This window comes from Aythya fuligula, chromosome 8 (genome assembly GCF_009819795.1).
Source record: "Aythya fuligula isolate bAytFul2 chromosome 8, bAytFul2.pri, whole genome shotgun sequence".
Lineage (NCBI taxonomy): Eukaryota > Metazoa > Chordata > Aves > Anseriformes > Anatidae > Aythya > Aythya fuligula.
In genome coordinates this window covers 17,349,857-17,494,035 of record NC_045566.1, presented here as the reverse complement: position 1 = coordinate 17,494,035, position 144,179 = coordinate 17,349,857, and the positions used below count along the sequence as shown (strand labels likewise).

General features: G+C 38.8%; 4 protein-coding genes across 8 annotated transcripts; 2 read left to right on the top strand and 2 right to left on the bottom strand.

The window, feature by feature from the left end:
• Positions 1 to 56,336: 56,336 nt before the first annotated feature.
• Positions 56,337 to 61,246, top strand: PDC (phosducin). The gene is made up of 3 exons (XM_032192663.1): positions 56,337 to 56,397; positions 58,481 to 58,641; positions 60,719 to 61,246. The coding sequence occupies exons 1-3, from the start codon at positions 56,337 to 56,339 to the stop codon at positions 61,244 to 61,246; spliced, it is 750 nt and encodes a 249-aa protein (XP_032048554.1).
• Positions 61,247 to 65,985: 4,739 nt separating this feature from the next.
• On the bottom strand, positions 65,986 to 82,486 carry ODR4 (odr-4 GPCR localization factor homolog). 3 transcript variants are annotated; one of them, XM_032192410.1, is made up of 14 exons: positions 82,445 to 82,486; positions 81,354 to 81,486; positions 80,802 to 80,933; positions 80,322 to 80,417; positions 79,059 to 79,165; positions 77,994 to 78,030; positions 77,717 to 77,857; positions 77,002 to 77,097; positions 76,400 to 76,465; positions 74,717 to 74,845; positions 73,910 to 74,000; positions 72,118 to 72,303; positions 68,069 to 68,161; positions 65,986 to 67,174 (listed from the first exon to the last, which is right to left on the bottom strand). In XM_032192410.1, the coding sequence occupies exons 2-14, from the start codon at positions 81,450 to 81,452 to the stop codon at positions 67,107 to 67,109; spliced, it is 1,341 nt and encodes a 446-aa protein (XP_032048301.1). In that variant the 5' UTR covers positions 81,453 to 81,486; positions 82,445 to 82,486; the 3' UTR covers positions 65,986 to 67,106. The 3 variants fall into 3 exon arrangements, with proteins under 3 accessions (XP_032048301.1, XP_032048300.1, XP_032048302.1); XM_032192409.1 differs by lacking the exon at positions 82,445 to 82,486 and adding an exon at positions 81,958 to 82,230; XM_032192411.1 differs by lacking the exon at positions 82,445 to 82,486 and adding an exon at positions 81,688 to 81,951.
• A 76-nt stretch (positions 82,487 to 82,562) lies between these two features.
• Positions 82,563 to 127,537, top strand: TPR (translocated promoter region, nuclear basket protein). 3 transcript variants are annotated; one of them, XM_032192819.1, is made up of 51 exons: positions 82,563 to 82,721; positions 84,056 to 84,160; positions 84,512 to 84,585; positions 85,986 to 86,082; positions 86,542 to 86,645; positions 87,304 to 87,468; positions 88,237 to 88,329; positions 88,451 to 88,531; positions 89,887 to 89,974; positions 90,467 to 90,607; positions 91,526 to 91,617; positions 92,408 to 92,605; positions 93,177 to 93,284; positions 93,767 to 93,993; positions 94,667 to 94,830; positions 95,258 to 95,397; positions 95,479 to 95,627; positions 95,905 to 96,067; positions 96,524 to 96,658; positions 97,407 to 97,547; positions 97,718 to 97,886; positions 98,384 to 98,550; positions 99,486 to 99,638; positions 100,331 to 100,447; positions 101,599 to 101,802; positions 101,885 to 102,069; positions 102,490 to 102,637; positions 102,987 to 103,124; positions 103,830 to 103,961; positions 104,296 to 104,426; positions 104,754 to 104,964; positions 106,839 to 106,985; positions 107,379 to 107,577; positions 108,247 to 108,452; positions 108,987 to 109,048; positions 109,993 to 110,201; positions 110,506 to 110,778; positions 111,577 to 111,719; positions 112,531 to 112,614; positions 113,860 to 114,060; positions 115,378 to 115,509; positions 116,020 to 116,110; positions 116,588 to 116,772; positions 117,609 to 117,677; positions 118,762 to 118,856; positions 119,479 to 119,585; positions 121,479 to 121,574; positions 122,189 to 122,345; positions 123,892 to 124,010; positions 124,560 to 124,658; positions 125,649 to 127,537. In XM_032192819.1, the coding sequence occupies exons 1-51, from the start codon at positions 82,571 to 82,573 to the stop codon at positions 125,702 to 125,704; spliced, it is 7,101 nt and encodes a 2,366-aa protein (XP_032048710.1). In that variant the 5' UTR covers positions 82,563 to 82,570; the 3' UTR covers positions 125,705 to 127,537. The 3 variants fall into 3 exon arrangements, with proteins under 3 accessions (XP_032048710.1, XP_032048709.1, XP_032048708.1); XM_032192818.1 differs by having other exon boundaries at positions 111,571 to 111,719; positions 118,765 to 118,856; XM_032192817.1 differs by having other exon boundaries at positions 111,571 to 111,719.
• PRG4 (proteoglycan 4) lies at positions 125,907 to 143,813 on the bottom strand. Its single transcript, XM_032192262.1, has 11 exons — positions 143,720 to 143,813; positions 141,578 to 141,700; positions 139,332 to 139,451; positions 136,424 to 136,543; positions 130,605 to 134,312; positions 129,385 to 129,474; positions 129,019 to 129,158; positions 128,348 to 128,504; positions 127,360 to 127,539; positions 127,022 to 127,147; positions 125,907 to 126,010 (listed from the first exon to the last, which is right to left on the bottom strand). Exons 1-11 carry the CDS (start codon positions 143,811 to 143,813, stop codon positions 125,907 to 125,909), a joined length of 4,962 nt encoding a protein of 1,653 aa, XP_032048153.1.
• Between the last annotated feature and the right edge of the window lie 366 nt (positions 143,814 to 144,179).

Here is a 144,179-nt window from a genome sequence, read left to right as displayed (position 1 = left end):
AGGAGAGGAGAGGAGAGGAGAGGAGAGGAGAGGAGAGGAGAGGAGAGGAGAGGAGAGGAGAGGAGAGGAGAGGAGAGGAGAGGAGAGGAGAGGAGAGGAGAGGAGAGGAGAGGAGAGGAGAGGAGAGGAGAGGAGAGGAGAGGAGGAGAGGAGAGGAGAGGAGAGGAGAGGAGAGGAGAGGAGAGGAGAGGAGAGGAGAGGAGAGGAGAGGAGAGGAGAGGAGAGGAGAGGAGAGGAGAGGAGAGGAGAGGAGAGGAGAGGAGAGGAGAGGAGAGGAGAGGAGAGGAGAGGAGAGGAGAGGAGAGGAGAGGAGAGGAGAGGAGAGGAGAGGAGAGGAGAGGAGAGGAGAGAAGAGAAGAGAAGAGAAGAGAAGAGAAGAGAAGAGAAGAGAAGAGAAGAGAAGAGAAGAGAAGAGAAGAGAAGAGAAGAGAAGAGAAGAGAAGAGAAGAGAAGAGAAGAGAAGAGAAGAGAAGAGAAGAGAAGAGAAGAGAAGAGAAGAGAAGAGAACCAGGAACAAAAAACTCAATAATATGCTGTGCTGCATTATTATTTACTGTGATTTAGTCTCACAGGTAGTTTTACAGGCTGACTTGTTTTCAAAGTCAGAGCTAGTCTGAACTCACCCTGTGCTTCTAATGGGCTCATAAAACTTCAAGCCAGCAGGTTCATATTCCATAAAAATCAAAGTGCCTTTGAAGCACAGTAGGAGCATGTCTTTATCCTTCACCTGCTTGTGTCCCAAGCTGGCAGCATCCATCCTGAGCATCCTGTTTTGCAGAGGTAGTTAAAAACTCTGTGTGATAAATGGAGATCTACAGCTTTAGCAAGAACAATAAATCACATGCAGGCAGTGGTTTTCCTTGGAGGAAATAATCCAAAGCAGTGATCATGGCCATTCTCCACAAATGTAGTGCACAGAAGTGACACAGCAGGGAAACATCAAGGCTGGGGGAGACCCTTAATGAGAGGGAGACCTTGGTGGGTTCCACTTGGACTTTTCTGAACACAACCATCAGTTAGATCAGGTTCCTTAGAGCCTTATCTGTTGAGCTTTTAACTTTTCCATGCATGGAGATTGCACAGCCTCCCTGTGTATCTGTTCCATGCTAAGCTATTTTCTCCATGAAAAACTTCTCCCTTATGTCCAGCTTTCCTCCAGCACAACATGTAGCCATTGCCTTTTGCCATCATGCTGAAATACCCTGCCAAACAGCGTGATATTTCTCCACAAGCCCCCTTGCACATAGCCCTCTGCAAGTGGTGCAGACGTCATGGCTGGTGCCTGTACCTGAGATGCCTTCGGCTTTCTCTTGGCCAAGGGCTCCAGCCACACTGAACATCTGGGAACAAAATGAATGGGACAAGGAATGTGCTGAGCTGCACTGGAAGAGACACCAGCAGCTGCTCCTATGATGCCAAGAGAATAAAGCAGTAATTTCCAAAATTCTTCTCTGTGTGTCGTCTTCCTCTCTCAGACAGCAAACACATTTTCCTACTCTTCTGCACCACCTACTAGCTTGATGTCTCTGGTTTCACTTTACCACATGACTTACTCTGGCTACATCCTTCTCAGCTCTTTACATGCTGGGTGTTTTTTTTTTTGGTTTGGACTGTACTTTCTCTGGCCTTCACCCAGGAAATCTCTCTGAAGCATCAAGAAGCCTGCAAAAACATGCAGGTCCACTCGTGTGGCTTTGTTGTAAGACACAACCACACAAGGAAGGCTCCAGACTTATACAAGAAATCCATCTCCTGTCTGAATCCAGGTTTGAGCTTACATTGCTGACAGTACATTTCTAATCTATCTTATTTTATGTACTCGGGAGACTGAATAGATCTGGGGAGACTGAACAAAGGAGAGAGCAGCCCTATTACCTGCATTAACTGGACTCCAGCAGCGGAGTCCAGACATAGCCTGGGAGACTACATGCCCCTGTAGTTTCATTACAAATCACCTGGTGTCTTAAGGGCATATTTAAACCCTGCTTTATAAGTTTTACTGAAATATGAAATGAATTTATATTTAGCAAAACAAGAGTGGCTGCATCCTACATCTGGAAACAAGCAATGGATCAACTAATGTTTCCCATGGGCATCAGGGCTCCCTTCATATACCACAATCTCCTTGCATCTATTTTTTTTGCTTTTGACTTTGCCCATTTGATGTGTATGTCTTTTTCAGAGCTGTGTATATGAGACAGACTGAATCATTCGTTTAACGCTGCATTTATAGAGGCAGCCTCACAAGAGGTAAACAGTGCCACACAGAGAGAGATTTTTCTAGAAACTGGTGATTCAGCTAGAGTGAATGGATGACAGTCCACACACGAATGGAAAAGCAACACAGAGACAACTTTTCATCTTCTACTAATGAAGTTCCAAGAGGCACAAAACAAAATGGCAATTACAAGACTCTGCTCAAACAGATACATTATTCAGTGTAAGGCCAGCCAGCCAGTGTATGGGCTTGAGTCCATATCAGGCTTCTTCAAGATCACGAAGATGACAACAGCAGAAAAAATAAATTTCTTTTGCTCTCTTAAGCACATAAAGCAAAGAAATATTTTTTTTCTTATCCCGTAATTATTTCAGCAGCTTTTTTTCCCTTTACTTTTAAAACCAAATGCAATAAATCCCCTGAAACTCTGGGTCTGGTTAGCTTGATTAAACAGCTACACACACACAAAAAAAAAAAAAAAAAAAAAATCATTATTAAATCTGCAAGGCAGGGATGGGCAGAATATTCATCTTTAAGTGTTTAAATAGTTTGTCATGTAAAAACTTGATTTACTTCAAAAATGGATTAAACTTATGCTTCACAAGGAGAACCCAGAGGGGAAGTTGAAATATCAAATAATTCTTTAGTGTTTTAATGAATGTTTTACTAATTCTCTAAATGTTTTACTTATTCTTTACTTGAGTGTGAGATTCAGCTGAATTTGAGACAAACATCACGATGACCCTGAAAATCAGTCAAGAAAATAAACATGATACTGAAATGTGGGAAGCTAGTTGTGTGCAGAAGACACTGGCCAAAAAAAAGGTCTTTTGAAGTCACCATGATCCAACACTTGGACTAGGTAGGCTTCAGAAAGTAAAGGGAAAATATTACCTACAATGAAATCTACATATAAATCAGTCCATGTCAGTCATAAACGTAATACAGTACTGCATGCTGAAAGGCATGCAAAGGAAAGCAGACTTGGAGAACAGGCAGGGACTCTGAATAGCCCCCAGTGAAATAGCTGCTTGATTAGAAGCAAAGCTGGCCAAAGAATCAGGATCTTGTTGTATGAAAGTAATGCAAGATCTCTGCGTTCTTCCCCAACATACAGCAGGTGTCGGGGAACACAGGGAGAGCAGCAGCCCCCAGAGGCAGTGGGTATGAGGCTGCTCACAGTAGGGTATGGACCTCATATGGGAGGTACAAAGCACTGTCTCATCTCTTTTATGTGCCCAGCACCTACCAGTTGCTGGCAAACTTCTTTCGTTTGTTTGTTTTGAAAAACAATTTTGTTTTGAGCTGACCTTAGGTATTATTTTTCAAAAACTTTTACTGATTGAAGAATTTTGGAAGATACCTCTCTTGAAAATGCTTTCTTTAAGTAAAGACAAACCATTGCAGTTCAAACTCCAAGGCTGTAAGCCTAGGGATCTTTTTCAAAATCTCTGCCAATTAAAATAAATCTTCTCTGGGAAAGCATTATGTGTCATTGATATGTTCAAAATAAACCACCTCATGTTCATTTTTTTTTCTATTCCTCTATAACCTTGCCTTACCCTCCAGCCTGGAGGGCCTTCCAGGAAACTCATGCCTGTACACACGTTTCCTCTTGAAGGTTTTTCTGTTCCCATCAGGCTGCTCACAGAGAATTACCACGCATTTCCCAAAATCCCAGCCCACCACCATGCACATCTGCAGAGCAAGGCTGAAGTGCACCTGTCCCCATGGAGCAGGCAGAGTTACAGTCTCCCTACAGCATAACTACAGACTTCATCCCCTTTTTGAGAAACTTCCTGAGGAGGCTACAAAGAGGACATTTACAGGAACTGAGCATCACTGAAAAATTCCCAAAGCTTTCTGCAGAAGTGATATGCTGCCTGAGTAGCTCCACTCCATAAACATCTGCTTGCCAGCATGTGGACTGAAAACACTGAGGAGAAAGAGAGGAAGAGAAATTTTTCCAGATTCCTCAAATTTAGCACAGTGATTATTATGAAAAATATGAATTTATTGAATAATGAAAAAGCTTCCTATTCCCAAATTCTGAAAAGTGATTATGAAGAAAATCTTTCTGAGAAAGATTTCCAGAGCAGTAAAGCATTCTGGAGAAACTAGGGTGAAGTTCAGGGGCATGTGAGGGTTTTGGGATGCTCCAAAACCTTCCTTAAGCTTCCATTTGATTAACATTGTGCCCACCTATGAAGCTGAGTTTACCATCTTCAGCTATATGCTTGAGTTCCACTTCAGACTCAAGTATATTAATTACGCTGCTAATGCATGGGAGATCATCTGCCTTGGCTTCCAAGATACAGCCCCTCCATGAGACTTCTCACTCCCAATTGAATTTCTAAAGAGATATCCTTAATCTGCTTTTTTTCAGAAATACAGTACAGTTTACTGGGTAAAGCAGTGCACTGACACAAAGAAGAGAATCCACTAGGATTGCCTTCCTGGCCATAGTGCTGCTCTGCAATGTAACCCCCCCAGAATCACTCCCCCTTCATTCCTCAGCTTCCAAATTATAACATGAAAGGACACTGGACTTCCTTGTAAGCCTGGGGGACCTACGCACTGGTGGTACCCCAAGGTGGATGGAAACACCTATTTCATTCATTCTCCAAAGCACTAATTTTCTGTAGACTATGATGATTTACAGAATTCAGAAGACTTTTGATGAGATATAACACTCAACAAATCAGCATCGCACTCAAAACCTCCTTCAGAGTTGTTGATCTTGTATCACAGACCATTCAAAATGCCACAGGCAGAATCAACTGCAGGAGAACCCGAAGCAAACTCTAAAATCAGAGCTGTTTGGGAAGATCATAATTTGTGTGTGTGTGTGTGTGTGTGTTATTACCTCAAAATCTTCCATCTACACAGCAGCAGATCTGCACCAGCTTTATCCTTTGTCAACCTCTTCTCCCAGAAGGATAGAGCAGGCTGTTGCTGATTAAATCCATGATTAACCCATAGTGTTAGACATTAAGAGTTATAACTAAAGGTTACACTTTCCGCCTTCTGGCCAGTAATTTAACAGATTTTTTTAACTTAATTCTGTTTTTAAACAAGCTCTACCTGATTTTACCTAACCTAGCAAGACATTGCGAAATCACAGCTTTGCAGCCAGACACCCTCTTGATCTGAGAATCATGGCAAAAATGGTCCAGAGGCCAAAGGCTGGTGTATAATTTATATAGCACAAAGAATAAAAATTTGGTAACCCTCCTCTTGCGCTTCTTACTGGCAGGTACTTGGACCAGCACTGGGGAGAAGTGTATTATCAGAGCACCAAGCTGTTGCCTCCAGCACTGCCCAAGCTCTCCATCAACCTGCAGAACTACGACTTGCACCACTCACGTCATCCAGAGGAACACACCTTATACACAAAGCCAAAGATTTTTTCTACTTAGTTCAAACCACGGCTTTTGCTTTACTAGGTCCCACAGCACAGGCAGGCCATGGCTGTTTTGCCGCCTTCCTTGCTCTGTTACACATGCCCATAATCATCCTGTTTGCAAACAGAGAACTTTCTCATCCAGATTAAATACACCAAGCGCACAGCAGGAGACTTTGACATATGTGCTCTCGTGCTGGCCCCCAGCAGACACAGGAGAGGTTATATGGACCCAGGAACCAGGCTTCTTCCACTTGCTCAGCCACTTCACATGGTGCCAGCACAGCTGTCCCATCTCCTCGCCTCCAGCCCAGCCATCCTCCGCCGGGCTCTGCTCACCACAGCCCTAGCTGCAGGCACTCAGGCTCTGACAGACAGCATCTGGACTAACTGAAGCTCCTCAGCGTTCTTCTCTCAGAGGAAACACATCTGGGTGTTCTCCTTTCCAATTCAGAATAACAAAGAGATGGAACAAGTACAGACTTTATGCTCTTCATTGTGTTTTAGTGTTTTACTATTTTTATCTTGGTGCTACATCCAGAATAGTACATGAGGCACCAGATCTGCCAAAGAAACAAACAGAAAGTCTTCAAATAGTGGAGCTATTCCAGTTTGTGCTGCTGGCTGCCTTCATTTGTAAAACCTGATTAGATGAAATGGGAGTGTTTGGAGTAAGACATGAACATGAGCATATGTTCAAAGTGATTTAAAATGATTCACTGCTGCCACCAATACATCATAAAAAATATAAACATGAAGAATGAATAACATTGAACTCCACATTTTTCATCTTATACATTAGTAATTTTTTTCCAAAATGTTCTGCAGAAGACAAATGCAAAAAAAATGTAATTTCATGCTTCCGCCCCCCCCTCCCCCGCCCCCCAAGAATAAACTAACCAAGAGAGCTTTTAACAAACCAATCAGTACAGTAACAAACTTCTTTGCTATGTTTCAAGTTGGATTTTCAGCTTCGGACAGAGCTGACCTCAGCCACCCCCCTCCAACAACCACATCCCCGCCTGCAATGGAAGCTCTGCCAGAAATCTGCAAGAGGGCAGGATTAGCATCAGCGGCTATAATTAAACTTCATGGCCCCATGACACCACTTTCCAAGCATATGCAACAGGAACACCACCATGGGCCCTGTGATTTGGAGCAGCTGAAGTCATTTTTTATGAGGCCGGGTATTTCCCACGGAGCCTCTGGATGGGACAAGGCTTCGTGGTGCCTCCCTCCCGCAGCGCGTGGGGAGCCCCGCTGACGTGCGCGGCCACCAGCAAACCCCTGCGATTACGTGCTGAGGCTGGGAGGTCAGGGCAGCAATGCTGCAGGGGGGTTGCTTCAGTTATTTATTTTTTAAATTCATTTCTAAATGGAGAGCATGAGTCTTATGGGGAATATGGGGTCTGGTTTGCGAGCATGGAGCAAGGGAGGATGGCCAATCCAATGTACCTCAGGACATGTCTCAGAACAGTTTATAGAGATGTGCAAGGCCCCTCATACTTGTATTTACATTTGCATTCCCCGTGGCTATTTGGTTTTTTGGTTGGTTGGTTGGTTGTTTTTTTTTACGTGTTGGACGGCTTTGTGGCAGGGCCCAGGTGGGCAGGTGGGTGCAGCTTGTTGCATGCCCAGCACAAGGAAAATGCCAAATTTTGAGGGATATAAATAGATGTCAGAGCTGGGTCTTGGCATTTCTGATGCTTGCCACAAAGACTAGGAGAAGAAAAGAAAAGGTATTTGTCATCACTTTTCATTCCTAAATGGCTCTTTTCTAGAGAGGGATGACAGAGAGGGGAAACAGGTTCATGAAAACAAGTACACGTGTATCAGTTTCTTCTCTTTCTTCTACATTTTAAACACATTTTATGCACTGCTCTACTTTGATCCATTTCTACTGCTTCTTCAAGCCTCTGTAGTTCTTTCTGGAATAACAATCAACCAGGAAGTCTTGTCAAAAAATACTCATTGCCTGAAAGGTCTCAGAATTTCCCATTTTATGCTGGACAAACATCAGCCTGCCCCAGTGCTTCTCACGCCATCTCCCTTCCCAGTCCAAGCAATGAGAAGCCCATGAACATGCAAATCACTTTGTTTAAGAAAAACAAAAGTCAGGCTATGTGAACATCAGGAAAGACATTTTGTTTGCCAATCATCTTGGGTGAAGCTTATGTCTAATTTATTCCTCTTGAAGGTGCTAACCCACTGAAATGTGGAAAGATATAATGTGTAATCATTTGTAAAAGATATGAAATACCAGGCAAAGGATGTGCTTTTCAGTAAGGTAAATTACTGATTTACATATTGTAATTTTTAAATAGTGTAATAATACAATGATTTGCCATATGAACATGGTCCTGGACAAACTGCTCTAGGTGGTTCTGCTGGGGAGTGTTGCACCCAATGCCCTCCAGAGATCCTTTCCAACCTCAAACATTCTGTGATTCTGTGATTAAAAAACACAAAGACAGAAATGTGCATCGAGAAGACATGCACACACACACACAAAAAAAAAAATCCATATCAATATTTTTTTTTCTAGATTGAGACAGTCAAAATAACAGTCTGAGTACCTGGCAGCCCCAGAGGGTAAAGGCAACTGGACAACTCAACACAACAATTTTTGAAGGCTTGGCCTCTAATGCTGTGCCTCTCTGCACCATGTGATTTGCAACAACTTTGACACACACCGTGCATGCAGCACTTCATCACCTCACGATTTTGTTACTTTCCCCTCTATCCCTGCAGCCACACCGCACTATTTAGAAAGAACAGCACTGGTGTGACAGACAGATGCACAGTGGTGTCTCTGCTCTTCTTGGTTGGTCTTCTCTGCATGGGGCAGTGGCACTTCCCTCAAACCACAGACTCAAATCCAAGGGGATGATTGTGAAAACATTTTGTCATTTCTAGCTTTGCCCAAGGCTGGGAATAGCCTGCATTACAGAATTCAAAGTGGTTGCTGAAAAAACTCACCAATAACATTTTTTCATTGTTAGCAGTGAGGCTCTGTTTTCAAGACAGCCTGCTTCTCCTAGCAGTCAGTGCTCAGAGTGAACAACACCCGCGACATCTTGTCTCATCCCACCCACCAGGCTGCCTGCAGGATACAGCCATCCTGGGGGACCAATGAAAGTACACAAACAAGCAGTAGCCATGCAGTTCAGAGACCTGTAAAGGCTGCTAATGAATTGAGAATATTTCAATTTTTTGTTTGTTTGACTTATCTGGAGGATCACACATGCTCTACCAAGTAGCACAAACTGGTCAGAGAGACCAGAAACTTCAGGATGCCAAAAAGCCAGTTTCCTAGAAATTAACTGAAAGAGCAGCTCCCTTTTTCTACAGTGGTATCACCTGTGCCTCAGAAGATAATTCATTTGGACAGTGTTTTGGGGAAAGAAATGTCTCAGAATATGCAAGGCTCTCAAGTTTTAGGATGGAGACTGTGCTATAGATGAACCACCACACTCCTCAGCAAGGCAGACTTTTTCCCTAGACCCCAGCATTTCTGGCTGTCATGTCTCATTCTGACCCTCTTCTCCCTTTCTTTACATTCTTCAGCAACTATCATCTTCGCCTCATTCACTTTCCTTCTCTCACTTGGAGCACACCAGTTCTTGAACCATCTCATCTCCTGATGCTTCCCCCCAGGGCAGCCTGCAAATGCATCCGTTAATTCAAGAAAATCAGTCCTGGAGCAGACTAGGAGGCTTCAGACATCCCTATTTCTAGAATCTGTAGCAAAAGAGTAAACTTGTTGCTAACGTCAATTAACTCTGTATTTGCTCCTCCTATGCACAGGGTGCAAACAGGTTTCTGGGACCAGTTCCAGACAGGTGTAGAGGTCCACCTGGGCAAGGGCTGCAGCTGGAAGAAGACCTGTGTGCACCATAGGCATATGCAGAACGCACACGTGCCTGAGCCTACAGCTTACCCCTCCCTACACCAATGTTCTCTTTTCTAAACAGGAAGGCAGAGATGAATGCTGCCTACTTGGAGACACAGTAAGTTAGGTGCATTGTTTCTCCACTTTCCTTCCTTGCTCCAAAATGTCTCTTGGCTTTTTGCCCACCTTTCTATATGCTTTGTACACTGAAAGAGTGAGGACTTTCTCAATTTCACTGTTTCTGAACAACTATGAATATTAATTCTCCCAATATGAACAAAAACATGTAAAATAATTTGAGTATTACATTTGCAGAATCTGATATCCTTTCCTAGGCAGTCAGTAAGCCTTTTTTTTAAAGCCTTCCAAGATTTTAACTGTTAAAAACAAGAATGCCACTCCTGAATCATGTTGGAGTTGAGGCAAAATAAACAACTTCTTACATAAAATAAGAAAGTCCAGAGGGAAAGCTAGCATGAGTAGAAAGTAAACTTCCTTGTTATGCAATTCATCTTGCCTAATGTTTTCAAGAAAACCTCAAGAATTAAAGCTAAGAAAAATGATGCAGAATGATCTTATTTCCTGCTGAACTCCCCAGCTACACGAGCGCCGGGTGTAGCTGATCACTGACACAGACCACTTTGACTTGCAAAGCAGCTCTCAGACCAGTTCTCTGCATGAAAGGAGACGCTGCACGCACAGTCCTCGATCACATACAGCCGTGTCAACATCAATTTGAATGTGTCAACATCTTAACACCCTTCTCTTCTTCCTCCCTGAAAAACTATTTTTTCTTTTTTTTCTTTTTCTTTTTCTTTTTTTTAAGAAGTGGGATATATTGTTTGCACACATCTCAGCAAGCCATTTGAGCAAATAAACTTCCAAAGATAGAATCACTGCACCAAGCATGAGGAACTAAACTCTCATTTAAAGCCACTCAGCCCATGTCCGTGCACTGGGTTTTTCACATGCCTGCAGACACTGCTCATTGAGCACTGCAGCAGAGGCAGCACCCCCAAAGCATACCCCAAAAAATAGATTGCATGCATTTTTGAGTACCTTTTGGCAGCGTTGGGTTAAAAGCAGAAGTGTTGCATTTTTTCTCCTGATATGGGATCCGTGAGAAGCAGGGCTGTGGTGCAAGGTGCCACCTGGGAAGTGCCTGGAAGTATCTTACCTGCCTGGGATGGAGCATCTTCCTGTCTTGGACAAGCTTCTAGCAGCATGCTTAACTACTAATTTGAGAAAGGAAAAACACAGTCTGGCACATCACCCTTGAAACACAGCCCACCCATCTATTATGCCAAAGGTAGTATTTATAGTTACCCTCAAAAAAAAAAAAAAAAAAAAAAGGTCACTGGCTACTCTGCAGCACTGTAATATGTGATACACAGGGTGGGCCTGTGTATCCAAATAGATGTGAGAAAATCACTAAAAAAAGAACTTTCTATGCAGAAAGCACTGAAAAAGTGCTCTCCTTTTTGCTTCTTGCAAAGGCAAAAGAACTGGATTTCTGTAATGCACACAGCCTTCTCCAAAGCTATGAATTTTCTTCTCACATTAAACAATCATTGGAGAAATCCTCTAGATCTCCCTCTACAACCTAACCACCTACTGAAGCCTGCAACTCATGACAAGAGTCAAATAAAGCCTTTGCAATGAATTCACTAAAAATAGGTACATGAATAACAAAACTTCCAGCATGACGGAAGAGAAAAATAGCCATCCTTGATAATTTAAGACCTATACCATCACAACTACAAACACATGGACTGCAGGTTGTGTGCATGGCCTCAAAAGCTGGACAAAAATTTTTGACTTTTGATATTTAAATATTCAAAATCTTGAATTTAAAGTGCTGAAACTTCCAACAGTAATTTGCTAGACCAGTTCTAAACTGCAATTCTGAAAGTCTAATTTGCCTTTCACTGTGAATAGAGATATTATTTGGATATCACACAAATATGCACAAAATATGCACCATCATCATCATATTAATGTTTCTCTAAAGACCGTAGCAAGTTAAGACACAGAGTCCCCCAGGCCAGCTAACCCTTTAAAATCTTTTGTCCAAGCCACTGAAATGCATAGAAGTGAAGATCTACCGCAGATCATGTTTTACTGCACATAGATTGAATGAAAACCAGCTTTGGACGAGGTAGCGGAAACAGTAGTAAGACCCCATCACACTTCCGACAAAATCCATGGCTTCTTGGGATGGTGATTCAGCTCAGCTTCCCATTCCTGAGCTTTTCTGGGAGCAGAAGCGACACTGTCTGTCTAAGCAAGTTTCCCAAATATCCCCTAACTCCTGCTGAATCCTGCCCACCAAAGCCCTCTGCGCTGGGCCTTGAAACCACCCATGGAAGAATGGTTATCTCCTCTTGCATACTGTTTAGAGAGCCTCTTTTATATTCAGTACAGAGGTTTTCCAGCCCCTGGCATTTTCACTTGAACAACAAGGTCAGAAGAGGAGAAGAGATCCCAACTCACCGTTTCTAATGAAGTCTGCTGCTTTGTTGGCTCTTTAACCCCTCTGGAAAATCACTTTAATGATGTGATAAAAGTTTGATGAGAGAAGGTTTCCTTATACAGGAGGCAGGGATATTCACCAAACTCACATTTTTTGACAATGCACCAAAGTCACAACATAAATAGCTTTGGAAATTTCCAATCTTTCTCTTTTCTTTAAAGACAATAAAAGTGTTTTTTTTTTAGGAAAATAAATAAATAAACTATATTAGACTCCAGACTTTCAAAATACAGCTGTGCAAATGTGGAGTCATTTTTACCAGTTCCCCTCCAGCATACAACCTGTGTCAACAAAATTTTCAGGGCAGAAAATATCCCAGGAGATTAAAGAGCTATTAAACAGATATTAATTGAGATTAAATAAGTATTAGATGTTGTAACACAGGAAATATAATCTTAATTTGCTGCCTCTTTGCTGGCTGACTTATCATGCTGTGGACAATTATGCTAGATAAAGTGGCTGGGGGAGAAGTTGCCCTCCTTTTCTTTTAGTGGTTGTATTAAAATATTCTCTGTTCAGAGGCATTTCCAGAGCTTTTTTACCTGCAACAGGGAATGGACCCCCAAAATTCAGAAGAGATATTTGGTGCCACTTCAAGGGCAGGAAGGACCTGACAAAGCAGTGCAATGAGGCAGGCTGCAGCCACCACCTCAACAATGAGATTTCTTGTGAAATTTGTGAACAGATCTTCGAAACACATCTCTTCTCTCTGGCTTCTCTTCTGCCTTTGGAAGTTCCTTTCCTCAGTCTGAAGGTTCAAGTTCAATCCAAGTTCCCTTTGTATTTCAATATACTGACCTCTAAGCAGGACGTGAGGCAAGGAGACTGGATGGTGGCATAGCATCTCACCATCTCCTCACTCAGAACTAAATACTTATTTTTACTTCAAACCTGGCAAGTTGTTCATACTCAGCTGTGCTTATTTTGCCTGAAGCACCCAGTAAACCTCTCTGTTAACCACAGAATCATAGAATGGTTTGGATTGGAAGGAACATTAAAGATCATCTAGTTCCAAGCCCCATGCAGTGGGCAGGGATGCCACCCACCAGACCAGGTTGCTCAAAACCTCATCCAACCTGGCCTTAATCACCTCCAGGGATAGGGCATCCACTGCTTCTCTGGGCAACATGTGCCAGTTCCCCACCACCCTCTGAGTAAAGAGCGTCTTCCTAATATCTAACCTAAACCTACCTTCTTTTCATTTAAAACTATTACTCCTTGTCCTGTCACTACACTCCCTGACAAAGAGCCCCTCCCCAGCTTTTCTGCAGTCCCCTTTAGGTAATGGAAGGCTGCAGTAAGATCTCCCCAAAGCCTTCCCTTCTCCAGGCTGAAAAACCCCAACTCCCTCAGACTGTCTTCATAGCAGAGGTGCTCCTGCCCTTGTGATCATCCTTGTGATCATCCTCATGGCCCTCCTTCTTCTGTCCTTCTTGTGCTGGGGACCCCAGAGCTGAATATAGTGCTCCAGGTGGAGTTTGGTGAGAGCAGAGCAGAGGGGGACAATCCCCTCATGTGCCCTGCTGGCCATACTGCTTTTGGTGCAGCCCAGCAAGTGGTTGTGCTTGCATACTGCAAGCGCCATTACTGGCTTGTGTCAAGCTTCTTGTCCACCGGCTCCCCCAAGTCCTTCTCCTCAGGGCTATTCTGAATCCATTCTCCATCCAGCCTGTATGTGTGTTTAGGATTGCCCCAGAGCAGATGCAGGACCTTGCACTTGGTCTTGTTCATGAGGTTTGCATGGGCCCACCTCTCAAGTCTGTAAGGGTCTCTGCATAGCATCCCTTCCCTCCAGTGTGTCAACTGCACCACACAGCTTGGTGTCATTGGCAAACTTGATGAGGGTGCACTTGATCTCACTGTCCTTGTCACCGGAAGGCAATGTCCCCTCCTTACCTCCCCTGCCTGTCCTTCCTAAATAGCCTGTATCCTTCCATTCCAATGCTCCAGCCATGGGAGACATAGTACCATGTCTCCATAATGCCAAGGAGGTCATAGCCCTGCAGGCATGCATACATCTTTAACTCCTCTTGTTTATTCCCCATGCTATGTGTGTTAGCATAGAGACATTTGAGTTGGGCCCCTGATGAAGCTGGCTTACTGGCTGCAGTGGTTGGCATTCCTTTGCGCTGCTCTTCAGGTGCTCTCCTGCTGACCCATGGCCCTTCTTCAGGCTCTTGACATCTGTCACTGACGCTGATATCAAGCTGAGAGGAGCGGGATGAATTGAGGGTCCCTTCCTCAAGCAACTCTTTTTAAAGTCCTCTTTTTTGCTCTTCACCAGCTTGGCAAGCTTACGACTGAAGATGTTCTTCCTCTTCTCTGACAGTGGACCCCATTAGCCCCCAGCAGACCAGGTTTTCTCAAAGTGAGTCCCTTGGTCTCAGTAGCCAAACCCCTGCCTGTGACACCAGCCCTGCAACTACCTGTTGCTTTGCCAGATTCTACTGGTCCTTTCAATCCCCTTCCCTTTGACCAGCAGGACTGATGAAAACACTACCTGTGCTCCTGCGTCCCTTATTGCTGCTCTGTAATCCCTCCTCAGACTGCTCCTGGCTGCATCATCAATGCCAATGTGAAACAGCAGCAGAGAGTAATAGTCCTTAGGCTGTACGAGGCTTGGCAGTCTCTTGGTGACAGCCCTGATATGAGCCCCCAGGGCAGATCGGGTCAGCAGATGGGTGCATCTGTGTCTCTCAGAAGGGAGTCTTCTCCTACTACCAGCCTTTGCCTTTTCTTAGTGGGACTGGTTGTTATGCAGGGAGCAGACGGGGCTGTCTTACCGAGCTCCACACTCCTGCCATGGGTCTTTCCTTTTCAGTCTGCAGGGGGGTGAGGCAGTTGGTTATGCAAGGGCCCCTCAGCCTTTGGGGAAATGTCTTCCTGCTACTCCCTGTTGTTGCCAGCTTCCAGACTCTAGTGTTACTGGCCCCCCTCCCTTCTGTGAGTGGTGGTGAGGGAGTTCTGGGGTGTTTGGCCATGGGCTGTTGGTCCCCTGCAGACTGTGTAGGATCCAGATGCCCAATTCCTCCTCAGCCTCCCTAATGCTACATGGCCTTCTGACTGTCTTGCCTCCTGCAGCTTGTTGGGCACTTTCATCAGCCTGCAGTCTGCATGGCAGCCTCACCCCTCAGCAGTTCTTCTGTCTGGGTGGTGGCATCAGCCACCGCTGGGGCAGACAATGCAGACTGCCCAGCCAAAGCTGCAGCCTCTGCCCTGAGACGAATGCCCACTGTTCTGCCTTAAGGATCAGGAAAGGTGTGTGCCATTGGCCTGTGCAGATCTGGGTGTGGGGTTAAGGTATAACTGGTGCCTCCCGTTTGGCCTATGGGATGGTCCTCCTCACAGGGTGCCCTCCTTCATGGGGTACCCTCCTCACAGGGTGCCTTCCCTCAAGGGGTGCCCTCTTCACAGGGCATCCTCTCTGCTCACACTGCTATGCAAACAGCCATGCTCCTGGTCACTCACACTCCCCAGGGGCTGCTTGTGGAGCACTGAGGGGTGGCTGCCATTACTTCTGGCCCCATCCAGAACTGATGGCAGCACCCCACTTTTGAACAAGCTGCTGTAACCCTGGGCAGCCTCTGCACTGCCCTGGGGCAGCCTCAGCTCAGGAAACCCCCCTGTAGGCTGTGGTCCCTTGCGTTGCTGCAGAACATGTGCCCCAGAGCTGATCACCTCGCAGAGTGACTCCATCTATTAGCTAAGAGAATTTATTCCATGTCTTCTTCCACAAAAATTTGTTTTCCACTACTATATTTTTTCTCTCTTTGAAGATCTTGCCACTACAACTTGCTGACAACCCACTGACTAGGCAGGCATTAATTTCCATTTCAGAATCACCAAATAATGACAGTTTTTTTTCTCCTCTTCTCCCTGTTTAGCCTATAATTTGTCTGCCTGTACCACAACATTTTAAACTTTTCAGATTTTGTTCAAAATCTGAAAGAGGACTGATTACAGCTTCTGACACTCTTGCTAAGATGTACAACTTCATCTTCAATCATAAGCTTTTCAAGACAAAATGTTCTACAAAAAATGATAAATGTGAATATATGAGTAATAAGAACAAGTCAAAAATTTCCCAGCACCTCCAATAGAAAAGCAACTTATCAAAAGCAGTCTTCTCACCAAAATCTGCCAATCTTCAGGATAAATAAATAAATAAATCAGTTCTAAGTTATCATTTATGGCCAAAATAACTTCTTCCCTTGCCAGGGTTATTGGTCCTGGTTGTAACCAGCTCTTAGGAATTCTGCTCAGTCTATCCCAAGTTTTCTACTCGAGCTGTTCCAAAACGTTTAAATAAGCATTTTCTGAAGCAAGAATATATACCTTTAATACCCTGAATTTATAGCTTCTGTATTCCTCGTAAGAACCGTAACTGATACACTGTACATTCAGCTTTTCTCAAATCCAACCATTTCACAGAAATCAGAGCTATACAAGAGTAGAAAAGACCCAAAAGTTAGAGCACATATGTGAATTTTTTAACAGCTGAAACATAACACAGTAAAATCCCCCCCAAAAATTTTTTGCATCCTTATGTAGAAGATGAAAAATTTCAAATACACAAATTTTCAAGAGATGGGAAAATGGCTGCCTGTCCATTCCTTCTAACCAGACAGACAACTACATAGAAAGAGTCATATCCTGCACCTGAAAAGCAACACATACAAACAGGACAAACTTAAGAGAACAAAAGCATGATGTCTCCACTCTAGGATCATAGCTCACTTTGCTAAGAAAATATATGTTTGGACCCAGGGACTTGCTCCCACATTGTAGCCTTTCCCATATGATTCATTATCATATATGATCAATAGTTTCCTTATGATCTTTCTTTTACCATAAACTTATAACTTTACTCATGTATTGGCACAGAGCATACGGTATGAAATATGAATCAGGCTGTATTTAATATGCATGCAAATATTTGTTTTAGCAAAACACAATGAGCTGCCCCATCTATTGGTGTAAGAGAGAATATTTAAACAAAATTTAAGAGCCATCATAAATGCCAAGAATGGAAGAACTCAGTCAAAAATACGTGATAATCTCAATGACTGTCTCTGATTCTTCAAATTGATCCAAACTTTTACTGTCATACAAAATTATGAGAATAGCGGCTTGGTCTGGGGAGAAGAGAGAGGAAAAGGTGGCATTTGGTTGAGGATTTAAGGCCAACAATGATGCTTCCAAGCAAACATTTATATGACGGTTTTGGTGATTTGGTCCCAACAAGTAAATATTTGTGCATCTCTGGGCTTTATACACAAAGGGATTACAGAATTACATAAGTAGAACCAAAGACATTCACAGTGTAGAAAAAGGAGAAGGTAGACACTGTGCTGAGCAGAAGTGCATCCCAAAAAAAAATTAGGGGAAAATTTCTTTCTGGTTCTTCTTCATACGGTGACATCAGGTTTATTTGAAGTATTTTAAAGAAACTACAAGGAATACTAAATTAGCTTCAAGTTCTGTTTGTTAACTTGGATTTATTTTTTTCCAGATGAAACAAACTTTAATGGATCTTTATTAAAAATAAATAAATAAACTTTCTGGAAAGGTGCCCCTACACTTTTGACAACTGAAAATTCCAGAAGTCTCTCCCTGGCCAATATTTTCCTTCTATTTTTTTTAAGGTTGGGATCAGAGGCATAAAAGGTATTTTAAGATTTGCTCACTCCAAAGTGACAAAACAAAAAAGCCAACACAACAAGGTAGAAAAGTCAAGTCTAGTGCCACCATATCTGATAATGTAATAATCTGAGCACTTCATCAGACCATTCTGTCCAGTGATCACAGAATCACAGAATTTCTAGGTTGGAAGAGACCTCAAGATCATCGAGTCCAACCTCTGACCTAACGCTAGCAGTCCCCACTAAACCATATCCCTAAGCTCCACATCTAAACCTCTTTTGAAGACTTCCAGGGATGGTGACTCCACCACTTCCCTGGGCAGCCTGTTCCAATGCCTCACAACCCTTTCAGTAAAGAAGTTCTTCCTAACATCTAGCCTAAAACTCCCCTGGTGCAACTTAAGCCCATTCCCCCTCGTCCTGTCACCAGGCACGTGGGAGAACAGACCAACCCCCACCTCGCTACAGCCTCCCTTGAAGTACCTATAGAGAGCGATAAGGTCGCCCCTGAGCCTCCTCTTCTCCAGGCTGAACAAGCCCAACTCCCTCAGCCGCTCCTCGTAGGACTTGTTCTCCAGGCCCCTCACCAGCTTCGTCGCCCTTCTCTGCACCCGCTCAAGCACCTCGATGTCCTTCTTGTAGCGAGGGGCCCAAAGCTGAACACAGTACTCGAGGTGCGGCCTCACCAGAGCCGAGTACAGGGGGACGATCACCTCCCTAGCCCTGCTGGCCACACTGTTTCTTATGCCAGCCAGGATGCTCTTGGCCTTCTTGGCCACCTGAGCACACTGCTGGCTCATATTCAGCCGACTATCCACCATCACTCCCAGGTCCTTCTCTGCCTGGCAGCTCTCCAACCACTCATCTCCCAGCCTGTAGCTCTGTTTGGGGTTATTGCGCCCCAGGTGCAGGACCCGGCACTTGGCCTTGTTGAACTTCATGCAGTTGACCTCAGCCCATCGGTGCAGCCTATCCAGATCCTCCTGCAGAGCTTTCCTACCCTCAAGCAGATCGACACACGCACCTAACTTGGTGTCATCTGCGAACTTACTGAGGGTGCACTCGATGCCCTTGTCCAGATCATCGATGAAGATATTAAAGAGGACCGGCCCCAGCACCGAGCCCTGGGGGATGCCACTAGTGACTGGCCTCCAACTGGACTTGGCTCCATTCACCACGACTCTTTGGGTCTTGGTGAATGGAGCCAACCCATCACAAACAACCCATATCAATCTTTGGAAAAATTCTGAGAAATAAATGTCTTTATCCCTAAGACATTTTTCAATATGAAAAAGATTGCCATGTCCTTGGAATGGAGCAGCAGATGTGAACACAAGACAGCTTCACAGAGTAACCAGTGGTAACCTTTCCTTTCTAAGAAAACAGGATTGGTCTCAGGGCACCAGGAAACATTCAGACTGATACAGTTACAGACTACTTATTGCAGGCTCTTTTAAAATTAAAAAAATAATAAATTAATTAATTTTAAAAATCACTAAGATAATATTATATGGATTAAAGCTGCATTATTGTTTATTGTTACGAAAAATAAAAAGAATCAAGTAAAGTCAGGGTAAAGTCAAGGTATCTACCAGTTGCATCTCGGTTATGAAATCCAATGGCTAGTGATGATTTTGACCACATTAATTTTCAATATGGTTTCTAGTTCTAATAATAAAATTGGCTACCTTATAAAAAGATAGTCTAGAGACTATTTAGCTGTTATACCAGATAAACTAAATGACTTGAAATAAAAAGGAAGCCCTGCATAGAGACTGGTAAGAGTACATGGAAATGAAAATTACATCCAGGCTTCATGCAGCATTTCTTAATCTTTTTCTAGAATACACAATTATATACATGACACTTGTATCTTGAGTGGGAGAACGAAAGGAATGTTGAGCACTCAACTGACCCTCCACCCCCACTCTGTTTACGTAGTTATGATAAGATTTCTGTTACAAAACAGGACTGACTTACTGACTTCATTTCATCATTATAAAGCAATTCCTGTGTTGTATTTTTTTTAAATACAAGTTTATTCCAGTGGAACTTGAAAGTTCTTCAGGAGAAGCTCCTGAAAATAACTTCTCATTTGCAAAATGACCTGCCAAAGATTTAATCTTTCTCTATTTCAATTACTTGTGTTTCATGAGAAAAACTCATCAAATTGTTATAATTGCTGCTGGCTCAAACCACATATAAATTAAGAAATGAAGGAATACTTCCATTTATACTGTTTTTTTAATGTAGCATCTATCCACTGAAACAAGCTGCAAGCAATCAAAAACAGTTAAGTGAAACACTATTATACCTTTGGGGCAAGTATTGCCTCTGAAGTATAAATAGCTTAAGATTTTTATTCAGAACACAAAATTTCTCTGTTCTAAATCCTCTCTCTTTATATTCAAGAAGCCAACAGAAAATAGATTTGTAATTACAGTCCTTGGAATCCATGTAGCCAAGCCTTTTGCTAATATCATTTTCTAGATGTTGAGTTAGCACAAAGATACCACTGTTAAAGTTTTATCTCCATGTCTTTTAATTCTTCTATGCACATTTAGCTCTTCCTACCATTTCCAAAATTATACGCTGAGGATTGCTTCATTAGTGGAGAATTAAGGTGCCCACACAAATATTAAAGTATCTAATGTTTTCATAACTCTGAAGAGTGTTTTTTGTTTGTTTGTTTTTCAAATTCATTTACTTTGAGTGGCAATTAAACAATTGCTAAGTACTTCCAAGTAAGTTCCATCAGTTTCAATTAAGCAAACAAGAAGTGAACAGATGAAGAAGCAAACCTGAAAGTTTTATTTGCTATATGCTCATTAAGATGTTATTCATATATTACATAGATGTCATATATATATCCACTGGCAAAAAGATGAGATGTAAAAAAATTATACTGTTAAAAATGATTTCTAATTTAAGACGACTACTAATAGACTAACAGCAGGTGAAACAAATTTTGTTCCAATTCATTGTGCTTTACAAATATGAATGCCATTTGGCATGAAAGAATTCACACTGAAATCAAAGAAGGAGTAAGGACAGCTGTAGTGAAACTGCTGCTCTGTAACACCCAGGGACAGCCCTGTATTGGAGTTTTGAGAAGAAAATCATCTCACTTCTCTAGACTTCATTCAAAATCAATTTCTGCCTGTCTACAAAGGCTATGTTAGTTTCCTGATAAAATTTCAGAGGGAAAATATTATCAAAACTAATAGGAATATTTTTCTTTCAAAGCAAGCTTGAAATCCTTCCTATGTGTTTGATCTAAATCAATCAGTGGACTAAGGCATTCAGAAAACATTGCCACCAGCTAACATGGTATGACACTTCACCAAACTACCAGCACAGCCACATGAGCAGAAGACACTCTTGTAGTTTGTTGAATAATTAAGTATTTAAATATAACTTTCAGTGTTTCATATACTATGGAAAAATACATACTGCCTTGGGGGTAAAACAAGCAATGTAGTTTTATTGCCCTATTTGCACAAGATGAGTTGGAGCTCTGAAGCTTGTGAAGGGAGCGTGTGGGTTTGCATGCATGCACCCATGTGTAAGGAGGGGAAGGAAGATTTGCAAGTGATGAGTTGGTGGTGATATTTTTCAACATGCTGTTTTCTCAATGGTATCTGTAGTCAAAGTAAAGATGCTTGCACTGTTTCCACTAGCAGCCGCTTCTGGACTTTTGTGAATATGGTGTTAATATCTGTAGCACGGCAGTTTAAAAATACATATTAGGGAGAACAGGTTTACAACCAGAGTTGCATTAAATACACTTCACAACTTTTCCTCGCTGAAAAATATCATTGGAGTAATTCAGCCTTACTAAAATGGCATTTGTTGTATTTCAGGAAGGGATTTAGAGTATAAATCCTTCCATTTTAGGCAGGAAGATGAATATTGAATTCATTACTCTACTTTATCCATGCCTTCTCCCACAGTCCCTCTCTTTCCAGTTCTTGTAAATCGAGTTTCAGACCCAAATAGCTGCAATTCTGGAACAATTCATTCCCACGGTAAGGAAAATTACAAAAACCCACCCGAGTGTGGTTTGGCAGGGCAGATTCTGCCTTTGAACAAGAATTAAAACAAGAAGGATACGCTCAAAATCAAATAAATTTATGCGAAGATTAAGTGCAAATTCCTATAATACTGGATAATTTTTCAGTTACTATTAAACAGAAAAAGGCTAGTCAGAACATGAATTTTCCTTTTTACAGGTACAGCACAGAACTTCTGTACAGACACCTAGAAAACCCAATTGTCTCTATTACCAAACCTGTCTTAGGATTTTAAGAAAAAAGCAAAAGTTAATCTGTAAAACTGACTGAAATTTAGTCTGAGAACCAATCTTAAGTCCACCAAGAAGACTATTCTACCAGCTCTCTTGTGAGAAGTTCAGTGGAGATCAGAATTTCAAGAAATGAAACCTGATACAGAATAAAATTATTAGGAGAAACACATTTATCTTAATCCTATTTTTTAATAGCAAACATCTGACATTCTGACATTTCAGAAAATTCAACGAGGAGCTCCTAAGGAAATTTGAGACATTCTTTGGGAGACAATGAGTGATTAAAGCCATTTTTTCTGTGTGAATAGAACCCATTTGATCAGGGCTGTGGCTCAAAGATTTCCAAGCATTGGCTGCTCATCTCAGAAATGCTGCCCAGCCAGCCTACTCACCTTTGGTAAAACATCACTTCTGCTCAAGGGTAGGAAGGCTCTGCAGGAGGATCTAGATAGGCTGCACCGATGGGCTGAGGTCAACTGCATGAAGTTCAACAAGGCCAAGTGCCGGGTCCTGCACCTGGGGCGCAATAACCCCAAACAGAGCTACAGGCTGGGAGATGAGTGGTTGGAGAGCTGCCAGGCAGAGAAGGACCTGGGAGTGATGGTGGATAGTCGGCTGAATATGAGCCAGCAGTGTGCTCAGGTGGCCAAGAAGGCCAAGAGCATCCTGGCTGGCATAAGAAACAGTGTGGCCAGCAGGGCTAGGGAGGTGATCGTCCCCCTGTACTCGGCTCTGGTGAGGCCGCACCTCGAGTACTGTGTTCAGCTTTGGGCCCCTCGCTACAAGAAGGACATCGAGGTGCTTGAGCGGGTGCAGAGAAGGGCGACGAAGCTGGTGAGGGGTCTGGAGAACAAGTCCTACGAGGAGCGGCTGAGGGAGTTGGGCTTGTTCAGCCTGGAGAAGAGGAGGCTCAGGGGCGACCTTATCGCTCTCTATAGGTACCTCAAGGGAGGCTGTAGCGAGGTGGGGGTTGGTCTGTTCTCCCACGTGCCTGGTGACAGGACGAGGGGGAATGGGCTTAAGTTGCACCAGGGGAGTTTTAGGCTAGATGTTAGGAAGAACTTCTTTACTGAAAGGGTTGTGAGGCATTGGAACAGGCTGCCCAGGGAAGTGGTGGAGTCACCATCCCTGGAAGTCTTCAAAAGAGGTTTAGATGTGGAGCTTAGGGATATGGTTTAGTGGGGACTGCTAGTGTTAGGTCAGAGGTTGGACTCGATGATCTTGAGGTCTCTTCCAACCTAGAAATTCTGTGATTCTGTGAAAAGCAGCACAGCCAGCAGGGCACGGGAGGGGATTGTCCCCTTCTGCTCTGCTCTCGTCAGACCCCACCTGTAGCACCGGTTTCATCCCTGGGGCCTCAGCAGAAGAAGGACATTGAAGTGTTAGAACGATTCCAGAGGGCCACAGAGGGGCTGGAGCACCTCTCCTATGAAGACATGCTGAGGGATTTAGGGTTGTTCAGCCTGGAGAAGGGAAGGCTCCAGGGAGACCTTACAGCAGCCTTCCAGTGTCTAAAGGGGACCTACAGGAAATTTGCAGAGGGACTCGTTGTCAGGGAGTGTAGTGATAGGACAAGGAGTAATGACATTAAACTAGAAGAGGGGAGAGTTAGGATAGCTATTAGGAAGACATTCTTTACCCAGAGGGTGGTGAGGCACTGGCACAGGCTGCCCAGAGTTGTGGATGCCCCATCCCTGAAGGTGTTCAAGGACAAGGTGGATAGGCCCCTTGGAAACCTGGTCTAGTGGAAGGTGTCCCTGCCCAGGGCATCGGGGGTTGGGGGGTAGAATTAGATGATTTTTAAGGCTCCTTCTAACCCCAACCATTCTATGATTCTGTGCTCTTTAAAACCTGTTAATGGTCACCACCTGGATGGTTCACACTACACTTTTTTTGAAAATTTTGAGATATTTTACATAATTCCTCTAACTCCAGGAAGTCAAATCCCCTTTCTCTGAAAATGAATCAACAGTATTTGGTCAACCATAATTGTTTCCAGCCAAAACATTTGCAAAAGGAAATTACAGCAGCCAAGATAATCAAGCATTGAGTTATAGGGGTGGATATTTTGACACCTTAAATTTTACCACGGAAATTTGTTCTGCTTGAATGAATCAGTAAGCTGGAAAGAAACAAAATGAGTAAAAAAAAAAATACTACAATAGGTTGTGATTCATGTTTTTGCTGCTACATGCATTCACACCATTCTAAAGGACGCACTGTTAAGTGGAAGATTATAGAAGAAGAAATCCAGACTAGCATATGGATCAGCAAATGACCATGACACATCCACTGGGTTTCAGAGCTCCATTCACTAAATAGGTGCTTTGAGGCCATAATGATGAATCCAATAGGAAAATAAGAGGACAATGTAAGAAAGAATAGACGAAGAAGTCATCTTCTGGCCACAGGAATCTTCTCCTAGACATTAGGCAAAATGTTTTATTCCTCAGGATAATGTTAAACACAGTGAATAGCATGGTCCAGAGATTCTTCAAGCCCCATTTGACATCTGAATAGGTAAATCCTCTTATTTCAAGCCTAGAATAGAGTAGAGGTACACATTAACTTATCACCATATGTGTTGGCCAGCAAGATGCAAGGAAGTGAGGAAGCATGCTGTAGGTAGGGATGGTAGCTAACTAATAGCACCTAGGTCTGAAGTGAAAGGATTTACCATTTTTCCTATTAATACCAATGATATTGTAGTAGGGAAGGAAAGTTTAGAGAATTACTTTTGCTGGAAAAAAGCAGGCAGTCTGAACATGTTTTGCTTATACCATTTTGAACCTACGTGCCTATTTGTCCAGCTGAAGCTGAGTGTTTAGAATAAGAAAATGAAAATGTGGATCACACCTTTAGTACATGAAGCATTAAAAACCACAGCCAGCAGCCAGCTCTTGCAAACATCCATCTTGCCAAAACATTCAAGGTAACTGCATCAATCACTGGCTCCACACAAACAAGTTGAGGATTGGTGGCAGTGTGGTCTGACGACCAGAAAGAATTACTTTACTTTTGAGACAGTGCCTCTAAATCTATGAACTACAGTCACATCTCCCATAAATTAGCATAATTTCACTGATCTCATCAAAATTCCACCTATTTTGGGCTGAGTTTGTCCTGTAATTCAGGTTCATGCAGCACCACACCAGAGGTTGCTTTCTGGATACACATCACATCCTTACGTGCATCCCTCCTGCTTTCCAGCATGTCTCAGAGAAGGTCAGCCCTCAAATGCCAGACCTCAAATGCCAATGAAAAGGAAGTCAGTACAGAACAGGGTTGAGCCAAACATTAATAGCCTGTATACACAGTAGCACAACTTCCACCTTCCTTCAGCTTCCCCCAGGAACCAATGTAAAGTAACTTTGGGGTGAGGAGAAGACTAAGAAAATGCCCAGAATTTTGATTTGGTTGTCAGTTATTTTCAATTGGGGGGGGAAGAACTAAGAAATTTCAAAAGGATTTGGACATTGTAACTCAGAAGTTGCACTTCAACGTACCAAAGTCATCAAGAAACAATTTAAAATGAACTAAAATTAAAAATGAAAATATTATCTAAAGACATCAATTTCAAAATTAAATAAAACATCCTAGTGCAGTATTAAGCTAAGCCAAAATAACTTTACGTACTCATTTCAGCAAAAAGCACTGAAAATGTTATTTTGACTCAAACGAAATATGTATCTTTTTTCCACATTTCAATTACCTTGCTGAACCACATCTCTCTTCTACACAACTTTATGGGAAAAGGTCATGTGAAGTCCACATCAGCATACAGATGAGAGCAACTAATGGTGCAAACACAGATTGGATCAGGGTTTTTACAGCAAATAAAATCAGTGTTGTTTTAGTTCCAGAAGTTCAAACTTAGTTTAGTAGAAGGGGAAGAGAAAAAGAGAATTACATTTCATTATTTTAGAAAATTATATGTTCATAGGCTTTCTTCACATATCAGTCTGGCATGCAAGACTGGATTCATAACTAATATGGATTGCATTTTGTTTTCTGAAGATATTCAATTTTACACGCACTCAGCAACCTGTGAGATTAAACTTGTCTTGAAAAAAAAGAAAAATGCAAAAGATGTTTTCAGATCACGAACGCTTCTTTTATTTCAGACAATGAAGTCATAGCAGCTCAGTAAGATGACAAACAAAAATAAAAATCGCTATTCTTCCTTGCATTGGATTCCTAAAACACCATGATGATGCTTCACAAGAAAGCAAAGTAGAAATTTTGTTATTGTAGTACTCCTTGGCTATAAGCATAAAGTTGTATCAAAGCCTTGTATTGATAATTGGTGATAACTGGCCCAATGTTCACATACAAGAATTATAGCACTGTTCACAATTTTCTTATATTTTCTTATTTTTCTTCCCTGTGGAGTTTGTAATACTTCAGACAATTTTAAATTCCTCAAAAGAGTCAGCCAGAAGAGGAGGAAGGTCCTGAAGATGTGACCCATGCCCCTGCTCATCCCCACATTGTCCATTACTGACTGCAGCATGAGGCATCGCTATGAGGCAGATGAGCCACGTGGACATGACTGGACGGTGATGTGCTCTAGGTACTCATTTTTGAGCAGCGGCAGGCGTGCGGTATGGAACAGCAAAGAAAAATAGTTCTGGCATTTGACATTTTGAGGAGCAGGGAGGAAGGACTGTGGTTTAACGGAATCCCTGACACCCCTTCTCCAGCAGCCCCCCGTGGTCTGACACCGAGCCCATTTTCCTGCAGTCTGGATATCAGCACAGGAGACGTGAGTGCCAGACTGTTTCACAGCTTTGCTTAGCAATTATCTTTTATCTTTCGACAACATGCTGTACCCTACGCCTTCACAGTCAAGAGCTTTCCTGACACAGGCATTCTGTGAAGCAGCTCTATCCCACTCAGTTTGGGGTTTCCTGTCCTTTTTTTTTTTTTTTTTTTTTTTTTTGGGGGGGGGAGTGGGGGGGGTGGTGCAGGAGGGGTATTTATATTGGAACAACCTGTTGAAATATGCAAGCATATTCAGCAAAAGCCTTAAACTGGAGAAGATGGCCAGTTCTGCTGCCTTCATCTGTTTGTTTTTTTGCTGCAGCAGAGAGAAGCCAAAACATGGGGCTGGAAGGAGTTCAGATTTAAACCACTGGAACATGTTAACAAGTTTTTCCATTACTAGATAGAGTTTTATCTATCAATTTGGAAAAATATTCTCAAACCATACCAGTGAGGTTAGGGGAAGGTCACTGAAAATGAGATAAAGCCTCCATCTAACAAATCCCCGTGTCAAAACTACTGCATTTTTTGAAATTCTAAAGATGGAAAATAATACAGGAAAGGATAGTGACGACAATCTTCAGTAACAGCTGTGGGACACATTTAACTTGGAGAGAGGTAATGCAGAAGATGCTTTAAGATGGCTTTGCGGTCCCCGTGGCCCAGGACAGATGTGCCCATTCAGTCACATAACATAACTCACAACATCCTGCTATAATTTAAGCCAGTTATGTATGACCCTGGGGGCTGCTGAAGATTATTACAAGTAGCAGGTGTTCCCTTGGAGCATCTCTCTCTGTACATGTTGCCAAATGGAAAACGAATGAAGGAGGAAGATGATGTCTTTTTAGAGCATTTAATCTATTTTCAATTGCTTGTAAAACCGTGATTCTTTGTTTCATTTGGAAAGAGCAAGATATATTCATTTCACCTTAAGCCTCCATTTCTCTTTCATCCTCCTTTGGGGTACTTGCATCATCTGCACAGTATTTCCTCTTTATTTACCTCTCACTTGATATTTAGAAGCCTCATTACTTGTCAGAACTACTTCTCTGCAACATAGTTTTATTGACTTTTTTTTTTTCTTGAGGAAAAAATATATTTCTGCCTGAGATGTTTCAGATAAGCCAGAACTTTATACACTTTCCTCTCTCAGTCTAATTTCTTTAGTAAATCATTTCCAGGCTCTCAACACACTTGATCCAAGTGATGCTGATACCTTCTTAAGGGCTGATATGCTTTACAAAAGATCATAACTATGAAAGTAGCCGAAGTCTGGTCTGAAACTTTCCTTTTGCTACTGTGAGATATGCAATAAATGAACATTGCTACACTAAAACCTCACCTCACTGAGTTTCTCCATTCAGGGTACTCCAGCATGACTCTACCATGTTTTACCTATTGACCTTCTCTTTCGCACACCAAAATGCACATTAGTATCCTGGTGAGATTTCTCTGAAGATCTTTACTTTACTTTGGATATCTTGGAAGTCAGTTATACCTCATGAACCATGAATTATTTTTTATAGTAACAACAACAATATGAGGGGTTAAGCAAGTTCCTCTCTCATCTAGGAACCAATGACTATGAACTTTTAATTCATCCCTTCTATCTCGGACTGGGATTTCTCCAGGGAGACTACCAGAGTTAGGTGGCCAGAACCGTGGCTATAGATGGGTACTCACTACCGATATCATATACCCATCTTCTGATCTTTGATGAGTCCTGTCCTGGCTGTCATTTCACATTTTCACATTAACATATTTCACATTAACATATTGCTTATGTTATAGGCTTTAGGTTCTCGACTTGCTTATGCTCTACTCTCTTATCTATTTGTGTTATGAGCTCTTTGGGCCAAAAGCAGCTCCAATGAGAGATGTGGAGATCTCATTCAAGATGAGCAAATAGAATTCTTGTGATATACATCCTGTTGTTTGTTTTTTTTTTCCTCTCAGCTTTAAAAGCAATTTATTTTGCTAAAGGTCTTCAACAGTGAATCAGGAAACTGTTGTGGTAAGTGCCTATGAAAAGTAAAGCCTTCCACTCCAGATTCTTTCCACCCTGCCAGATAAGAAGATTGAAACACTTAGGGTGATTAGCCAAACAATTATTGATAAAATGATAATGACCACTGTAACATTTCTCAGTATTTGAGTGGATGCATTGTACTGCAACTGATAACAGAAGACATTTATGCATTTCTAAAACCTCTTCAGAAAGTCATGTTAGAAGAACCTCTGTCAGATATTGACAGGTCCACTTATCAAAAAAAAAAAAAAATCTTCTTATGTGTCTGCGATTTTTAAAGACATTAAGTAACCAATGATATGCTTAGAAATTTACTTCAAATCACTGTCTTTCCCTGAATCCAGCATGTAACCACTCGTCTAAGTTAAATGTCTTGATGTCTTCTGCAGAACAGACTGCTGCAGTGGAACATGCAGCACTCACCAATTTCATTGTTCAGCAAATAAACTTTTTTTAAGAGACATACACAAATACTAACTCTCACATAGAAAAGCTACCTATACAGCCAGTGAAATGAAAGTAGCTCTTTTTACATATAAGTTTTTAGAACTGCAATATTGTAAGACATAATTTTGACTAGGTGCTACGGTACTGGTATAGAAAAGATACAAACCAAGCCCTCGGAGGCTTCTAGAAAAGAGCCTTCAGCACAGGCATGTTAACATCACAAAGTAGGCAAGAATCGGAGCCAAAATTAGCAAAATGCATAAATCAGAGCCAAAATGATTTTTAAAATGTATTACTTAAAATAACAGGGAAAGTGAAAGCCCCCAGGACACACAGAAAACAATCTCTTTCCCTTAAAATTTGGAATCTGCCAGACTATAATACTGTTGGGCTAAATGCCATTATTAACATCATGCCAGACTAGACAAGAATCCTCCTCCTCAGGCAATGCTCAGCAACTTTAACAAAGGAACTCTTTCCAAAGTTAAATGAGGTAATATAAATACCCAAGGAAAGGCCAGGAGACTATTAATAGCCACTTCATATCTCTTTAACTTTGTGAATCCAACATACCTGTCAGTCAAGTAAGTCAATTAGTCCATTATTTCCACTGTACCTGAGCAAAGGCAAATAAAATGTTGAGGTGACTTGGACTGATCAAAATCTTAGTGTTACCTCTTGATCAATCACTGTACTTTGTACCAAGTACCAAGCACCAAGCATTTTGACTTGTCAAAGCAAAACCTAATTATGAATTTCACTTATGTTGTTGTTGTTTCGATTAAAACTAATATGTTTACACTAGACAGCATCCAGCTCATCTGACTGCTGTGTCAGTATCTCATTCTAACTGAAACAACCTCTTGTGCTCCATCATTTTAAGAATAAATTCTCAAAATTGTCATACCCTAAAACAAACTTGCCTTATAGTGGATATTATTACAAAAAATGAAGTGTTTCATACCAATTAAAAGAAGCCAGGAAAAGAAATAGTCAACACCATTTTGAAGCTATCCAGAAGCCAGAAGAAGTTCATATTGAGAAGCAGTTCATCCTGAGAAAGCCAGTAAGAAGTTTTCACTCAGTAAAAAAGCAGAGCCCCAGTGCAGTGATTAGAACATGGAAATAATTTTGTCTGCAGCAAAAATAACAGCACGAAGTGGAGATGACAGGGTTCAGCTGCCTAGATTAGCAGCAGAGGGCTGACAGGGTGCTGAAACCAGGCAGACAGGGAGACCAGACGACAAGCTCAAGAGCTGCCATCACAGCAAGTCCACAAAAAAAAAAAAAAAAAAAAAAAAAAAAAAAGGTTAGATATGCCTGGAATGTAAAATTCACCCACTCAAACTGCACTAATTTCACAGTGCAACAGCAGAGAATCTAAGCAAACAGAAAAATGGCTGGTACTTGACACGACAAATATAAAATGGCATCCAGAAGATGGGGATGCTTATTTGAACTAAGAAAAAGGGGTAGTTTAGACATGATGATTCTGTGTATTTTACACAGCAAGCCTGGTGGAGAATGCTGGGTTGGAATGCTGCATGTGCTATTTTTCTGTTTCTTTTTGTAGAAAGAGAGGTGTAAGCACCAGCACCATAACGCTAGCACAGATGATGCCTCTCTATGCTCCTGGTTGCCACGATTTCGCTGGCCCAAGCCTGTGCTGTGCTTTCCGAATGGTAAGCTACACCCTTCCAGTCAAGGAGGAATCAGATTTATTTAGTCAATCACAAGCACACAAAAATGAAATTTAAATTCCAAAATACCTCAAGCAAAGTGGGCACAACAGACCCAAAAGTTCAGAACTTCTTTGCAAAGTTTGATCATGGAACAAGCATGAATAAAGCACAGTATGTTCAGAAAATTCACTGTAGCAGAAGGGCAAATATTGACAGGAAAAGTCATTTCAACTCATTAAGCTTTTACTGTAATTTTTCAATTCCTTCAAAGAAACAAAATCAACTTAAGAACTCATATTCTGCCATATGTAAATGTGCATGGGACAGAACATGTACAGGTGACATGTATATATGTCTCACATATAGACATACAGGACAACATAAAACACACATATACGAGCCAGACATTCTTTAGCAAAAAGCTGACGCAGAAAAAGTACAACACAGACACAATTTTTTAAATGCTCAGAGGACATTTTCTAGGACTCTTGTTTAGGAAACAAAACTACAAGCTTAGCCACTTAAAACACTTAGGCGGAAGTGACTGAGAAACAATAAATGTGAAACACAGATTATTCCTCCCCCACATTTACTGTCATTTTCCAGAGTTTAACAACATTATACTTCTGTGCTTTTGTTTCTAAGACATGGACAGTGCAGCAAACTGCCAAGAAATATATTTGCTGGACATAATAAGTACTTGATTCCATCTGAGGAGGAGTGGCTTAGCATAATTAAACTCTTCCATGACGCAGGGGAACAGACCTGATGACCCACAAAGGGTTCCAAGGGTTCCTTCCAAACATGCTTCTGTGATTATATGCTGATTAAATACCTGTGTGCACAGCCAGCTTATTTCCCCATTTTGTTCAAAACGCATGGGTCAGACTTGGATCTGAATCACTTTATGGCATGCAGCATTATATCTGGACCTAGGAATAACTGCCCACCTCCTTTGTATATCTGCTCTAGACATTCCTGTTTCCCCTCCTTACCCCATCCTTCTCCTTTTATAATCATTTACCTTCTCCATGTCCTTGTGCACAAACCTTCACCCAGCCCCTGCATGAAGACAGCCAGCACAAGTGGTCTGACATTACTGTGGTGTCTTCTCCAAAGATCTGCCAAAAAGATGTCCTTGATAAACTGGAAAAAAAAAAAAAAAAATATATATATATATATATATATATATATCACACATAATTAGTTAGGAGCTGACCAGAAAGGATCCGAGCCAGGTTTCACTGCTATGCATGACATTCAACTTTAAATAAACTTTGGAAGAGTAACTAGCCATTAGAGAGAAATCAGAGACAGAGCTTAAGTAGACAAGCCAGCAGCACACTTCCCTCTCTGTTAGAAATGGTTTGCTTGCATTTTCTTCCAGACAGGCCAGAAGGAGAGAGGTCTGAAATGGGAAACACTAGCTAAACCAAGGGGAGCCAGGTCACCTGGCCCTAGGACATAGATGCTTCAGGTGCAGTCTCTTCAGACCAGGAACTATAAAATCCTGTATTCAGACATCCGTGTAATGCCTGCAGCTAACTGTCATCCTAACAATTGTCTGTGTGTTAAATCAATAGCTACATAAGATTGGTTGCACTCTTTTAGGGGGTAAAAACCGTTTCTGTTTGCTTTTAAAATATTCTCTAAACCATGTGTGGAACAGTGGTTAATCCTTGGGAAAGAAAACAAATGCATGCAAGTTACCTGCACATGGCTGCTGAAAACTTTTGAATAGCAGGGTGACTTATGGGTGAGTTTATTCAATTTGGTTTCGAACCAACTCTCTTCTCCATCAAAATATTTTAAACTTGTTATACACATTCACAAAAGATTCCTGTAACGCATCTTTTACACTTAGCCCATGGCAAATACAGTGGCATTCCCAGGTGATATATCCTAGGTGATACCATACTGATCATATTAAGAGTCAGTAAAAAGGACATACATCGCTGTTTTGGAAAACCACCATTTTTGGAAAAAGATCTCTAGAAGAATTCAGTAGCAGAACTCCATCTCACTCCAAACTGCCATTCATTCAATTTTAACAAGCGAAGGCTACCATTGCTAATGACAGACACAGAAAAGTCTCATTACCTGGCAACAAATTAGTACAGAAAATACAGGTGTGCCACTGAAAACTCCCAGCCTCACCCTTTACCTATTGTTCTGGTGAAAGAATTTGCTGCCAATACACACCAAAATTGAAGAACGTATGAGCCGAGGGAAGCATCTCTATGCCTTAGGTAAGAGTGCTCCCTGCTGGCTACAGGTCTGAAAGAAGTAACCTCCTTTGTCTAGATATAAATTCAGAAATTTGGGCATCATCGTCTTAAGCATAAAATTATATATATACACATATGAATGATACCCTGTTTGCATCTGGGTGTGGGTATTTCAACATATTTCAACCTCTCACCTCACGTCCAAAACATGGGGGAGAAAAAACACTGATTATGGAGGAAAAATAATACCAGAACAGAGGCATAAGCAATGTCAGCTGAGCATTCATATTGATACATTTCCAAAAACACTAGCTGCACCATGCTTTCTGCAAACATTTTAGTAATAAGCTAGTTTTCATATAAATTTCACAATGAGTGGAATACTAAACATTATCAAATTAATTTATTTTGATTTGGTAGAAAAAAATAGTTGTGCTTCAGCAAGCAATTGAGCCAATTAAGAGAACACAGAGAATGATTAATGGCAGGGATTTGTTTTATCAACAGGCTTGAAACACAGGAATTCAGACTATTTTGCAGTTAGACATAGACGTACTGCTCAAAAGCACTTCCACCTGTCACACACATTCCATAAGCAAAAGAATACTTATTTTAGCAGTTTCCCATTTCACGATATGATAAGCTAAGATTTTTATACAACTAATAAATTCATTTTGCATTTCTGTTTGAAAAGCATTTAGATGATTAAGTAAACTACAATACACACAGTCTAGGGGTAGTTTACAAATACAACTGAGGAAGTAACTAAATATGGTGCAACCCACACAATTCTCACCTCACTTTCCATGTGAAAGCATATAGAAACTATATACAGCATTCTCATAACTACTCTACAGACTTTATTTCCCAAAGTATCTTCCATAATCACAGGCAAGCAGTTCATGTAATTGCTTTCATACAGACACAACCGTTGCTGCCATCAACAACCCGCAGTGTGCAGGTATCAGGATGAAGTGGGAGGGTTTTGGTTCACAGGCACGTCTCTGAAAACATTTCCTGTGTTCAGCCAGCAAATGACTGCATAAAACAAATTTAACACAATAAACACAGATGTGATAGATTTTCCCTCTGAATGTTTCGGATGGATATGCAAATATTTTATGATTTTTTTTTAAATATCATGTTTCATCTTTTAAAATGTAAGACAGCAAAATTTAATAATGTACCAAAGTACACACTAATGGTTTCCCTCTGAGTCACATCTTCCAAATGGAAAGAGATCGGTGTAACGTTATTAATCCAGGGCACGCAGTAGAAACTGATAGAAAAGCAAGCTGTGTGCTTTGTGACAGAGTGCTTCAAGCATACGATTCTCTTCCTTTTCGAAGGCCAACACTGACCTCTATGGGTAAACACATGTAATGGTACCAAACAGATTACTAAAGAGAGGCCAAGTATGATACCAAAACACAGCAGAAATTTTTGTGGCCCTCTCTAAGACAAAGCTATTACACTGAAGTAGGATGCATATTCCTTCTCTGGACACAATGCTAGACTTCAGCCACAGCTATATAAATCTTTCGTTCACCAGGATAACTTTCATTGGTTTGGAGTCACCATCCCTGGAAGTCTTCAAAAGACGTTTAGATGTAGAGCTTAGGGATATGGTTTAGTGGAGGGCTGTTAGCGTTAGGTTGGAGGTTGGACTCGATGACCTTGAGGTCTCTTCCAACCTAGAAATTCTGTGATTCTGTGTGATTCTGTGATTTTGTCCATAAATCAATTCCGAATACATAAAATGCACAACTAATCCTGAGGGAACAGTTCACAAACACAACATCCTCAATGTTCGAATGACTCCAAACTGCAACTTGGAACAGCCCAAGTTGGAAGAGACCTCAAAAGATCACAAGCTTCATGCTTGCACACTCCAGGTGGCACTGAGCACAAACGGGAAACACAGGTTTCCCAGGCTAACACCAGCACTCTGGATGGCAAACACATGGCAGTGATCCAGCCCTTGCCGCAGGACAACACAGCGGATGCACCTTGAGTAAGCTGGCAAAGGAGTGAGAGTGGATGGGCACCTGGGAACATGCCTTCTCTGTGTCCTCTTCAAATATGGGTGCCATGAGTGTGTGCACACCTGGCTCTCCCTGGCACAGGGATGCATGCAGGAGACCTGGACTACACTGGGAGAAAAGCCAATACACAAAATACAACACAAAATTCAAAAATATGAAATGACAGCACATGGCTGGGCAGTGGGAAAATGGGAGAAATCTCACCCCAACACCATCTGGGCTATCCCCAGATCACTTTCATGTGGCAGTGTGGCCATGGGGGTCAACAAGCCCCATGGTCGGTGATAACATCAGGCTGTTAACGAAGAAGCCATGAGGGATGTAAAGAGTTTAGAAGGAACATAGAAGGGTAATTCAGGGGATGCCTTGCTGTCTCAGACTGCTTGTTCTCCAGCCATTAAGACATGGAAGTTGCTGGCTGTTTGCAGTTGCTGGGCAAAGCTGTTGACCAATGAACAGTTACTGGAAAAGTACTGCTGTAGAGCCAACGGTATAAGAAGGAAGCTGTCCTCAATAAAGGAGTTAAAGTTATGTCCTCAGTAAAGAAGTAGGAGTTATGGATCTTTAATGAACCCTGGCCCCTGTGTGGTCATTACTCCACAGCTTCAGTGGTACAAGAGGCCACCCTGACAGCTGCTGTGAAAAACAATTAAATGGGACAAAAAATTAAGGTTTGCTGTGCCTCAGAGCTGCAAAGGATCTTGTGTCTGTGATGAAGCAGACACAAGAAACACATTGCTCTTCTTCCTGCTTTATATTTTAATCTTCCTTAAGTTAATGACAAGGATGCAAACAGGCAGAGTTTCCTTAATTGGTTTAGTATCAGTTTCCATGCCAAGACTTCATCATTGGTTTAAATAGCCCTTTGTTGCAAAAAGGTGGATTAACGACTATAATTTTGTAAATCTTCTGCAAGAAGCAACTATTCATCATTAGATACAAAGCTATAATAGCATAACACTAGTAATCTTTTTATTTTTATTTTTTAAAAATCTATCTTTCTGAAATTGTGGTACATGCTGTTGTTAGCAAATAAAATACAATTTTACATCACAGAAATGAAGGTTATCTTTTAATCTAAAACAGTAGAAGTGATATCTCATCAAAAAAATATATATATATTATATATATATATATTATATATATATATAATATATATGCTGTTGTCTGGAGACAGTGATATTATATGTTTTCATAAGGTATGAACCACTCTTCAAGTAATTGTCTTGCTTTTGCCCTTTTGAATAGAGCTACTGAACATTCCAATTTAATGGGATTTTCCATTAAAAATTAACAGCCATCTCGTAAAAAGTAATTTAAATAATGTGCAGGGAAGCGAAGCAATTGAAGCACCTGCAGTCTCTGAAAGCTAGGGTGTATCAGGTAGGAAATAGCTCAAGGCAATCTTATCTTATCAAATAGAAACCTAATCAAGCAAGAAATAAAAATAAGAAAAAGAACAAATGTATATAAACTGCTACATAAATGCTAGAAGTTGGGGGGAAACAACAGTGAATTGGAATTTATAATTTTAAATAGTATTATTATTTACGTTTCTCAAAACTTTTTTTGTTTGTTTTAAATCAGAGCACAATACATACACAAATCAAACTGGCTGGTGTCAGTGGGCACATGAACATGCACTGACACTGCTAAGATAAATGAGGTTAAATGTATCAAAAATAATACTGAATTTCATTTGAATGTATTTCTATGCTAGAACAGAGAAAGGATGGCAGACTGGCTTTTCCACTGGCATCTCAGCTGTTCTTTCACCTGATATGCTGTTTCCATGAAAATATTCCATCAAACCAGCCCAGTGGAGGCTTTTCTTCCTGAGCAATACTCCACTTGGCAGCTATCCGAGATAGACAGTTACTGTTCCAACTCTCTGCAATTTAAATATGGAAACATAGGAAAAAATCTACAGGAATGCTTAGCTTTGTCTTCCCATGAAGGAATCACAGTAAGGAATTTTTGCAGGTTCCCCACACACTTACAGTGTTATTTAAGAAAATAAACAACCTTTAATATGAAATAGAGTTTAATCCGTACAGGGAAAACTAATTGCTGTTATCCTTCTCTACCATCTTAGTTCTAAGAAAACAGGGATCCTATTTTTCAGTAATTTGCTACTATTCCGTAAGAAACTGGTACCAACTTATTAATTACTCAAGGAATAGCTGAGGTTGGAGTCACCTCTGGAGATCAGCTAGTCCAAGCCGCTGCTCAAGCAGGGCCTGCCAAAGCAGGGTCTCATTTCTCCTAATTACTCCTAATTAGAGCTCAGTTCTTTGGCAAACTTTCAGTTTTATAAAAGTCCTGGGTGGATAAAAGCAAAATCTAAAACTGACTAAAAGTTGGTCATTACTTTATCTCTAACATTAGTCACAAATCACACAATACCAAAGTTAACCTGAGCTATCAGACTGGCTCTCCAGAAACTCCTTTAGAGCCAGGTTTCTGAAAGTTCCACACACCCTGTGTCCTGCTCACTCTGTGCATAGAGCAGCAAACCCCATATCACACCTCTGTGGCATGTTCTCTCTCCACATATTTTGCTTTTTACGAAGTCAATTTTGCTTATTTTGGTGCAACAGATAAATTACTTCCATACTGTTGCATAAGCACTTTGAATGAGCTGAAAGCAGCTGAGGCCTTTGTACAATTGCCGCTCTCTCAGAACAATAGACTGTGGGCTTAAAGAAAAAGACGACGGATTAAAAAAAAAAAAGGAGGAGGTGGATAGTGCTGTGAAAAAGCACAAGAGCGCATATGGCTTGAATGGTGGGGTAGGAACTGGAGAGGGAAAGGCAGTAGTGTGGGGTCTGCTTGGAGCTGATGGACTAAAACTCTGCTGACCATTAAAGGAATTCAGTTCGCATTAAGTTTTTGGATTAGCTTTATCCAAGCAGACGTTATGGAACTTACAGAGGGATAAGCCTGCCAGCTAATTCAGGGTACAGTTTGAGAGGAAGAACTGTCAACAAAAATGCTCCATGTGATAGAGGAAAACAGCTCAAAACACAGCAGTTCCCACTCTCTGACAGGGCATTGATGGCAGCACTTCCCCAATCCCCTACCTGTCTTTTGACCTCCAAAGGTGTCCAGGAGCACAAACATAGCAGCCCAAGCTATGCGCTCTGTGCACAGAAGCAACCCAAAGCCAGGTGCTGCAGAGCACAGAAAAGCTTGTGCATGGTGCTGTAGGCCTTCTTTCAAATGTGGTTCACGGGATTTCTCTGAACTTAGTATATTATTACAATATACTTTCAAACAGAGTAATATGCGAATATACTTAGCACTGACTGAGTAGAGCTTGGCAAGTGATAGCCTGCTGGGTATCTGGGTACTACAGTTCTCCTTTACTGCCTAAAAAAAGTGAGACAACCTCAAGGAGAGCATGACGACTCGCCGGTAAGGTGTAGGTAAGGTACCGCACTGCGCTCAGCTCACTTCTGCGCTGCCCAGCCAGGCGCTTCCAGGAGACACCTGGACACGGACGTGGAAGTCAGGGTCCCTGTCCCTTCTCAGCTCTCTGCTGGTGTCACTACTTGTACAAATTTCAACAGGGCCGCACTGCTTAAGCTTGTCTGTGCAGCACGGTGGGCAAGAGATGGACCTTCTTGGTTGCAAGACCTCCAACTATGAGAAAAAGCCGCAGTCACAAAATGTTTAAACTCAAGTCTTCCATTGAAAGCTGCTCCAAATTTAACTGTTTCTTACAGCCACATAAGGCACTATATTTACAGTTTTCCACAGAGTAAACGTCTCTCCCCCTCTTCTTTTGTATATTTTTTTAATTCATGAGTAGATGGGTATGACTAGGCTATTCAATTAATTATTAGCATGATTTCCAGAATTAGCTTTATGCTTTTCTTTAAACAGGAGTCCTATCACAATTCACAAGTCTTTAAAAGGCAATCAGGGTTGTAATGGTAGCTTTCTTATATGCAGCAATGGGTTATCATACTGTGCTTATAATCTATCCATATATCTTGATCATTTTCAAGACACCTTGCTTTGTAATACCAAGGTGCCCATCTGTATCTTTTCTTTAGGCTCAGTTGTTTTTCTCCCTTCCCAATAATATCTATGCACTAAATCCTTTAAATCTCTATCCAGCCTGCAACTTCATTGGCTCAAACTAACTAACAGAATTTTCTAATTCCCTTATGATAATCCTATTATCTGTCCAAAGCTATTTCAGCAAGGGTCATCATTATACAGAGATGTAAATCTGAGACCAGGTCTATCTATGTTCAGTTGTAATCCAGCTCCCCTCCTGGAAACCATCAAGGGCATTTGTCAACACTTGAAAAAAGAGGAGCTGAGCAACTGAACATCTCAGGTAGAGTGATTTGTATGTTAATTGCCTTTCAAGTTTTATTTTAGGAGAGGATAAAATGTGTTTTTTGAAGTTTGCCACAGCTGCAAATATTTATTAGTAACATATTAAACATTCTAGTAGTTAAGCTTCACTGGTATGGTCTGTCAGAAAACTTCATCAGACTGAAATGTAACTGAGATAAAAACTAATGCCAGATTTTCAGTTATGCATCTGGCAGGCTGTTTTGAATAAGGTGAGAATAAAAAGCTACAAGAGCTGTCATTATTCATGCTTTAAATAAATGTAGGCTTTACTTTAGTTTTATAGTAAAAGGTGCATCGCTCCAGATGGGGGTAATTTTGGCAAAGAGGAAGTGCATTAGAAATCTGACCCCTGAGCTGCTGACAGTGTCCAGACTATAGGAACTGACACCTATGTCTAATTTAACAGAGCTTTCATATTTATTGCATGGAATCCTCTCTCTGCTTATTTGATTTTGTCATAGGTTACAAAAAAGCAATTTGGTTTGAATGTAATCAATCTTTGAATACTAACCTATATATAAGAATGTGCAAAAGAATATAAACATGATATTTCTACTACCTGTACTTGGATTGAGTTTTACACACTGATGAAAGGCGAGTGAAGGGCTCAAATGTTTGGGATAATCCACACGACATTTTCACATCAAAATGTTTGAATCTGGGTTCCTCATTTTCAGAATCTCCAGGATACTCTAAATTCTAACTTTAGAATAAATCCTTCTTAATCAAGTATCTAATTTCAGGCTCAGAATAGTTTTGTTGCCAAAGAGCATTTCATTGAATATAAATATTGATGTAAAAGAATTTTAAAAATGCAATTGGTAAGAATGTAGATGGTATAGCAGCATTACTTTTAGGCAGGTTGCAAGTATGTAACTAAAGGTCTAAATGACCTGTTACATGAAAATACCTCCCTGTCAGGGATGCTAAGCTACCAGCTTTGAGGCCACTGTCACTGACCTCAATGGAAAAATGTTAGGTTCACAGCTCAGTGACGGTGCAGAGACTGCTCCACTTACAGATCAGTATTTTTCTGTTTTCAATGGCACATCTTTTTCATTTGTACTCAGACTTAGATTTGGTAATGGACTTAACAAGAAAGGATGTATTTTATATGCATGTCAATCCTCACAAAATCACTATAACAAGTACAAACAGAAAACTTAGTATATAGAACAATTCATTATGTCCCCATTTTTTGATACTCTACAGCTGAGAACCCCAGATGATGAGCAGTTGTGAATTGTATATTAAGTGGTCAAGAAACCTCAGGGCAAAATCACATTTCGGATTCTTGCTTCCCGTCTGCTTACACAATCAATATGATCTTCACAATCAACAGCTTTAAACGCTCTGTGAAAGTACTTGAAATTTTTTTGACAGGAGGGAACAGTTTGAACAGTCATTCTTCCGCAGCTGCTATCTCCCAGATTGTTAGAATTATACACAAATACTTCATCCTGTTTCAAAATTGGATTTTAAGCTGATCTTTGTTATAAATATTAATGTCTAAACCTACCAATTCCAATTGCAGCATAGCTCAAATCACAGGGAAATGCATTAGGGAAAGATAGTTAAAAAATAATATAACTTGAGAGCAAATTACACAGCTAAAGATGATTGCTCTACACCAGTGTATGTAACTACCAGATCTCAGCGATAAAGAAAACTCATCGCTAGCACCAATGGATCTTGAAACTATCATAAGGTTCTCAGGCTTAGTGTTGTCAAAGAACACTACCTATTCCTAATTTACAAAGTGCAAAAACCCTACAGATATTTCACAGCTTCAAATTTCTCATGATGTTATCTGTTCATAGCCTCCTCTCAACCACTGCTTTTTTTTTTTTTTTCTATTATTAAAGGACATTCTTGTGCCCCTCCAGAACTAAGGAAAAAAAAAAAAAAAAGAGAGCATCAGTTCAGAAAAAAAAAAAAAGGGGGGGGGGCCTGACTCCAATACAATCAGAACCCCTACCTCAATGGGGAAATAACTTTCAATAAATATTGCACCAGATACTGGACTGGATTACAGAGATTAGTTCAGTTGTGCAACTAACTGCAGATATACGAGGCTGTATGTTACTATATGCAAAAGCTTTGCAAATTCAGAATTGTTTTAAAAGCAGAAGACAGAAGGACTTAAAAAAAAAAAAAAAAAATCTGTCAGCCTTAAATTTCCACCCCATTTTATAGACCTATTATCTTCTTAGACCACTTTCAGATAGCCAGTAGTATACAACCAGAATGAGAAACTCATATTCCACAAGCCACATATGGATAGAAAACCCTCCAAAGACCATACAGCAGTCGGATGAGATACTGGTGAGCAAAGAAAGGAAAGAAAAATGGGTTGCCTCTGTGATTTGGTCTGTTCAGTATGGTGATGGGATCCAGCAGACTCAGCTGGAGAGTGCAGTAACTGGCTTTCAGTGCTAACATAACTAAGACTAAGCTACATAACATTCATTTTAGGGTATACAAGTAATCACAGTTAGACTGAATTATAACCTCAACTCTGAGTTTCTTGAATGAGCAAAAGGATTTAGCTTGAGTTTCAATACAGAGAAATGTTAGACACAAGCTGGAACTGCTATAAATCAACACACAGCACTCCATTATATTGCAATGAGCAAATACCACAGTTCTTGCCTTTAAATGTTAATGCTCAGTGCCTACTGAGTTCATCTGAGAGCTGGAGAGGAATTCTCACAATCAGCATTTAGATACAGAGCAATTCCTACTCTGCTGCTTACTGGAAAGAAGATATCCAAGAACTATGACTAGAAGAATGTAAAACAAATGAGAAATGAGGTTTACCCAATGCCATGTATGAGCAGAGCTGGCCAAGGCTAGGGGAATAGCACTTCCTGGGTAAAAGAACAAAAATTGAAACCCAAAGTCACCCTTTCTAACTACTCCAAAAGTAAAAGACTTTGTGAATTCATGTCAACTCTCAAATTAAGTTTTTCAAGCTGAAATGAAACAATTCAATTTTTCACTGGTATTTTCATTTCAAATAGGCATGCAAAATGGGGGCAAGAAGTAGAGGAAGTAGGATAAGCCTAAAAAATAATTCTATATACTTGCCTGACATAACAACAGAATCTATTTGATGACCCAGAACCCTTTCCATTGTAACTGCCACAGATAACAGAAGAGAAAGAAGAAAAATACAAGAAACTCCACTGAGCAAATGCCAATTAGTTTTTCTCTCTGCATTCAGTCAAAAGAATGGATAGAAACTTTGTGGGAACTGTGCTTCCTGCAGATAGAGCTACACTGGGTTTTAATGAGCTATCTCAGATGCTCCTAACAAAATGCCTACAGCATTGCCAATCTCTACATGCTCAAAGCTTCGCCAAGCAATTTTCGAACTACTGCTCTTGTTATCCAAGGCAGCCATCTGAATAAGGCTCTATAAATTGTAAGAGCAGCAGCAACTTCAAAGTAAACTCAACCATATTAAGTGTCAGGTTCAGGTCTTGTTTTTTCTCAGCCTCACACAGAACTGTTGGACTTGCATAAAGCCAGCTGAAAATGTGTTATTCAAAAGGTTTTTAAGAAATAGCATTTAATTGATTTTTTTTGTAATTGCTTCAGTGTTGATGAGAATATCCACAAAACCAGTATCTTTGTTTTGAACACATTAAATTAATAAATTAAAATGGCATCTTAAAATTAAATTGGTTTATAGTTGCATATTCTTGCCATTTCACTAATAACAGTAATTCATAATGACATCACAGTTAAAATACTCTTAAATGATTCCATTTGTTCAATATCTTAAGGACAATTGTTTTGCATGAAAGTAAATGTTTTATCTAATTTGAAATGAAAACATATCATAATAGTCTTGTCATTTTTGACACAAAGAATCAAATAAAGTAATTCCTTAGCTGAGCCCTATCCTTTGTAATTGCTGAAATCCTATTAAAATAGCTGTGCCTTCAGCAGTACTCAAAGATAACCACAGATTACCATTTCTTCTTATAGCAGGGACGCTGTCTGTGCTTAAAGCAGTGAAGATAATAATTATTCCTTTTCACAGAGATCCCTTAAGGAAGGCCTTCAAAACTTTTAAATAAAGCAAAGTGAGACTGTTTGCAAAGAAAGAAAGGAATTATGAGATAAGGCCTTGGATCTCACTGATGCCTTCATTGCCAATTTTAAGTCCAAGCATAACAGTGTTGCTGACCATTAAGTTCTGCAGTGCTGCCCTTTGAAACCTTATGACATGCAAAATTGGACTTGGAAAAACCTCATTTCTTTCTTGAAAAAAAAAAAAAAAAAAATCCCAGAAGGCAGCATTTGGCAGCAGTTCATATTCATTCTCATGTATGCTGGATGCAGTCTGGGTTTATTTTGTTATGTATTGCATTTGGTCACAGAGAAGAAGTACATTTGAAAATACAGCCTGGTTGCTAAGACTTAAGCCAAACAGTATGAAGTAAACCATCAGAAAGAGTTAGGAAAAATCAGACTGTATTAGATGAGGAAATATGCTGGCCATTTATCCAAGTTCTAAAAGTGCCTTGGGGATTTCCTCGGTGTCCAGGTTACAGCCATGTCCAGGCACCATTTGCTTTCCAGCATGTCTCCCCTCCCAACGAATACAAAATTTTATTAGAGTTATCCATGTCTGTCTCCTCTCAAGATTAGTTAGCATGAAGTTCTGTATACAAAAATTGAGTTTGTCCAGAAAAGGGTTTCAGGCCACTGAACCAAGTTGTCTTGGAGATGTCAGTAATTTTAGAACTTAATTTGAAGGTACTCTTTCACTTCATATAAATATTGATATGCTACCTAAGACTCTCCTACAATATTTAAGATTGAAGGATTAACACAGATTTGCTGTCAGACAGACCAACCTGGTGTTTCCTGAATGTTAAATAGTTAAATGAATTATGATTTGATTTTCTTCACAGACTGTGTTGTAACATTAATAAATAATGCTCTAACAAATTGATTCACATCTCAAGTGTTCTGTCGGGATAGTTAATGCTGTAGCAATCATTTTTCCTTAATTCAATTAACTGACCTCATGATAATCTGTCATAATACTATTATGTGTTTTTTTTTCCGGTTTATGGTACTCTGTGTTTTTGTATCTGAGCTTACTTTTCCCAAAGGGAAAGTGCACTGTCATGCACTCATACCTTTAACGCAGGAGAATCTGCAATTAGAAACACTTTAAATGCTGAAGCTGTCAAAAAAACTTTTAGACACCAAACCCACTAGAAAAATATGCTAGGAAATCCAATTTCATTTCTTCTAGGGCTCACAGAATTCCTTTCCTGTCATGCATACGGCACTCTATATGGCTGCTATTCTATCCACTTCTCGTGTCTGTTGCAGTTAACTCCAAAGCTGCGAAGTTGGGTACCCACAGCAGGTCACGTTTAACCAAGTGTTATGCTCTGCTGCATAATCACAACTGGAAGAAGATGAAAAAACATCACCAGAACACCTTTAGGACTTCTTGATCTTATATCTTTGATTACATGACCTGCTGCTGCAAAGAGAAGAGGTCAGGACCTGGCTAATTTTATCACTTCAGCCACAACAGCAATGAGACAGAGCTACTCCCTTTACAGAATGTACCTAAATTCTGCATCAAGTTTCTACAACAGCTGCACCAAACCTCTCAGTAATGCTGTTGCAGAGCTGGTGGGCACAATATGCCTACACATGTGTTTTATGGAAAGGAACACTTTTCAGACACTTGCCATTCAATTCCTATTTTATTCACCAGAAATTCATGCTGAAATTCACTGTCAGTTTATCCTTGAAATTAGCAGTGAAAACCAAAGGAATTCAGACATCTTTGCCCATACCTAGGACTGCGATACTGTCATTTCTTCTGTTTTGCATACGCAATTCTTCTTTCCGTATCATGCAGGCGATAAGTAATGCTGAACTTGGGCTTCATTCCAAATCCTGTCACTGGGAGGTAAATTGGTATTTGAATACTGTATTGGTGTACACATTGTGCTGCTGTGTACTAAAGAAGCACCTGAAATGAATCAGAAGCATTCACAGTAAGATCTTTTTCAGATAAGATTATTTTGTTCCCTTTGTTTTTCCTTTTCCCCTTTCCCATCTTTTCCCCCACTTTCCCTAAACAAATAAGCTTCCTTGTATCTTGTACTTCTTGTTACAACAAGCCATTTTCTTTTGATGTTAATGTTCTTTTGTGTTGAGATACATGTTGGAAACATTCAAGAAAAAAAAAATAAAAAACACTACTAGATCACCGCAACAAGCCTGGCTTATTATGGGTTGATGCAACTGCAGCCTGACCGTGGGAAAGGGTAAAATATTCAGAATCTCATGATAAAGCTGTGGCAGCCCTTGTGAAAGAGTATTAGGAACAACTAGATCTAAACAGAAAATTTGGCTCAGAATTTACACCTCAGTTTCTACATAAATAAATTTAAGTCCCAGGAAAAGGACTTACTATGCTGTTTATCTGAGCTATGTTTTTGGAGGGAAGGGAAGGCATGTCTTTTAAGTCATCAGCCTTTTCTCCAAGTTGTGACATTTATTTTTCATGTTCAGAGAAAACCTGTGTAAATGCATTAGTTGATATAGGAAAACAGGAGGTGTACTTGTAGTTTTGGTCTGTAAAGGAAACACAAATGTTAATTCTAATCTCCTGCATTTTTACAAGCCATGTGTAAAGTTGTTTACAACTTAGCTGGCAAAAGTTCACTGTTTATAGTTAAGAATAAGTAAGCTGAAGAAAAATACAAAACCTCTGGAATTACACCAATGGTATAAAAGAGTTACACAGGAAAGGAATAAACCAAGAAGCAATGTAAACTCTATAGAAATTACAGCTCTCTGGGGTTCTCTGTGGGCACATGCTATTGTCTGCTTTGGCTTTCATCTTCTCATTAATAAAAGTAACATGAGGAATACATTCCTATTACTGCTTTTGTTTCACTCAATAGTAGTTGCCACAGGAATGTCAGGATCATATAGAGGAGATGTTATTCCTGATAACGTGAGTAATAGGGCTAGGCAATCCTGCCATATACACTGTAAAGTTGCAGCTGGTTGAAATGGGACTTGGACATCCATCATTTAATCAAATACCTTTTAAACCATTATAACCTTCTTCTTTTTCTTTCCTTTTTTTTTTTTTTTTTTTTTTGTAAATAGTCAAGTAAAAATCATGCTGTTGTAATACATCCAACTGGCACAGCCCTACAGCTCAAGAGAGAAAACTTACTTTCCTCCCACTTAAGATGTGCTGATCTTACTCAAGATTACCTGTGTTCTCTTCAGTGTCTTTTTTGCCTTTTGACAAATCAAGGATATATCACTTTTACATGCACTTTTACTACTCATTTAAGATAAATATGAAAATTAATCCCAAAACTAGCAAGTTTCACTTTTTGTTCTATGAAGGGAAAACATTTCTAAATCCAATGCTGGCAGATGTAGCTACCGTGTTAGCATAAGCATTAAGGACAGAAGAAAAACGTTTTTCCGTTCTTCTTTCCACACGCCTAAGAAACTTTAGTGGACAGTTGGGAAGAGAGAACAGAACCATGAACCCAACCTACCTTTAGGTGGTGGCTCTTCCCATATTAATAGTGAGTGAAAGCTATTAATGCAGAAAGAGTATCTGCTTAACAATGTAACAGCAAGGAAGATGAGAGGTTCATACCAGCCCAGCCTGATCTGTGTTACACAGCTAGTCTCTTCAGCTTCCTAGAAGGGTCAACAAAACAAAGACACTTGAAAAAGGCAGCAGGCTTGTTTTCTGTAAAGCAACCCCACATGTTGACAAGATCATGTTGAGAAAAAAATGGCTTCCCATTGTTGGTGCCTTAAGTTTGTATTTTGTTACAACTGTTTAACATCTGTCAACTCTTCTAAAACATGTAGATGTACTTGTTAGACTCTAAGGATACGTAGCCAGTTTTATTTGTCTACCAAAATGATTAAAATTTAAAAAAAGGTGGGGGGGGGGAGAGGAATAGAAGAATAACAAGTACCTCACAACTACAAGCAAGCCCTGTCTGCTTGCTTCTGTCAGTCCTAAAGGAACAATTCCAAGGCAGCAAGCTGCAAGACCCAAGAGCTTCTTGAGAGCACAGGTCAAAGACAAATCAAAACCCTGCTCCTTACCAGAGCAGTCTTTCTTGGTCTGCTCTGACTTACCTTACCCTAGAATCATCACCACAAGACATATGTAAATCTAATACAGCAACCAAGAAGTTAATAAATACTCCCTGTCAAGAGTGACTGCCCTAGCTTGCCTAAAGCATTAGAAGTTGCACAGGGACACCCAACTGGTGTGAACAGGTCCAGCTGCAGAGAGAGGTACTAATCCAGTGTTATCAAGCATCAGAACTGGAAGCTAACACAACTTTTCAAATGATGGGAACATGGCAAACAAAATCTTCACACATCTCAGAGGATGCATATTAACAGTCAGAGAAAGCCAGGAACGAAGAATACATGAATTCAAAAGTTGTCATAAACAACTTCTGATAAACTACCTTATTCTATCAAATCTGACAGTAAAACTGTTTATGTAGACTGCATTTATACTGAGCCTGGTGGCTCAGTCAAGCCTGCCTTTTGCAGATAATGATAAGAAACTGTAGATATGAAGAAAGCAAAAGCAAGAATGCCTACTGATATACTTTTACAAATACAAGTATACACTTCAAAAACTTTCAACCCAGCTAAGGAAGACCAGCAGAATTAAATATTGCTGTTTCACAGCCAAACTTATTTTGCTAACTGTTTTTCTGCAGGCATTTTTTTGCATATCCAGAGCCCTCACGATGAAACCCTACCCCCAAGCAGTCGGTGGATGTTCTCCCAACTTCACGAGTTTTGATTCCCCCAGCCCTCCCTGCAGGGCCCTTTGTTCTTGCCAAAAAGGAGCAGTAAGAGTCCCTTCAAAGTGCCTATAAGGTACTTCTTCCTCTAGGTTTTCAATGAACTCCACGACAATTTCATAAAAAATGGCCATCAACCTTTCTAAACATCTCTCTCTAGTCACTGTCAGAGTTACAGCTCTATCATAGGTGATTTTTGACAACTTACTGGGATGAGAGGCACTCCCAAGCATCCATCAGGCTTGAAAAAAAAAACAACTCTCCATGGCTTTGTGCTATTCAGCAGGCATTTGCCAACCTGCAAAAAGCTCCAACCAAGTCTCTCAAGGACATGTCAATTCTAGCAGGTGTACAGATGTTTACTTAGAGTTCAGAAACTAAATACATACTTAAACATCAACTTGAACATCTGTCCTGACTTTCAAAGGACAAATCAGGTCAGGAATTGAGGTTAAACATGGATTGAGGTTTGTGGCCTCAGATATGTGCATTTGAAAATGTTGGCTGCTCTGCTTTTGCTGCAAATAGATGTTTTCTTGGTATCCAATCCTCCCATTGTACCCCATTTGATAAAATCCACATTTACTAAAAACAAGATAAATAAGAGTAAAAATATTCATCACCATACTAACAAATATGTAACTGCACACATTCCAAAAATTCAAACCCTGAGTCAAATCCTGAATTTCAAAAGACATTTACTATTTAATACACAAAACTTAGATGTTTTGTTTGCTTGTTTTAAACCTGGTTAATGTTAACTGAAATTTGACATCATTAATGTTAATTTTTTATTTTCCTGAAACAACAAAACAAATCCTGTTTTAAAATGTTTGCATTCTGCCTCTCCATACAAGACACAGTGACACTGTGGTAGAAGCACTGATTGATGTAAAAGAAGTGGAGCTAGTTATCCATTTCAGAGTGAAATCCAGAAATAAATTGTTTAACTACTACAAGGCAATCTGATTTTGCACTTGTATAAGTGAATGACAAAAGAAATTGGCAACCCATAAAACATAATCCATAACATATGAATTATTTCTCATACATAATTGTAGGTCGAATTTTGAAGTACTCTTAAAAAGAAATAAAAAGGAAGAAGTATTTTGTTTATCCTGTGGAGTTTAACCTAATACAAAGACATGAAGCCAGGGGTGATCACATAAGGAATTTATGGAATTTCCTAATTGGCAAAGCCTTAAAGATAAATGAAACATTGAACTGCATCTACTTAAAATGTTTCCATCTTACAAATAAAGAACAGCATAACACTCCTAAAGCGGATAGACCAAATAATCCAATCCAGTGACACTCTCATCCGTCACAATGATCTGCAGTGAAGCTGACAGCTTTCTGCGTCAACCCATCCTGGCTTATATTCTCTTCCTATCATAAGACCTATTCTTTAAACTAATATTGTCCCGTTCCAGCTTTTTGAGATTTTTTTGTTCCTCTCCAAACATAGTGATCTAATCACTACGTGATACCCCAGCAAAGTTATCCTCTAGGTAAACCCACAAAATGTTCACCTACCCACTTAAGTCTGCATTCACATATCTCAGCAACACTACACTGGTACAAATAGTCAAATGGGGCGACCAAGGTTGTGAAGGCTGGCTCTGAAACTGGTGTTTAGCACAACAAATGGGAGTGAGCCATTCATCACTGAAGGTCATAGGAGCTGCGGATACTTTGACTAGCAGCTACCTGGTTTGGTGCCCAGCGTCAGTGATCTGCTCTGGATGATTAAAGGCGCTTAAGGCTTTCAGTTGCCTCTGCAGTGCTCTGGCAATGGGTCTGAAATTCTGAACTCAGACCTTGACATTGGTTTTGCTTATGTAATGACGTTAATGCCATTTGCAAATCTAAATACATACATAACCGAGGATTGAGGTTTTTTTTTTTTTTTTTAAAGGGACCAGCTGGTGGTACTGATGGTACAGTACTCAGTACTGACGGGCTTTACCCTCACCACTACGTCTCTTATTCAGCAAACATGCATTTTAGCTAACAGCAAGAACAACACAACATGAACGTGGAATGCAAAATCTGTCACAAATGTAGTGACTACAGAGTCACTATAGCAGTGATGAGACAGATCACATCTGGGTCTGAAGCACATATATCCTAACTAACGAAACCATACAAACAACCTCAAACACACAAATTGTGTTCACTGGTGCAGATCACACCCTGTGGTGCACACAAAGTGCACTTATTTACTGACAAGGCTTCAATGACATGGATAAGCTTTAGATTAGGCTCCTCAGAAATTTGTCTCTGTTGCTAGCACAGAAGGCGCTGCCTCCTGTCCCAACAGAAGGTGCAGTGTCTCACACATGAAGGGCTCTTGATTCTGCTATATTGGAAAACTGCCTCCACCTACGTAGGGGTGGATGATGTCACATTCCGGCATCTGGGAGCAAGGACTGAATACAGTCTGCAAGAGGAACTTGACATCTCATTACTGGATCACGCAGAACTTAAAGGGAGCAGTCCTTCAGATCTCCCAACATGAGATTTTCACAGCAGTATCTGCATTTCCACAACTCTCTCATGGACAAAGCCCATAGGAAAATACAAACACCTGCAGGAAAATACACACTGACTTCAGAAACTGAAGTCAGAATGGGTGCTACAGTATTATTTCCAGTCTATCTGGAGTAGTATGTAGACTGACACTTAACATAACATTCAGAGTATCTGACTTCACCTGCTTCCTCCAATTTCTAGCAACCTAAGCATTTAAGTCCATAGCTACTCACTCCTCTTGGCTTGCTTAAGTAACTCTCCATCCTCCTAGTAAGTTCCAAGTTGATCATCAAATGATAGAGGGGACAAGCCTTGCAGGGAAGAAATTACACAAATGGAAAACAGGAAACAGTAGAGAGGAGAGATGTAAATGAGTGCTTGGAGAGAGGGAAATGCTGTTAATATTGAATTACTTTTTCCACGAGGGAGGAGACAACAGGGCAATCCGGGCGCACACATTGGCTAGCCAACTGCCCACGTACAGCTCAATACGAACCTGCAATTGTATCTCACTGACGAAGATGGCTTTGAGACATCATTTATTTTCCATTCTTCCATTTCCACAAGTTCCTAAATTTCATAGTTCATAGGCAATTTTCCACTGATTGCTGGGGATTAGCATGACGCTGATTTATAACTTTATGTAAACAGAACAGCATTTTGAGTGGGATTTGCACATATGGAGAGCAGCAAATTTGTGCCTAGAGCTTGTTTAGATTTTGAGAAAAATATTTCTCATGTTTACTTATTGGACCACTAGCAAAATTTTTTTAGGAAGCAATTTTTATTTATTGGCTTTGTCCTTTACAGAACACATCTTGCCTTTTACAGTTTGTTTATAATTTATTTTTTTTATTATTTCCCTCCTGTAACTATAATTTATTACTAAAATATACTAATTTTGCATTTGCAGCTGCAATATCTTACCAGGATTAAATAAGCCATTATTACAAATACAAAGGTAACAACATGCTTTCTTGCTGAGCTACCTTGAAATCTCAGTATGCATAGGAATAGTAAAAACAGAAATCTACTCTATGAAGGTCAAAAATACAAGCTATTTTTACTATATAAGTAAGAAGGATTATTTCATACTGGTTAAAAGAAAACACTTTTAAAAATGGTCATTTCTGTACTGTAGTAAGACAGGCCTGCCTGGTCTTATCACAAGAGAAGGATAGGCACCAGCAATGTGAATGGCCAGGAACATATCCTTGAACAACAACTCCAAAGCTCACATAAATTAATCTGTAGTTTCAAGCATATGCTAGGGGATTGGGCTTTGCTTTTGCTGAAGATGTGGCTGCAGAGACATAGAAAGGACCCAAATATCCTCTACCAAGAAACGCTACTTTCTGCTTTGTTCACTCAGAAAGTTTGACAGTAAGGCAGGGAAGTAAAGAATTTATAGAATCACCAGTCTCCTAAAATATATACAGGAAGTCACCATCCATGTTACAGAATATCATCTAAAGCACTGATGATCAACAGAACTGATTAGGAACTGCCCTCACCCCAACATTTTTCAAATAAAAATATAAGGAACAGTTTTCAGTTGTCAAAAGCAATGATAAAAATCAATTAAAATGCAATATATCTTCTAAATAAATGCCCCCCCTCCCCCAAGATTTTTATTCATCTGGGGCATCACGTGCTGTTAAAATGTTGCAAAGAGAAAAATTTTGATTAACAGCAACACAGCTGGAGCCCTGAAAGGTCTATTGGCACTTCCTTAGAATTAGCTGACACAACTAATAGCTTTAGTGACAATATGTCATCGCTTTATTTGACCATCATCTGAGGATGTTCTGGCTCTCACCATGTGCTCCTACACAGAACAAATATTTAGCAGAATTCCAAGAAGGCACATTTTCATGAAAAAATTGTGTTTGAAGCAGAAAAAAATTTATATGAGATGGTTTCAACTGGACAAGGTCTTAAGTTCTCCAGCGTGCAAGTCCAACCCTGTAAGTGTAAATTGGAAAAAGCTTTCTCTAGAAATATATTGTCCTATTACCACCTGATGCACACACATTCTTATACTTGGTTTTGATGCCTTTCACAGAAGCCTCCACCAAACAGAGAGTACCGACCTTGATGGGCTATGCTTTGTCAAATCGTGGATTCCTGAGAGGTTCTGGATACCCTGTGAGCCAAAAATAAGAAACAAAAATGGAAAAGCTAGGAACTTCTGTGGGCTTACAGGAGAACATCAGTCTAAATATTGTTATAGAGAATAAGTGAAATTGAGTTCATAGTCTTTATTTCCCACACACAAAGCTACCCTGTAGAGTATATTTGTCAGCTTCTGCTCAGAAATCACTCCTGCATCATCATTGAAAAGCCTGGAGAATTAAACTGTTGCAAAGCAACCCAGAGAGGTTTGAACAGAAGCTGTGTCACTGTGTACAGCTGCACCAAAGAGTGACAAGAGAAGGAATTCCCCAATGGTCATATAATCCTCCTCACCTGTGCCACTCCTTTGCAACTAACTGCTGCCTCCAAGCTCTGCAGTCCACCAGGCTGTATGGCTGATTCAGGTTTAATAGCACTGTGCTAACAGATTACATCACATTTCTGAAAGACAGTACAGTCAGACCACTAATTAAGGTCCACTGGCAGATGGGAGTGTGAACACACTCTGGTCCATCCATGGGGTTGCATGGTGCAGTCACTCTTCGGAAAGCTGCTGACTCATTCAAAATACAGCTTTAGTTGCCCCTGCTCCTGGGCACACTAGAGCTCGGTGCACCTATGCAGCAGGGGAAGTTGCAACTTCAGGTCCAAGGAACTTTGTGCTGTGTCGTTAAAAATTGTTCTTTTACACAACCTGCTTCACTATCTCAGCATTAGGCTGACTGCATGGTTTTAAAACTTTGTACAAGTAACAGCTGGGCCTACCTAGAGTCATTTACACAACATGTTCCAGTCCTGGTAGCACCCAAATATTAGGGATTTATTTTTTTCTTTTGAAAATGCTGTATGATTGTCTCATTACACCGAAAGAAAGAAAGAAAGAAAGAAAGAAAGAAAGAAAGAAAGAAAGAAAGAAAGAAAGAAAGAAAGAAAGAAAGAAAGAAAGAAAGAAAGAAAGAAAGAAAGAAAGAAAGAAAAGTAGCAACAAAGACCACATCCATATCCTCCACTAGAACATAGGAGAATCTCCTACCCTCATTACGGTAGGAAATCGCCCACACAAAACAGTAAATGCAACACCTTACACCTTTTTTCACTGTGCTTTTTTGGACAGAAGAGTATGTATAGAGGAGAGCCAACTCATGCTATTAGCTGAGCTTCCCACAGATCACCTTGCAGTTACATGTTCATGTGCCCTTATCCTCAGGTGCTTGATTGGGAAACACCTGGCTTGGACAACCCAGTGCCTGCAGCACCAAGCTAAAACTATAAATATTTATAACTCCACTGAGAGGAACAGAGAATGATTTGCGTGACTTGCTCCAGGCTCACAGACTGACTCAGCTGAGGGCCAGGATTAAATTTGAGGAGTTCCCCACTCCTAGGCCTATGGTCAGCTTACTGGTCTGTGTATTGCCAAGATTATTGCCTCATGTCATACTTCAGAACAGTGGTGAAATGCAACATTGTGTTATTATGAGTCACCTAATCTTTTCAGATTTATTAGGTACAACAGATCAGTAACACAAATTTTAAAGAGACTTTTCATTCATTAAGCAATCAATTTCCATCATTAATGTTCACATAAAACATGGCCAGTTTTCTGGTTCAAGCCTGTAACAGACCGCTTAGCATCATATCCTGTGTTTTTAGTGTTTTTCAGGGCTAAAAGATACGAAAAAGCAAAGCATACAGAGAATTAATCCTTCTCTGTCCCCATGAAAGAAAAAAAAAATCCTCAGCATCAGCACACAGTAGAGCTTTCTGTAGACACCAGTGTAAATGATGGGAATGCCTTACAAGGCCCAGCTTACCCATGCAACAGTATATCACTGACATGACAATTTTTAGTTTGGCACATGTGGAAAGGGATTAGCTCCATATTTCTATTTCAGAATTGACTGAATAGCAATTGACCCAGTAATCGGGATCTACACTATCTATAGTTATCTATAGATAGAATTTCTACCAACTCATTACCTACTTCTATCCAAAACTAATTTGCAAGACTTTCCACAAGTTTGATTAGTTGCCACCAATATATGTATGGAATGACATATCCACGTTTACTAATTAGAATTAGTCCTAATACACACAAGCATCAGATTCTTTGTGCCTTGCTCAGCCATTATTCCTCTTCATCCTTTGACACTGATAGGTAAAAAATGAATGCCCATTTCCTCTTGTGTATACAAACTACAATACTGAAGTCATATGGGTCTAACTCACCACCAACTTTTAAACATGACATTCATGGCATAATAACATCTAAGTATTTGCTTCAAGATAGGATTTGCCATGAAGTCAAATAAATCCCATCTTAACATCCGAACACCTAAAGCTAAAAACTAGTCTAAGCTGAATGGAAGCACTCAAATTCTCTGCCTTAAGACCTCTATGGACAGTGACACTGTGATATTATAATTAAAATTTTAAACTAAAAAGGAAATTTCTGCTTGACATGTAATGTGAGATCACTCATTACTAGGTGGTGGCTGAGTTCATACAAAGGAATATATAGGATACCAAACATGGATTTGAAGTATCAGTACTTTTCTCTCCCAGTATATACTTCTGACATAGGAAATTGATCTGCTTGTGAAAGTTGCAGGACCTCAAGAAGTTTCAGGATGCAGCAGAACATCAGCCTGACCAGATGAGTTTGAGACCAAATGCTCTGGTCAAATCCTGCTGCTTTATAATGCTCTGGCATTACCCAAAACTCAGCTTATCTTCTGAATTCTTCTTTGCCCAACAAGTACAAATACTCAGCTCCATCCTCCATATGAAGAATGAGCTATTTGGACATTCCTTAAAAATAGACACACTTGCAGGACTTGGAGAATAGGTTCCCACTTCCAAGGGGAAACCCTTGCACAAAGCTACAAAGCTTTACTAGCACTATTTCTACGCTGTGTTCAGAACTCTAAGTTCTTTATATTCTCTGATGACTGAGAAGAAACAGTAGAATGAAGAAACCCTTGCCCAGGCATTTTCAGTAAGGGTTTGGTCAGAGATCTTTAAGAAGAGATTGACATATGATCCTAATTGCTTTTTACAAGCTGATGAGAAGCTCTACAATTATCATGTGTTTTGATCTTCACTGATACCTACCTGCTACAGAAAATTACACACTGCACAGTATCGTGCTGTAAGGATACTTATTTCCTTTTCCATCCTGTTACTAATTGCTCTCCTTTTTGAACTTGCAGCATCTCCTGCACCAGTGACCAAAATGGAAGAAAATGCAAACACTAGCTTGGACGAAGATTTTGAAGGACAAGCTACACACACAGGCAAGAAAACTGACTATACTTGTTTTCCAAAAGAAAGCTAAACTGTCTCTGCTCACTGGGAAAGCCTAGAATCCAGGTATATTCACTGGGTTGCCAAAATCCTTGCACAGAAATGTATGCTGCAAATCCAGTGAGAATATTCACCGATCTACTCTCTTCAGTGACCAGTGATAGGACCCAAGGGAATGGAGTCAAGCTGCAACAGGGGAGGTTCAGGCTGGATAGCAGGAAGAGGTTCTTCACTGAGAGGGTTGTCACGCACTGGAACAGGCTCCCCAGGGACTCAATCGTGGCACCAAGCCTGTCAGAGTTTAAGAAGTGTTTGGTCTGTGCTCTTAGTCATATTGTCTGAATTCTTGGGTAGACCTGTGTGGTGCCAGGAGTTGGACTCAATGATCCTTGCAGGGGTTGGAAGGGAATCCCCTTCCAACTTGGGATATTCTATGACTATGGTATTTTGGATTCAGTGATGCCCCTCATAGAAGGGCATGTAACATCAAACTAATTTTGACACCAGTCCTCCTTGTACTTCAAACAAATGACAAATTCAGACACCTGAGGACAGCAACTGCCCAATGCAGACCTTAATAGTTTATTGCATCAGTCACAAACAAAATGCCTTTCTTCTTTGGGGGGGGGGGGCATGGGGGGGAGTGGGAAGAAGAATCACAGTGCACTAGAATTAGGTTACAAGGTTTTGCTTTAAAAAAAAAAAAAAAAAAAAAAAGATTATTTTTCCTTCTTATGGAAGGAACATTCAGTGTTAAAAATATATCTATAAATCCTTTTGGCAAATACAGCATAGCATTTAAAATCTTTAAAAGCATCCTTGCTCAGACCATAATTCTTTTTAAAACAGCCCTCAATCACCATGAATTTTTTTGAGTACTCACACTGTACTCAGTTCTTCAGTCATCACTTCATCCTATCACCCTAACAGGTCACTGTATGCTTTAAGACAATCATCCCTCTCCGTGCTCCAACAGCTTCTTTTTCTTGTGCTGTAACAACTCTTGCAGCTCTTATAACAACCATTTTAAGGGTTCTTTCCCAAGTTTCCCAAGCAGCCTTGCTGCTGTTGGTTAAGATTTCCCGCCCCCCCCCTCCAGAGACCTAAACATAGGCACAACATCCACTCTTAGTCTTCTGAATAATTTGGAAAATCAGGTCACTGTATACTTAAATCATTATCACTATGCCAAGCCTTTCAGGTTAATTCCTGTCTTGGAATCTTATCTACAGAAGATAATTCACCTTCCCTTTCCACCTAGGGGTATAGTGCTTTTAGCTGCCTCTTTGAGATGCTGAAATTTAATCCAAAACAGACTCTTAGAAAAATGGCAGCAGTACTCTCTCCTCTATCTCAGGAGAGGGTGGTGAGCTTCTTACCTAGCCTTTTCTACGTCCTCCATTCACCTCTGAAAACACTGAAATATTCCTTGGTTTTGCTTTATAATGTAAGGTGCAGGTTTAAGTGTTTTGTTTTGAAAAACAACACTGGACTTTTGAGCTGAAAGTGTCTTCTGCCCGCCCCCCCTAGTTTAGTCAATCAACCAGCTCCAAAGAACAAGATCTGCATTACTATCAGAATTATCATACCAATGCCTTACAGGTTATTATTCCCAGGGAACTGATATGACTTTAAAAACAAAAATCTTGAGTGTCTTATGTTCTTAACTTTACTATCAATGTCCACTCCTTATGCATGGTACATATTCAAAGACCCCAGTCATAAAGATAGACAAACGTACAGTTACAAAACATTGGCCTTAGCCAAGACATCAGTTTTAATAGGCTTTCATTTGCCATTAACTATTCACATAGCTCACCAAAATCCTTTTATATGATCATGACATGTACCAGACCACCTAAATGATGCTAGGTTAGAAATACATTATTTTTTCTTTTGGGGGTCCATGTAACATATTGGTTCCAAAACTCTGGTTTTCAGCACTCCTAGAGAGTGCTCTGAAATGAAAAGAGGTGGATAAATTGCTGCACAGAAGGACAAGACAACAAAGGGCAGAAACTTAAGACAGATTCTTGTTGCAGTCAGTTTTTCATCTAATTTCTTCTCTCTCAGGGCCCAAAGGTGTGATCAATGACTGGAGAAAGTTTAAATTAGAAAGTGAAGACAGAGACTCCTTACCCTTGAGCAAGAAAGAAATTCTTCGACAGATGTCTTCTCCACACAGGTCTTTCAGTAAGGATGATAAAGACACCAGAGAGAGATTCTGTCGTAAGGTAAGAGGAAAAATAAGCAAAGTAAATACATTTTGATACCATATAAAACGCACAAGTCTATAAACATGAAAATCCTGAATTCACCAGACTCAATTCCTTGGCAATTTAGGAAAGGTCTTGTCATATGGACAGAACAAATTTGGACAGAACTACTGACTAACTTTCCTTTGTATTTATACTGTTGTTATAAATGAAGTCTCAACTCAATCTGAATTTTGTAATATTTATAAAAGAAATATTTATAAAAAGTATAAAAGCTATAAAGGGCAAGTAAACGGCGCTGGGTGTGCAGGGAGTCTACGCTGCACCAACACGCACACACAAACATCAAGCATTCTAAATATATAGAAGATTGCTTTACATACTAAACCCGAGTATGCCTATACATACATACAATCAGGAAAGGTAACAATCCTTTAGGTTCCATGACTTAACAGTCTCCATTTTCCATTCCTTTTCTTGACTACAAACAAGTCTCCATTCTCCATTCCTTTTTAACAATATGTCTCGCTTTAAGTTGTCAAGCAACTCGGTCTTCAGGCCTTATGTATCCCATTCTTCCCGGATTGAAGAAAAGCATATCCATCTCCTTTTCAAGGCCAATGAGGCCTGGGTCAAAAGGCACGTCCAGGTCAACAGGGGGCGGAACAGCAAAAGCCTTCGATGGCTGTAGCGGCAGAGGGGTCGATGGCGTAGCAGTCGGATCAGTAAAGGAGCCCGCAGCTCCCTCACTGTCTGCCAAACCACACGTTTCTGACTGTGGTCCCACATCACCCTTTAAGGCCTCGGGACTGCTCGCCAGGTGCCAAGCAATCCCACTGCAACCTTGTCGGTTTTAGTTTCAGAGTCCCACACCTTGACCTCAATTTGGTCCCGTTATTTCAGGCTCATAAACTGTCTGATCGTTAATAAGGAGAATAAACTGTAAGGTTACCAGGACAGTCTTTGTTCCTAAGGCCGTATGATTCCCCATAATGCCCGGCTGCTTACCAGCGAGGGGCAGTTGTGTGCGCGGGTCCGCTTCTCTCAGCTTGAGCTTCTTCCCAGCTCCGGTGCGCCTATTTCCAGCGACTTTCAGTACAAGCTTCTCTGAGCAGTTTGCTGAGTTTGGCCGAACCTATCTTCATGAGGCAATCAATGTGCCTGTTCCTGTCCTGGTCTCCATTCTGCTAGCCTGTTCCTTTTCATTCCTCTTTCCTGCTTCTTTATTGATGACATAACTTCATCGTGTTGCCTTTTTTTTTTTCATCTTGAAGACAGGCTCCCCTCTTATATCCTTCTCCCCACAGCAGTTCTTTTCAAAAGAACTTTTCATTGGTCAAACAACTTTGCATATAACAGCAACAGCAAACACGCAGAAACTTCCATGCCTTAACTGCTGGAGAACAAGAAACCTGAGACTGCATGGGGTCTCCTGAATCATCCTTTGTTCCCCCTAAACTCTTTTACATTCCATCGTTAAGAGTCTGATGTTACCATCAACCACGTGGCTTTCCAACCCCCATGTCCACACTCCCAAATCTCCCCCTTTTTTATCAAACATTTTCTCGACACGAATTACCACTCCATGTATAACACTGTAAATTTAATATAAAGCATCCCCTTGGGCACAGATTACACTACTAACACTAAGTGGCATGCAGCTATGTAGTGTAATTGAATGAGAGCATATTCAAAGAACAAAGACTTGCTTACCATGAAAATAGCAACACCTGATCTAAAATACAGATCCAACTGTCTACCTAGCTCTGTCTCCAGCAGGGTCTAACTTCTGTAAAATAAACAGAATACTTCACAACAACATACCACACAATCCGGTGAGTCTGACCTTTCATGCTTCCTTCCCTGCCTCAATGGTCAATGCTTGGTTAAGGAAATTAAAAGTTTTTTTAGTGTGCTTAAAAACCTTGATATGGGATCTTCCTGCCTGTCTCAAGAGACATTAAAGAAACACTAGGAATTTGTTCTTCTTGCTAAGCTTTCTATGCAGCATTCTTTAGACAGCAACTTATTCTCTTCCTGTTTGAGTGTCAACAAATGACCACTAATTTATACAGCATTCTCTCAATATTCACAGATGAGTATGCAGGAGTATGAATTAATTCAAGATGAGAAAGAAGATGAAAGCTGCCTACAAAAATACCGCAAACGCTGCATGCAGGATATGCACCAGAGGCTAAGTTTTGGGCCTAAATATGGTTATCTGTGTGAGCTGCAAAACGGAGAACAGTTCCTGGAAGCCATTGAAAAAGAACGGAAGACTACCACCGTCATTGTCCACATTTATGAAGATGGCATCAAGGGCTGTGATGCTCTGAACAGCAGCTTAACCTGCCTTGCTGCTGAGTACGCCACTGTGAAGTTCTGCAAAATCAAAGCCTCTGACACTGGGGCTGGAGACCGCTTCTCAGATGAAGTGCTTCCCACCCTGCTCGTCTACAAGGGTGGGGAGCTCCTGAGCAATTTCATTAGCGTTTCTGAACAATTCAACGATGAATTCTTTGCTGTGGATGTGGAGTCTTTCCTAAATGAGTATGGGTTGCTACCTGAAAGGGAGCTTCCAGCACTGGGAAATGGTAACACCGATGAGCAAGATGTTGAATAATTAGAGAGCCACAATCCTCACTCTTATGACTCCCCTCAGTATGTCATAAATCCATCTCAGTAACACCCATCTCATTTAGAGAAGGATCTCTTTGCTCCCTAACTTATTTGTAAGATACACATATAAATATTCCTTAACTGTTAGCATGTGAATTTTACTGAAAACACCTACAACAGCCAGTCCTGTACGTACTTATTTATATACCTGCCACAAGCAATAGGAAGAATGGGATAATATCTGTGATCTCTAAGAAATCAGGGACACACAATATTAAGAGCCCAACCATGCACAAGACCTACTGCATTTCAACAGCAACAGAACTGACCTACCCATCTGCACAGAAGAAAAGCCATCCCCAGGCTCTGAAATTATGGAGTGGCCTGGCTCAAGAGATTCACTTCTCCAACCACCTTCAGTAGGAACAAGACCTCATCCAGCAGTTTTTAAGGACAAACAAATAGCCTGAATTCCTTGCATTCCTAAATGGCTTAGGTATCTCATAGAACCACAGAATGGTTCGGGTTGGAAGGGTTTAACGGTCATCTAATTTCAACCCCCTGCCACGGGCAGGACATTATCTTATGTTTCTGCATTTCAGTTTTAGTAATTGTGAAAATACGGAAGTTAGCTCATCGCTTTTATTAACTTTGTCATCCAAACTGCTAACACAAACAAATTAGCTGGTAATTTCAGTATATCATTGCTGTATGTTTTGAACTGTAATATTTAAAATATTTGCAAGTTACTGAAAAATTATATTGTGCTTATGTAATAACTCTGAATAAAACTTAACAGCTCTCAAAACCTGCCATCAGGCGTGTGAAATATGCTTGCAATACATACCCCTAACCTTAAAAATATGGGTAATATTAGTAAACATTTATTCAAAGTTTTAGTGTTAGCAAAAGGGATGCTGCAGAGAACTACAGTTTATAAACCTGTTTAAGGAAGATACATGGTAAATTAACTATAAATTCACTGGTTTTCCCCCTCCCTGTAGGCATAAAGACATCCAGCTCCTCCAGTTCTGATACAAAAAAGCGAAACATTAATAATGTTTCAGTGACTTTTGCACTGTGGCAAATCTGAAGGCTAAACTTTACTTTAAAGACAGAAATATCTGTATCTTGCTCTGATGATAAAAATATCTACATCTTGATCACAGTTTTTCTGATAACATTTGAGATTACCACAATCTTAAAAGACGAGTTTTGACTTAACTGATTCACTTATCAGTTTTTGATTTGGTAGTTTCAAATTTTGCTCAATTTAGAGCGAGAGCTTCCAGTTCTGCTTCAGGTCAGAATCCCACCATGGAAAAGTCTGAACATGGATCAGTTGGGATTCAGTGACTAGCATCAAGGAACTATTGCTGCAGTGATACAAACCACATAGCTCAACTTCCATGACCACATTAAAAGCAGGCTCCTCATTATTCTTTTAAACACATTTTCCTCCACTTTTCCTTTGCATGGAAAATTCACAGGATAACCAAAAGTCACTACTTTCCAAAAGATCTGCACAACAAAATAATAATGCTTTAAACATTTTTGAAAAATATGACCTTGTAAAAAATTACTGTAGGAATCACCATAAAGCCTTTTAAATGAAATGATTAAGACCCAACTTCTGACTCATTTTTGAAAAATGACAAAAAACAGTTTTTTATTTGTCCAATTTTAATGGCCATCAAAATACTACTGAACTGAATTTCTACTTTTAATATTGTTTTGTTATGGGTTAATGTTTTAATGGAGCATTCAAAACACCACCTCACATAAATAAAGCAATATGAAGTTTTGTATCTCAGCAACACAATGTCTTTCAATCTGTAAAGCAATTCATGGTTTCATTTCACCAACAAGTGTCAAACAGTACCTTCCCAAAATTCCGCGATTTCAGTATTATATATATTTTTTTTATTATTATTATTATTATTTTTTTTTATGAATACAAGCGTGATATAAGTTCTTTTCTGGTGGATGTCCTGATGAAATAATGCTGGCACCACTCTCTTCCCTTACAGCAGACCTTTTCCCCCTTCAACAAGCATTGATGCTTACCCCTCAGTTAAAAGCACCTAAATCTTAGTATTTCATTTGCATCAGCATGTCAAATTTTCAAAAAGCTACTCTTTGCAGGTATACCTAACATTTTGAAAATCTCATATTAATATAGCAGGTTATACAGAAAATAACAAATTACCTTCTGTTCGTCAGAAAAAAAATAGCTCCCTAAATAGCAGGACATTTGTCCTGGCTGAAATGTTTGAAACAGGAGGTATGAAAAGTTTGTCCTTTACACACCAGAAAACCTCCACATAACTGGCTGGAGGTTAACACTCTTGAGAACTCTCCCTCTTCATCAAAAATGGTTCAAAAGTTCAGAGGAGATGCACACCAGCAGTCTACTCACATAAGTCTCATTTTTTTGAGAAACCAGACTGAAAGCAAAAAAACCCTTAGAAACAATAACCAACCCAGAAGTTACATTAATAGCTAGTTGTAAGAAACAAGCTGACAATCCAATTTAAAAGACAGATTAAGCATGCTTAAGCAGGATTTCTTTCCACCTGTAATTAAAAAAAAAAAAAAAAAGAAAAAAAATAAATGTGACACCAAGCCTCAACAGAACTTCATGACTAAGTTTCATATAAAGCTGTGCTCACAGCAGTCATCCCTATTTCTGCAGGGAAAACAAACAAACAGAAAACACATACTAGAAACTTAAAAACAAAAAGCAAGACTTGACTCAAACATCATCCTACTGTACAGGAGACTCTTGAATAACAAGTAGTAAATGTTTTAACAAGCACATGGGAGCAGCCTTCCTGCTATCCTCATCTACAGTTATTCTTCTGTTTGACTCAAAGTGGCAGAGACCCTGCACACCTTCAGACACACCAACACAAACAAAAATGAAGGTGGGGACCCTAATTATCAGTGGTGTCACTGCTGATCAGACTGAGAATAGAAGCTCTAGTAGGTGCACGTCAGTTATTGACATGCTGAAAGATAACCCTTAGAATTGAAGCTTCTAGATGTAAACAGCAAAAGAAATACTGATGAATTAAAGGGACAAGCAGAGAGAATAAAGTTTGTTTAAAGTATTTCACAATTTCAATTTTAGAACTACATTTAGAGGAGCCAGATTTTTCTGACATGGAAGTTCCAACAGTTCCTCTAGACTCTTGCACATTACAATAAAAATCTGTTTGCAGATATAGTTACGAGTTAATCAAGCTCTATTTCAGTCACAATGGTATTTTCACATACGGAAAGCTTTAGATTGTCTAATTATCAGGAAAGTGATGTGCCTACGTAAGACCTGAACAAAAGTTAAATAAGTCAATAAATAGACATTTAGAAGTTTGCTTTTCTTTTTTCTAACACATACCTTTTAATCTTCCTTAAAATAAATCATTATCTCAGGTTGTCAATGGCCTAACAGTGCAAAAGGGATGGGAAGCAAGAAGACAATGAAATCCCTTCCATAATTCTTAAACAAGTGAGAACCTGCTTTCTTCTACAACCACTATTTCCTCACAGCAGGATGACTGGAAGGCGCAATCTGTAGATACAAGTCAAATTACTCATTTTTGCTTTGATGGGGTTGAATTGTTTTCTTACTGCACAGGTAGTTACAAAATGCAGTCTCCTTTATTAAAGCAGAAAGCTCATCAAGGGCAACTTCTTTCTTCACCTTCTTCCAACCTCAAACTACAATACTAAACTATCATAGATCCTTGATACTTAGGAAATTATAAACTGAAGGCTTAATTTTACAATTAATGTGATAACATCACAAAGATCATTTAGTACACTTTGAAATATGCCTGCATGTAGAAGGGAGAATAGAGTTCTTTGCAAGGGGAACCATGGAACATCTAAACAAGCTGTACTTTTTGTACCAGAGCTGCCAAACACAACGAAGAGCCATAGGAAGAGTATTTCATGACAATTTTCCTTTCGGGTGCAAGTGTGTCTCAAATGTTGTACTTCCCCCTTCCTTGGCTTAGTTTTGAGTAAAATACACCCACAGAAACTGCAGGCAAACTCCAGCTGGAGACTGGCAAGAGGGGTGCAACTTAGTGACTTTGTTGTTGTTGTTTAGGGTACAAAGATCACGCTTTTTCTAATCTCATACCAAATCATTTAACCATTAAGTAAGCCAGACAACAGCCACACTTGGGCAAGAAAATATCAAGTGGATACAAGTTTAAGAGCATGCTTGTTTAAAAAAGCAAGAGGGAACTTCTACGAAATCAAGCCCTGGTCCTCCAGAGACCCAGACAGGAATGAGACAAATAGAATGACAGGTAAGGAAAAAAACCCAACTGTTTCTTCCCATTATTACCCTGCCCTACCTTCTTATATAGGCTGTAGTAGAACAATTTTTAGACCAAGCATGTTTTGAAGCACATCGGTAAATTCATCTCATTTTCTGGACAGCACCCAACTTCCACCATAGGAGTGCCGGAATTGACTGCTTTTGCATAATGTCACTTTGTATACTGATTCCACTCATTTGCACAGAGCAACACGCATCTATAAAATATGCAGCAGCTGAAGGACTTACCTGAAAGCAGTGTTTCCAATTATAACATTCACTTTTCCCTGAGAGGCTCTACTTGAGCAATACTGAGCACAGAAGATAGCACTGTGTCCCAAAACACAGTTCAACACTCAAAGCAGATAATTTTAACAAATATGTGAAAACAGAATACAGAGACAAGAGGATTTAAAATGCATCCTTTTCATTGTTGCCTTTTATTAAAGGTATCGATACATACTTGATTATGCTTTAGAACCTAAGTGTTTATTTTCCATAGTGCTCCAGAACCTTTACACTAAAAAGAAATTTGCAGTGGTATTAAAATGCCCTAAAATCTGGAATTCTATTCTATTGTAATTCAGATCCAAACAAACATCATATTTTATATATGCATTGCCTTTACTAATTTCACTGGAGTTTTTCCTTCCTCCTGCTTTCCTCATGGCAAGTTTACAATAATGTTATCGCCTAACATACCCAGGAGAATATCTTATAATGAAAAATTATCTGCTTATATTCTCTAAGTCATGATTAGCAAACAAATTTTGACAACTTAGTTATCTAAAAGATAATTAGAGCTACCTAGATGAAGCTGTTGCTGAAATAGTTAACATTTTAAGAGAAAGATGACTGAATCAGGACTGGACAGAGAAATTGTCATCAGAAGTCAGCAAGTAAAAGACAGCATATCTATATCCCAGAAGTTCAATATATTTTACTGATTTCTGAGTTTTCCGGGTGTTAAACTAAGGTATTTACAGTCTGAATTAGTCTACCAGAAACTATTTGTACACCTAGTAAGACAGTTAACTAATATTGCCTAAAAATGCATGTGGTGAGATGTTGGCTTCATAAAACCTAGTTTTTCCCTAATTAAGTTTAATGAGATAAGATTTCTCTTAACAATGGAACCTCTAAAGCAAGAATTCCCATACCGGGAAACTCTGCTAGTATTACCAATAGCCTGAAAAACACCATGAGGAGCATTTTACATTAAAATAGCAAGTCAGGGAAAAATTGAGGTTCTGTATTGGTTTAGGGGCTCTTTCTAGAGCATACTACTATTAATTAATTTATACACAGTAGTAGAGCTAGCTTCTTAAGAACTTGATTCACTGGCTACCTGATATAGTAACTATGTGCTGGAACAAGGTAGCTGAAGGTATCATTAGAATTTATATTGCACATCTAACTGGTGTCATTTGAGTAACAATTCTCAGTTACTAATGTATTAAACTCAGATGTTTCAGTCTTGTGTAAGTGTGATTACTGATCAATATGTCAATGAGGCTTCTTTTTCTTGATTTCAGTCACTGAAGTAATTGAAAGAGAAGATTGATGCAAAGACTGCAACAGCAGCTGCTATTACCACACCTAAAAACAACAAAAGAAAATAATTCAATGAGTGGCAGTGGCAGCACAGTCATGAGCAGCTAGGGTGTGGAGGGCAGGGTCAATGTGAATGACAAGCAAGAGGAAAAACAGTAAAAGCCACCCCAAAAGCTAAGTACAGGAAAAAAAAGGACTGATGATTCACAGGAAAACACGGTTATATGCAAAACAAACAGAAATTAATACTCTTCTGCTTTAATCTTCCAGTTACCATGTTCTAGGCTTAAGAATTAACGGAAAACAAATGATATTGTTTTGATGACTGAAGTGTAATTATTATAAGACAAAAAGGTAGTCAAAGCTCACAGCAAAGAGAATTCCAATAAGTGCAGCCAGATGCATGAGAGCTAGACCAAGGGATATCATGGAGATGTTGTAGTTGGAGGAGTTCTGCGACTGCTCTTCCCCCAGTTTCTGAGGCTGACAATTACCACCCAAGCCCATACATATTTATCAGCATAAGAAGAAGCTTAATAAGTCACTAGCCAATTTCACGATATGCCTACTTGAACAAGCCACTCAACTGTAGTTTTGTTTTTCCAACTACAGAATTATAGAAGTGATGGCTCTCCAACAAAGGAAAATCTACTTAAGCTTTCTGTATCAACTTGTAGGCTGAACAAACTGCAAGCACTGGTTTTGTTCAAATAGCAGCTTGCAGTTCTTTCCTCCCCCAAAACGCCCTGCCTCTACAGCTGTGAAATCAGGGCACATCTTTAAAAAGCTGTTGCATTAGGACAGCAGGAGGGATTAAGACATTTTTAAATTAACCTTGCCAGCTGTGAGAATAACACCACCACCATGGAAGCAAACTTTAGTGAAAAGAACCCATTAGAATTTCTGATTTGCCACAGCAGAAACAATGAAGTAACATACCCATATTTTGTTGCAGTTTCATCAGCAACGTTGCTTTTGTCAGTTGTTTCTGTTGTGTGTCATCTGTGTTTTCAGTAACTGGACAAATATCAACTGCATGGAAATCAAGTGAACAATACCAGGTGAAAAGCTAACATCTGCATTTCATACTTACGTTAATGCAAAATACTATCAACTTTACAAAGTATATTTATGTTAGAAACAACAGTTTATTCTAGTAGAAATGCTACAGCAGCTACCCCAGACATATGAGACAGACTAGCAAACTGCTCCTGTTCTGAAAACAAAGAGGAAAAAAAAATACAGCAGTGCCAATTATCATGTCTACAAAATATTGATCTAAATAATAAATGGATTTCCCATTTCCAGAGTGAGATTGTCAATCTGCTTTAATTACAAATTGCATAGCTGACTAATACAAGGCACATCCCATTATGATTCATGTGCTAATGATTCATGGAAAAGTACTTTATCATAAAATATCGGGGAACGTATAAACCAAGTGTGTGATCAGATGGGCTGTTTCTGTCATGTAGGATGAGTCATGTATACATATCTTCAGAATCTTAAGTCTGACTTGCACAATATCTTCAGTTTCAAAAAAAGCATTCAAACTCATCTTTTACAAACTGTTTTTAGCCATTTCTACCCCTGAATCGACTGGCTTTGTATAGGATGTACTACAGCATAGCAGTTAAGAACTGTTTGATATGAAACTTAACAGTATATATATGTATATACATATATACACACACATACACACACACACCAAGCATAAACACAGCTTTAAGACGTCTCTGCAACCTGCACAAAATACATAAAATAATGGCAAAAAATTTCAATGCACGGGAGTGATTTTTTGAATGGGAATTATCATCACTTTAAAGTCCATTTGAGGATGTCGTTTCATCATTATTTTTTCTGTGCAAAGGAAAACAAGTTGCAGATATCTCCTTCATACATATGTATGCATACATTAAATAAGCATACATTAAATAAGCTATTAACTGTTACAAGATAGCTTTTCAAGTAAATACCTTAACCAGCAAAATAAGAGCATCACATTCTCTCTAAAGTACTTAATAGTTTTCACTTCCCTAAATAGCATCTTTTAGAGAAGTTGACCATATTTCTTGGGTCCCCATTGAAGCCTAGATCCAGCAGATGACCTTCTCCTTTATTTCTGATGAGCAAGTAGGTCAGTTTGGGCCCTTTAGCTTTATTTTTTTTTTTACCCACTGTTTTAAGGACAGTTACACCTCTCTGAAAGAAACTGTTGAAGCTGCACATCAAGGCAACAAAGCTCACTTGCTCAGGGGAAAAAAAAAAAAAGGAAAGAAGCAGTAAAAAAAAAAACAACACAAGCTATTTAGTTACTGAAGGTATTTATACCATTAAGTTATGGAAGGCCTGTATTTGAAGCAGCTGTGGTATAAATCACAAGGAGTTTTTGAAAGCAGAAGCTTTCCATTACCAATTATATGAATCCTTAATTCTTCATTAATTCTTCAATTTTCTAACAAAGATGGGGAAGAGATTACCACCACCACCTCATCTACTCAGTGTATTTAACATCCCCCACCCCAAGGAGGAACAGGGATTTAGTAAAGCCAATAATAAATGCAGAGCTTTCAATTGCATGTATTAAAGTACTAAATACCTTGAAACCACAGTGTTAGAGACGTTTATACCTTTCAATTACAAATAGGTCATTTTTGTTCTCTTTTCCAAGTAACAATTTTAAAGCATGGCCCATAGCGACCTCACTGGAGAGCTGTTCAAAGAATTAAGAGAATAGAACTGCAGGAGACAGCAGCAGGCCATATTAAGAAAGCACACCTGACCCTCTCAAAATATCTTTGTCATATGTGCTGACTAAATGCCGTTTAAAAAAAAAAATCTTAACATTGCATTGACTGGATGTTCTTCTTGACAAGTTTCCTGTTTTAAAGAGTATCATTTAAAAAGCCTGCTCATTTTTTTGAATTTTAAACAGTGCTTTTTAAAAGCAAAGGTTCCCCACAATTTTGTAATGGAAATAATTCCCACAGTTAATTCAAGGTTGGTGTCTAAAACCACAATAATTGGGATACAAACAGAAAGACGTCAAAACTCACAGCAAAACAATTTATAGTATTAGTGAATATTGACTGTCATTACTAAAGCCAGCTCCAAGCTCTGAGAAACAACAAATCCCACCCATATTAGGATGATGCACTGTGAATACACAAAGGAAACCCCAAATTTATGCCACAAAAACATGTTTACAGCAATCTATGAAAACTTCATCTCAAAGTAACAATAAAAGTCAAGCTGCCAAATGAATGCTTTTCTTTACAATAGGTAATAGTGGGGGGGTGGGAAGAGCAGGCAGCTAACAGGTCTAATTTCTAAAATGGCCTCCTAGGATTAATAAAAATGAAGAGGCATTTTAACAAATGACAAGCTAATAATTTCACAGCGATAATTATCAGAATCAAACAGCACGGTGTTCATAGCATTATTGCCACCACCACTGTTAACAGAACTCACTCTTATAGACAAACATTTAGGTGTTCACTGGGGCAAGGTCAGTTCTTAACAGGTCTTAACTTTTTTTTCTGAAATCATTTTAGTATGTTTTTCCCCTTTCTTCTTCTATATGTTTACTTTAATTCACATTAAAGAAATACCATGTGCCTAGCCCTATAACCAGCAAGTGATGAGAACAGCTGACAAAGTGAATTTGGGTATCTGGACATCACTTTAGACATATTAGTGGCATCAAATCTTTGTGATGCATTACTGTTACTCTAAATTATGCTTTCCTCCTGCCTCCAGATCATACATCCTTACATAAGCAATAAACCCCAACTGAGTCATCATGTTTCCCCACACACACCTACCTTTAGTGCTGCTACAACAATATTAATTTACTTCCCTAAGTTATGCTAATTGTTTAATGCTCACTAACAATTAGCTTTAAGATTACTAAAGTTACTCTTATAATACAAGGCAGATTTTTATTGGCTTTACTGTTTTTTCTTTAGGCTCTTGAGCTGTGGACATCTTTTACTTCTCAACTTGAGGAGTCATTCACTGCTAACAGGTTTAGCTAACACCTAGGAATACTGATTTATTCAAAAAGACATATGAATTTGTGGTTAGTTCTCAAATTAAGAAATACAAAAAAAACCCTGAGTACACAGAGTATCAGTAATCACAGTTGAACTTTGAGCGCATGTTGGCTAAACATCTCCTTTTTTTGCCCACAAGTATCAATATAAAAAAGTGTTTACTGCTATTATCTGTGAATCACTGAGGCTTTTTTTGTATTCATGTTACAAAACTCTAACCAGTAGCTCATAACGACATGTGGGAGGAATCTCTTCCAAGAGGTGACAGGAAGAATTACTAGATCCATTTCACAGATTTGGCTTCAACGTTAAAATAAAACTCATATGGAAAAAATATGAAACAATTTAAGTCAGATTATTCAGAAAAAAATAAACAGTTATAACAATAGCTGTATTAAAAAATGTCTCAGACAGATCATAAACTTATAAGTAGATGAAAATCTCTGTTGATTTTCTTTCCCTTTCAAATGAACCACAAAACTTCAATTTTGAAGCACCATATTTGGTACATAAATTACAATGCTCAGAACAAAGAAGGGACTTGATATTTTTGAAGGGGTCTTATCATGCAAACTTCTTGAAAGACTTTTTTTTTTTTTTTTTGCTAACAGTTTCATCTTCTACTATATGTCTGAACTTCATAGGCTGCAACCATAGTTGCACAGATAATGCAAGCAATGAAAAAGCATAGTTTTTTCTGGAGGGCAAGCACTCTGTTACAAGCCAAACTCAGAAGCTGCAAGAACCCTTACCATTTTTCAGAAATACATACAAAATGTAATTAGATTTATATAACAAGATGTTTAAGCTTGACAAGGAAACCAACCTTAAACATACTACATTCCATATCTGGGAAAAACAGGCCTATGATATTAGTCAACATTTCAGTAATCACAGATTCCTTCTATCCTAGTTCTCAGATACTTTGTTTACCTGTGTTAAGTTCTTCTGCTATATGGATATCTTCATCTTGCACAGATTGGTCCAACATCTCAACAAAACGTTCCTGAATTTCTACAGCAGCCTCATCACCGAACTTATAATCACTGAGCATCACACTGGATCCAGCAAAAGGGACAAACAGTCTCTGAGGTAAGACATGATATACCCTCTCAAAATCTAAGAGAAAATGGGGAAAAATACCATCCAAATAAATGCCTTGTCAGTTATGATAAGATTCTTAATTAATCTCTGACAGAGAAACAAAGCTATTGCAAAAGACCTGCTCAAGGTTTCCATGTAAAAATCCTGATTTCAAGCATGGTTTGTTTAGTTGTTACTATTTTATGAAAGTTCTGGCTGTGATTATACTGATTTATGTTTTCACATTACTCTCTCCAGAAATATCTGAGAGACCTCCAAAATAGACTATAAAATGTTAAACAGACTTTTTATCATGTTTACAATAACTAGCCAAAGAACTCTGGGAAAGACTTAAGATAAGCAGGACAGCACATAATTTCAACAACAGAGAGGATTTGCAAACACTTGGCTGCTTTTTTTGCATGTTCGCAACCACAAAGCATGGGTGCCATCTAAAGAGGAAACTGAAAACTGCATGCAAATAAAAGCATCGACTTTAAAGCACGGAGTTCAGATAAAAGTTAGCTGACATACCATTCTACATTACTAGTACACCAAAAAGAACTGTTATCCTAAAGTAAATGATAATTTTGAACACAAATTCTTTTTCCTTATACAATCAACTTGTTTCTATTTCTTTTCCATCTTTTCTAAAACCACTACAAAAGATCCTATCTCCTACAAGGTTGTCCTCTATATATGATCTTCAAACAGATATTTCAACTAATATTTAAAAAAAAAGTAGATAATAGTGATAACACTGTCTCAAAGAAGTTTAAAGAATCATCCAGCATGAGCTAGCAGATTTGGTCTCTGTACACATCCCATCGGTTTTTAATATAATCAGGACAACTTTTATTGTCATGAGATCAACTTGCATCATGTTCTGGCTTCTGTTAGAATGCTCTGATAAATTCAAGCCAAAGCGATTTAGCAATTATTAGTGGTATTGAAGTACAATCTACTTCTTTAAATGATACCAAGCCTATAAAATGAAATCTGAAGTGATTAGAAGTTCTGTGGGAAGAGCCAACATGGATGATATATTTGCATATTTAATTAAAAAATGAGAGTTAGGATACTTTTGCACACCATAATGACCAGATATAATTCAATATTTAATTTAACAGAGATGAAGTACTGGACTTCAAAGATCACGTCCACTAGCATTCATAATACGGATAATGTAAGAATAAAGCCATGTCCGGCTCGTTCTTTAATCTTGACAAACTTTGTATCTTTAATTTCAATATTAATAGGAATACCATAGGGAGATGTAAAAAAAAAAAAAACACACAGCACTAGTGTGCTAGTTACAATTAGGAGTTCAATAACAGGAGCTTCAACTACAGAATTATAAAAAAAATTAGAGAATTCACAATCATTGAGAAAGAGGCTGAAACTGCATTTTGTGGTTAGAACTGAACACAAAGTTTGTTTGAAAACTGTGATACCAATGAACATATAGAAACTTAACCAAATTCTCTGGATTTAAGAAAAAGTAAGGGCTGCCGAATAGAAACTGTGCCATTTGCTTTTTACTCTGCTCTAAGTATAGTGGAAATTCTGTATGCCAGCTGATTCTTCTATAAAAACACAAAATTCACTGCAAGTGTAAATGGATTTTTCCATGAATTCCTACTTTTTTTGTGAGGTCCTTCATTTATAACGAGATCCTCAAACAGTATTTCACAACGATCATTCAATGTGTTTATTATGTCTCTTTTCAAAGCCTGCAAAGAGAAAGACAAAGCATGAGCAACATAAAAGACATCTGCAAACCTTTTGACTAGTAAGAAACAACAAAAGAAGTCCCTCATAGGTGAAGTCCTTGTTGAAAGATTAGTTTTCCAGACAATAAACACTCTAAAGAAAATTAAAAGTACAATAAAGACAAGCTAACATCACAAGAATATAAACCAGAAAACAATAAAGCAAAGATGAAAGCAGACAAAAAAAATAGAACTAAAACTTTCTGAATTTTTTTAAATTAATAATTTCTATTTTTTTTTCTGAATTTCTAAATTAAAAACTAAAAATTACTACTAAAAACAAAAGAAAATCAAGGCATTGATTTAATAAGAAACAAGAAAAAACACTGAACAAAACTAGATTTTCTCATTTATGTGTACATAAATATACAGTCTGAAATATTTCCTTAATTTAAAAAAGAATTGTCACTGCCTAATCATGTTTATGAATTGTGCAAAGATTCACCAGAGAATAGCATTAACAGAAGACCTATCTGCTAAAAGCGAGAAAGGAATTGAATTTATCACACACACAATTGATTTCAGAAACAAACCTTTAAGTTCAAGAGGTGAATGTTGCAACACCAGTTTAGACCTTACAATTTTGGAAAAGAAAAAACGGTATGATAAACTTCAAGTATTTTGGAAAAAAAACAAAAACACAAATCTGATGAACTGCTAGTTCACCTTTTCACTACCTGAACAGCTTCTTTAACTTTTGGCTTGTTGTTATGCACGTAGGCTCTGCATTTCACAGCACCTTTGAGATTTATGGAACCACTGCAGACTTGGACTGTTGCCGTTGATCTATGACTTGAACCCTGGGACTGAAAAATAAATGTTTCAATTTTATCTTGTTACCTAGGCACTTGCAGCATGATTAAGAAAAAAACAGAACAAGGAAATTAATAGCATACCTTAAGATGTTTACACATAATCCGTCTTCCCTCATAATTTTTTGGGTTTTGTTTGTTTGTTTTGTTAGCTACAACTAAGAATCTCTCTCCTTTTCCATTATGTATGATGTATTTACTTTGCCAGACATTCCATATTTTGTGATTTTAGGATTTCTTAAACCTTTCAGGGAAGTGGCTTGTGGCTTTTTTTTATTCTTATTATTTAGAGGTTTATACATTTACTATGTAGTAAGCATAACCTAGGGTATCCTGAAAGCCATCCCATCAATCAGCAATAAGTCACAAATCTGGTCATGTTCAGAACTGTATCGAATTGCTGCTGCGTACAAATAGTTAACCTGATTACCAAAACAAAATGCTTTCTAGAATGTACTCGTTAAGACAATACCCGGAAACAAGTGGATTCGTAACTTCCACATGGACTGCTTAACTGACTCATGTCATGACTGGAAACCTTTTAAAAAAGCGTAATGGTTCTAAATTAAAAGGGTAAATTTAGATTAGATATGAAGAGGAAATTCTTTACTATAAGGGTGGTGAGGCACTGGAACAGGTTGCCCAGAGAAGCTGCAGATGCTCCACCCTTGGAAGTGAAGACCAGGTTTGATGGAGCTTTGAGCACACAGCTGTAGTGGGAGGTGTCCCTGCCCATGGCAGGGGGTTGGAACCAGATAATCCTTAAGGTCCCCTCCAACCCAAACCATTCTATGAGTCTACAATAATGTCAAAATAAAAAGCTTTCCTTCCTCCGAAGCAATTAACCATTGGAGCAAGGTATCAACAAAAGTACGTTAGTTTCTCTCAAGTTTTAAAAATGACACTTTATAAATGCTTTTCTAGATGCAACTTTAGAGAATACTATGTGCCAAAACAGGTTGACCTGTTTACAAATGGAAGCCTACAAAACAATGCCTATACATTGGGCTTTACAAACATGGCTGGGGCACCTAATTAAAATGTCACATCAACATAAGCTCGGCTGGAGTGGAAACTTCTAATACAGACCCAACAGCTCCAGATTATGATTCAGCTCACAGGATCTGTATCTTAACCCCAAACCAGTGACTGAGCTTCTGATGAAAGCATTCAAGTAAACGTCCGAAGATAGCCATGACAAACTAAAGCATGGGGTTCATTCTGAACATCAGAATGCAGTCACTGTGAACATATTGTATGCAGGGAGGTACAGGTGTCCTACTATTAACTGAATTAGTTCGTAGGACTTAATTTCTCTAACCAGCGGTTCAAATTTTCCTCACAACTATATTGTGCAATTCTTATACAACATGACTATCACACTATGATAATTTCAAAGACAAAAAGCATTCCAATCTGTCCATAGTCAGTTTCACAGTCAATATCCAACGGGGAAAATACCTTGCGATAAATTAAGCTGGATTCCTAGACAACATTTAAAAATGTTCTTTCATTTTTTATTGTATTGTATCAGAGTGCACTACTTACCAGCTGTGTCAAAACCTTGACGTCAGAAATCTGAGTGCTGTATTGAGTATTTCCTCTTAACTTTTTCTGAGAGAAAATGAGTACGTCAGATGAAATAGGAAAAATCTTCCTGAATCAGTTATGTCAAGCTACTTTACAGTTATCTTCACAATAACATAAAATGTGCCCTAGTTTATAGCCTTTAAGAGACAGAAACTTACGGAAAACAGCCATGAGAACATAATTACAAAACTCAAAGGAGATATGAACATGGCAACCACTATTTATTGAGCATTTTGACAAACATAGGTCTTAGAAATCTCATCACCTGCATTTACACCTGACTCAGGTTGTTTAATGAGGCAAAAAAGCCAGAGACAACATATAGAAAAATGTTTAGTCAGACTTCACACACAATAATTGCTTTTACTGTGGTAGAGGAAGAAGAGGCAATTTATTGCAGTGAGGATGGGAAAACAAGGAGTCTTGTGCATTACTTATTTGCAAGAGGCCACTTGCATCAACCAACATTGTACAGAAGACCTCCAATTCACTGTTTTATTACACAAGGAGTTCTAAGTACAAATCTATTAGAGTTTAATTCCTTGTTGTACAGCACTCACCTGTCCTTCCAGCAGCTCTGTATCATCATCTTTAACTTGTCCATTGATCAGGAAAACGCTGTCCTCTATCTGTTTTGACCATCGATTTAATCCATTCTTTAAGAAAATCAAAGGCAAAAAATTCATAAAAAGAACTTCACTAAAGGATTTGGACAGTATCATGCTGAAGACTAGAGAAATACATGTTTCAGAAGTTACTCTGAGGAGGTTCTAAAGTCTATGAAATACTTTTATATATTTTTCTACACCAAATCTTAAAAACAAAGTATTCAGAATATATTAAAATATTCATTTCTTAATGGATAAGTGCTACCCCAGAGATGCAACACATGATTATATTTTTGTAAATTCTATTAAAGTTAATTTGTATTAAAAGCACCCCACCCATTTTAACTGGGTGCAACCTTTCACCAGGTGAAAGGGAAGAGACTTTAATTAGGATCCTCGTGACCTTGCCAATAATTCTGAGAAAAGGGAACTGCCAACACTAAGCATAGCAGAAAAAAAAAAATATCTGTCAGCATTTTTCATACTAGGAATGCTTCACAGTAACTTCAGATAACATTTAAAAGATGAATAATAGTGTCAAACATCCCCTGCTTACTAGTCCTACTCAGCTACTCACACTGTGTATTCAAATCTTTGTCTCATGTAATTTTCAGCAGAAAAAATACTGTAGAAATTAAATACAAGGCTGGTGCAACCAGTTAGTTACCTTGGTATTCTTCTCCAAGTCATGGTTGGGTGAAGTAGCAAGAAGTGGAATGTGGATATTAACATTTACTGTGCAGTCCAAAGACAACCAGGAAGCAGACAGAGCACTCTGATATTTCCAATCTGCTGGTTTAGCTGAACTCTGAACGAAGAAATGAACAAGAAAGTGTCTATACAAAACAGTACATAACTAACATAATGTTTTTTTGTTTGTTTGTTGTTCCTTTTTGAACATTGTCATGCATTAAAAGCTGTGCAAAAACACAAGTCAAACTTACCTTTGGATCTTGTACATCGTAGGTTCGGCAAACTATTCTTCACTACTTAAAGAAAAAGATTCAGTGAAAAGTAAAAAGCAAGTAAGAACAATTACTCTATCCTTTATACAGTAAATTCTTCTCCAGTATATGCTTTGAAGAAAATTTGCATCTTTCATTAGTGTAAAAAAAAAAAAAAAAAAAAAAAAAGTACAAATACATTTGACTGTAAATTCAAACTACCATAGTGATGCTGTCCCATCTCTTACAAGTACTAAGATCAACGTGTTTTTACAACCACCAATGTACACATTTGCAATCTGTCCTAGTTTCTCTCACTTTTCTCTGGAAAATCTTGCTTTTTCTTGTGCTTATCCTGTTATCAACGGACACAACATCCTTCTGCAGCACTAGTGTCCACACGCTTGACACTTCCCCACTACCATTAGAGCACCACTTAACTGCAATCTTAAGTTGTACAGTATTTCAGATGCTCCCTTTATTTTATACAAATCAAGAAAACTGGTGAAAGGCACTGTTAGTAGCAGTGAGAAAACCAGAAGCCTTACTTATGGCTAATCAGAAAACTGTGATTGCAATTTACTGGTCTACCCAAACTCAAACAAATTTACCCTCCCAATTCATCTACCAGTCTAAAACTTTGTTCTCTATTCCAGTTCTGAAGAAAAAAGAAAGAACAGTTATGTCTATCGGTAACAGAACACAGAGTTTCACCTGGCAGTTTCCACATCAAAAGTACCAAACATAGCACACCCATTCCTTCTAATCCAGAGAAAAATATAGTTTCTAGTATGAGCAGTCTGATACCCTATCCTAGGTACTCATGCAGAATACCAAGAAAGAGAGAGCTGCACCTGCCATACCAAACCTTGTGACTGGTTACACTAAGCACAGACAACATATGTTAAATGGACATGGTGCAGTGAATAGAGCAAACCAGAAGACACACTGCTTTTTACGGCTTGTGGGCCAAATGAATCCTGGGAATCTTAACACAATCTTTTATTCAAAAATAATTAGAAAAAAAAACAGACTGGGGGGTAGTGGCCTCATAATAAAGGATACTTCTTTGTAGCAGAACAAACTTGAAGGGCTGCTCTGTCTGAGACTTCCTCCTCAGCAGGTTTCCAGAGCCTTCTTTTAGTCAAAGACTTTTCTATTGAGAAGATTATCTAAAGATTAAAAAACAGTATTAAGTATTATGGATTTTTCCACACAAATAGTGCAAGACTATTTACCAGAACTTGTAATGCATTAAAAGTTGTAAGCCAAACAATATCATGCCTATAGATAAACTGAAAACACAGCTTATACGTCACCAAATTATCACATTAAAAGAACATTCAGCAAAGATTCATAGACTAATACTCCAAAGAAAAAGTTGCTTGTGCAAACTTCATTCAGGTTCCTCTTAAACTGAACCAAGCACATATGTAATTTGTATGCTTTTCTCCTTAGAAAAAGTGTTACAGCTTTATTCTTAAGGGTTAAGGATCAGGAAAGGCAGCTGTGCAAGACAGCTACTAAGCCAATAAACAAATTTGAATTCAGCAATCACTGATCACCTATACAGAAATCATTTTCTCATGTTGGTTTCTAGTTTCAATAATCACTGTTGAGACCTGATTATGCTGCACTATAACTATATTCTACTGCCAACGTTCAGTCTTGGACCCAAGGCTTTAAATCTTACTCATTTAAAATCACTTATGTTTGTCTTATGAAAAAAAGAAAATGAACCTATATCTAGGGAACAAGAAGTGAATGCAGCACTAGATGCTCTGATCCTGTAACAATAAGGCATGTTACTAGACATAGTAGCAAATAGTTTTTAAATATAATACCCCACATGACTAAGTCAACATTTATATACAAAATATTCCTTTAAAAGAAACCGGAACTATAGGTTCTTCTATAGGTACACTATTATAAGTACCTCTAAACAATTCAATCAGCCACAAAGATAATAGGCTACCATTACTAATGATTGTGCTACAAAGATTTAGCTTAATATAAGCAACTCTAAAGATATTCTCTTTAAGACAGAATGCCCACTTTTAGTAAGCACCTTAAAATAGCATATTTGAAGAATTGCTATTGCAGTAACACTGTAAGACACAGAAAGCTAGCAAATGAGGGCTGCCATACACTCCCAAAGGACAGCAGTTTCTGAGGTTTCAATCTCAAAACCAGAAATCAAAACAGAATGTTTTTGCTGCTTTATTTCTAAAAGCGTAAACAACCACGATTACTGAAAACAATAATAGAAAATTACTCAGCTACACACTTAAAATTATGCTCATCTTTCCTCCTCTTTCCTCTACTTACCTTGCGCAAAGCATTTTGACTGTCTTTTGACAGTTCTGGAGTTGCAATAATAAATACACCAAGAACTAATAAACCTCCAGGAAGCATTCTAGAAACCTTAAAAATAGAAAAGAACATGTATTAATAGAAATCAGATATCCAGCAGAGGTGTCTATATACCAAAAATTCCTAATGAGAGAAGTATGCAGAGAGCAGAAATAAAATAAGCAAGGCTGTTTTTCCCATACCGCATCCTCTGAAATGGAAGAAGAGAGTATCTTTCAGATTTTCCCACTTCAGCCCTATCAGGTCACTGTTTCATCATAAACTTTGAAAACAATAAATACATGTATTTTGGTTTAATTAATATACCAGACCGTGTGCCTAAAAAGGTTCCTTTACTTTGAGAAAGAGGCTAGAGATTACTGAAGTGATAGAAATTTCTGTACGTTATACTTCCTTTCTGTTTCTCCCATCCCCTTCAGTAACTCACTGTGCTACCTGACTTGCATGTGCGGTGATCCATTCTTCATCAATGGACTCCAGTTTTGAAGGGCTGGTGTTGCCTTCCTTCTGCTCTTCCTTTGGAGGTGTTCGAACAGCCCGAATAACGTAGTCTCTTTGTGATGAACACTTTCAAGAACATCAATATGAACAAATACAGCCTTAGGGTTATATCAAATCTGGTAATATACTATATAACACAATACATCTAAAAGCTGCCTTACAGCATGTAGCGTTAAACTCTGTAATAACCTGCCATAAAACTACTTCCTTCGTGTGATTCATTTGCCTTAACTCTAAACGAGATTTTAATGCAAAGTTTTACAACTGAGATTTTTAGTTACTTTTCTTTGTGTCCTATCTTTCAGGGAAAAAAAAAAAAAAAAGTTTTAGGAAACTTGAGTACTCAGTTGATGCTGCAAACACTTTATAGCATCCTTTCTGGTCATAGCATGGTCATCCAATTTAATAGACTTAACAACAATGATTAAAACTAAGGGGAATTTCTCCTATTAACACAAACGTATGCTACAAGCTTCACAAACTTACCTGCCCTATTAACAGGCCAGTGACATAAGGTTTAAATTTCGTGCTGAGGTCTGAAAGATACTGCCCAATAGCTTCCTCAACAAAGTAAGTTCTACCCATTGCTGCAGGTTTGACTCAGTATTGCATTTTCAGCCTACAAAACAAGACACATGAAGTCACAGTATATAGTGGCAACTAAATGAAAAGTACTTACATGAAAGTAAGCCTCAGAGAAAAAATCCTGAACACATTAATTCTTATCTAGCAAAGATTAACTATCTTCGTGAACTTCAAGTTCTTTATAACTTAAAAACACAAGTCTCTAAACAGAAGGAAAAGTACACACAAGCCTTACTTGAAAGAAAGCTTTTTAAAACCCTGGAGGAAAATGACAGGAAAAACATGCTTCCAAGTAACAGTTTCTTTCTGCATCACGTCACATCAGAGATGAGCGGGGCGTTTGCTTCCACATGCAGCCCCCTCTGGGAGGGAGCAGCTGTACTGCACGTTTGCACTGAGCAAATTTAGCCCTAATTATTATTAATTAAAAGCAAGGCGGCTGTGAACTCTCCAAGAGGCCGTCTTTACAGTGACCACAGGAGAGCACGTGGACAGGGGGACTCACCGCGCCCGTACACGCAGCCCTGTGCCGGGAAGGGCCCCAGGTGCCGCGGCTGAGGTCGGTGGGCACCGGGGAGCAGAGGGGGCAGCGCCTGCGGCCGAAAGCAGCCTGGGGCCGGCGGGGCTGCAGCTGAGGGCTGGGCCGAAGCACACAGCGGGCACGGACCGCAATTCACGGCTCTTCACCGCGCCTCAGCCCGTGCTGCCGTACCAACAGTGGCTCGGCTCGGCTCTACTCTGCTCCCCAGGACCGCCCCGGCCGCCCCCTCACCGCCTCCCGGGCCACGCAGAGAGAGGACTGGCCGCCATGCTGTGTGCGGCAGAAGCCCCAGCGCCGCTCTCTTCCGCCCACCCCCCACCGCTGCAGCGCTCAGCCGCACGGGACGCCCCGCGGAAGCGAGCCGTTCCCTGACGGGCCCAGCCGCAAAGCCTTAGCGCCTCGCGGCGCCGTTTCAGCCGTGCTCGGGGGGCGACTGGGGGTGCGGCCTCACCCAAGATGGCGGACGGAGATGCCCGATCAGAAGCGGAAGTGCCCGTCAGCGCGCCGGCCGCCGCGCAGGAAGATTGCGCGGCGCCCGGCGGTGGCTGGGCAGGGAGGTGCGGCGCGCGGCGCCAAGATGGCGGCTGTGCTGCAGCAGGTCCTGGAGCGGGCCGAGCTCGCCAAGCTGCCCAAGGCGGTGCAGGGCAAGCTGGAGCGCTTCCTGGCCGACCAGCAGAGCGAGATCGACGGGCTTCGGGCTAGGCACGAGCGCTTCAAGGTGGACAGCGGTAAGCGAGGGGCAGCAGGGGCTGGGCCGGGAGCGTCGCTGCCCCCTGACGGGAGGAGCGGGACCGGAGGGGTCGCTCGTCGTGGGGCGGCGAGGGGAGCGTGGTGCTGCTCCCTCGAGGTCTCCTATAGGATCAGAACCTCTCCAAAATGGGCGCATGGAGCGTTTTGCGCTAGATTTGCAGAGGCAGTGCCTCGCTTCGGTTAGCTCCTCGTGGAGGAGCAGTACTGATTTGTTCTCTCGACTCCCCAAGTTTCTCTTTTAAATTTCACGCCGGAGACTGCGACCTTTCCGGGTAAAGTGCTCCTAATCCAAACAAAGGCTTTGTGTTGGTTTGGAGATTACATGGTCATGAAGAAACTGATGGCTGTGGAGAGCTAAAGTGGAAGGAGGGTAGATGAGTGTAAGCCCTGGACATGGCTGACAAAATAAGTTAGTTTATTTACTAGGCATAAACATTCTATTTTTCCTTCAACCTTTCTATCTGTTTCACGATAAAAGCCTAGCTACAGTAAGTGATTAAAATGTACGGTACGTATACTGCAAGTATACTTGACATGTCAAGTTAAGGTAAATCACAAGTTTTAACGTGTTAGTCTCTTTTGTGTGCTGGTTGTTCTCAGGTAGCTGGAAGGCAGCATTACTTGGAATTTTAAAATGTGGTTGGAAGTATAAAATAAGTTAAAAAAAAAAAATAAAAAAAAATCCCTCAGTACTTCCCTACAAGTCCACTGTGCCTGATTAATTAACTCTGATTTAACAAAGCATTTAACAGTTAAACTCTGCGACAGAGTGTTTCAGGTGATGAATCAAAGTTCAGATCTTTTTTTTTTCTAGTGCTACGAGAAACGCAGCATAGAGCACAAGAGTTGTTTTTTTAAGAACTGTTAAACGTTTTCCAAATTAAATCTCAACACCTAGACTTATGTGGCTTTCATTGTATATGTGTAGAGGTAGCCTGTTTTCTCACATCTAAAGACATAAGAATCTTTATGTTGACTCAACTGAGCCCACTACGTGATTGTGTTAATATAACTCTCTAGCTACATAAAAATTTTGAAGAAGTATAAAAATTAATCAAAACTGTTATTTTGTGGATCATTTCTGGAAACATATATTTCCATATTAAAAATGCATTAAACGGTGTTAAGTATATGTAAAAGATTATCTTTTAGCTTCAAAAAGACGTTTTTATTCAAATTCTATCTTAGTATTCTATATTTTATTGACAAATACTGCTTTTGTCTAAAGTCTGTAAGTATGGATCCTCGATAAATATAAGAAAGAAGAATAACAGCTTTGAATCAGAATTGAGATAATATTGTTATTTTTCAGAACAACAGTACTTTGAAGTAGAAAAGCGACTGGCTCAAAGTCAGGAGAGGCTTGTAACCGAAACACAAGAATGTCAAACTCTCCGTGAGGAGGTTAAAAAGCTTCGTGAGTATAACCATGCATTCTTAAGACTGGACGGGATTTTAATTCTTTAGTCCAATGTTATGTTGAAATGCATTAAGTTTTAAATAGGAGTTGAATATTCAACCATCAAATGCAATTATTACATCTGCAAACAGGGAGGTTTTATGCTTATGTATGTCTTTTAATGGAATTTTCTGTTTTAACGGGGAAAAAATTGTAATAGTAATATGGTGGCTTACATATTTTTCTTCACAATAAACGCCTCTGCCCCCAGGGACTATTTGAGGCTGCCACAATACTGTCTAGTCCACTCAATCCACTTACTGGATTTTTATTACAGACACCTCACTACTGTGTGCTCTTACCCAACAGATGAGCAGTTGAAGTCACTGAACGAGAAAAACAGAGAGCTTGAAGATGCTCAGGATCGTAATGCATCCATCCAGGTACTGGAAGAACTAGGCAGTAAGACTTCAGTTTATCTGATGCCAGTGAAGAACACAATTAAATTTCAAGCTGGGCTGTGTCGATATCAGCACAACTTTGTATTGATACATACGTCCAGATGGACATGTGTACAGGAAAATTGCACGTGCTTCTTATGTTGGTTTATTTGAGTATGTTTGTGTTCTAGCAAATGAAATTACAGGTGAACATATGTCAAAGCAGATGCTCTTAATTCATTTTGAATAGATTAGTTTCATCCCATCTGAAACCTGTTCCAAAGTGACTTTAAGATGAACCTCAAAAATCAGACAAAAACTTCATGTTACGGTTAATCTAATGCTGAGCTGCAAATTAAAGTGGAGACCTGTTTTTCTTCCATTCTTTCCCCTATCCTGGTACAGTTTTCATTGCATTACGCTCAGAAGTTATGGGGTTACAGAGTGAGTCACTTTGGATGACTGATCCAGCAGAACACTAGTTTCAGAGCAGGAAAGAAAAACGTTATCATTATATTGATTCTTCCACAATGAGAAGGCGGATGTGATTGTTTTGCCAGAGGGCCTTACATGGGTCTACCTGAAGTGGTTTGTATTGCCACCTTAGAAAACAAAGGCAATGCTATGGCCTGTAAAAAAATCCAAGACTGTTGACTTTGTTTTTTTTTTAATTTGTTTTTTCACTTGTGTTCATTCCTCGGTTACTCAGTTATCATTTATTTAACCAAATAAAACAGTTTCAATGAACACCATATCTAAAAATGCTGTATTTCAAAGCATGTTATAATTAGATGTAGTTTTGAACAGTTCTTGTTGTTTGATTTGTATTCTTTCTAGGCCTTCAGTTCATTTTATCTGCTGTATGTACAAAATTTTTCATTTTAGTCTTCGTTCAAATACAGCTAGAACCCGGAGGAGTCTTATGGAAGTCCAGACCTTAATGTCAGTTAAAATGCAAAGGCATGGAGACTACCTGTTCAGTATGTTGGTCTTGAAAGCTGTGTTATAATTCTTCCTGCTTTGCTGTCTGATCTTTGATATTTTGCATTTAAGCACAAAAGGCCAGTTGGACATTAGTATCAGAATGATTTATGGGGGGGGAAAAAGAACTGAAACCTGTTGTCTCTTAGGTTCTAGAAGAGTAGGTACATTAACTTGAAATTGTTTGACTTCTTCCCAACATGATGGAAACAACGGACTTCAGCCGTAGTTTCATACTCTCTAGTTTAGACTGTTTTGGTTGTCCACTGTAGAAGCTTCTTATCCCAGTTTTCAGTCTCTGGAGTTGGGTGGGATAGCATTTAGCAAGCTTCCCTGTTATGGTAAGTGTAAATACTGTCTGAACTGTTTTAAATGCAATCAGCTTTCTCTTTCTTTATTTTTTTTAATTTTTTTTTTTCCAGAACCAATTAAGTAGAGAAAAAGAAGAACTGGAAGCTGAAAAGAGAGATTTGGTTCGAACAAGCGAAAGACGATCTCAGGAAGTTGAACATTTAAATGGTATAACCAAGAATATATTAATGAATTGGTTCATATGATTATGCTAAGTAGAACACTTCCCTGAATGACTGGACCACTATGGAATATCCAATTTATATAGGCAGCTCCAAATAATGGATTATCAGGAAGCTATTTAGAGAAAAGGAAGCAAGCAAGGCAGGAATTTTTATGCCAGCTGCACAAAACTACAGTAGTTTGATAACTGATGTTTGGTTTTCCAGATATAAAATCATACTTGTGTAATGAGATATTGTATATTTTATGATTTATATATTGATATATATATGTTATTTATACATTATATATATATATATATATATATATATATATATATATATATATATATATATGTTGTTTGTTCTCATTCTCTACAATTCATTTAAACTTGGTCAGTAATGAAAACTGAGTTCTACAATTACGTTTTGATTTTAACAATGGTTTCATTTCTCCTTCCCCCAGAGGATGTTAAACGCTTAAATGAAAAACTAACAGAAGCAAACACAGAAAAGGTGAAACTTCAGCTAAAACTGGATGAACTTCAAACATCAGATATTACTGTGAAGGTGAGTAGTTCCTACGTGTGTAGTACCTGTTAATGTCGTAGTGTTACCAGTAAGTAGTTGTTTATATGTGATGTAACCATTTTGTCATTATTGACTTTGAAAGTAGGTCAAGCCTACTCCTGTTACTTAAGATAAATGACTTTATTTTAAAATTGATTGTTGGGCCTGGAAGTGAGAAGTATACTCATGGAAGACAAGCAGGAGAGGGGAACGTTGAGTTAGGCAAGCTTATCCAAGCCTAATCAGTGGCAACAGTGGCTGCTTCTGCCAGCTAGGAGGAAGGGCTCTGCAAAGGCAGGTAGAAGGGAGAAAAATGATTATTTGTGAACGTTTCTCTGTGGACAGAAGTAACTCCATAAAGAATTGAAAGGGTGAAAGGAGAAGAGAGGAGAAATACTTTGATACCTTAATTTATTTCTTTGAACTAGATATTACCCTAGTTAATGTTCCCAACTGACATAACTATTGAGGAAACTAACTTATGTGTCAGGAAGTTCTTAGTCTGAGATTGGTAACTCAGTATTGCCAGTGTATTACCTTTAATTTGGTGTTATTTACCAAATTAATATGCATCATTTTTACGCTGATCGTAGTACTTGGTTAGCTACTTTATTTTCTAGGGAACCAGTACAATTACAATGTGTGATTTTCTTTTTAGTACCGTGAGAAAAGGTTGGAGCAAGAAAAAGAACTGCTACAGAGTCAAAACACCTGGCTGAACACAGAGCTGAAAGCCAAAACAGATGAACTTCTACATACTGCCAGGGAGAAAGGCAATGAAATCTTGGAGCTCAGATGTAATCTGGAGAACAAGAAGGAAGAGGTAATGTAATTTCTGAGTGTTTTTGCCATTTATTTTTTTAAAGTTTTATTTCCTGTTTACCCAAATTTAACAAACATAAGTAATAGCTGTATAAAATATAAAATAGGTGTATAAAATGTATAAAATAGCTGTATAAAATATAGGAAAAAATAATGTGTTTTATGCAATTAGTAAGGAGTTCTTTCTTTTAACTTGAGAATTGTAAGGAATACGAATGGTTATGACTGTCAAATTTTTAACGGTAAGCTAGAAACTTTGTAATCGCTGATAACAAAAGGATAAAACGATACAATGCAATTAAAATGTACAGGAATATAATTCTTAATTGGGAAAGGGGCAGAAGAATCTGATTTAACTTCCTTTTGGAGGTGAGTTGCTGATATTTTTGTTTTCCTGAATCAAAATATGTGTTAGAATCAGTGGCTGTATTTTGCAAATATTCAACTTTAGTGAGCTTCTGTTTAGGTACCTAAACAGTTATTTTAACCGGGTCAGTTGGTCAGGCTTTCTGTAGTGCTTACCTGCATTGAGGATCATGCGGCTATTTGGATATACATAATATGAGCAATTTGAGGATTCTCACTATTTCATTTAGCTGAATGTGTTGGAGCCAAGAGTGTTTTATACTTATAAACAAACAAAGGTGTCAAAAAGAGCATAAAAGTTTACATTTTCTATCAATGGGATAGGTATTTTCGAAACTAATTACTAATTTGTCTAAAATAAAGACAAATTTATACATAGTATCCTCATTTACTGTTGCAACAGGTTTCCAGAATGGAGGAACAGGTTAACAGTTTAAAACAGTCAAATGAAAATCTTCAGAAACATGTGGAAGACCTTTTGAATAAACTGAAGGAGGTAAGGTAACTTGAAGTACGTGTGTAACAGCATTACAGTTGATTCTATAAAATAAAAAAAAAAAGTGTGAAATAGAAATGATTGAATGCTCCCTTGCCCTGTCTCTTCTTTCACTTACTAGGCAAAAGAACAACAAGCTAGTATGGAGGAAAGATTCCACAATGAACTGAATGCCCACATAAAATTATCTAATTTGTATAAGGTAAGTTTAATGATTCAGCAATAAGAGTATTACTTGTGGCTGATCTTAGGCTTAAGTGTAGTGCAAGCCAATTTTTGTGAGTTTTCTGCTTGTTTCTTTTTTTTCCCTTCTGCAAAGTAGAGGATGTGAGGAAGACTGCCTCCATTACAAAACATTGTAAAACATCCTGTCTTAGGCAACATGTTTGCATCATTTTGTAGTTTAAACAAACCTGGTTAAAATAGTAACTTTATGCTGACTGTTTTAGTGCTTCATATTTGTATCAGTAGCTATATTTTATGATGTATTAGGAGTTAAATGTTACATAAAAGATGAGTGGAAGCAATCTTTTATATTTTCTAGAAGTTTACTTCTGTAAACTCTGCAAGTGTTAGAGATCCAGCTGAGAATGCTGAATGTCATGCATTGTGTCTAGCAGTATCTAAGCAAGTAATTTTTGATTGTTTTGTCGGCTCAGAGTGAAAAATATTCTATAGTATGTTGAATAAGACAAAGATAGGTAAAGAGGCCAACTGAATGGTCATTAGTTCGCATGTCAGGCTAATTAGTTCTGTTTCCAGAGTTGTAATGCATAAATACCCACCTAAAATTAAGTGCAATAGAATGCTTGAATTCTGCATTAATATTGTGTCTGACCAGATGTTAGCTGATGACCCTTCAGTTAACAGTCAATAGCTAATTTACCCATGCATCACCATTTATCTTTTCGTTTGGTAGTGGTGGTTGTTTTTTACTGCTTTCTTTAAATTACAGAAGTGCTGGGTTGAAGGGGCTTGAATATTTGCCTTCTACTTAACATAAGGTTCGCCGTATGTTCGGAATCGCTGACTGTATACTAAAGGTGTCCGGATTTAGTGTCCTCACATGAGGGCCTACTCTGAGACTTTTCTCAACTTTATTTCAGTTATTTCCAATGGATTTGCAGAACTGCTGAAGTATTGTGAAGTCATGCACTCATGAGATCTTTAATTGGTAGCAAAGAAACATAGACTGTTTATATAAGATTTTTGAAAAATTAAAATTTTTAAGAATGATCAAAATCAAACACTGAAAATATCTTCAAATTGCTCCTGTTCTTCAATAAAGAAAAACCTAGTACCACCTGTGAAGCAGCTAAGGGGCATAGAAACATACATATTAGTTGGTTTTGTCCTATTGTATCAGTGCCTGACACTTCTTGCTCTCAAGACACTTTGCATCAAGTTAATTCCAGTGGAAACACTTATCTAGTTCAGCTGAATCTCTTAGTATTTTACTCAAAAATCTGTATGTTTATAATCTTTGGTCAGTTCAAGCTTTCTTCTATAGTTGCTCTTACTATGTAATAAAAGCTTAAATAGAATGCTTTTATTTAGAGTGCTGCTGATGACTCAGAGGCAAAGAGCAACGAACTGACAGGAGCAGTAGAAGAGCTGCACAAGCTTCTGAAGGAAGCAGGTGAAGGTAAGCTGTGAGTCAGAAATGGCAAATGGGAGGAACAGAACTTTTCTCCTTCATAAGTAAGGTGATATATTGAAAGATAGATGTTGAGCATTTCTGAAGGGATAATCTCTAGGATTCGGGGATAGAAAAATCAAATTTTGTAACAGAAATTTTACCATTTTACTATGTTTGAATTTACTTGAAGGCATTTATGGGCAGGGGGATCTTCAAACATACCTGGAATTTTACTTTGGATTTTTAGGAGAGAGAAGCATATCTCTTCATTTTACTTTCTTAGTTTTTTAGCTTTAGATTCCATTGATAAATGGGCAGTTATTATTTTTATCCCACTTGAATGCAAAGGGGATAGGTAGCAGTTCTAACTTCTGTCATACTACTGAGTTTTCTTCTCAGCGTGATCTGAAGATTATATAAAAGTCAAAGTGGAGTTTAAGGTTCATATGCCAACTTTTGTCTTAAGAAGAAAAAATAAAAATTGCTTGTTAATTTTAGCTAATAAAGCAACCCAAGAGCATTTGGCTGAGTTGGAAGAGTCAAAAGCTGTAGTGGAAAAAGAACTGGGAGAGAAGATCAGTAAGCTGGAAAAGGAGCTAGAGAATGCTAACGATCTTCTATCCACAACGAAACGTAAAGGTAACATTAAGAGCTAAAATACATGAAGCCTCAGGCACGTTATCCTTACCGGTCTACCATGAAATTACTATGCTTTTATATTCATTATATATATATTAGATATATATTATAAAGTATAAATATACATATTTTTCCCCCAGTAGAGAAATGCATTTCTGTCAAAATGTTTTCTTAAGTTCTTTTGTTAATCTGACATATCTTTTCAAAGAAAATGGAAAAGAAAATATTTTCCTTAAGGCTGAATCATTCTGCTTGTAATGGTTTTCTGCAGAGTGGAGCGGGGATGGTAAACTATTCTTATTTTCCTCTTTATAAACAAACACCAGACATGCTGGTCTTTAAATTTGTTTACCATTAAATCTTGCTCAGTATTAACTGCTCTAGTTGTAAAGAATAGTCTGTTTGTTGAATGTTTGTAATATTGAAGGTAATTATGTGCAAGAGAGAATAGAACAGAAAGGAACACAGAGGCATTAAGTAAATTTTCTGTCTTCTTATGTTAATGTAGTGAAAGTCAACAAGCGCTCTGCCACTCTAAATCTTCTGCAGTTTGCCAAGAAATACGATGTTAAGCTCTGCTTCAGCTATCTCAATTTATTTACCTTCTGGCACGATCTAAGTCTTAAGAGTCTAATAGTAAAAACTGTTCGTCATTTCAAATTAAACTAGTGAAAGGGCTTGATAATAAATGAAAAGAATATTAAATATAATATCAATCACTTTTACATGCGTATGTATAATATAGAATGCAGAAAACTCTTGCACCAGTAACCTTAAGAAGTTAAAATACGATCATTTAACATACAGTAGTTAAGAAAGTGCAAAGGTGTATGAGGACACTTCTTATATCAATAAAGAATATTTAAGATGCAAATTACTGCAACTTTTTAATGGTAATTGGTGGGATTATTTATTCAGGAGCTATCTTGTCTGAGGAAGAACTGGCAGCTATGTCTCCCACTGCTGCAGCAGTAGCTAAAGTGGTCAAGCCTGGAATGAAATTAACAGAGGTAAGTGAGAAGTTCTTCAAGTTTCAGGGCCCTTGAATAGCCAACAGATGCACTAATAACAAAATTAAATAGACTTTCATGCACAGTCTAGGATTTGGTGTAATGCCTGAATGAAGCCAATGAAATCCTGTGTTTGAGGATTTTATTAGCTTTATTAGCTATGATTTTGGGATGTTTATGTGGCATAAATGACAGATTTTCCCTGGTATATCAAAATATTCACAGGGTTGTTTGTTTGTGTTTTGAGCACATCAACTTACTTTCTGTATGGATTTTTGATAGGAGCTTTTGTTCTGTTTCCTTTTTTTTTTATGCATATTTGCATAATTTAGATTTGTTTTGCAGTGGTATTGGCTTATTCTTGCAGAAAAATGAACATATCCATGAATTATTTTCCTTCTGTTATCGCTCATTCTGTCCATCCATTAAATAATTTTCTGTTTTTGCTGCTTTTTTTTATATTTCTTTTGTCTTAAACTTGCTTGAAATTTATCCCTGTTATGGGATATTATTCTTTTATTATATATAGTTGCATATCTTTTATTATATATATTATTATTATTCTTTTATTATATACAGTTGTACTATAAATGTTTGTAGTTTTAAAATTAGTAGGGATAATTGGTTTGACATGGTATGACCCATAAGAACATTTTACTTGTCATACTCATTTCTTTGAAGAAATTAGTTTATTTCCATATAAAATTTGACTGCTCTAATGGTGTAATTACCAATGGTTCTTTGACACATCTGGACAGATGTCTTTAAAAAAAAATAAAATCTTTTGCAGCTGTACAATGCATATGTAGAAACTCAGGATCAGTTGCTTTTGGAAAAGCTGGAGAATAAGAGAATTAATAAATATTTGGATGAAATAGTGCAGGAGGTGGAAGCCAAAGCACCAATCTTAAAACGTCAGCGTGAAGAATTTGAGCGTTCCCAAAAAGCTGTTGCTAGTCTATCTGCAAAGCTTGAACAAGCTATGAAGGTTAGTATAAAAGAAGGAGAAAAGGGCATGTAAAAATATTGAAAAAATTGATTAGTACTTCCTTAATCCTGCATATAATCCTTCCTTAATCCTATATGTATAAAATAGATCTTTTGGTCAGCTGTTGCTGTGGGGAAAATGTCCATTGAACTTTCTAGCTTGAGATTTATTTTCCTGAAACGCTGTATTTCACAGAAACAGCATTCTTCAGCGGTTATTACATTGAAGGCTTAAATGCAGTGACTTATCTCCAATTCTTTGTGAAAGTAGAATTCTTTATAAGCAAATATCAGTATTTGTCAAAAAATTAAAAAAAAAAAAACAAACAAACAAACAAACAAAAAAAAAAAACACCTTGGTGCCCAGTTCCTACAGTTCCTATTAATTTTAATAAGCACACTAATAGAGCATAAAACATCATGGCTTTTGATTCCTAAGTAAGTAGAGTTTAACCTTTACAGTGCAACTCCAAAGCTTTACTTCTTCAAGTAACTCGCTTTAACTGAAGAGAGCTATTGACATATCTTTATGGAAAGAAATGGATGAATTGTTTTATATTTCTGAATTGCAGGAAATCCAGCGATTGCAGGATGTTGCTGATAAAGCCAATAAGCAGGCTTCTACACTTGAAAGAGAAAACCAGAGACTGGGAATACAAGTAAAAGACCTTTCACAGCAGGTAGAACAAATGTTGCTATGGCTTTAAAATGTACCCTTTACAGTTTTTTTATTAATATGATACTGTATTTATGAAGTCTTCTTGGAAGAGTTGTGTTTGAGAGCCCTAATGCTATTAAAAAAAAATCTCCTTGGGACAATGTATTTACGTTTCTGCTAAATTAGAATAAGTTTATGGATGGAAGGGATGCTGCTTTAGCATAGTACTGTTCAACATCTGGCTGGAAAACTAAAGTATAACTTGTTTTGTTTGTTTAATTGGAGTGTCCTGTGCTATTTTCAAAGAACTGAACACCAAGAATAGTTCCATTTCTGTTGCGGTTTTCTTTTGCCAAACTTTTCTATAATGCAGTTATCTTACAATGATGTGTTGATAGTAATAGTTCATGTGTTGTAGAAAAATATAATTTCAAGCACTTTCTAATACTGTTTTTCAGAGCAAACTTCTAAAGCTGTGTCTTATGCTAGAATGTTCTCTTCCAGATTCGTGTCCTTTTAATGGAACTTGAAGAAGCTAGAGGCAATCATGTGATTCGTGATGAAGAAGTGAGCTCTGCTGATATTAGTAGCTCTTCTGAAGTAATATCTCAACATCTAGTGTCTTACAGAAATATTGAAGAACTTCAGCAGCAGAATCAGCGTCTCTTGGTGGCTCTTAGGGAGCTAGGAGAAGCTAGGGAAAAAGAAGAGCAAGAAACAACATCATCTAAGTAAATTATCTGTTCCTTCTAGTAAAGTGCTTATACTAAGTAGTAACAGGGATTTATTCATGTACATTTTGCTTCTTATTGTTACTTACTATGTATACTATATATATACTATGTATATATAAGTGCATGTATACTCATGAACAACTATGTAATCCATAACAGCAATTAAGCAACATTGTCTTGGTTTTTAGATTAAAATTGCTTTATAGATTTATACCTTAGCCAAATAAAAAAATGATGAAAAGGAATGATAAATAATATTTCTTCCAAAAATTCTTCCTAAACGTTGTTTTTTCAATCCACAGATGCAAGAACACACACTGAAATGCTAGTCTTTTATAATAGAAGTGGATTTGTGTGAAAATCCTTGAAAAATTTTTGAAAATGTGTTGTTCAAGAAAAATATTAGTCATTGAAAAACTTAACTGAATATTCATTTCAGTGAATGTAGGTACACACAGCTGTTTTTCAAACAAGGAAGATTAAGTTTTCATTCTTGCTAGCTGAGAAAAATTTGAGTATATGCACACACATCTGTTTCACTAGCTGTAAAGCCCACAGATAATATAATTCTGTATTACAAGTTAGTAGGATGGGCAAAATATAAGGATTATGTGTAATCTTGGTAAACCTTGCTTTGTATACTACTAAAAATAACTGGTCTTGGTTTCAGAATTTCTGAGCTTCAGAGTCAGCTTGAGGAAGCTCTCAATGAGCTAGAAAAACTGCGTGAATCACGTCATCATCAGCTGCAGCTCGTTGAGTCTATAGTTCGTCAGCGTGACATGTTCCGCATATTGTTGGCACAGACCACAGGAGCTGTCATTCCTTTGCAAGGTAAGCTTCACGTTTCTGTACCACTCAAATGACAGTTTTAGTTCTATTTATTTTTTGTTATGAGCTTCCAGTGATGATGCTGAAATGTGACCAGTAACTTGTTAATCTGGTATTCAAGTTTTACTCGCTAGAAAACCCATGACTTTAGATTTCGGCACCTGATTCTGTTTGTGCAGTGTAATAACTTACCACACAACGACTGAGTTGTAGTGGTGACTACATATGTTATCTGGTAGCATGTTGTACTATAAAGAATGGACAACCAGTTGCTTTCTCAGTAGTGCCCAAGGCTTTTCTAGGAAACGTGGTACTGTTGTTAGCCATGTTTAAATATGGTTATATGATGCTTTGACAAGCATTCATTCAATTGTTGCCTTTAAAAGCCCCTCCCATTTCTACCCTTTTTATTTTATTTTATTTTTTTTAGCATCAGGCATACTAACAGAGGAGATCTCTCTTACATCTACTCCAAAGCGCTCAAGCATACCTCAGGCCATGTCAACTCCTGCTCCAGTGTCGATGAGTGAGTCAGTGGAGACAGTGGAGGCTAAGGCTGCACTTAAGCAGGTATTATTTTCAGTAAACATGGTAGAAAACTATCATTGTTTTTACTTTTGTAAGCACTTCAACATCTGTTCTGTAATGTAGTTGCAGGAAGTTTTTGAGAACTATAAAAAAGAAAAAGCAGAGAATGACAAGCTGCTGAATGAACAAAATGAAAAGCTTCAGGAGCAGGTCACAGAATTAAGGTCACAAAATGCAAAGATATCTACACAGCTGGAATTTGCATCCAAACGGTAAATCAGTTACTTAATTGCAGTACCATATGTGTGTGTTCTTTGTCAGTAGAGTCACGTTGACTCCTTGATGTAGGTTGCTCTGGGAGAGTTGTCAATTTCTGTTAAGAACACAAAATCATGAAGGTGGGATCAAGAACATACTTTCTAGATGAGTGTGCCACATAAGGCTATGAGAAAACGTACACGTGAAAATGATATGTAGCTGTGTACTTAGACCTCTTACAAATAAATTTGAAAAAAAAAAAATCACAAACATACTTTGCTTTGTTCTAAGTTATGAGATGCTACAGGATAATGTTGAAGGCTATCGTCGAGAAATAACGTCTCTGCATGAAAGAACCCAGAAACTCACAGCAACAACTCAGAAGCAAGAGCAGATTATTAACACTATGACTCAAGACCTGAGGGGAGCTAATGAAAAACTGGCTGTGGCAGAGGTGAGCAGTATATTGTGTTATAGTCTCAGATATTCTGAGTTTGTAGAAGAATTTTTCATACAATTAAAAACTGAAAATTGAATGTGTGGATTTTTGAAATGTACCAGCTATTACATTTGTACCAGTTTGTGTACGTGTATGTCATTGTATTTATGGGTGCCTTTGTAACATTCCAGAAAAAATCTTAAGTACTGACTAAAGATGAAGTGAAATAAAATGTACAAGGTGTTTCAAAACTCGTATTTATAGAGAAAACAGAAAGTGATTAGTAAAACAGTTATGTTCTTACTGTTCTTGGCCTATTTGCATAAATCTTAATTTACAATCTGTAATCTTACATAGAATGCTTGTTTTTTTCATGAGTATTAACAGATTATAAGCTAGTATTGTCCAAATTAAAATTAACAAACAAATTTGGGATTGATAACAAAGTTCTTGTTAATTGTTATCTTAAAGGTGAGAGCAGAAAACTTAAAAAAAGAGAAGGATATCTTGAAGTTGTCAGATGCGCGTTTGACTCAGCAACGTGAGTCTTTACTGGTTGAACAAAGAGGACAGAACTTACTACTTACTAATTTGCGAACTATTCAGGTATGTGGTATTATTGATAAATCTGGTCTATCTGTCAGAGTTAGCAATAAATACCAATTGAAATTGACTTCAGCATTAATAGAATTTGTTCTGAAAAGAGGTTGGTTTTTTTGACTACAAGTTTGACACTGATTGTAAATTACTTGAGTAACTTGTTTAAGCAAGTTTGTAATTCCTATCCTGAATTATGATACTCAGGACTTTATCCACGTATAAAATAGAGAATTTTTAGATAAGGAGCAGGATTTTCACAGTAAAATATGGAGGAAATAATAGTACAAAGAAAACAAGATATATTAATTTTTATAACAATAAATGTCCACCTTGGTAGTTTTTATATTGTTTTAAGGTACCTATTTTTTTATAATTCTGTTTTCTGTTTTAAAGTGTACTTAGTTATATACAGCGTAAATATTGAAGGCTGCCCACTTTGTCATGTGACTGACTCTTATTTCTGTAGTCGGTTTTTGTTTTTTTAATCCCTAATATTGGACTGCTTAGATAATGGATTTTCTCCTAATAGTAGTTCTTGTATTGATGTTATTAAAGAATATTTCAAAACCAAGTCATAAATTTTAAATGTGACTTCTCATAGTATTCTATGTTTACCTCTTATTTCTTGTTCTGTGCAGTAATTATGTTGTGGATAAGAGAATTGTTGTGACAATAACCTTTTGTGAACTGCAGTAATTCAGAAAAAAATTTTTGAAATGTGTTGTAAGCATACTGTGTGATGCTTTTTTATCAGGGAATACTGGAGAGGTCTGAAACAGAAACAAAACAAAGACTCAATAATCAGATAGAAAAGCTAGAGCGTGAGATATCTCAGCTAAAGAAGAAACTAGAAAATGAGGTGGAACAAAGACATGCCCTTTCCAAAAATCAAGAGGCAAGTATAATTATAAATATGTAATAATTGCTTTAGTGAAAATAAAACCTGAGTTGCATGGCTTCTGCTAGCATACAGTGCATTGTTTTTCATACATGAAATTTACAAATGTGTTGGGGCTTCATGTCATGTGTGAATTAAATACAAGTCTAAAAATCTTGTGTTTTCAGGTTCATATCCTGGATCTTAAGAGGCAACTAGAGACTGAGACAAACCGTCACATTAACACAAAGGAACTTCTGAAGAATGCCCAGAAAGAAACTACAGTGTTGAAACAACAACTTAATAATACAGAGGCTCAGCTAGCATCTCAGTCATCACAGAGGGCTCTAGGGAAAGGTAGGGTGTTTTCCTACATTGAATTTCCTACATTTAATTTTTATATTAAATGCTGCTCTCTGCAGAACGATAAAAATTGTCGTTTAGAGTAAGATCATTACTCTAAATAAGAAACCTTTGTTATTGCAACCACAGATTCAAGCAAAAGATAACCAGGATAAGTTTTTAAAGTAATATCTAACCCCGGGTCAACTTTAACAAAGGAAAAAAATTAAAGCCAAACTTATGTAAGGATCCATTTTATTTTTGTTTTAAGGCTCTTCCATCTATAATGTTACCTGTTCTTAAAAAGCCATTTTTTTGCGAAACAGTTGTTTACTGTAAGTTTCTATTTTGACGAGGGATGACAATTTTCTGTAGAGAAACTTTGTGAGAGTCTTTTACTATTATAATTATTATTGTTTTCTTTCTTGTTGTTACCCTTAAAAGACTTCAGCTTTTAAATAGAACAGTGGTTTAAAAGCTGCCACAGTTAACAGTATGTTCTGATATTACAGGTCAGCCTAGTACAAGTGAAGATGTGGATGATCTTCTAACTCGACTAAGGCAAGCTGACGAACAAGTTAATGACCTGAGAGAAAGACTTAAGACTAGTTCTAATAATGTGGAACAGTACAGGGCCATGGTTCTTAGTCTAGAGGAATCCCTTAATAAGGAAAAACAAGTAAGTAGTTAACATTTAACATTCTTGAATAAAGCAAAATGAAAGATGTAATTTTTGGTTCATATTGAAGTCTGTAGAATTATGGGATGTGTTGCAAAGAAAGTCAAGCTTGTTTAGAAGGCGTTCCAAAAAACAAACAAACAAACAAACAAAATTGATTAAAAATACTTCTAGTGATAGAAATACTTTTTGCAGCATATTTTTAGAATGTTAGATCATAGATTTGACTCAGCTGTACTCTGCCCGTGTCTGTAGAAGAAAGAGTGGAATTATCTTTTAAAAATTCTTCCTATAACACTGAGATCAGTGATTAAAAAATTTATTAAGCTCTCAGTCAAAAGCAGTTAAATCCCTACCTTTTCCATCAAAATGTTATGGTCTTCAGTGATGCAAGAAAACATTCTTTGTGGTCTCCCTTCTGTAAAATACTTCACCGTGTTAATGGTGAACATTAACCCCTTCTTCTAAGCTGTTCAGCACGTCAAAATAAGAGTTGGGAAAACAGAATTCTCATTTTCTGCTTAAGTTACAGCATCAGAAGAAGACAGCATGTTTTTAGTCTAGTATCCAGTTCTCTTCTGGTCTGTGTTCTCATTCTGTAAAAATCTCATTGTAGCTTCATTTGCTTTATGAGTATTGTAGACTTTAGTGTGTACTAAGAAGATATACTGGCTTCTGTGTATTTGAATATAGTCACCTGAAACTTTTTTTTACATGTACTTCATGCTGTATTGCAGTTTTGAAAAAACAGATTTTTTTTTTCTTCTGTGCTATATGTGGTTTTCAACATTTTCAGTGATGTTCTAAATTAGATCTTGAGAATACCTGCTCTGACTTTAAAATATCACTGAAATGTTGGTTTCACATTGGAATACCATATTTAAAGCAAAATAAGACAAAAAAATACTGACCTCTTATGATGGATTTTGATGAAGGTGACAGAGGAAGTTCGTGCAGCTGTTGAAGCTCGTCTGAAGGAATCTTCAGAGTATCAAGCACAGCTGGAAAAGAAGTTGATGGAGTCAGAGAAAGAAAAGCAGGAACTTCAAGAGGAGAAACGTAAAGCTGTGGAGAATATGGAACAACAGGTATGCATCGAATACCACCTCCTTTCCGAAGAGTCTGCAAGACTATGCTTTTACTTAACTTCCTAAACATAGATTTATTCTCGCTCCCTTTTGTAGAGGCAATACGGTGTAGTAGTGTCCAAAATAAATCTTTTAGGATATACAAAAGCCTAACTAAATTTGAGAGATGACCAAACATGAGTAGTACATTAAGTTTATCGCTTCATTAGGGTGGTGGTGTATTTAGAACTGTCACTGTCCTCTTGAACTTTGAGCACTAGTTGCAGAAAAAAACACAAGTAAAAACCTTTGAGAAAGGTTTCAGAAAAACATTTTTGTAACATGAACCAAAAACACATTTGTAATGTTCATATACCCTAAAACTGGAGCAGTCTTTCCCCTTATTTGTTCGTTCTGCGTTTGGGCTCTTACTGGTCTTGAAAGAAGCATGATGACTGCAGCTAGTATTGCTTCAAGCCTGACTCTGAAAGAACAGTAATATTTTTCTGCCAGGAATGAGTTCTGAGTGTTTATAAGTCAAAGCCATAGAAGTATTTCATTTTACATTTCAACTTGTTGTAAAATAATACTTAAGCTTTAAATGATTCGTAACTCTCTACATTCAAAGCATTGCAGAGTTCAACATTCTGTAAAATACTTTACCATTTAGTCTTTAAGATTTGTTTTGTTTGGTTGCATTTTTTTCACTACAGCTATTGGAACTAAAGAAGAGTCTTACAACTGTGCAGTCAGAAGTTCAGGAAGCCCTTCAGAGAGCCAGTACAGCTCTAAATAACGAACAGCAAGCCAGACGTGACTGCCAGGAACAAGTATGTTTGTAATGTTTGACTACTTTAGCCAATGGTAGTAAAATTAATGTAATCTTTTCATCATTTTTTTTTTTTTAACCAGAATTCAAAACATTTTCTAAGGTTGTGTTTCCAATCAGTGACTGACAGATAGAGAAGATGTTCTTAAAATTCTTTTCCTATTTTGTGAACATCTGCTTATTTAATGCTTTGTTGTTTCACCTTATCAAACATTTTGGTGTTACAGAGTAAACTGATGTTGAACATAATATAGTGTTGCAGGCATAGTTTTTGTCATACTAAAAAAAAAAAAAAAAAAGGAAGAAAAAAAATAAAACAGCAGAAGGTGCTATCAGAGAATCACACGATGGCTTGCGTTGGAAGGGATTTTGAAGATCGAATTCCAACCCTCCTGCCGTGGGCAGGGGTGCCACCCACTCACTGTTTCTAAGGTCTATTTCATTGTGAAAGGATTGATTGTGGAAAGTAACTAACTTTTTAATGAATTTCTAGTTCTCTCTTCTGAGGCGGGAAGGAAAAAGAAAATGAACACAACAAAACAATGGGGAAAATACCTTTTTAACCCAAAACATAATTGTCATCTTTTAAAACTGCAGGCAATATGATATTTAGCAGCACCTGATAAGATTGTCTTGTTAGCCATGTTTCCACAGTGAATCTGCTTACCTGTAGGTGAGAACTCCAGCAACACTGATTAGTGTAAAGGATAGAGAACAACTTCTGGCTGTTGGTTCATCCAACCCAAAATTTAATAGGCAGGCGTTTCCATTTTTTTACCTAATACTATGACTGCAGTTGGTCTTAAGTTTTTTACCCTCATGTGATAAATATCTTTGCCTATTCGGTGGATGTTCTTGAAAGAATTCCTGCATCGCATCCATGCAAAATCTGCAGCAAGAGGATTGATTGTAGACTAGCTCCTCCTAGCCACTAAAGGAAATAATTATAAATTCTAACTTTTCTTAAAAATAATAGTTCCTTAAAAGGAACCATTCTAAGAATATCTGTTTCTTTCATACTTGAGAATGACAGAGGTTTTGGCCAGTGGTTTTCATTAGTGATCACTAATTTTGTCTAGCATTTGTGAATCTCTATGTATATATTAAATGTTAACATTAAGGATATCAGAATCTGTTCCTTTTTTTCTGCAGGCAAAGATGGCTTCTGAAGCTCAAAATAAATATGAACGGGAATTAATGCTTCATGCTGCTGATGTTGAAGCATTACAGGCTATTAAAGAGCAAGTTGCCAAGAATACAGCAGTACGGCAGCAGCTTGAAGAAGCTGCTCAGAAAGCTGAGTCTGCATTGCTAGAGTGTAAAGCTTCCTGGGAAGAGAGAGAGAGAATGATGAAGGTATGATCATTTTTATGGTTCTAGTAGGTGTTTTTATCTACCAGTCTATATAGGTTTCAGTCATTGAACCATTTTGTTGTAGGATGAAGCTTCAACACTTGCATCCCGCTGCGAGGACTTGGAAAAACAAAATCGATTATTACATGAACAACTGGAAAGTCTGAGTGACAAGATGGTGACATCTATGAAAGAAGCCATGCCATCTGCATTGAATGTTTCTCTCAACGAGGAAGGGAAATCCCAGGAACAAATCTTAGAAATTCTTAGGTAAACTTAGCTCCCTCTGGTGGTGTTTATAAATTCAGTTGCCAAATTAAATCGTTCTTTCTTGCTTTATATTTCAAGCACAGTGTGTAAAATGTAAGTACCCTTTAACTTGGTAGAGATTGTCCTGCATCACTAATAAAGGAGACTTCTTTCTACTCCTAGAAAGAAACTGAGAGTCAATTTCGACAAGAACCTAAAGCAGATTTTGGAAAAATATGATTGGCAAGCAAGTTTCATAGGGATTATTTTCTTGTTGTTTTTAGTTTATCTAAATCATTCTAGAATATTTTTTTCTAGTATTTTCTTCTTGATCTTTCTGAACTCAGTAATTTTTCAGATATAAGATGCTTCAACTTTAACTTAAAATGCTTTGTCTTGCATTTTCATTGACATAATGCTTTGTTCATTTTCTTATTGCAGATTTATACGTCGAGAAAAGGAGATAGCAGAAACTAGATTTGAGGTGGCACAGGTGGAAAGTTTGCGTTATCGTCAGAGAGTGGAACACCTTGAAAGGGAACTCCAGGAACTACAAGACAGTCTCAATGCTGAGAGAGAGAAGGTGCAGGTATGGCTGGATATTATTGCTTATGATTTCAGTAAGTAGAGGGCTGTTCTCTGTGTTCTTTCTCTCATTTACTGCCTTTGCTAAGCTGGGATTAGTATATAGCCAAATGGACGGTCTTGTTCTGGGTCCTGTGAAGCAGTGTGGCAATCCCAAAAACACATAAATAGGGAAAATAAAGATCTTTTCTGAGTTTTTCCCCCATCCTTTTTTGTTATTGATATTTACTTGTTTTGAACATGTGTGTGACACAAGGAATGCCACAATAGCTATGTAAGACAGATCCCAGTAAGTATGTAAGCATATGTAAGCCAAAGCAAAGCAAATGAGTAAGTACAATCTTTTTTAAAAGGTAACAGCAAAAACCATTGCACAGCATGAAGAATTAATGAAAAAAACAGAGACCATGAACGTACTGATAGAAACCAACAAGATGCTAAGAGAAGAGAAGGAGAGGCTAGAACAAGAGCTACAACAAATGCAAGCAAAGGTTAGTACTGTATTTCACTTGTTTCTGTGTATTCAAGTCAGACAGTTAATGTCTGGATATATCACTGCTAGTTATTTAAACTGGGATTATTCCTTTACATCATACACAACCGAGGAAATGTTCCATTGAGAATTTTATAAGACACTGCTTCTCCTAGAGTATTGGAAAGTCGAAAGTTCCGTTTGATTTAAATGGAAGAGAAAATCTGGCTAAAATTGTAACAGCAATATCAACAGGTAAATGAAAAATGGCACAGAAATAGATACAAAGCAGTCCATAGCTTTACTAAGAATTTAAAAGGAACATACTTGCCTCTTCACATTTCTGCATACCAGTTGCTTCGATAGAATCCAGTGCAGCATTGCTTGACTTCTAATACATAATTGATAATCTGTTTACTACTGCAAGGTACAAAGTGAGAATCTTGAGATTGTGAAGGTGTGCTTATAATTTTTTTCCCTGTAGGCTTGTACCCTGCTTTTGCTCCTTGTTGCTTTCCCTGCACACAGTTGGCTACTGAAGGGCAGTGAGTGGGAAAAGAAGCTATATCATGACTTCTTGAGGGTGGTTTTGTGTTGGGTTTGTTTTTGTTTTTTTCGGATCTCTCTGTCCCTCTTACCACCATTATTCAAGGCTTACCATATTCCATTTTCTTCAGTCTTAAAAGATCCAGGTAGTTTAATCCCCAACTATTCTTTTTTTCAGGTACGCAAGCTTGAGGCAGACATTCTACCTCTGCAGGAGTCTAATGCTGAATTGAGTGAGAAAAGTGGAATGTTGCAGGCAGAGAAAAAGTTGTTGGAAGAAGATGTCAAACGCTGGAAAGCCCGGACACAGGTGGGAAATGCATCTCTTAAAAGCATCTCTTAAAACAAGGTGTTCTGGGGGAGGGCAGGGTGGGGAGAATAAATTATCAACCCTTGGGGGGGAAAAAAAAAGTTCTAAAAGCTCTTTTAAAACAAAAAATGTAAGCTATATTGCAAAAAGTGGTCAAAACCAAGGAAATGTATTTGCATGAGCAATGCTTTTTAATTCAGTTTTAAAATAGGCTATTCTAGTTCATTGGCAGTCCAAGTCAAAATACAAAACCAGCAACTCTAATTAAAAATGAATTTGTGTGTAACTGTGTAGTCATCTTCTGAAAATGCAAACTGTTTTGTCAACCTTTCAGCATTTGTTGAGTCAACAGAAGGACACTGATCTTGAAGAATATCGCAAGCTACTTTCAGAGAAGGAGGCAAACACCAAGCGTATACAACAAATGAGTGAAGAAACGGGCAGGCTTAAAGCAGAAATAGCCAGGTATGGTATTTAATCAATTAGTAAAAACTTCCATGCATAGCTTCATTTATAATGAAACACCAATTGGAAATTTACTTTCTTAACTATCCCAATGTAGCTGTTTTATATTCTTACTGTAGCTTGATAATACATAAATGAAACATGAATTGTTTTGAAGTTCTCTCTTAACTGAACGTGCTCTAAAGTGCATTATCTGTTTGTACTGTGAAGTCCTAAATAACACAGTTCACTACAGATGATACCCATGGTATTACATGAATGAGCAGTATTGAAATGTATTGTTTCAAATACCTTATTTGCATCTCCTTCCAATCTTTTGCTATTTAGAACAAATGCGTCCTTGACTACAAGCCAGAATCTTGTTCAGAACCTGAAGGAGGAAGTAACTAAAATAAGAACAGAGAAGGACACTTTGCAGAAAGAACTAGATGCTAAAGTGGCTGACATACAAGAAAAAGTGAAAACTATAACACAGGTCAAGAAAATTGGGCGAAGATATAAGACTCAGTATGAGGAGCTGAAAGCACAGCATGATAAGGTAGATAAACTTCTTGTTTGTTTGCAGAGAAATTCATCTAGAGTTAAGTATAATCTGGATAATGATTTTCACATTCACTTAGTATGACAACACTACAGGAACACTTATCTGTAAAGAGAGAAGCAGAAAATTACATAACTTATTCTGCTGTTAGCTCAAACGGCCACAAATCATAAGCTATATATCATTTAATTATTAGCAGCATTGTTAACAGAACATTGGAGTTCATTAAAATACTTGTATTTTCATAGAATTGTAGAATGGTTTGGGTTAGAAAGGATCTTAAAGATCACCTGGTTCCAACCCCCTGCCGTGGGCAGGGATACCTTCCACCAGACCAGGTTGCTCAAAGCCTCATCCAGCCTGGTGTCAAACACTTCCTTCCAGGAATGGGGCATCCACAGCTTCTCTGGGCAGCCTGTGCCAGTGCCTTACCACCCTCTGAGTGAAGAATTTCCTCCTTATATCTAATGCAAATCTACCCTTGTTTAGTTTAAAGCCATTACTCCTTGTCCTTTCACTAAACTCCCTGAAAAAGTGTCCTTCCGCAGCTTTCCTGTAGGCCCCCTTTACGTATTGGAAGTTCAGCTATAAGGTCTCCCTGGAGCCTTCTCTTCTCCAGGCTGAACAACCCCAGCTCCCTCAGCCTGTCTTTGTAGGAGAGGTGCTCCAGCCCCTGGATCATCTCTGTGGCCTTCCCATTCTAATTTGTTCTAATACTTCCATGTCTTTCTTCTGCTGAGGGCCCTGGTGATGAACACAGTGCTACAGGTGGGGTCTGACGAGAGCAGATCTCAACACCCTCCTGGCCATGCTGCTTTTGGTGCAGCCCAGCATGCAGTTGGCTTTCTGGGCTGAAAAGCATGTTGCTGGCTTGTGTCGAGTTTCTTGTCTACCAGTACCTCCAGGTCTTTCTCCTCAGGGCTGCTCTCAATCCATTCTCTGCCAAGCCTGTACGTGTGTTTAGGATTGCCCTGGAGCAGATACAAGACATTGTACTTGGCCTTGTTGAAGCTCATGAGGTTCACGCAGGCCCACGTCTCAAAGCTGCCATAGAATCATAGAACAGTTTGGGTTGGAAGGGACCTCAAAGATTATCTGGTTCAACCCCCGTGCCATAGGCAGGGACACCACCCACTAGATAAGTTGCTCAGGGCCTCATCTAACCTGGTCTTGAACACCTCCAGGGATGAGGCATCCACAACCTCTCTGGATAACCTGTTCCAGTGCCTCAGCAACCTCTGAGTGAAGGTCCAGGTCCCTCTGCGTGGCATCCCTTCCCTCCAGCATGTCAACCACACCACACAGCTTGGTGTCGCCAGCAGACTGGCTGAGGGTGTGCTCAATCTCACTGTCCTCATCACCAGCAAAAATGTTAAACAGCACTAGTCCCAGTGACCCTAGAGGAACACCTGTCATCACTGGTTTCCACCAGTTTCCACATTGAGCCATTAACCACAATTCTGAGTGTGACCATCCAGACAACTTCTTGCCTGCTGAGTGGTCCATCCTGTCCTATTTAGAGACAAGATATCATGGCGGGTATGGGGACAGTGTCAAATGCTTTGTACAAGTCCAGGCAAATGATGCCAGTTGCTTTTCCCCTGTCCAGCAATGCTGTAACTCCATCACAGAAGGCCACTAGGTTTGTCAGGCACAATCTGCCCTTAGTGAAGCCATATCGGCTGTCACCAATCACCTTATTTTCTGCATTGGCAGAGTTTCCAGGAGGATCTGCTCCATGAGCATGTTTTGCCCAGAACTTAATTCGTTTAAGTAAACGTGATTCATTTGCATGCAGAAGCAGCTTGTGGAAGCAATAACATTCTAATTGGATAGTACCTTGTAGCCTTATACCACTTGACATATTTCAGATGGTTGCCGAAGCAGCAACTCAGTCTTTAGTAGAACAACAAGAAGAACAAGTTTCTGCCCAGGAGGTACAAGAGCTGAAAGACTCTCTCGGCCAAGCTGAAGGGAAGACAAAGGCTTTGGAGAATCAGGTTGAAAGTTTACAAAAGGTAAGATCAGAGTGAGCAATTTCAAAGCACTGTATTCTACTAGAATCTTAAATAAGTAACTGCAGACTACGAGGCTGTCATTGTTTTTATGTGTACACATACATCTGTGTGCACACAAATGTGAAATGACCAAGCTATGCCTCTACCTTGCCAGGAAAGATGAACCTTAAACCTGGTTCAAATCCTGTGTCTAGTGACTTATTATTTCTTGGACTAAGTAAGTGGGGGGAAAAAAATGCTCTTCTCTCAGCTTTTGCATTCAGAGAGGACTGGACTCCTTTTGTTGTTGTTGATTAAAAGTTTTTTATACGATGGCCAGCTAATAATAGGACTGTGGAGCGTGTTAGACTGTATGTGCTGGAGTAGCTCATTGTGGCCAATTTCTCTCTATAGAGTATAGCAGAAAAGGAAACTGAAGCTAGAAATCTTCAGGAGCAGATATCACAGTTGCAATCAGAACTTGCTCGTTTTCATCAAGATCTGCAAGAGAAGGCTACACAGGAAGAACAGCTTAGGCAGCAGATCACTGAGAAGGAAGAGAAAACTAGGAAAACCTTGCTTGCAGCCAAGCAGAAAATTGCACAGTTAGCTGGTATTGTATTTTTTTTTTTTAATGTTCTTAAGGTGTCGTCTTCTGTTTGTTTGATTTTGTTTGTGTGTTTTTTTTTTTTTGTTTGTTTGTTTTTTTAAATTTATTCCTGTGGAAAGTATTTAGACAGAATCCCTAAAATATGTTCTTGACCGGATGTTACAGAATCTTTCTAAAAATTAGAAATTTAAATTCCTTAAGGAGATGATACAAGTGAACAACTAGCTGTATGCTGGGGGAATTAAAATTTTGCCATAGTTTTGCCAGCCATTTTTTTTGGCAGTCTTGTTGATTAGACTGACTACTTTGGTAATTCTTCCCTCCTTTCCTGCCTTTCCATAATGTACAGGTTCAAAACATATCAATTCTATTTTTAATTGATGTTGAGAGGAACAGTGGTGCAAGAACTTGCTGAAAACATCTTGGCATTCTATAACTGCTCATTTTTTTTTATTTATTGGATGTATTTATTGTATATTTTGTTTTTATTTTTAGTTAATTGCAATTAAATAGAAAAATGGCACATAAAGTTTACTTTTAAGATCTCTTTCTAAAGCTTAACTTTTTTAGGATTTCAAAATACTTCAGTAACCTTTTAAAACCGACAGACATCCAGTATGCAGAGTAGACAGTTTTACAGTGACAAGACTGGATTCTTTCCTATTCAATTAGGTACAAAAGAACAGCTAACGAAAGAAAATGAAGAGTGGAAGCAAAAGAGCAGTTCATTAGAAGAGCAGAAGACTGAACTGGAAGTGCGGATGAGTGCACTCAAGTCACAGTATGAAGGTCGAATCTGCCGTCTTGAAAGAGAGCTTAGAGAGCAGCAAGAGCGACACCATGAACAGAGAGATGAGCCACCAGAATCTACAAATAAGGTACAAAATCCTTCTAGTAAGCTGTGTGAGAGGAAATAAACTGCTTTTATGTTCCATGACTGAACTACAAAAACAGCTCGTAGCACTAGCACCATTAATTTGTTTTTTTATATATACAGTAATTAATTTATTGGGAATATTTATGTGAACATGTTTTTTCTAAACATCCTAAATAACAGGTGGAAATTCTAATACCCAATGTTAGCAAGCATACAGTTGTATTGTTCACTGTGAATCAGCCAATAAACTGCACTGTTCTCTATTTTTCTATTTTCATACATCTGTTCAGCAGGTTTTGACAGTACTGAATGTCTCAATAGCTTCAAAAAATAACTGAAAAGATCTGAGAAATTACTGAATTGGTTGATATATTTGGTATTATTGGTTTGATTTATTTTGAAGAACTTGCAGTAATCATGAAATCTAACCAATGTTACCAATTTTTAGTGAAGAGATCTGTCAGCTGAAGTGTTTCACCAAGTCACTCGCTCTGTTTCATATTTACATAGCATACTTTTACATCTTACATTGTAGGTCCCAGAACAGCAGAGGCAGATCTCACTCAAGTCTACTCCAGCTTCAGGTGAAAGAGGAATGTGAGTTAAAAGGGTTTAGGGATTTTGCAGTTTCTCTATTTGGGGATTTTTGGGTTTGTCTTCATCTATTTGCTCTTCTTTTTAGTAAACTACTGATTTTCACAAATTTTCTTTAGCAACTTGGAAGATACCAGTTGAGACATGATGCTTCTCCTGTTTTCTTAGACACATTTAATCAATAAAGAAAAAAAATTAATCAATAAATTGATTTAATCAATCCTGTCAGGTGTTGAATTGGCATATTAATCACCAGGAACATGATTTTTGTGGAACATAAAATATTTTTTAAGTGTTTTCAGACTTCAAGAATCTTTAAGTAGTACAGATGATTATTACCTTTCCCTTATTGAGGGACGGAATCTTCCTTGTGCAAAGAGCTCAAGCTTGAGAAATGCACTAAATAGATGGCACCTAACAGATAAAATTGTCAAATGAAAAAGCAACCAAGCTCTAAAATGGAGATTATTACTGTATTACTAAGTTTAGAAAAACAGCTCCCTATTAATTTTTCATAACAGCATTCATTTAAACCAAGGCTGTGATGTTTAAAAATGCCATTTTATAATTTGGCTGATCTTTGTCTCAACCAAGACTTCACATTGCTCTGTATTGAATGAGCCAGTTAGCTTTAGTAACTGATTATAAGAAAGACCCAGTGCAGCTTATGTTATGAGCTATGCACTGCACCTTTTGACCTGCTTATGATTTTGTAGTTGATGAACCTTTAAGAAATCTGTCAAGCCTTTAGGCTGGACAAAATGCTGCTAATGGTATAGTGGGTCACTTTTTTAAACTATTAGCAAATTTTGGAAGACATTATGTCTTTGCAGGTTTTTAAATTCAAAACCGTTAAAAAATGGCTATGGTTATGATAATATATTTAAACTTGGTATTTTAAAATCTGCTTTAAAATGTGTGCTACCATCATGAATCCTGTCTTTCAGTGCTAGCACTTCAGATCCACCAACAGCAAATATTAAGCCAACACCGGTTGTGTCAACTCCGAGTAAAGTGACTGCTGCAGCAATAGCTGGGAATAAGTCTACTCCAAGAGCTAGTATCCGTCCAATGGTTACTCCTGCTACAGTTACTAATCCTACGACTACTCCAACTGCCACAGTTATGCCTACAACACAGGTGGAGACTCAGGAAGGTGAGCATTTTAGGGTAGTACAGGGATCTACAGTAAACATAAATGCTACTTTTCCCTTGAAATCTCATTAGTTTAAAGATACTTGAAGGTACTTTCATTGTCCCTGCATCTCTTTTAAATATTGTGCTTTTTAAGGCAACAGAAGTGTTCATAAGTTCTCAATTCCTGAAGACAGCTACGAGAAGCAATGTTAACTGAATCTAGGAAACATTGAGTTTGACTGTTCAGGGCATCCTGAAGTGGAGAAAGTGAACTGTGCTAGATAATATGAAGTCAGTTGAATGTGCTACTGTTTGCCTTTCAGCTATGCAATCAGAAGGACCCGTGGAGCACGTTCCCGTCTTTGGAAGCACTAGTGGGTCTGTGCGTTCTACCAGCCCTAATGTTCAGACATCTCTCTCTCAGCCCATCTTGACTGTTCAGCAGCAGACTCAAGCGACTGCATTTGTGCAGCCCACTCAGCAAAGTCATCCTCAGATTGAGCCCGCTAATCAGGAGCCATCCCCTACCATTGTAGAAGTTGTACAGAGCTCTCAAATAGAGAGGCCCTCCACTTCTACAGCAGTGTTTGGCACAGGTTGGTTTCATTTTATAGGCCTAACTTTTTGAGTCATTGATTTTAAGTAGCTCTACTGTCAAAACAGGCCTAGCTTCAGAAAAAGAATTTGCTTGTGATTTTTTTCCCCTTAGTTTACTGCAAATTTTACACATTTTTACAAGTAGGCTCCTTTCTTGAACATTCCAAAGCACTACCCCTGAAATTCTGATGTCACCATATTCCTTAAAGATAAAAATTCATGTCTTTATCTATTCAGAGTGGTGTTGGGGTTTAACACATTAAACCCTTCTGCTCCCGTTTCCACCATACTGTTGGAGCAAGGTTAATTTTAGGAGTCATTAGTAAACTACGTAAGCTGGAATATGAAATACAGAGAACACATACTGCTCAGTGTGGTGCATTGTTGTATGTCTATTTGCTGCACACAGTGTAGAATTTGGTTTAGAATACTTACTTCACAAAACAGACTTTTGTAAACTGCTTTTTTTTTTTGTTTTCCAGCTGATACTCTGTTAATTCTTAGGTGCCCTTGTCAGAAGCAAAAATGTTGGAATAAGTATTTTAACTATAATCCTGAGAATCTTATATTGGGGTTCAATTAGGGAGTGAATGTGGATCCAAAAACATAAGGCTTGTAACCAAAGAGGCTGATAGTTTCATGATGTAGGAGACAGCAAAATGAAATTGATTCTGTTATCTTTCAGTGCAGAAATAGAGGTGGTCTGCCAGAGTAAAATACCAAACCTCTTGATTTTCTGCTTCCTGCATTTGTAGTTCTGCTTCTGAGAGTAACTGAGAGGTTCTTCTAAGTTTCAGCTACCCCTAGTTCTTCTCTGTCTAAACGTCCACGAGAGGAAGAGGAGGATAACACTGTGGAAAACTCAGAACAAATTTCAGAGGAGACAGTGGATGTACCTCTTCCAAAGAAAATGAGAAACATGCAGAGAGTTGGTGCTGAGGTTTGTAGGAACATAAAATGCTACTACTTAATCCGCCACTTCGGTTGATTTTAATGGGAAGAGAAAGTGTGTTACTTCAAAGCAAGTCAGTTAATTTTTGACATGACTTTTTCTTCTGACAGTAAAGAAAGCAAGTGTGTTTGGGTAACATAAAAGGCAGAGGTTGTTGCAGTTGCAACATTCACATCTTGGCTGTAGTGTGGATCGAGAGAGGGGGCTATATTCTAGCATTTAAGAGGAAGAATTTAGAGTATTTTTAAATGTGGTCTAGGAGGTCATTATCTACAGTCATTCTGCCAAGAAAACAAAGATTAGAAGTTTCATGGAAAAGCTTAGAGAAGATGCATGTGACATACTGCGTGAGAGAGTTGGGGTATCCTGGAAAAACGGATTGAACTTGAGATACCTCACAGCAGACAACTCATGAAAAATGTTAAGCAAGACAAAGGCACTTCATTAACTGTGTAGGAAACGGATGTTGCATAACATAGAAGGGCAAGATTGTAAGAAGATAATCACTTAATTTGCTTGGAGGGTGGAGATGGAGCGGGAGACTAAGGCTTCTTTCCTGGTTCTGAAAAATTTTAGAGATGTAGAAGAGAATAGGTCCAGTGGACTGGAATGGGAAAACTGTATTTCTTCAGGTGCTAGATAAAAACAGAGCTAAAGGAGAATAATAAACGTTACCGGTTTTCTTTGTGGGAAAAGATAAGCTTTATATAAAATAATTATAATGATCTCTACTATGTTAAAGAATCAAACTTTAGGACTAATGATGTGTTTTAAATGAGAAAAATATATGGTCTTTCAGGAGGAAGTGACAGCAGAAGAGAGCACCGATGGTGAGGTAGAAGCTCAAACATACAATCAAGACTCACAAGACTCAATTGGAGAAGTAAGCATATTTGAAAAAAAGAAAATCATAATTTCAGCAAAAATAAGCTTTTTTTTTCAAACAACGTCTTTGAAAGAAATTTCAAATCGGGTCTCGCAGATTTTCAATAGAAAGCAGTTAAAATCATTTTAAGTTTAAATTTCCTATGTTCAAGGATAGATACTGAATTTTTATTGGACTCAGCATATAGCTACATAAGTAACTGGGGGAATGTTAACGGAGCTTTGCAATTTTGAATGTAATTTAATGTGGTTTAGAAATCAGAGTATCTTTTTACTAATTCTGTGATGTGAAACTGAGATGTAGAGATTAAATGTGTCATAGTCTTAGAATTCGAATTTTCATTTCTTCATTTACTCCTTTGCTTTCTGACTTTAATTTTAGAGAAAGATTTCACAAATCCTTGAGCAAGATTAGTGTTAGATGGGTCATGGTGGGCTAAACAACAAACAAAGATACTAAAATAAAAGCCACTTAAAATGCACATTGTAGCAGAGTTAAGGAAGCCAAATGCAAGTGAAAAATGTGTATTTAATCTTTCTCTTAAGGAACATGTACAAATCATGGTAATTTTGTAATTTAGCAAAGTCTCCTGTAGAGTTGTAGAATGTATTTCATTTAAGTAGAGTGGATATTGAGTCTTTAGTAAGGCATTTTCCCTCAATAACCTTTATATATTTAGATGTTTATCCCCCCACTAAATCCTGTCTGTGTGACGTCTGTTCCACAGGTATCTTTAAACTTTCTTTAAAAGTTCTAGTACTCAATGTGATTATTTTAAATTCTGCTGTTTTACAGCAGAATTTAAAACATTACAGCGACACATTGTTTGGAAAGTAACAAAAACTAGTTACCTTACCTGAACCAGAAGTCCTGAATGCTACAAAAAGTATGTTAGGAGAGTCCTAATTTCTTTCCCATTTTTTGAGGCTTTTTCTTCTTGATGCCTTTTTTTTTTTTTTTTTTTTTTACTTAGCATTTCTGGTCGTATTTGTCAGATTCAGTTCAACTGTTTTGAACATACATTTGTGCTGAATGAAAAGAGAAAATTTTAAAACTCTGGCTATCATGTGAATTGCTTTACTGTTCCTCCAGACTAAAAGAACTCTAAAACAGCAGCTCAGAGTTGATGCTCAGAAGAGGAATGGTTATTCCTTGATCCTGGGGAGACTTTTAGTTGTCTGTATTTGATTGTCATATGCTACATTTTGTTTTCCTTTTATTACTTACTTTTATATTTTACAGGGTGTTACACAGGGAGAGTACACTCCCATGGAGGATAGCGAAGAAACTTCTCAGTCTATACCAATAGATCTTGGACCTCTTCAGTCAGATCAACAAAATACTTCTTCATCTCAGGATGGTCAGTCCAAGAGAGATGATGTCATTGTGATTGATAGTGACGATGAAGAAGATGATGATGAAGAAAATGAAGGCGAGCAGGAAGTATGTATACCATAGATTTACTTTATTTAACAGTTACTGTACTTACATTTGATTAAAGATAAAATTGTGAAGCTTATCTTGCACAATCAGTGTAATTAGGAGCATCCTTTTAGCTGTATAGGTATTGTATAGGCTACTTCTGTAGCCTGGACTTAGTGTCTTAAAGACACTTGCTAATTCCACTTGATTTTTTGAAGTTATAAAATTCCACAATGCCTCTGAGTTCCAAAAGGAGATTTCACACACACCCCCAGCCAAGCCAGCCTCATGCCCTCTTTCCTTCACTTCAGACACATGGGAATTGCCTGCTCCTGCATTCTTTACAGGTGGCTAGCATTTGTGGACCTCAGCGGATCTCACTAACTAGTTCTTGAGCAATCTACAGTCTGCTCTCCCCAAATCCAGGGTAGTAGTTTTGCTGATAGTTTTTCTTGTATCACCAAAGGATTTTAAATTCAACCATTTCATGATTGCTGTGGCTAAGACAGCCACCAATCATCACTTCACCCACAAGATCATCTCTATTCACAAACAACAGAGTGAGGTAGGCAGCTTTCATAGTTGGCGCCTTTAGTCCCTCTGTCAAATTTATCTTCAGTATGCTTTAGGAGTTTCCTGGCCCTGTTGATGTCTATGATAATCCCAGTTAATATCTGGGAAGTTGAAATAAATCAGTTGCCCTTGTCCTTACAAGTTAAAGATTTTCCTTAATACTTTTTATTGATGTTGTCATCATGACTGGGTCATCTATAGCAGACTCCCATAATCTGCTATATTAGCTTTCCTCATAATCCTGATTAGTGGATCTCAACCATGTCATCCCCAACTACAAATGCTGTACAGTCCAACCCATTCCATAGAGTGCTGCTCCTCCACCTCATCTGCCCTGTCTGTCTCTCCTGAAGTGTCTGTAACTGTCCGTCACAGTATACCAGCCACAGGACTCTTCACACCACATCTTTTTTCCCCTCCAAGTTGAGTCTGTTTTGCTTGTGACAGTAATCAGTAAGTGAACTTCTTGTCTTTGTCTTGCTTCTTGAGCTTTTCTATCTTATTTTGTGCCTCTCTCCTGCTGAAGAGAGGGAGTGAGAGAGCCGCTGGGTGGGTATATGGTAGCCAGCCAAGGTCAACCTACAACAGCAGTTGAAAAATACGTATATCCACTCTACGAGCAATAAACACTGAATGTCTTCAGAAAGAGTTCCACAAACAAAGGGGGTCTCTGTACCATGAAGCGAAGCTTACCACTTGACTATGCGAAGTGTTCCTGCCGCTCTTTCAGCGTTTCCCAAAGGTATTTTTATGATACTATTGCAGGATTATGAAGATGAGGAAGAGGAAGATGAGGATGATGATGAAGACACAGGGATGGGGGATGAAGGTGATGACAGTAATGAAGGAACTGGTAGTGCTGATGGGAATGATGGGTACGAAGCAGATGATGCTGAGGTGAGACTTGTACCTTTTTATAGTCTGCTAAATTACTTGGAAGAAATTGGTGGTGTAATGCATTTGAATACTTGAAAGTCATTTATCCCAGAAAATTGAGGTTGCTAGGAGATGTAGTAATTTCTGTTATAACTGATCTTTTCACAAGAAAAATCAACTTTGAATGTGTAAGACTGAATGAAAATGGAAAGTGTAAGAGCCAGCGTCAAAAAATGTGGATGCCACGTTAGTGAGGCACTTTCTTCAAAAAGCTGGATATTTCATTGTCTGTTATTAAATGATGATGACCATGTTGTTCACATTTGTGCATGCACATATACTCAAAATTTTTGAAATTTCATACAGTTGCATACATATACATAACTTCATAGGTATTTACAGGAATATTTTAAGATTTCATATGACTTTTTTTTTTTTTTTTTTTTTACTCTCTCAATGCTTTTATATTATTTTTTTTTTTTACAGCCGAGGGTGTTTGCTGCTAAATCACACGCTGTTTGTTGGTTTTAGGGTGCTGATGGTACAGATCCTGGAACAGAAACTGAGGAGAGCCTGGGAGGAGGTGAAAGCAACCAGAGGGCAGCAGATTCTCAAAATAGTGGTATGGTTGATTCATGTTTATTCAAAGTCTGTTTGTAAAGGGGAAAATCTAGAAGTCACATTGCATGTGTTAAAAATTGCTCTTAAGGATGTACGGCAAAGTGCTAATGATCATTTTAACCTGAAATGTAGATTCTGTTGAAATGTTCTCTTCTAGATACATACTACATTCCTTTGATAACCCTGCAGCCTCTGGTTGCTGTGGAAACTGCTGTGGATGGCTCAGTAGATTAATCCCCTCAATTGAATCAGTGTTTGAATAATCAGTAGCTTGTTTTGGTACTAGTGTTGGCTTAGCTGGCACAAGTTCCCTTTCAAAGGATTTGAGGTAACAGTATTGTGCTGTCCCCACTTCTGCAAGAGTAAAAATGTCCTTTTTAATGTGGTAGCAGAATTTGAAGATCTACCTTAATTTTTTTCTGAATTGATAATATTAGGATGGCATACATTTACTGCTCCATATCTCCATATGTTTTAGGTGAGGGAAGTACAAGTGCTGCTGAGTCCACTTTTCCTCATGAAAGTTCAAGAGAACAGCAACCATCATCTGCCTCAGAGAGACAGGCCCCTCGACCCCCACAGTCACCACGCAGACCACCACATCCATTACCTCCACGATTAACTATTCATGCTCCTCCTCAAGAACTGGGTCCCCCAGTACAGGTATAAAATAGCCCTAGCAGTTCAGAAGAAGTGTATGATTTCTTCTAAATCAAGTCTAAGTACTCTGCATATTGTAAAAATAGATCACATCTATTTAGCATCCTGAAAATGGAAGCTGATCAAAATGACTTAACATGTCTCATTCTACAGATTATCGCTGGAGAATTTGAAAGCAGTAAAGCACTCATATCTTGAAATGATTATACCAATGTTATTTATTATTGCGGGCTGATACTTCCACTATTTAAAAAAAAAAAAAAAAAGTTCTTAAACATGTAACTCAGACTAGTAGGGATTTTTACTAGTCTCTGTCCCAATGCAAACTGGGCAAAGGAAAGTTGCTACTCATTTTCTAAGCTAAACCTTTCAACAAAAGTGTCTGACTGATAATTATGCTTTGACATAGACTTATAGATTTTGTAAATGAAAATGTCACAACCTGAATTTTACAAGAAATAAAATAATAATCTAACTATGGAACTGTACTTTTACCATTAACTTGTTGTGTGGTTCAGAGCCACGAAATTTCTGTGCTGAAATTTTTTGTCCTCAGTAGAAAATAAAATAGAATCGTAATGTTACTTACCCAGGATTTAAACCTACATGCTTCTCTTTCATGGTTAGGCCAGGCAGCAGATGTGAGCTATTGGGTATCTGCTGCCACGATCTATTCTTTAAAAAGGTATGATGGTGTACTGAGCAGTGTTCTATACTGAAATGTAATTGTTATGCTCTTACTCATATAACCACTGTACTTGGCTATGATTGAACAACTCTGTGCTATTAGAATTCCAGGGAGGCATTCACACATTTTTTTTTTTCTCTTTACTATAAAGAGAATCCAGATGACTCGAAGACAGTCAGTGGGACGTGGACTTCAGCTAACTCCTGGTATAGGTGGGATGGTAAGTGTATGAAAGTCTACTGCTACTAACTTGAGGGAATTCATAACTCTTAGACATCTTTAGGGAAAAAAAATGTAGCTGCTGAGGTCAGGAGTGAGATGAATTCTTGCAAGCAATATCTCAGTGCTGTTAGTTTATATATTAATTATGGAATGCAAATACTAGAAAAGTTTGGTTGAGAAAAAAGATGTTGAACTGACTTCGTCCAAGTCAGATTTAATTACTTGTTTTTAGAATGAGTCTTAAGTGGATATATTATTTGAAAAGTGTTTTCAGCTTCATACTAAAGGATCAATGCTAATTCATATATGATTGCTGACGGTCTCTTTCAACTAATTCTGACCCTTTATCTAATTTCAACCATGTTTGACAGAACAAGTGCAAGTTCTTTGAGGGTGGGGAGAGATTGACTTTGATGAAAAAGTATACTTTCTGTGTTCAAAGGCATCAGCTCAGTATATTTTTATTCTGCTTGCATTGCATGTACCTGGCATTCAGTTGCTGCTTGGAACTGGCCTAACCACCTGTTTTTCTTGCCTAGACAATAAATGAGCATATGGAAGGGAGCTTGGGTATTTTGGAAAGGTTTGAAAGATGTGGACAAGGAGATGAAGAGGATGCTTCATGGGTTGGGAACGGATGAGGGAAGAGGGAGTGGAAGTGTCTGGCTTTGTAGGTAGTGTAGGAACAAAAGATACAAATTGATTCACATTGTGAAAAATCCCATAATCCAGGTATATTAACTAAGGCAGATAATTCCTATGTATTTATGAATGAGTCACCTCAGGATTCCTTTGTAGTCGACACTTTGGCAGGGTTTTCTCTTGAAGCAGATGTCTACAAATCCTTTAAATGTTGGGTGTCATGGATAAGTGTTCTTTTTTTGTGTGTGTGTGTGTCACTTGTAAGGGCAACCTATATATGTGGCCCAGATTTAGATGTCTGAGGTGACATAAAATTTGTGTTACAGTTAAATCTGTCATTGTTTTCCTAACAATGTGGAAAAAGCAAACAACCCCTTAACTTGGCTTGGTAGGAACTGGAAATACATTGTAGGCTCTCATATCAGTCTTTTTTTTTCCAGCAGCAGCATTTCTTTGATGATGAGGACAGAACAGTTCCAAGCACACCAACTCTAGTAGTTCCACATCGTACAGATGGGTTTGCTGAAGCAATTCAGTAAGTAGATGTAAAAAACAAGTAGAATTCTGACATCTGTTTTTTCGTTTTGTCATTTGAATGAAAATAAATTCAAGCAAAATGAATTTCTAATGGGAGTAACATGCTATGATGTATACAATATGACTAATCTCTATTAAGTAAACATTGAAGTATGTATTATGAAACTTAACAGCAAATTAGGAGGCAGGTCACCTCCAATATTTGTTTCCTTCAGCCCCCATACTAATATTCTAATAGTTAGTAACACATGGATAATTTTGTGTTACGTGTGCTACTGACCAGTAACAGTAGCACAAGTTCACCTCCATTTTTGAATTTGGGATGGTTCTGCACATGTCTACGAATCCACTTAAAATTGTGAGGATTTATCACATGAATAAGGAAATAATATTCTGTTCAGGACTCTTTTACTACTTTTTATTGCTTTTGGATGCAGTCCAAATAAGTTTGAGAAACTAGTCGCTATTGAATTAGTAGTAGTTTAGCTTTCTTTTGATTATTACTATTAATTCATTTAGTTTCGCACGTAAGTTGTTCTCTTGTTTTGTTTAGTAATTTTTTTTTCCCTGATCTTTGGAAATTGCAGAATTCTTTTAAATTAACATTTTTATTTTCATAGTTCCCCTCAGGTAGCTGGAGTTCCTCGTTTCAGATTTGGACCCCCTGAAGATATGCCACAAACTAGTTCAAGTCACTCTGACCTTGGTCAGCTTGCATCACAAGGAGGTAAATCATTTTTATACTTCCTCCTCTGTGTTTTTTTGAGTTTATTAAAAAAAAAAAAAAAAGTTCAGCCATTAAAATGCAGTTCTCCTTTGGGTACATGTGGAATGTGGAAACCTCTGACTTCTAAATAATTGTCAGCAGAAAGATTAATAGTAAAATGAAAAGGTGTTTTCCTTCAAGATGCTAGACTTCTTTTTTTAAATGATAATAAAAATAGAATACTTCTGTGGCTAAGAGACAGGCTTGTGAACTGAAGAAACATAGCTGCAGTTTTATACAGGACAAATTGCCTGCTGGTCACCAGACACTTATTTTAAGGAGAACTGAAATATTTCAGGACTGGCTTTTTACTGTAGTTTTCCTGTTGATATAAGCTTTTTTCTCTCAATAAAATCACATAATCAGAATATCCTGAGTTGGAGGGGACCCACAAGGGTAATTGAGTCTAATACCTGGTTCCACACAGGAACACCCAAAAAACAGACCCTGTGTCTGAGAGCATTGTCCAAATGCTTCTTGAACTCCAGCAGCTCGGTGCCATGACTACTGGAACTGGGGAGTCTCTCCCATTGTCCAGCCACCTCTGGGTGCAGAACCTTTCCCTAACACCCAGCCTGACCCTCCCCTGTCCTGGCTCCATGCCATTCCCCCGGGTCCTGTCTCTGTCTCCAGAGAGCAGAGCTCAGCGTCTGCCCTTGTGCTCCCCTCGTGAGGGAGCTGCAGGCTGCCATGAGGCCTCCCCTCAGCCTGCTCTGCATTGGTCTGTAAAAAACAAATGATCTCATTGCTCCTCAGACATCTTGCCCTCTAGACCATTCACCATCTTTGCAGCCCTCCTGTGGATGCTCTTTAATGGTTTTATGTCATTCTAATGTTGTGGTGCCCAAAGCTGCACCCAGTGCTCAAACTGAGGCTGTACCAGTGCAGGGTAGAGGGGTTGATTCCTTCCCTTGACCAGCTGGCAGTGCCATGCCTGAGGCACCCTAGCATGCAACTGGACCTTTTGACTGCCAGGGCACACTTGACATGTATTCAACTTGGTGTCAACCAGAACACCACGTTCCTTTTCTGCAGGGCTGCTCTCCAGCTTCTTGTCCTACAGTCTGTATCTACCCAGGGTTGCCTCAGCCTCAGTGCAGAAGCCAACACTTGTTCTTGTTAAATGTCATATGGTTGGTGATTGCCCAGTCTTCTAATTCATCAAGATCTTTTTGCAAGATCTCTTGACCCTTAGCAGTTCCTCCAAATTTAGTATCATCAGTAAAGTTAATTTGGATGCAGGACTTGAATGCATACTGACCGTTTTTTTTAAACCATTAGAGAACTGGCACTAAAATAGAGCCCTGCAGAACCCCACTAGTGACTGTCTGCCAGCCTGATGCAACTCCACTTACTATAACTCTTTGAGCCTGACCTATCAGTCAATTGTTTGCCCATCGTATTATGTATTTGTCTAGCTGTTTCCTGGATATTTTGTCCAGAAGGATATAAATAATAGGGGAAATCTGCAAACGCAAAGAAATCTTTGAGATATATTCTTACTTGTTAGGAGATGGCCAGGCAATCTGTATTGTCTTTACTATTGTCCTGATTCAGTTTCTTTCCCCTGCATCCATGTCAGCATGGAACAGTCTGCTATTCTTTGAAGAAATCTGACAGCAGAACAGTGGTGTAAGGAAAAAGACTAAATCAAAATTAGTATTTTCATCAAGCTTATACCTTTCAAGAAATTGTAATTAGCTATGACAGTAAGTCAAAACCATTTGTAATAACAAAAATCTCCATTCTTAACAACCTATCACTGGATTCTGTCAGGTGTACAGAGAGAAGAAAGCAGTTAATTTGTACTTTATCTGGCTATATAAGTTGTCACTACAACTTTGTGTGTTGCAGGTTTAGGAATGTATGAAACCCCACTCTTCCTTGCTCACGAGGAAGAATCAGGTGGTCGTAGCGTTCCAACAACACCTTTACAAGTAGCAGCACCAGGTAAGTGGCAGGAAATTGGCAAGCTGAAGTAAAGGTTAGAAATTTCAGTTTTCCAGAAATTAATTATCACAGAATCATAGAACGGCTTGGGTTGGAAGGGACCCTAAAGATCACCTTGTTCCAACCCCCGACACAGGGTTGGATCAGGCTGCCCAGGATCTCGTCCAGCCTGGCCTTGAACACCTCCAGCAATGGAGCATCCATAACCTCTCTGTGCAACCAGTTCCAGTACTTCAGCACCGTCTGAGTGAAGGATTTCCTCCTAACACCTCATTTAAATCTGCCTTTTTAGTTTAAAACCATTCCCACTTGTCCAATCATCTGACTAAGCAAAAAGTTGCCCTGCATCTTTCTTATAAAACCCATATAAGTATTGAAAAGCTGCAGTAAGGTCACCTGGAGTTTTCTCTTTTCCAGGCTGAAAAGCCCCGGTTCTTTTAGCCTTTCTTGCTAGGAAAGGTGCTCCAGCCTCTGATCATTTTTGTGGGAATTATAATTAATTATATACTGTCAGGAGCATTCCAGTAGCTCTTTTCTTTATGGGCCTAAGATTTCCTAAAGCAAATCTATGGAAGTCCAAGCGAACTCTTTATTGAACTACCTTTCCTGTACAGTTACAGTTTTTACTGAAAGTACCTCAGCTGATGCTTCAGAGCATGCTTCTCAGTCTGTTCCAATGGTTACAACATCTACTGGCAATCTGTCCACCACTACAGAGGCTGGAGCTGGTGATGATGGAGATGAAGTTTTTGCAGAGGCAGAATCTGAAGGGTAAGCTGTACCTTCATTGTTTGACTTGAATTCATAGTAGTTTTAATTTTAATTTTAAGTATGCCTGTGATCCATTGAGTTTCCATTTAACCTGTTCTGGTACAAAGGTCAGTCCACCAGGCTTTAGTAATTTTGCTAAGTGTTGTGACCTTTTCATGTGAAAACAAAGCTTTTCTTCTGCTAACATAGCTAATACTTGTCACTTTAAAGGTATTTTCCCCATTTGCTGAGAATGCAGAGGGTTCCATTGTAGTCAAATATAGATCGTAAAGGCCCCTGTTTGAATGAATAAAGGCTAAAGCATTGCTGGTTGTCAGTAGATAAAATCACTCCTAAAAAGGAGTTCAGAAGTCGTTCAGTTAAGCCAGCGCACAAGGGAGAGGAATTAATGTTTTTTTAAAATGGGGTAGACAAATGTCTTTGTCTCCTACTTTGCCATTGCATTTTTTATATTTATAATAATTACTGTATTATGTGTTATGATCAAATATATTAGAAATCTAAAAGGGCAGAGGCTATATTTTATGATATATTTTAATTTTATTTGTTACATAATTATAAAAGATGTGTGCTTCACAATTTACCCAAACTTGCATGTATTGATTATAGGAGATCGGGTCATAAGTAAATGAAATGTTACTGCTGCAGGTTGAATATGCCATGTAGTTCTCTTGATGCAGCACCAACCTGCATCACTATCGTCTGTCTGCGTGTTTGAGTAGCAAGGGCTGAGGATGGATTTTCTGATGTTAAGATCACATTGTTTCCTACAAAACATAGACATGTTAGACACAAATCCATGTATGAATTAAATGGTGCACAGAATAGTGCTTGTAGTTCAGAAAAAACATTTCCCGCATCTTAGGAGTTTCAGTTGTCTTCTAACATTTTATTTATATATGTTTACATTTTTATTATGTAAGTTTATCGTTCTATTTATTTATTTATCTTATTTTATTTATTTCTTATGTAAAATTATTATTATGTAAAATATATTTATTATTTATATGTTCTTTATTATTTAATATATTTATTATTTATGATTATTAAATGTATACCAAAAAGCAAGCTGTATTGAAACTAAATGGAATGTTTAATTATCTTTTTCTCTTCCATCCTCATATTGCTTTTCTTTTGTCTTCAAAAGACAGAGTTCAAAAAATTTAGATATTGCACCACTGGGTAGATGTCACTCAGCTTTATCCTTCCCCTGTCTAAATGTGCATACAACTATCATGTTCTGATTTTAGTCATTGTTATTAAATAGCTTATATAACTTTCTCTGAGAGGTGATTAATGTTAGATGTGCATGTGGAGTTGGCCTACATAACAAGGGGATTATATCACTATTTTTCTAAAAGCCAGTTAAACTTGTTATAATTAAGGGGGGCGGGGAAAGCTGAAGAAAACATGAAAATTTCTGTGGAAGGATGTTTGGAAAGGAATCTGTCTGCTCTAAAATAATGCTTTCTTTCCCTGAGTTTTTTTGTCAGTATGAATACAATTCTCTCTCTTTTCCCCATCCTAATCCCCCACCCCCTTCTAGAATTACTTCAGAAGCTGGCCTAGAAATTGATAGCCAGCAAGAAGAAGAATCTGTTCAAGCATCTGATGAGTCAGATCTTCCTTCTACTAGTCAAGATCCTCCCTCTAGTTCATCTGCAGGTACTGGTTAATTGCTGTAAACAACTATTTCAACTATATCATTAAATGTAGGAACTTCTTTGGACTAGCATTGTGTGCTGCTGCGCGTATACAACACAAGCTATCAACTCAGAATAGAAGAACGTGTTTAGATGCCTTTAGTCTTGATGGCAAATCATTTTTACTTGGACTACAGTAATCCATAGTAAGAATAATGCTTCAAGGAGCAAGACTTACTGCTGATACATGAACGATGCATGAATCTCATCAATCTATCAACTGTTACATTTGATGTCAGATTTAAAATAGTTTTCAATTAAATTATCACAGAATATAAGTAAATGACTGTTCAGTTACCCATTTACCAGCTAGCACAAGATAATGAATGAAATGCCACACTTACTTGTTGTGAGGCTTTTATTTATATCAGAAGTGTCAATGAAATAGTGCTCACCTTCATAATTTTAAGGTAAATTCAAGACCGTAACACGTGTCAAGTCATGTAAACATTAACAGTGCAAAACCACGCCAGAAAAATACATTCTTTTCTGTATTTCCACCTCTTCACAGACACAAGTAGTAACCAGCCTAAACCATTTCGACGTGTTAGACTTCAGCCACCAACATTAAGAACCGGAGTTCGTGGCCGTCAGTTCAACAGACAGAGGGGTAAGTGTGGTTGCTCAAATTCAGGCTCCTTTTTTCTTTCAAACCAGTTTTTATTGCTTTCTTCTTTGCTGACCATATATGCAGTACTTTATATGCTTGTGTTTGCTTGCAAGACACTGAATAATACAGCAACCCTGCCCTAGCTTTCAGTATGTTGCCCTAAAAGCTCTGTGTTTGTTTTTTTTTTTTAGTATATTAGTCTGAGCATTTTTATAATAGGCAAACTTTTCCTGCGGCACTTGCTTTATCAGTGGAGAGAAAGTGAACGGCACTGTAGACCTTAGCAAAATTTTAAAAGAAGCTTTAAAAATTAACAGTAGAATATAAGATTATAAATCTGTTTTTAAGATTATATGTCAGTTTCCTGCTTGACACACAAGAAGTTCCAGTTATCTCACCATGTCTTATGCTGATTTTATTTTTGTTTGTTTGTTTGTTTTTTAAAAGGTATTTAAGTAAGCATTACAGTTGCTTTTTTAATCAATGTAGTGTTAAACCAGGAAAATAAATTGTTTGCAATTCCTGTATTCAGAAAAATCTTTATATTAATTGTATTCAGTTTAGCATTATTTTAACATTCCATAAGATTTGACATGAGTATTGAAATATAGTGTAGTTGTTAAACTAAAAAGTGAAAGAAAAAGTAATGAGGAAGATGACCTAGGATAGATTTCCACTATGCTCTATCACCATTTCTTTATTGAGGGGGCTAACGGATTTCAAATATGACATGAGCCCTGTACTTGTTCTTTTGGCATAGAGCCTGAGACAGGATCACAAGTCAACAACATTCCCTTAAATGACAGAAGAATAAGGTATCCATATCACTAGGATCTAGGGGAAGAAGAAGGAGATTGAATTTTAACGGAAGGGAAGTGTTCCACTGCAGTAGAAATTCTTCACAGAAGGATGAATATCATTTGTACTAATATTTGATTAAAAGGGTGAGAAGGATTTCTCTTAATGCATTTGTTTTCTTTCCCAACACAGGTGTAACTCATGCAATGGGAGGCAGAGGAGGCCTGAACAGAGGCAATATTAGTTAAATGATCTGTGAAGTAATTACAGCTGTGTATACAAATGTGCCAGTTTGCCCGTGGTTGCTTTAGTGTAATGAAGCCAGAGCTTAAAGCAGCATTTTATACTTAGTTTTGTGTGCACACACTTCAATGTCTTTATTAATAAAATCAGACAAACTGTCAAAATTCAAATGGCATCTTTTTTTTAAAAAAAATCCTCTGCTCTGCATCACTTTTCAGGACAGTTATACCAGTCTTTGGATACAGTCTTTCCTGTGAGAGCGGTAACAGGTCTTGCTATTCTTTTGCCCACATCCAAACTGTAGTACCGATCTGAAATGAAGATATGTCAAAATTAAATTCCAGAAGCTACATTTAGTATACAGAAAGAATCTTGAAATTAAAGCCTGCCTTTTAATTTCATTTAGGGATTAATAGCAGATTTTAATTTCACATGTATATATGGAATTGAGAAGCTATAAAAATCCATTTTTGGCCTCAACTGTTTGATCTGTTCTTCTTTATGTTCAGCTTAGTTTTACAATACTGCTAATAAATCTGCTGCAAGAACAGGGAGTACAGAAGAGTTACACTTGTACTGCTACAACACAGAAATATGTTTAAGTATTTGGAAATCAAACTAAAAACAATCCTGCGCTACTGTAAACATGAGAACTCTGTGGTCCATGAGTGTGAAGTAGCTGATGTGAAGGTTATACAGTTATCATACTGGCAGAGACTTACTTTAGTATCCTGTATTTGGATAGTCTAGTATTTGAGCTTTTTTTTTTCCCCTGAATAATCAAGAAAATTCTGACAAATGCTTTTAGATGAGCCTGGTGAGAGGGAAAGGATCTACCTAACGTGGAATTAGAAATAGTTATTTCCTGGGAAACTAAATGTTTTGTGTTCCTCCCTGTATTTTTGTTGTTGTTTTGTCAGAAACGTAGTTCTGTAGAAGCCAGTGAAAAATCTTTTTATGTATAATGGTCCAAGGATCTCATTCTATCATTAATATGATTGTGTATTTAGTTGTCAGCTTTTTTTTGTCATTTTATAAACCTGTACTCTTATGGCAATGCATTCCATGAAGGGCTATTCTGAATGATTGTACCTCTCTGCTACTAGCTGTCCTGTAACTCGATTTTGAACAGAAACATCTTTGTTACAGGCAACAGTTTATTTCTCAGAACTGCTTAATAGTGCTTGCTTAAAATTAGCCTTGCAGACTCATAAGTAAGTGGTAACTTTGTGCTGTAGAACACTCATAGGTACACCGGCTTCTTTCTTTCCTATCACTGAGCATTTTGGAATACAGAGTAACTTGCATTAGCTCTAACTTACTGTAAGAGAAGGCGTAATAATCATAGCCGTCTGGCTTATTGTAGTTGGGTACTGATATAGTTGAATGAATTACTTTGGGGAGTCCTCTCCAGTAGGTAGTCATTTTTACTTCTTTACGCAGAACTCCTGCAAACAAAACAAAGTGTTACATTTAGAAAGTGTTACAGCATGACTGACAAGATCTGTCATCTGTTTATATAATCTACAGCAAGCAAGAATCATCAGATTGTTACAGTTTTATTTCCTAACACAGTACTTCACTGTTTTTCAAAGTTGTTCTTCAGAGACTACTCAGATTAAAATAATTGTATAAAAGAAACTTAATAAACATAAGCTACCGGATGGATATGGATTGATTCTGACAGTCTGAATAACGGTTGGCAATCCTACTGCACGTTGAAAGCGTCTCCTTATTACAAGTCTTGGGACAAAAGCTGGGTATCTTATGGTAATGCGGGCTTTCCTTTGGCACTTCTTGGCTGGCTCTTGTCTGTATACGTACTGTTGCATGTTACCATCTAAAAGAGAATTAGTGTAATTAAAAAATAAAAGCTAAATCAGAGATCACAGTATCATCAATATCACAGGCAGAAAGCCAATAGCATCATTTTAATACATCTACAACTGTCAAATGCTGTTGCAACCTGCAGCTTTTTCTATGTATTCCTACATCTTGCAATGGAAAAGCGTTGCTCTCTAAATCCAATATATGCTTCTAAATGTAGCAATAACTCCTCCAGCCTCATCAAATTTCCTACAGTAAGTACAATTCCAGTGGAACTGCTTTTACTGCTGTCACACCTATTTATCAAAGAGGAAGCTAAGACCATAGCTTTGGGGTACACAAGAGGAAGGCTAGAGTCCAGAAAAAAAGATTTACATTTCATTAACCTCAGCTTTTTTTGATTTAGATCATTCATATTAGGTAAGGAAATTACATTCACTTTAAGCATGAAATGAGAAATAGAAAGAACAGAAGGAGATTTCCATGCATAGTTCTGAACTAATAAGCTTATTTAAAGTCTTTCCATCTCAGATTAATTTGAGATTGAAAAAAAAAAATTACCACCAGATAAAACTTACCTCAATATTTGTTTGCAAAGATTATGTTCCCTTGTGGTCTGGTCTATTTTAAAAAGCACTTAAACATTCTAATACATTTTTTTAAAGCCTCAGGCTATGGTTTGACTACCTAGTGTCCTCTTACATCACTTAGACATATTTTGTTCAAAACAGACAACAAAAAACAGTCAAGAGAAACAGTGTTTTATTCCTCACTAATGCAATTCAAGCACCTTTTGATCATCTGTGAACTACAGGACATACCTCTTTTAATAAAATAAACTGATTCTGGTCTGCTGTTGTATCTTGCCACAGGGAGTGCTGCTACCATTTTCCCATTTAACCCTGCAAATCCATTTGCAAGAGGTTTGGGATAGCCTTTGTCCATCACGCCATTAGTGAAACGCCAGTATAGGTTACCCTAGTGGTTTAAGCAAAAGATGAGCTTCAGAGGAAATTCATTCATGGTAACTGAGCTTCAATACAGACATTATAATTAATTGTAATGCTAGCATTTTGATAACCACCATGTAGAACTGGCTGGAACTATTCCTATGTCCACAAAAACAAGCTATTACAACATCACAAAATTTCTGCAGTCTTCTAACTGTGCCTTTGAGTATGGGAAAAATCTTGGAAATGAACTGTAATAATGGTTACTAAACAAAGTAATAATCAGATTTAAAGGTTTTGTTTGTTAGTCGGTCAGTAACGAATTATGGGGAAAAAACACTGGATTAAGTCTATTTGAGAAGCACAATGCCAAGTCAGTGGAGGTGGGGCAGGAGAAGGAATATGTTCAGTTCACCCACTCAATTCTAAGTGTGAAAATGCTGCTTATTCTATAAAACGAGCAATGTGGCCTTGGAGCACAGGGCTGAACTGAACTGCTGTGCAGCAGGACGACATTTCAAAGCCTCTCTGCACTTCCCCACCTTGATAAAGAAGGTCTTCCCATCGCAGTTGCACCGGGAGAAGACAGTGTCAATGGGGGATGGGATGCCCCAGCCCTCGCTGATCCGGCGGGGGTTGGTGGTCGGTGGGCTCCTGCCATTCAGCAGCCAGTAGTAGTGACCTGCAGGTGGGAGGGGACAGCAGGCCACATGGTGAGACACGTGGGCGGACAGACAGACACGGGGAGAAAAGCGTTAGAAAGCAGGACGCCCCTGTGTTGCCTCTCCTCACGGTCCTCCCTGAGGACCCTGTTCCTCACGCCTCCACCCTGAGGTGGCAATGTGGCAGCCACGGAGGCAGGCCGGGACCAGTGAAGGCCGGGGCAGAGGGCTGCAGGACCAACATACCTCGGAAGACAGCCAGGGTGCCATTGGGCAGGGCTACCATGCTGTCCGCCGGCTTCCCGCTGCACAGGTCCTTCTCGTCGGTCTTGCCCACTGCAAAATAGCATAGTTCAGATTAGTTTTTGTTTGTTTTTAAACAAAAAAGGGCATTGCCTCCCCCTGCCCACCTGAAGCAGCGTTGGCCACATTTAAATGGGATTTTCATGTGTAGGATGGTGTTCAGGGCTCTCCTCAGATCTGTCTGAGGTTTTTTCATACAAACGGTTTAATTATTCATTCAAGATATATTGTTAAAAAGTTTAACTCTCATGATTTGTTCTGAGAAGCATAAGACTAGCTGTTTATATAACTAGGTACAGCTAGTCATTTATTGCTTACCTTATATAATTCATAAAAATATTTATAAATGCATCATATGCTGTCTCATACTAAATTTCTTCATGCTTATGGATGTTTACTCTTTTCTCCAAACTTCTGTAGGTTCCTTCATTTTCCCCTCCTTCATTCTTAATGGATTCCTTTTCCCCTCCTTCATGTAGGTTCCTTTTCAGTGTAGGTTCCTCTTCCCCTCCTTCATTCTTAATGGATTTACATTTATTTTAGGTTGAATGTAAAGGAAGGATATGTTTCAGACAAAAATACAAATATTTTCAACCTAGAAGACCCCTTCTTTGTTTTTGCAAATCATCTGTCAAAACATGAATGAAAAAATGCCCAAGAACCTCATGGGCTGTACCTTAATATATAATCAACAGTGAGGACATGAAAAATAGCTGTGGCAAAAATCACAGAGAAAGAATATAAGGAAAATCTTTCTTGTTTTTCTTATGAGCCTACAAAATCTCCGGTTAGGTACTATAACTAATAGTGGGTATTCAACCTGATGCTCTAACAGTGTTTCCATGAGACTTAGAAATTTAACTTGTTTTTCCTTTTTCTGTTGTTTTTGTCTGCATCTACCACGGTATTTACAGCAAATATTTTTCAGCAGGACCAATTGCTGAAATGAGATCATGCTATAAATGAGGTGGAGAATTTCAGTAACAATACAACTGAAAATTAAGGTACCAGTGTTCAAGATGCTGACAACTGCATCACCACAGTCACAGTTAACCACTGAGATAGGTGTGCCTCCTTCTGACACCAGATAGAAAGGTCTTGCACATCCTTCTCTTGAGGTTTTGTTGTGCTCCCAGTTTTTGTACCTACTGGAACACACTTACCTTGTGTTTCTCCAGGTAGAACTGGCAAGTCCACAGTTTGTATTAAAGGCTTGTTTATATCAGGCTCTTCTTTTACTGGCATGGTTTCAGGGTTGGCTGGATGAGGCTCATCACGTGTGTCAGTAACCTCCTGGAAATGTATATCTGGCTTGGATGTCCCTCTAGAAACAATAAACATTTCTTCTATTGTATCTTTTTTATCTGTTGTAGTTCTCTCTCTGGTAACTGTAGTTTCCTCTTTCTTGTCAAGACTAGGGGCCTTTTCAGTGGCATCTTCTATTTCTTTTTCAGTTGTGTAGCTAATTTCATCAGTGAGGGTAGTTATCTCTTTTTTACCAGCTGTTGTTGTTTCTTTACTGGTAATTACACACTCATTAGGTGCTGCTGCTACAGTCTGTTTATTCTCTGTGGTTGTATCACTTTTAGTTGTTGGCACAATCTCCCTGGTTTTAGGAGCTGAATCTGTTTTGGCATTTGTTGGCAGCATGGTGGGCTTGCGCATGGGAGTTGTAGCTGCTGGTGTTGTTACAATCATGGTACCCAGTGGACGTTCTTCTTCCTTAACTGTTGGTGCTAAAATCTCTCTCGGTTTGGGAGTTTTGTCTTCTGTAGCCGGGATTGCTTCTTTTTCGGTAGCCACTGCAGTCTTTTTGTCTACAGTAGTTGCTTCTAATTCAGCTGCTGTAGTTACAACTTGTTTGGCTGCAGGAGTTATACTTGGAATATTGTCTGTACCTTCAGGAGAGTCATCAGCCATGGTAGGCTTCTTGGTTACAGTGGTTGTGTCTTTCCTACCTGCTGTTAAAATGTCTTTAAGTAGAGTAGTTTTGTCTTTCTTGGGTGTTGTTATCTCTTTGTTCACTGTGGTTGTTTCCTTTTTAGTTGTCGTCTCTTTGGTTACAGGAGTTGTTACAGGTTTAGTTGTCGTTTTGTCATTTTTAACAGGTGTAGTTGCAGACTTCTCACCTGAAGTAGTTGTGTCTGATTTAATGTTGAGGAGTGCAGGGGTAGTGAATTCAACTTCAGGGATGGTGGGAGAGCCTGCCTTGGTTGTTGGTGCCTCTGTGGCCATAAGAGTTGTCTCTTTTGCTTTAGGGGTGGTGGGAGACTCAGCCTCAGTTGTTGGTGCCTCGGTAGCTTTTGAGGTTTTCTTCGCAGCTTTGAGGGTCGTTGGAGCCTCAGTGGCTTGAGGGGTGGTGGAAGAGTCAGCCTTGGTTGTTGGAGCCTCCGTGGCTTTGGGGGTCATTGGAGCCTTGGTAACTTTTGGGATCGTTTCCTCAGCTTTGGGGGTCGTTGGAGCATCGGTGGCTTTCAGTGTTGTCTCTTCAGCTTTGGGGGTCATTGGAGCCTCAGGGGCTTCAGGGATTGTCTCCACAGCTTTAGGGGGTGTCTCCTTAGCTTTGGGAGACATTAGAGCGTCCGTGGCTTCACGAGTCGTTGGAGCCTCTGTGGCTTCGGGGGTTGTCTCCTTGGCTTTGGGAGTCGTTGGAGCCTTTGTGGCTTCAGGGGTTGTCTCCTCGGCTTTGGGAGTCGTTGGAGCCTTTGTGGCTTCAGGGGTTGTCTCCTCGGCTTTGGGAGTCGTTGGAGCCTTTGTGGCTCCTGGGGTTGTCTCCTCGGCTTTGGGAGTCGTTGGAGCCTCTGTGGCTTCAGGAGTTGTCTCCTCGGCTTTGGGAGTCGTTGGAGCCTCTGTGGCTTCGGGGGTTGTCTCCTCGGCTTTGGGAGTCGTTGGAGCCTCTGTGGCTTCGGGGGTTGTCTCCTCGGCTTTGGGAGTCGTTGGAGCCTCTGTGGCTTCGGGGGTTGTCTCCTCGGCTTTGGGAGTCGTTGGAGCCTCTGTGGCTTCGGGGGTTGTTTCCTCGGCTTTGGGAGTCGTTGGAGCCTTTGTGGCTTCAGGGGTTGTCTCCTCGGCTTTGGGAGTCGTTGGAGCCTTTGTGGCTCCTGGGGTTGTCTCCTCGGCTTTGGGAGTAGTTGGAGCCTCTGTGGCTTCAGGAGTTGTCTCCTCGGCTTTGGGAGTCGTTGGAGCCTCTGTGGCTTCGGGGGTTGTCTCCTCGGCTTTGGGAGTCGTTGGAGCCTCTGTGGCTTCGGGGGTTGTCTCCTCGGCTTTGGGAGTCGTTGGAGCCTCTGTGGCTTCGGGGGTTGTCTCCTCGGCTTTGGGAGTCGTTGGAGCCTCTGTGGCTTCGGGGGTTGTTTCCTCGGCTTTGGGAGTCGTTGGAGCCTTTGTGGCTTCAGGGGTTGTCTCCTCGGCTTTGGGAGTCGTTGGAGCCTTTGTGGCTCCTGGGGTTGTCTCCTCGGCTTTGGGAGTCGTTGGAGCCTCTGTGGCTTCAGGAGTTGTCTCCTCGGCTTTGGGAGTCGTTGGAGCCTCTGTGGCTTCAGGGGTTGTCTCCTCGGCTTTGGGAGTCATTGGAGCCTCTGTGGCCCCTGGGGTTGTCTCCTCGGCTTTGGGAGTCGTTGGAGCCTCTGTGGCCCCTGGGGTTGTCTCCTCGGCTTTGGGAGTCGTTGGAGCCTCTGTGGCCCCTGGGGTTGTCTCCTCGGCTTTGGGAGTCGTTGGAGCCTCTGTGGCTTCGGGGGTTGTCTCCTCGGCTTTGGGAGTCGTTGGAGCCTCTGTGGCTTCTGGAGTTGTCTCCTCGGCTTTGGGAGTCGTTGGAGCCTCTGTGGCTTCGGGGGTTGTCTCCTCAGCTTTGGGAGTCGTTGGAGCCTCTGTGGCTTCAGGGGTTGTCTCCTCGGCTTTGGGAGTCGTTGGAGCCTCTGTGGCTTCAGGGGTTGTCTCCTCGGTTTTGGGAGTCGTTGGAGCCTCTGTGGCTTTGGGGGTTGTCTCCTCAGCTTTGGGAGTCGTTGGAGCCTCTGTGGCTTCAGGAGTTGTCTCCTCGGTTTTGGGAGTCGTTGGAGCCTCTGTGTCTTCGGGGGTTGTCTCCTCGGCTTTCGGAGTATTTGGAGCCTCTGTGGCTTCAGGAGTTGTCTCCTCGGCTTTGGGAGTCGTTGGAGCCTCTGTGGCTTCAGGAGTTGTCTCCTCGGCTTTGGGAGCTGTTGGAGCCTCTGTGGCTTCAGGGGTTGTCTCCTCAGCTATGGGTGTCGTTGGAGCCTCTGTGGCTCCAGAGGATGTTTCCTCAGCCATGGGTGTCATTGGAGCCTCTGTGGCCCCAGGGGTTGTCTCTTCAACTTTGGGAGTCGTTGGAGCCTCTGTGGCTTCAGGAGTTGTCTCCTCGGCTTTGGGAGTCATTGGAGCCTCTGTGGCTTCGGGGGTTGTCTCCTCGGCTTTGGGAGTCGTTGGAGCCTCTGTGTCTTCAGGGGTTGTCTCCTCGGCTTTTGGAGTTGTTGGAGCCTCTGTGGCTTCAGGGGTTGTCTCTTCAACTTTGGGTGTGGCTGGAGGGTCTGCTGTTGTCATTGGTGCTTCTGTTGCTTCAGGGGTTGTCTCCTCAGCTTCAGGGCTAACAGGAGAGTCTGTATCAGTCAGGGGTTCCTCTGTGGCTTCAGGTGTTATCTCTTCCTCTTTGGGTGTGATGGTAGGGTCTGCCTCAGTTGTTGGAGCCTCTGTGTCTTCAGGGGTTGTCTCTTCAGCTTTGGAAGTTGTTGGTTTTGTGGTAATACTTGTGATAGGTGTTAAACTAGGTTTTGGAGTAGATGGTTTAATTGTGGTTGCTTTGATTGGTGGTGTTTTATCAGGCTGATTTGTAGTTGGAGGAGGACTGGTCACCATTTTTTCACTGCCCATGTCTATGAGAAAAAATACATGTTAAGACATTCTAATTTCAATGCACACACCTGTTTTTTGGTGTTTGTTTGTTTGTTTTCTAGTATGCTGATTAGAAGTAGCTACTTATTTTTTGAATAGCAGTGTTATCTTGTTTTTGTGTCTTTGCTTAAAAATAGAAAAAGCCTTATGTGTAAAATTGCAATTTTTGTGTGTGTGTTTATATAAATACATGGAAACTCAAGTTCAATTTGATAAATACCAGTTATGGACTTATGTAACTGCCAAAAGACATATATATTAGAGATCCAGACTAACTTGGACTGTATATTTCCTTTGCCTTTCTGGGACTTCACAGCAGTCCACTAAGTTTTAACTAATACCTTTGATTAACCTGTAGCACCTATGAACGCAGCACAGCAGATTTTAATTCAGTGTTTGTATGTGAGACCACATAGTGTTTCTATCTTTTTCATGGAAGGGGAACCACCTTATATAATTCTTCTAATAGGACACTTCCCTTCCCAGTTTGTACTTTTGATTTGTTCCTTTGGCTGTAATTACAACAAAGCCTGCACCTGTGACCTGGACTTGAAGGAGGGGATTAATGAAACAGGAGGAAAACAAACTTTTTGAGTACAGACACATGCATACATCTCATACTCTATATCCTTGGTATTTTTCCTCTTTGTGATTTACAGCGTTAAGAGTCTACTTTTATATGTAGTTACACGAACTTGAAAGAAATTACAGATATATTCAGCAGAAACTAACATAAAATGTTTTTTGATCTCTCAGTGTTACCTTTGTGATATTTTTCCATTTAGTTCTGTTTTCAAGGTTTTTTGTTAGTTTGTTTGCTTCTTACTTCTATGATTCCTTACTATCTACCATTATCACTGAGATAACACTTGGTTCTTGAAAACCTGAGAAAATCAAGTGCAGCATCATGTGATTTGGGGTCATGTTGTTCATCTTTTGAACAAGTATTCTGAAAAAATCTTTCAAGATCTGAGCGATTGCTGACAGTCATGGCCTGATGAATGTACTGATGCAATGCCTCTCTCATCAGACTGGAAACACTTAGGATCTTGCAGTATGAGGAATAATTCCTGTGTAAATGTATTGTAGAAACAGTGTAGTATAAGCAGAGCATTACAGAATAGTATTCCTCCTTCCCAAAGTGTATGTAATTCTGTATATCAAGTGGGATTTTGTTGATTGAATTTCCTTAATTTTGTTTCATTTAATCTGCTGTATTGATTTCGTAAAAGGAAACTGCCACAGCAGAAAGGTAAGTATTCCAAATAATAATAATAATATATATATAATTATGTATATTTATAATATATAATATATAATAATATATATATTATTATTTTTTTATTATTATTATTTGTTATATCATTATATAATAATATATAATATATATTTTATATAATATGTAATAATATATTATATATATAATAATATATAATTTATTATTATTATTATTATTATTGATGGTGATGATGATAATAATAGCAATAATAATACTAAAAGAGTTTAAGTATTGGCCAGTATTGACTTCTAGCCTTGTTTCATTGTTGTTACTTCAGGTTTCAAGTTCACATTATCTCCCAAATTATCATTTTAAATGCTGGAATAGAATATCAAAGAACACAGGAATGTAACATGTTTTCCATTCTGAAAAATAAAAATAAATTCTTCATGTTTTCTGAAGCCACATGAGGCTGGGCTTGATTAAAGGTAGAGAAACCTGTTAGGAGATTTTCCTGGCCTGGTTTTGCCAGTTTTCACTGTCCCAAAATACAACACCCTTCCTGTTCCAGCCATGGATTTTATCCAAAACTGACAATGGCATGTAATGTAGTTTTTGAAGATACATGTGGAAATCAAATAGAAATGTGGGAAACATCACCACAATCTAACATCTGTCTGAAGTGAGCGCTGCAAAATTAGTACAGTCTTTCTTGAGAACTAGGTGAGGTAATGAGTTTATAAACTGAGTGGTTCCAAGCTTGGTAACTGTCTGGTAATGTCTCACATTGCCCTTCTATTTCCAGAGCAGGAAAATGGTCTCTAATATTCCTTCAAGTAACACCCATCCTGTTTTATTTGTGTTCTTTCCTACCTTCTATAACTTCATGGGGCTGTGTTACTTCCTCTGGCTTCTTTTCTTCATTTGCAGATGACCTCTTAGATGTTGATTTATTTGGTGGAGGAGTCTTGGGTGTTGTCTTTTCTGTGTGCGCTGAAAGAAATGAAATAATCTGTTAATGGGAGTGTTTTTAGGTGTTTGGTGTAAGAAGAAAGTGATACAGAATTTCAGTGTCCCTTTTCCACATAAGTCTTTTATTTTTTTCCCCATCTATAATATTCTTTAAAATATTATTTGTGAAAAAAGACAAAAATATCTTTTGGATCCCTAAGTGTTTGTCATAGATCAGAGAAATATTTTTCCCAAAAGTGTGAGGTGAGGCATTCCTAGCTAACAGGAATTTTCAGGAAAATTCAGGAAAAAGAAGAATTCTGAGTGGAGTTTTATACTCTGAGAATTTCTCTCTTTTTTTGTTTTCTTTATTTTTTTTTTAATACAGATATCTTGGGGCTATCTTGTGAGTGTTTTTTATAGTGGGTATCTGAGAGATGGTGTATTACTTTGATATTCCCTTGAAGATTTAGTTATGATGTAGTTCTTCAGACATGGGATAATTCTGCACAGATATCCTGAAGTTTTTATTAGGAAAGAGAGAGAAAATGCAATTGTTGAACAAAATCACTCTGGGAGCTGAATCAGCTTTCAGATGAGTCAATGTAGGGATATTTGATCAGTCCTTAACTCTGTGTATATGTTCTGGGGTAGAGGGCTTTTGGAGTAATGGAAAGATAAAAATGATCTCTAGATGAACTTAGCTCTATTGTCCAGAAAAAAGTGGTCACGATATATAGACAGAGCAAAGTGAAAGGTAACTGCATGCCTTAAGTTATTACATTATTCCAAAAAGTTTAAAATGTTTCTTAATTACTCAGAGATAGCAAAAATACTGAAGTACTGGGTACTGAGTAGGGTGTATTTGGGGTGTCTGGTTTTGTGTTCGTTTTGACAAACATTAATAGCAAAACTAAGAAACTAAAATCCTAGAAGAAACTTTCTAAGACCATGCACAGTTGGATAATTTTTCATTATGCTTGAACTGAAGAACAAGTGACACAGCTAAGTATGTCCTGTGGGTGTTCATGCATCTTAAACTGCTGAACTTCCAAATTGGTTGCACTAGTGCAATGGAACTTTCGCGAGCCTGGAATGCCACTGCTACTGTTCTCTGAGGTTTTTTTGGAAAAACATCAGATAAATCACACGTGTCTAAGATTTCCAGCAGAATTTTTCTTCTTTTCTAATGTCATGCTATGTAATGTAATGGCAATGATCTCTGGGCATCCCTGAAGCTGAGACAGAGCCAGGTACCAAGCCAGGATGGGTCTATGCATTCCCTGAAGGCAGAGCTACAAGTTCTTGGGGGATTTCTGAGCCAAAAGGAGATACTTGGTCAATCAGGCAGCTCTAAGCAGGGTGCTCTAGTGTCATCTTTGCCCACTTCAGTCCCAGTGTTACACTTGTACACCTTTTTGGGAATCTTGCTCTAACTGAAGGAGTTTCACAGCAGGGATTAAAAAGCAAGAAGAAAAAGAAGAAGGAATGTAATCACTGATAAAATAGTAGATAACGTCATTTAAATCAAGTGGCATCCTGGTAGGTCCAGCTGAAAGAAGCAACCTCAAAGGTAGCAAATTCAGCTCATGACCCTTTTAAGACATTTATCTCGTAGACATCCAGTCAAAAGTGCTCAATACAGAGTCTATTTCAGTATAAATTACTATGCAACTGAATAGCAAAACCAAGCAGCTATACCAGGGCTTGGGGACTGGGAGTGGTTGGTAATTTGAACCAAATGATAATCCCTAACACTTCTCCTGTCTGCTAAAGGACAGGCTTTGAAAATTGGCTGCCTTCTAGGTTGTCTGGTCTGTGAAGGGCTGGATAAACAAAAGTGACTTGACTGTGGGGCAGTATAAGTATTCGGTGAACTGAATTCACAGCCTGAAGGCTAAATGGGGACTTTCTTAAAATGACTCACTTGCAGTGTGAACGTGCAACCACATCTCATCAGGGAGGCCCTCCTTACCCTCCAGGAGGGGGTTCTATGTTGGGCTGCTCTTCCTGTTTTGGATTCAGGATGGGAAAGATCTGGGCGATCTGCCCATGTGCTTCCAGTGATTGCAGCAACCACAAGCAAATGGTCTGAAGGTTCAAGTAGTGCTATCCCCAGTGCAGGGACTGGCTATTACACACGTCTGGGTGGGTTGCAGGGCAATTTAAGGGAGTTTGGACCTACCTTACCACTTCTCCATATATGACCTAGACTTTTTACTGCAAAGCATCATTCATTTTTGCCCAGCCTCTGTCTTTGAATTATGTTATTGATATAATTTTAGTAGCACGAGTGGAAATACACGTGTCAAACCTGGCCTTATGTGTATTGTTCTGAGTAATGGTTCTGATAGTGAACTAAGGTATGGAGTGCCAGAGAGGCTAAGACAAAATAAAACTTTCCCTGTGGAATTCATATCATGTGATGGATGTCAGTATATCTACCTATATGCTTCAGTGTTCACACTTCAGAAAATGGCCAATTTATTTCTAAAATGATTTTTGTTTTGTTTTGTTTTCTTTGTTTTTGTACAGCTAATGCTATGTATAGCTGATGCTGAGTGCTGGTGATTTTAGACAAGACCAGCAAGTTGTGCAGGATCTCTGTGGTATGGAATTGTTAGCAAACATTTACGTAGTCTCTGCCTCCTGGTTCCTGTTTATTGGGCTGTCATGCTGTGGGTGTACTAGCATGGCTGAATTTTATGGAAAGGTTCACCTGAGAACTAATGTGGATCATACCAAGAACAAAGTCTATGTGGTTTATATTTTATGGCAACGTAAGTTATAATATATGTAGGAAAACTTTTGTGATACAGAAATTTCTTACCTTCTTTACAGTGTTTTGCATAGTCGGGGCAGCATTTGCCATATCTTTCACAGTCTGCATCACAGTCACACTCTCTTCCTCTTTCAAAGGCTTCAAAGCAACGTCCTTTGCAGGAGACTGCTACATTAAGGCAGAACAAGGGAGTTAGTATTTTTGTCTGGCTCACATTTAACATTGGGACCTTTCTATAGTGAAGTTACTTGCTTTAGCTGATTTAAACAACAGCTGCCAAGGTGGTTATTCTGGTCTGATCCAAAACTTGCTTAACTAGTGGAGTCATCAAGTTTTGGATCAAATCATGTAACCAGAACAGCACTTTGCCATGGTGGTGTAGTGAGACCGTTTAGAATTCATAGTAGAATGAAACAGCCTTGGAGTTCACTTTAGATAGGCCCCATCACAGAAGGGTTCCCAGACTGGCTGAGGCCAGTAAGGACTTCTGGAGGTCACCTTGCCCCAGGCCTGCCCTACCAGGGCCCCCCCAACTGGTGCCCAGCCCCATGTCCAGGCAGCACTGGAAACTCCCCAAGCAGGAGCCCCCACAGCCTCTGTGGGTAGCCTGTGCCATTTCCCTAATCAAACAGCAGCTATCTCAATAATTTTTAAATTCAGTAAGAAAGTAATTCTGGGCCACATTTTCAAAAAGATGGTGCTTCAGAGCACCACTCTGCAGCAACACAGATGTGTCTACCAAAGTATTTCTGAAAAAGAATTGGCCTGTATTTATTATGACTAAGTGTACCAGGTGTCCACAGGCAAATACTGTAACTTAGTTATATGAATTACTACAAAGTTACACAAAGTCACTATTTTTTAGGTTTTATCCCCATCTAATACAGTTCTTAAATTATTAATACTAGAGGAGTATCTGCCATGTTTTGACAGATGACTAATAACCATGTTTTTAATATTACATTAAGGGTTAACATCTGATAACCTTAGTGACCACGGTATGTCTGTTTTGTACTAAATAATGACCAGATTGTTTTGGAAAGTGTGTGTGCAGCTATTATAGACTTGAGCAAAACATGCTTGCTATATATGTCAAGAATTAAGTTTGCCCTTAAATGTTTGCATTACAAACTATTTTTTGAAATTTAGTAATATCTTTAATAGGTACTTAGTTGATAGCTAAATTGGAGTACGTTAGACCTGCAGTGGATATCTTTTAAGATGCTTAGCATCTCATAGAATTGAGCTGAGAATTAACTATCACTTGGTTATTTCCAGCGTTATCATGTGATCTATTGTCCTGTATCTTTACTGTGCATGAGTCCCTCTGAAGTCAGCGTCTTGCTGGTACTCAGGGCATAAAATCCTATTTTATAATTAAGTAATTATCTATCAAAGTTAGCATTACTGTGTAGGCAGATTTTGAAGAGTTTCTGACCAGTGTAGAGATGGTGTGATCTGTTGATGCCAGTGTATTCGTTCCACATGCCTCTGTGAGAATTGTTTTTATTTTTTAAAGAATTAGCATTTGAGGTTGTGCTGCTTTTGAGTTTTAATACTTAGCCTGTATTGCTAGATCTAAGAAGTCTTATCTTACACCATCAATCTTATTAGAACTACAGTGTAGTGTAACAAACTACAGTTATCTAAATCACTGGTATTTTTGACATATTGATAATTTATAAGAATATCATATATTTGATGAATTCTTCAGTAGAACAGCTTGGAATACCTGTGTTTATTTACACTATACAGTTTTATATTGCATATAAATAATACTTGTTCAGTCATCTTTTCTGTCACACTCCAGACATGGCTATGATCCAGAGTTAATTTCAGTCAGTGGAAGGACTTCCTCTGACTTTGGGTTAGACTGTCCAGTCTCCATATCTGTTACATTTGAATGGGATTGTCCCAGAATTTCTCTCTGGAAAACCCTGAAACTTTCCTTCCTTCCTGAATTTGCTTTGAACAGTTTTGTTGCTTTAAAGACAAACAGATACAGTACAAATGCACAAAGAAGGAGAAAGCAAGCAGCTGGGAAAATCTCCCTCTTGCTCTGCTCTTCCAAAAAGCAAAACTTTTCTTGGTGATAAACTGCAGATACAAAATTTTCATTGAATGGTCCATGAGAGGTTATCACTGAGGCTTTTAGAGGGGGGAACCACACATATGCGAGGAGAACAAGGAGGCAGAGAAGTGGAAGAAACATTTAAGCATTCGGCAGAGAGACACTGGTGCAAGCAGGAGGAGAAGCCTTTGCTGACAGGAGCTGGCTGTGTTTGGGAACTTACCCACCGTGCAGACTTTCTTGAAGTCAGCGCAGCACTCCATGTAGTATTGGCAGTTATAATCACAGTGGCAGCCATGCTCTCTAGAATACCCTTCCCCACATCTCCCTGTACAGCTCCATAAATCTAAAATCACACGACACCAGTGTGAACGTTGCCAAACCAAAATGCTACGCAAGGAAACACTGAAGGGCAAGGTGGGAAGATTCACCCTCTCCTAAAGAAAGCTGTTTCTTTTCTGGGAGTCATGGAGCTGCAGGCCCGGTGCCGCCCAATGGCCTGCAGAGAGGGCCCACCCCCAGGCTGCTTAGTGGCCCCTCTGGGTGAGAGAGGGGCTGCACTACATCTGAGACAGACTCAGGCTTGACTTAGGCAACATATCAGCCAAAACTATATTGTTTTGCTGATTTATTTTCTGTCTTAAGACCCTACACATGGTGATAGAAGTGCACCTGTGCCAGCTTACCTGACGGACAGATTAGGTCTGTCCAAATTGTACTTTTGCTAAAGTTATTCATATCAAAACCAGCTTAGTTTTTAAACTGGTGAGCATTGTTAAGATAAATACAGGTCCCTGGGGCCATTTTTGTCAGTTTTCAATATCTGCCATATCAGATATTTGCCTGGAACAACTCCCCCTCCTATGTGAAATCTCTGCTAACGTAACGCGCTAACAGCTTCTTCTGGAAATGAAACATGCAGGACCACAAGTAGAGTGCCCCTAAATACAAACAAAGAAGCTGAACAATCAGCAAGCTAAAACAGACTTTGGATAATTAGCTGAAACACTGAGGAACAACAAGAAAATAACAAGGAATAACATGTAACACAACACAACACCAAACACAATAATTTCTAACAGCACACATTCTGCATGTGTGTATTAAGGAAGACCCTAAGATAACAAAAAATTAAGCATGTTAATCTATATTGTTTTTTTTTCAGCAGTTAGGTATAACATTTTTTACCATTTCTTTACAAATAATAAGTACTACCATTCTTAAGAGGACTGCTGGGGCCCTGATAACAAGTCATCAGCACAGGGGAGCTGGGGAGTAAATGGAGAAGTCAGTGGGTGTGAGTTAATGGGCTCGTAATAGGGGAGCTGTAGAGGGAAGCTAGACATCTTCATTCCTGGGTATGTGTTCAGTATGCTGCACCTTTCTTGCCTTGGGGGAAGAAAATATAGATAAATCCAGAAAAGAATGCCTTTTCATCTGTTTATTTTTTTAAGTTTATGACTTGGAAGTTGTGAAGGTACTTGTAAGGAAATGCCCAAATGGTTCTAGCTGCTGTTGGTATGAGTCTGGTTTCTGTTAAGCTAGCAGGAAGGTTCTTCTGTCTGTGGAAGGCGCAGCACCAGATGCCTCTGACCTGCAGGTAAAGCCTGACACCTGTGCGCTGTGATGAGCTGCTCAGACGGACAAATGTTATGCTTCTACACTCAAGCAGTAATAAATTTTATTTTACTAGCAAGTGGTACACCATGTTATCACTGTAATAACATGAGAGCCACTTGAGAACCATGACAGCACATGATTTGCCAGGTTGTAGGTTCTTTCATTTCTTCATAATGGTGCTACTTTCATCAAAGGTCAACTACAGAGCTCGGGAGTAAAATAAATTCTGTAGTATTAGACACCTAAATGCTGAAAATTGCCTTGGCAGTGGTAAGAACAGTGTATTTAATGGCAAAGAATTTAGCATGGTGTGCATGTTCCTTTCCTTCAGCCCATTCTTCTATTCAAACATTTCTAACTAAAGTATATGGGTGTTATAATTCAAGATTCTCCTTGAAGCATATTCCCAATCACTTTGGTTAAATATGTCAACCTAAGAACAACAGGATCTGCAGACTATGTCTACAGAAAAAGAAATAGGCTTATATGTATCTTGCATAATATTCATATTTATGTTATTCCTAAAAAGAAAAAAAAAAAAAAGAGGACCACGCTGTGCCAAAATTTAGGTATGAAAGTAATCAGTGATGATAAAACTGAATCAGAATGCCTGTCTGAATATATAGACAGACAAATAAATACTAAGTTCTAGAATTTAGGATTTTTATGAGGACACATTTGGAGCTTTCTTACTATTTGTCTGATATCCTAGACACCCTCCCCTCAACTTTGTATGTTACAGTACCTTGAGAAGACACTTCTTGAATCAGGGACAATGAAAGGATCACCAAGGATACACAAAGTGCGTTCCATCTGATATTTACTTTCAGGTACAACATCATCCCTAAAAAGAATAATTTCACATCACTACATGCAATTCATTTTTTTTTTTAAATAATGAACCAATTAAACTTGAAATGCATATCTTTATACATGAGTTTCATAGCAACATAAAATTCATATTAAAATTATTCAAGTAGAGTTAGTAATTTAGAATTATTCCATAAATTCTCTCATGTTTATTAGTTGATTAGCTGTTAAGTTTTGTAGTAGGACTTGGAAAATTCACTATTAACAAATAATGGAAGTATTTTTTGCAGAACTGTATTAGGTAAAATCTACAGTCACAGTCTACTCCTTTTATTTTAACCTTGATGGAGTTTAGTACACTGGTCCCTAAGGCTACAATACTGATAAATATAGAT

What these genes read in the sequence shown, in the direction of transcription:
- PDC (XM_032192663.1), top strand. Translation starts at nt 56,337, where the DNA reads ATGGAAGAAAATGCAAACACTAGCTTGGACGAAGATTTTGAAGGACAA. An exon ending in AGGACAAGCTACACACACAG is followed by an intron (nt 56,398 to 58,480) that starts GCAAGAAAACTG and finishes CTTCTCTCTCAG; the next exon opens with GGCCCAAAGGTGTGATCAAT. An exon ending in GAGAGAGATTCTGTCGTAAG is followed by an intron (nt 58,642 to 60,718) that starts GTAAGAGGAAAA and finishes CAATATTCACAG; the next exon opens with ATGAGTATGCAGGAGTATGA.
- ODR4 (XM_032192410.1), bottom strand. Translation starts at nt 81,452, where the DNA reads ATGGGTAGAACTTACTTTGTTGAGGAAGCTATTGGGCAGTATCTTTCA. An exon ending in TCACCGCACATGCAAGTCAG is followed by an intron (nt 80,418 to 80,801) that starts GTAGCACAGTGA and finishes TCTATTTTTAAG; the next exon opens with GTTTCTAGAATGCTTCCTGG. An exon ending in TGAAGGACCTCACAAAAAAA is followed by an intron (nt 72,304 to 73,909) that starts GTAGGAATTCAT and finishes ATTTTCTCTTAG; the next exon opens with ATTTTGAGAGGGTATATCAT.
- TPR (XM_032192817.1), top strand. Translation starts at nt 82,571, where the DNA reads ATGGCGGCTGTGCTGCAGCAGGTCCTGGAGCGGGCCGAGCTCGCCAAG. An exon ending in CAAGAAACAACATCATCTAA is followed by an intron (nt 93,994 to 94,666) that starts GTAAATTATCTG and finishes TCTTGGTTTCAG; the next exon opens with AATTTCTGAGCTTCAGAGTC. An exon ending in TGCAGAGAGTTGGTGCTGAG is followed by an intron (nt 111,720 to 112,530) that starts GTTTGTAGGAAC and finishes ATGGTCTTTCAG; the next exon opens with GAGGAAGTGACAGCAGAAGA.
- PRG4 (XM_032192262.1), bottom strand. Translation starts at nt 143,813, where the DNA reads ATGTTGTACCTGAAAGTAAATATCAGATGGAACGCACTTTGTGTATCC. An exon ending in TGCAAAACACTGTAAAGAAG is followed by an intron (nt 136,544 to 139,331) that starts GTAAGAAATTTC and finishes CATTTCTTTCAG; the next exon opens with CGCACACAGAAAAGACAACA. An exon ending in TCTACCTGGAGAAACACAAG is followed by an intron (nt 129,475 to 130,604) that starts GTAAGTGTGTTC and finishes GCTATTTTGCAG; the next exon opens with TGGGCAAGACCGACGAGAAG.